The 144,179-nt window shown below is 42.5% G+C and overlaps 1 protein-coding gene across 5 annotated transcripts; it reads right to left on the reverse strand.

Moving 5' to 3' along the window:
• Positions 1-4,893: 4,893 nt before the first annotated feature.
• On the reverse strand, positions 4,894-104,930 carry hivep2 (human immunodeficiency virus type I enhancer binding protein 2). Of its 5 annotated transcripts, none has more exons than XM_020714615.2 (17): positions 104,525-104,930; positions 53,366-53,434; positions 28,695-28,908; positions 28,548-28,607; positions 26,968-28,262; positions 24,620-26,481; positions 24,289-24,546; positions 21,947-22,100; positions 21,674-21,761; positions 19,963-21,583; positions 19,726-19,883; positions 17,739-17,914; positions 17,438-17,539; positions 15,347-16,181; positions 14,716-14,809; positions 14,008-14,127; positions 4,894-7,334 (listed from the first exon to the last, which is right to left on the reverse strand). In XM_020714615.2, exons 5-17 carry the CDS (start codon positions 27,947-27,949, stop codon positions 6,726-6,728), a joined length of 7,059 nt encoding a protein of 2,352 aa, XP_020570274.1. In that variant the 5' UTR covers positions 27,950-28,262; positions 28,548-28,607; positions 28,695-28,908; positions 53,366-53,434; positions 104,525-104,930; the 3' UTR covers positions 4,894-6,725. The 5 variants fall into 5 exon arrangements, with proteins under 5 accessions (XP_020570274.1, XP_020570273.1, XP_020570276.1 ...); XM_020714614.2 differs by lacking the exon at positions 28,695-28,908 and adding an exon at positions 88,704-88,743; XM_020714617.2 differs by lacking the exon at positions 104,525-104,930 and adding an exon at positions 67,014-67,226.
• Positions 104,931-144,179: the final 39,249 nt, after the last annotated feature.

The raw sequence follows: 144,179 nt of genomic DNA on the forward strand, positions 1-144,179 counted from the left end.
ATGACACCCAGCTCTACATCTCCTCCAAACCTGACTCCACTCTCCCACCAACAGCACATCCTTCAGCAATTGTCTCCTAACAATAAAATCCTGGTTTAATTCAAACTTCCTCAAACTTAAAAGTGATGAAACAGATCTTCTTCTGATTGATAATAAGTCCACTCTCAACAAGCTTCTCCATCCCCTTTGACAATTCCTCCATCCTCCCCTCTCCTCAGGGAGAGTCTGGGTGTCATCCTCTCACCGGTCTGGTGCAGGTCTGTAATTTTGTTTCTGTTGTCCTCTGACAGCTCTTTGGTCTTGGTTTGGAGTTTGACTGAGGTTGTGGACATGTGTCTTTTCTATAGATAACCAGTTCAAACTGGTGTCATTAATACAGGTAACCAGTGGAGGACAGAGGATCTTCTTACAGAAGAAGTTACAGGTCTGTGAGAGCCTGAAATCTTGCTTGTTTGGAGATGAAGAAATACTTATTTTACCCAGATATCTACCAAAAACTTCATTAAAAATCCTACAATCCTACACGATTTCCTGAATTTTTTTCCTTTATTCTGTCTCTCATGGTTGAGGTGTATCTACGGTGAAAATTAAAAGCCTTCCTCATCTTTTAAGTGGGAGAACTTACACAATTGGTGGCTGACTGAATACTGTTGTCTTACCGTATAATAAGTTGGTCAATGGTGGCCTTAGACTTTAGTGGAAGAACAGAGACAGTAAAGATTAAGCTGTTACTAACTAAGATACTTCTACCTGTTCATGTAATTTCTCTTTTAGAATCTTAGACTTGTACTTTAATACTTGGCATTAGCTTATAGCAAGATTTATTTGTGCAGAAGCTAGACCAAGGATAAAACATAAAACACTTCAAACTGACAGAGAATATGATGCTTTGGCCCTAAACTGAAGAATTATGATTATGATGTTCAGTTAAAATATACAGCCTGCTGACAAAATTGAAGCTGAATGGAACTAATTGAGGTCAACCTTGTCACATTCCCCAGCACAAACACATTTGGGACAAAAACTTAAAATGGACTTTAAAACTGGAAGCTGCAAAGTGTAAGATTCACTTGCAATCTGAAATTAAGTTGTCTACAATTTCAATTTGAGAAATGATATCAAAATTTTGATTTGCCCTGCTTGTACATCAAAGTTTCATCCAGGTGCAATAGATCCAACATTTTAAAATAGCCATCACTGTGTCCTTTCCATTCGCTTTTTTTCCCTTCTAATCAAATTTATGGTGCTTGTACTTCTTACTGTTTGCAGTGACAGTAAAGGTTCAGTTTCAGATCAAAAATGAAAAAAAGTAGCTAGACACAACTAACACCAACCAGATCTGAAAGATGAAGAACATTTGGATGGAACTATGTTGGTATAGGGATTCCAACAAGGTTAATAAAGTCTCTCAGTTACAGTAAAAATCACAGCCAGAGGTTAAGCTCTTCAATTTGCTAACAGTTTTCAGGAAAATTAAGGTAAAGAGTTTGGTTTTCCTTCCAACATTTCTGTTGGAGCACAAGTAAAGGTTGACAAAAAACTAGAACTTTTAACCCTTATGCTATCCTAGGCACTTTAACACTGGGAGTTGGGTCATCTAGACCCACTAGACAGAGCTCTGAACCTTTTTTCTTCAATGATTTGTGATCTTCACTGGTGTCCATGGATTACATGAAATCTTTCCACCTTTATCCACCTTTGTCATGGTAGGGAGAACACGTCAATGGAAGGGGGGGGGGGGGGTCATCTAAGATAGCACAAGGGTTAAACACAAAACAAACGTGAACAAAGACTAAAAGATGTATCCAAAGTCTAGAGGCATGTGTGGTTTTAATGTGTTTGAATTTACTGTGTGTGAATTTACTGTGTGTGTGAATTTACTGAGATTGAATTTAATGTATTTGAATTTGCTGTGTGTAAATTAACTGTGTGAATTTACTGTGTTTGGGAATTTACAGTGTGTGAATCTACTGTGTTTAAATTTACTGTGTGTGAATTTACTGTGAGTGGGAATTTACTGTGTGTGAATTTACTGTGTGGGAATTAACTGTGTGTGTAAATTTACTGTGCGTGAATTTACTGTGTGTAAATTTACTGTGTGAATTTACTGTGTGTAAATTTACTGTGTGGGAATTAACTGTGTGTGTAAATTTACTGTGCGTGAATTTACTGTGTTTAAATTTACTGTGTGTGTAAATTTACTGTGTGTGTAAAATTTACTTTGTGGATTTACTGTGTGTGAACATACTGTGTGAAAATTTACTGTGTTTGGATTTAATGTGTTTAAATATACTTTGTGTGAATTTAATGTGTTTGAATTTGGTGTGTGTAAATTTACTGTGTGTGAATTTACTGTGTGTACATTGTATGGGAATTTACTATGTGTACTTATTGTTTGTGTGAATTTAACATGTGTGATAATTTACTGTGTTTGAATTTACTGTGTTTGAATTTGCTTTGTTCAAATATGCTGTGTGTGTAAATTTACTGTGTGTGAATTTACTGTGTGTATATTTATTGTGTGTGTATATTTATTGTGTGTGAATTTACTGTGTGTAAATGTACTGTGTGTGTGAATTTACAGTGTGTGAATCTACTGTGTTTAAATTTACTGTGTGTGAATTTACTGTGAGTGGGAATTTACTGTGTGTGAATTTACTGTGTGGGAATTAACTGTGTGTGTAAATTTACTGTGCGTGAATTTACTGTGTTTAAATTAACTGTGTGTGTAAATTTACTGTGTGTGTAAAATTTACTTTGTGGATTTACTGTGTGTGAACATACTGTGTGAAAATTTACTGTGTTTGGATTTAATGTGTTTAAATATACTTTGTGTGAATTTAATGTGTTTGAATTTGGTGTGTGTAAATTTACTGTGTGTGAATTTACTGTGTGTACATTGTATGGGAATTTACTATGTGTACTTATTGTTTGTGTGAATTTAACATGTGTGATAATTTACTGTGTTTGAATTTACTGTGTTTGAATTTGCTTTGTTCAAATATGCTGTGTGTGTAAATTTACTGTGTGTGAATTTACTGTGTGTATATTTATTGTGTGTGTATATTTATTGTGTGTGAATTTACTGTGTGTAAATTTACTGTGTGTGTGAATTTACTGTGTAAATTTACTGTGTGTAAATTAACTGTGTGTGAATTTACTGTGTTAATTTACTGTGTGTGTAAATTTATTGTGTGAATTTACTGTGTGTGGATTTAATGTGTTGGAATATACTGTGTGTAAATTAACTGTGTGTGTAAATTTACTGTGTTTGAATTTACTGTGTGTAAATTTACTGTGTTAATTTACTGTGTGTGTAAATTTATTGTGTGAATTTACTGCGTGTGAATTTACTGTGTGTAAATTTACTGTGTGTGGATTTAATGTGTTTGAATATACTGTGTGTGAATTTACTGTGTGTGTAAATTTACTGTGTTTGAATTTACTGTGTTAATTTACTGTGTGTGTAAATTTATTGTGTGAATTAACCGCGTGTGAATTTGCTGTGTGTAGATTTACTGTTTGAATTTACTGTGTGAAAATTTACTGTGTGAACATTTACTGTGTGTGGATTTAATGTGTTTGAATATACTGTGTGTGAATTTATTGTGTGTGTAAATTTACTGTGTGTGTAAATTTACTGTGTGTGTAAATTTACTGTGTGTGAATTTAACGTGTTTGAATTTGCTGTTTGTGAATTTACTGTGTGTAAATTTACAGTGTTTGAATTTACTGTGTGTGTGAATTTTCTGTGTTTTGAATTTACCATGTGGAAATTTGTGAACCCCATCTGGTGGACTATTTACAGTTTTTCTAAAATGTTAAAACACAAAAGCCAATCCCCTAAACCAAATAACCAGTTGTCAAAACACATTTACTAAATCTAGCCACCTTTTTCCAATATCATGAACACATTTCACATTAAGACACTTCATAAAACACAATCCTCCGTTCTCGTAAATCTTCACGTTTTTCTTTGCTTAAACACAAGTTGCAAAAGAACTCTGCTCATATTTTCAAATGAAAGCTCATGTGATGCAAAAAAGCTTTCCAAAGTCAGCAATATTTAAACACAATGAACACACCAGGTGCCATTCATGACACACAACTCAGAATTGAAGACACTTGTTGCTAACGCTGTGATCACATGTATAAAAGCAAGTTCAGAGGGCACAGTTTGATGAAGACTTCAAACAAACACAATGGATGAAGGAAGAGTCAGGGAAGAGGAATTTGAGTCAGAGGAGGGAGAAGAGCTGGCCATGGAGGAAGAGGAGTTCAAATCAGAGGAGGAACAGGAAGTTGAGCAAGACAACTTCGCACCATCATTATGGACACGATTGAAGTTACTGTCATTGACCATGTCATTGTTCATGACTAAGAGTTCTTCCAAACCTGAGCAGGTCCATTGTGGCCACCATTATCAGGGCATTCTACCTGCAGAAATTGAGGCAAAAAGGCCGTAACATCATTGGCCAAAGAGCCATCACTGAGGTTCCTGGCCAACGGGGGGGGGGTATTACTCTTTGTGCGGCCATGGGTTTGGAGGGGCTTGTACCGGCATGCTGTCCTTGGGTCTTACAACACCCAGCGTCTCCTCACCTTCCTAGCCCTTGTGCTATCCTAGGCACTTTAACATTGGAGGTTGGGTCATCTAGACCCACTAGAAAGTGCGCTGAACCTTTTTTCTTCAATGATTTGTGATCTTCACTGGTGTCCATGGATTACATGAAATCTTTCCACCTTTATCCACCTTTGTCATGGTAGGGAGAACACCTCAATGGAAGGGGGGGGGGGGGGGGGGGGTCATCTAAGATAGCACAAGGGCTACGTGGACCAAAGTGCTTCATCTATTCAGAAAACCAGACAAAGATTGCACATAGAACCACATAGTCTGTTTTTTTAAATATTTATTTGGAAACAACAACTCATTTCTTCCACTTCTGCAACCTTTGCTGCAACTTAGGTGATACATAATAATGTATTAGTTCCACAGAACACCATCACAAAAGTTACCCTTTTATATGCAATTTTACCTTATTTTCTCCTTTTTGTATTTGAGTCACTTCTACATCATGACTTGTGCTTCAATAAGAACCTTTAGACATTTTCATCAAAAAAGTTTACAGAACAGAGGGAGCATTGCAATAGAAAATGTTGTAAGAAGAAGATACAATGGTTAAGGAAACATTGATACAGAGTACAAAGACATTTCAGGCAGAAACCTTCATGGCAGCTGCTGCTCTATTCTGCTCTTTTGAACGGCACCCTGGTGCCCTGCAACACACACACTCACTGCTGGTGAGCAGATTTTAGGCTAAATATTGCTTAGCTCCAAATAAGCCTTGTCAACAGAGTGGGGGGACGTGGCTGCAGAAAACAACGCGAAGAGCATCAGTGTCACAGCTGTGAAGCATTCCAACTTTCCAGACATCTTTGTAAAATCTGAGGATGCATAAGGTGCTTGGTCAGAAACTTACTCTGAATCCAGAAAAATATAAATATGCGGGTTGATTGCCTTGGCCTCGATGTACAAGAGAGGGTTGGGTTTGAAGGAGATGAATCTGTATTTACATGGAATGCTTTCTGCATTTATCATTCAACAACATCAAAGTTCTCCCAGTTATATGAAAGGTAAATGTAGGTTTGAAACAGCACAACACTTCGGCAGAAGGCCGAGGCGCGGGTTCATTCACTTAATGCCAGTAATCAATCTGAGCCTGTATAACTCAGAAATGTAAAATGATACCATGAAAGAAGATTAAAAACACGAGCAGCAGCGAAAATGTACAAACAATGGCCCCCACATTCCTGTTTCCTACTTTAAGTGCAGATTGATGCCAACAAGCAGACTCTTTAACTGTATTACTCATATACTGGCTAAATGTTCTCATAAATCTATGTGCGTATACTTTTAAGCAAAGAGCATATAAATAGGTTTGACATATAAAGCCAATTTACAGTGTACATATTCTGGCTCTAAAGTAAGCATTAGCAAAAATCCATGCTTTACATAGAAAAGGCATCCACCACGTTTAAGAAAAAAAATGTACATTTTATGAAACAATAATAAATAGTATTATAGAATTGCTGCTGTACACAAAAAGCCATCCTTTCAATTTCACTTATATAAAAATACGTTTTAGTGCAACCATATGTAATATCTATATCTTCACATCAATTTAAGGTGTCCAGAAAAACAATGGGAGGACATTTCCTAAAAGCTGATTCACAAAAATGTGACGGTGTTCTGTTCACGCCCACCTTGGTTTCATTCTACAACTAGGACAAAAAAGGCACGCACGTACAAGTCTGTTGTTGGTGTACCGTTTTCTTTTAAAGATAGGAGTTTGGTCCAGGCTCAATCAAATGTGCACACGCATTTGCACGGATGCCCTCTGTGAGCTTTGATGGACAGGGCCTGGGAAAAAGGGGAGAAACGTGCACACACACTTTCTTCATGTACCTGAAATGCGCAATCAGAGGGTCAGGGAACGTGTGCGCAGTCAGAGGACATGTGTGCAGTCAGGGGACATGTGCGCAGTCAGAGGACATGTGCGCAGTTAGAAGACAAGTGCGCAGTCAGAGGACATATGCGCAGTCAGAGGACATGTGCGCAGTTAGAAGACAAGTGCGCAGATTGTGCAAAATCTTGATTCCTACATTAGAATTATCCGAACTGGAAAACTTTTGTGTTCTTCTTTTGCCTCTTCTTGCTTCCTTTCCTAGTCACTCTCCGGGTTGGCAGGTTTGGATGCTGATGGAGACAGTTGGGGGTCAGATCCAGGGCTGTGGGGGACATGGGCAGAGGGGGGGGCTATGGGAGGAATAGGTCGGAGCTCCTGGCTGCTCAAGTGCTGATTCCCAGGGTTTTGGGGAGATTGAGAGGGATGGGGTATCAGCGATGAAATGCAGCCAATAGTCAGTGATGGGGGAGGGAAGGGAGAGAAGGATGGGGAAGCACTGCCACCTTTTCCTTCATTTCCCATGGCCCGCCTTACACCTGAGTCAATGCAGAGTGAGGCGATGGCTTGGGTGCAAGTCTGGATGCCCTCCTCCTGTTCAAGTCTGACCCCACCCCCCTCCCTCTGCTGAGGTGAACTTGCCTCCCTTGCCCCTTGTCCTTCTGCTGGACCCCTCCTCTTGCTTATGGAGCTGAAATGTGGAAAGTTGGCCTCCCCACAGTTGGAGTCCTCTGAAGTGCTCTTCTGCAAAGTCAAGTGGGACACGGCAGATGCCCCCCCCTGCTGGTCTAGGCAAGAACCTATGGGTGTGGGGGCAAAATTGACCATGTGGATTCCCCCGATGGGGATCAATGGCAAAGACGAGGGCATCTGAAACCAGAAAGGAGAATGGTGATTCCTCAGGATACTGACAGCTTCCCAGATTTATAGAATAGTCTAAAACTAGCTTTAAAAGCCCCACCTTGGACCCTCGCTCCAATACCCCTCCCCTTATTATACCTTCACTTTCACGTGTTTCGGTGTAGCTGTTTCTCATTTCACCCGTTTTTGTGCGTACGCCTGGGTCAGAGCTTGAGTGAAGGACCGCACATTTTCCCGTCAAGTTTGCTTTTTATAAATCTCAACTACTGCGTAGAGAGTGGCGTACGCCTTCTTTTGTGCGTACGCAACCTTTAGAAATGAGGCCCCACATGAGGGGAGAATTGTCTGACCTTTTGTGCACAAGACCAACTCTGCATTACACATCATTTTTCACCATTCTGATATTTCCAGCCAGGCAACAAGAGGCCATTGGATTTTCTGCCACTATTCCAAGCACAACACTCACTGTTTTGAGCATGTAACTTTAAAAGTGTTGTGTTCTTAAAAAAAATGATTGACAGATTCAAAAATACATGCAAACAAAACAGTTGGACTCTTAAAACTTAAAAATATGTGCAGTAAAGCTATTTTTACTTGAGAGACATTCTCTCTTATCTGCACTTGAAACAGAGCAGGGCACTATGTTCCAAATGTGTCACAAAAGCCAGCCAATCACAGACATGGACATGAAGGTTGATGCTGATTGGTCAGAGATTCTTCCAATCAGCTCGTGGACTGATGGGCCGTTGTTTTTTTTTTTTTTTTTTCAAACTTTATTGAATGTAAAAAAATCAATACAAAACAATGTTGAACAGTGAACAACAACGAAGGAACAAGCCAGGGGGTTTATACATTTTATGCATATATATTGAAACTAATACACAGATCTAATGTTTTGATGGCGTTCTTATTATCAGAGTTTCTTATTGTCTTAATGTATTGTTTGAACTCATTAATAAAGATGGAGAAATGAGGGGTATGATTCGTTACTTTTGATTTATGAATGTGCCATTTGCATAAAAACAACAAAAGGTTAATGAGGTACAACTGTTCTTTTTTATGAGATGGACAGTGGGTGATGCCAAACATAATATTTTCTAAGTACAGGCGGAAGTCAGGGTCAATGTGGGCAGAAATGAAATGACAAACTTTAGACCAGAGAGTGGTGGAAAAGGGACACGACCAAAATAAATGTACAGCGTCTTCTGGGTGTTCTTGACAAAAAGAGCAAGTAACATCAATAACTTCCTTGAACCTATGTAGATATAGTTTGGTTGGATAGAATTTATGGATTAGTTTGAATGAGATTTCTTTCACTTTATTGGTTAAAAAGTATTTTGCTGGTAAATTCCAAATCTTTTTCCATTCTAAATGATAAACTAAATTATTCCAAAAAGAAACTACGTAAGGAATGGAGACAACATCCTTCTGGAAGAGTGAGCGTATACGGCGATTTGTGTTGCGTGAAGAAGAAAAACAAATTTGGCCTATTTCTATTTTAGTCGGATCAATTGGCAATAAAGTTGGACTTTGCAATGATGAACTTTTGAATAATGTAATAATACATTTAGGAATTGCTTTCAAAACAAAGTTAAATTCGGTTTTTGGTATTTTGATGGAGTAGTTGAAGCAGAATTCTTCATGTGACATTAAAGCTCCGTTTGAATTAAACAGCTGATGAACCAAAAGGATGTTTTGATTAAACCATGATGGATAAAATAAAGATTTATGTCTATAAGTAATGTCTTTATTGTTCCATATGTAGTATCTGTGAGGAGAAAAATTGTGTTTGTAGATGAGTGACCAGGAAAGCAACATTTGTTTATGGAAGGAAGAAAGCTTAATTGGGATCTTTTGTACATTATAGTTACAGAATACAAGAAAGTTTATGCCTCCTAATTTGGAGAAAATGTAATTTGGTATGAAATTCCAGATTGAAGTTGGATTCTTAATAAAATGTCTTAGCCAATTAATTTTAAATGTATTATTTAATGTGCAAAAGTCTAGAAAGTTAAGACCACCCTTATCATAAGTGTTCATTACAACAGTTTTTTTAATGTAATGATTTTTGTTCCTCCAAATAAAGTTAAATAGAATTTTGTCAATGGTTTTCAGGACTTTTTTGTCAACATTGAGGGATAAGGCTGCGTACGTTAGGCGAGAGATTCCTTCAGCTTTAGTTAGCAAAACTCTGCCTCTCAATGATAAATCTCTCTGGAGCCAATGGTTCAGCTTTGTCTGTGTTTTATTAATAATTGGGTCAAAATTTAATTGGCATCTGGCTTTTTTATCTTTAGAGAAGGTGATTCCTAGGTAGGTAATGGACTCTTTCACTGGAATATTACAGATAGAGAGGACGTCGCAGTGTTTAAGAGCAAATAATTCACATTTTTTTATGTTTAAACAGAGTCCAGATGCAACGGAAAAATTATTAATCAGGTTAATGGCTAACGGTACCTGAGAATGATCTTTTAGAAAGAGGATGGTATCATCAGCGTGTTGGCTGATAGTGACTGTGTGGTCTGCTATTGAAATACCTTTTAGTGAGCTGAGTTTTCTAGAGTCAGTGAGGAGCTGGGTGCAGAGGAGGAATAAATAAGGGGAAATAGGGCATCCCTGCCTGACTCCTCTTTTTAGTAAAAATCGAGGAGAAGTCCCAGCATGAAGTTTGATAGAACAATTTCCTCCTGCATACATGGTTTTAACAGCTCTTCTAAAGAAAGGACCAAAACCAAATTTTTCTATCGCATGGAGTATGAAGTTGTGTTCAATTGTGTCAAAGGCTTTGTAAAAATCGAGAAAAAGAATAAAGCTTTCGTCGGGACAATAATCTGAATAACCAATTAAATCAAGTACTAATCTGATATTATTTGATATGTGTCTATTTTGCATGAAGCCAGACTGAGTCTCATCTATTATATTATCCAAAACCTTTTTTAACCTTTCAGCGAAGATTAAGGCAAGTATTTTATAATCATTGTTAAGCAGGCAGATTGGACGCCAATTGTCAATGAGGAGTAAATCCTTTTTAGGTTTGGGTATTAATGTTATAAGGCCCTGGGTTAAAGTAGGAGGAAGGAAGTTGTTGTTCAAGCTCTCCAGGAATAAATGGAGGAGGAAAGGAGAAAGTTGTTCGGAGAATGTTTTATAGAATTCAGAGGTTAAGCCGTCTGTGCCTGGAGATTTATTTAATTTGAGGTGTTCAATAGCTGATATAAGTTCATGTAGCAATAGTGGTTTATCACAGAATTCCTTCAAATCAGACTCAATTACCTTGGTGTCTGTGAGAGATTGTAAGAAGAGATTAGAAGTTTCTTCACAATATTTAGATTCATAAAGTTTAGTGTAGAAGTCAGAGCAGTAATTGGCTATTTTTTTAGGATTATCTGTAACATTCCCATCAATATTTAATTTTTGTATTGAATTATTTTTAGCATTTTGTCTTTCAAGGCGAAAGAAATCTGCAGTATTCTGCTCTCCTTCCTCCATCCATCTCCTCCTGCTTCTTATAAAGGCTCCCTCAGCTTTTCTTCGGTACATGTCATCCAGTTTATTTTGCAGATTAATTAAGTGTTTTTGCTCATTTTCGTTTAAGTCAACAGGAGATTTTTGTGTTAAAGATGTTATTTCTGAAATTAAGCTCTCCTCTTCAAATCTTTTAGCTTTAGCAAATGAGCTTCCATATGTTCTAAAATATTTAGATAATTCAAATTTTAGAATTTCCCAATTTCTGCCAAACTGTTTTTCTAAGGAAGCTTTCTGCCAGAAACGTTTAATTAGTAAGCAAACGGTTTTGGACACCTTATCATGTTGCAAGATAGAGTTATTTAATTTCCAGTATGAATTTCTGTAACAAGTGTTTGGATTTAAAAATATCTGGATTGAAATAGCTTTGTGATCTGTTAAAGGAGTGGTGAGAATTTTCACATTTATACAATTTTCATCAAGGCAGCTTGAAACCAGCCAAAAATCTATGCGAGAAAAGCTGGTCTGGGATTTATTGCTCCAGGTTAAAGAATTTACTTTAGAATTCTTATGTCTCCATCTACTAACTGAAATTTCTGCATGACTCGTATTAAACTGGAGGCCATAGAATTACTAGTTCTAGGAGGCCATCTGTCTAACAGACCATCCAGAGCAACATTAAAGTCCCCTCCCATCACAATCAAGGCATTTGGATATTTGGATAACCAGTGTAGAAGACGAGATTCTAATTTCTCCAACAATAAGTCATTTTCACATTTTGCGTTGTACCCATATATGTTTACAAGTAATACAAGAGAATCATTAGTATTAAGGACCAGAACAAAGAAATGACCTTTAGGATCCCCATCAGAATGCAATACGGCTCCATTAAAGGAGTTTTTCAAAACAGCAGCACCTGCTGCTCTTTCTGAGCCATGTGATAACCAGATATGGTTCCCCCACTGCGCCTTCCAGAACTGTACATCATCTTTAGTTGAATGTGTTTCTTGAAAAAAGGAGAAATCGGTTTTCTGTTGCTTTGCAAAAAGAAATAAGGCTTTTCGTTTGACATTCTGTCTCAACCCCCTGGCATTAAGAGAAAGAACAGAGAACGACAGTGTAGAAAAGAAAAGAAAAGAAAAAACTATAGAAAAAGTACTATAAGAGTAGAGAAAAACTCAAGTACTGAACAAATAACTATCTCTATTCCATTACTAACAGCAGAGCTATATGGGTTAATAACAATCTCTTTGTTCGGCAAAAAATATTTGTCAAAAATTGGCCATTAAAAATAAGGGAAGAAGGATACAGAAAACAAAAAGTGCATTTAAAAAATAGGCCATTTGTAAAAAAAGGGAAAATATATTTAGTCTTTTTTTTTTTTTAATCTATTTATTTATATATGTTTTTTATTATTTTGAATTATTGCTATCCTCTTTTTACCAGCTCACATATTTGGGAAAGTGTGCAAAATCACCTGTAAAAGTTCACCATTTGAAAAGCAAAAGCCCAAATCAAACCAGACCTTTTCAAGCTTGCCTCAGTGAAAAAGCGTGACAAGTCTGTCCTGGTGCTTGCAGAGCATCCTAGGTGGAGGAGGCCTCTGCAGAAGATGTGTCCATTTGGGATTGGTGAAAGTTTTCTGGTCGTACTTCTTTGCCTTCTATGATGACACGAATACCTGCAAAATGAGCCTTTGTTCCTTCTTTCTTTGCAGCCTCAATAATGGGCCACAGCTTATTTCTCAGCGCTTTGTCCTCTGAGGTCAGGTCTTCAGCAAATCTCAGTTTGTTGTTTCTGAGGTACTCGCTCCTTTAAGCTGCTCTCCACAGAAGATCTCTGGTCGATATGGATGTGAAGCGGATGAATGTCGTCCTCGGTCTGTCGGTTGCTCCTGTCTTCTTTCCGAGACGATAAGCCATGTCGATATCCCCTGTAATTTTTTCCTGAGAACTGGGAATCACAGCACAGCAGATGTTGGTGACTTTGGCTTTGATGTCTTCAGGGTTTCCCTCCGGCACACCGTGTAGTCTGAGGTTCCATCTTCGACCATATCTTTCAGCTTCATTAAGTTTATGCAGCAGTTCTGATATTTTCTGGTCGTATTTTTCATTTGCAGTTTTGACTTCTTTCATCTCCACTTTCAGAGTTTCAACTTCTGCAAATGCAAAGTCCAGGGATTTCTTCAGGCCCTCAATACTTAAAGTATTTTTGTTGATGAGGCCTTCTAGATTATCAGCCCGCGTGTTAATTGCGTCCAGAATGTTGTTCTGTAATTCTGACAAAGACATTTCAGCTTTTTGCTTTTTTCCCTTAGGTTTAACTGGCGTATCTGGAGTAGAGTCAGGCGGCAGACCGGAGCTAGTGTAGTCATGATCAGAGCTAGCAGCAGCAGCTGGAGCAGAGACAGCAGTTGGAGAGCTAGCTGTTTTCTCAATATCAAGAGGAACTCCGAACTCCATACCTTCTTCACGGACGGTAGGTTCTCTTCCTTTACGTTTTGTGTTTAGGTTGCTTGGCTTCATGATGAGCTGGAACGGGTTTCACAGGCTGCAGTGTAGCCAGCTTAGCTTAGCTTAGCCGTTTTCGATGTAGCCGATTTAGCTTAGCCGTTGTCCAGACCCCAAACAGCGGTAATAGATAGATTTAGATGAGAGGTGGTTTCTTTCAAAGGCTTGGAGATTGATCTTGGTTCTTTTAGATTTCTGTAGCGTGTACTTCTGTTAGTTAAAGTTTGGTTGTAAGGGATAGAGGATAGTTTCTTCACTCAACAAAAGAGCGTTGCTTCTGCATCGGTCGCCATCTTGACCGATCTCTCGGGCCGTTGATGGAAGTGAACATTGGTCTTCTCCATAACTGTTGAACCTTCTATCAAAAGCTTTTTTTACACAGTAAGTATTCTTTATATACTTTATATCCTTGAATCATTAATGTTTTTCACTATAATTTGTCACAATGATTTAAGGATGTACATTTGTCTGTTTCAAGTGCAAATGCCATTTGTGAGCACAGAAAATCTTTTAAGTTTAATGCTCGAAACAGTGAGTGTTGTGTTTGGAATAACGGTTTTAAAATCTCTCCATACTTGTTCTAGAATTCTCCCACAGAAACTCCTGCTTTCCTTTACGACCTGCTCCAGGCTCACAGGTACTGGAAACCACAACTTTGTTGCACAATAATAACTGCGATAAATAATATTCAAAAAAAGTGGAAGTACCGGGAATTGAGAATGAAGGGGAAGGTGACTGAACAGGACCTGAAGGGGGGCGCTGGATAGGTTGTTCTGGTTGGATCTATGATCCTGTTCTCCATGTAACAAGGAACCAGAGGGATGATTCTGAAAGAAAACAAACACACACACAAAAATCTCTTTTTACCAAGCATGGCCAATCAACCCCACCCTAACCCATCAACACCAACAGCAAACTCCTGACTCAGTTACCCCCCAGCTTAGAAACTGACAGAGCTGCTCTGATCCCGCTGAGGCTGCAGGGACCCCCCTCACAAAAACACTAAAACAAACCATCACATCATTTTTACCTCACAGACAAAAAGATAAGAGTGTGACTCACCTGAAATGTTTTTGGATTTTTTCATCTACACAACGTGACAATAGCTTCACATTGATCCCCAAAAATAATTTGGATCTTTTTTGAAATATGAGACTTTTTGGGACAACAAAGCCAGAAAAAATCCAAACTTAAAAAAGTGTGAAAAATTAAGATTATTTCTGGGTTAAACACAAAAAAGGACAAAGACAAAAGGATTATGGAACTAGAAATGATCTAATTGTGGATATGAAGTCGTTATGGAATTGATTCTTGTTATTTTCATATTAGCCTTTTTTAATATGAAAAACAGATCTCTATCTGACAATTATCCTAGAGGCAAGGTCTCCAAATGTTTTTAAAAAAGGAAGTCTTACAGTTTCCATCTCTGCGCAGGTCTGGAGTGTTCCCACTGGCAGTTCTGCTTGAAGACGAGCTGTGCTCCTCGGCCCCCAGACGACCCCCTGCTGGCTGAAAATGAATATGACAGGACTTCATTAAAGTCGGTCTAATATGGAGAGAAATTAGACTCAGTCGGATTTGTGCGTGCGTAATTCTTGATTTGTGCGTAAATTAGGATTTGTGCATAAATTTGGATTTGTGCGTGATTTGTTACTCACATAATACGTGTTGTGTATAAGTTAAAAAAATATAAAATGAAAAAAATACAAAATGCAATTTACGTATGCACAAATAAAGATTACAACAGCTTGAAACTACTTACACACACACATCTTTAAAAAACACGAACGAATCCATTGTTACGCACACACGAAGCCAAAGTTACGCACGGATCTACCGTGAGACTGTTTTCACGTCTCACAAATTCGTCCGTAAGTGCTGCGTTTAAATGCCAGTGGAATGCTCGGTCATTAGAATTTTCCTATCAGCCTTGAACAGATAAAAATACTACTTTTGGGTTGTTTTCAGTGAGGAATAAACATTATAAAACACTTCAAATCTCAAAAAGTTGACTTTGCATGATATAGACCCATTAATGAAAGTCACCTTTGATGGAGGGGTCCTCTGCATGGGGAGACATGCCGTATCATTCTTTTGTGTTGACCTTGAGGTGAAAGGTCGCGCTTGTAGTCTCTTCCTCGAGGGGACAGGGGCCTCGAAAGGGGGGACACCACCGCATGTCTCCTCCTTGGGGAGAGGTCTCTCCGGTACCCCCCTGCTGTGGAGATGTGGCGAAGAGGAGAGATGTCCCTCCGAGGGGAGAGGTGTCTGGCAGAGGGCGACAGGTTGCGACAGGGGGACAGGTATCGGTGCGTAGAGGGTGAGGAAGATGGGGAGATGGGCGACGGGCAGCCAGGGGGTTCCAACCCAGGAGATGAAAGGCGGGAGGAGGGGGAGGAGAGATCTGGTAGGTCCTCATCCATGGAGGAGGAAGGCAGGGCCAATAGTCTGCTGCCCAAAGGCTGCAGCTGGCATCCCGGATCCTCTGCTTGAAGGCGCTCCCTCCCTGCAGCATCACTGGGCTGGGCCTGGGGGGTGATCTGGATGCTTGGCACTGTGGTAAAGTAACCAAGCAGAGGGGGCCTCGGGGGGGTTCCGAGCAGATCAGTTGCTGTGGGGTGAAGAAGGTGAGGAGCAGGGTTCAAGGTGGCCACGTGAGCGATGGACATGGGGGGCAGGGCGTACAGCTGTGGACTGCAGGATCGAGAGCCAGTCTTGGGGGTGGAGTCCCCATCATAGTCATCCTCTTCATCGTCTTCATCCTCTACCTCATCGCCGTCATCCTCAGCGCCATCTGAATCGTCGGCATCAGAGAACTGGTGCTCCACAGACCTCTGCCTGGAGGTTTTCTCAGAAGATCCTCCATCATCTTCAGGAACATCTTTACGCAGGAGAAGAAGAAAAAAGAGGCGGGGCAAAAGCAAGAGGACAACATTGTTGGTGGGGGAAAAACAACACAAAAACAGTTCATTCATAGTAGTTGTGTTGAATGAAACAGCAGCAGAACTTCCTTCCTACAAAAGAGTAAAGGAAACATCCCGAATTTTGATACCGCCCACTGAGAAGCGACTGGTTCAGAACCAGAACTTTTGTCACTTCAGAAAAGCGCAGCCTCATGGGAAAATCTCTGCAAACCTGCAGGTCTTAAATCCTGATATATCAAGGAGGCTTTTAATCCCGAGCTGAAAGCTTCTTTAAGATTTAGATATCTCAACCTTTTAAAACTATCTTTTAGTTTGGGGATTTTAGTTTTTGTGAGTCCAGAACTGAACTGCCTGTCTGAGTCACTCTGACATTTGTGTCTCCTCTGCCCCAAAAAACCAAGACAGAGCGCCAAGGTAACACCTCTTTGCTCGTGAATTGAGACAAATTTTTGTCAACTGCCTGTTTATCTGCTCTAAAACTCAGCAGAAAATGAGAAACAATTTCAGTCTGAGTTAACAAAAAAAGATCAAAGCTTAAGTTGTTCAGACGCTGAAGTCCCAAGTTTCCTGTTACCATATTTGGTCTAAATAAGCCCAGGAAAGTCAAACCTAGTCTGGTGTGGGCTTTGAACCAGGAAGAGGAAGACACCTTAGCTTTGCATTTGACAGGAAAAGAGCATCTACCTACAGGCTACATTTTGGAGATCCATCCAACCACTTTTGTCAGTATTCTGATAACCAGACTGGAAAAGCTGAAGAGAATTAAAAAGAATCTGAATGATGTCCAGCTTCACCACAATGAAGATGAATGGGACAAAAAACCACTCATCTTTTCAGGAACGCCAGCAGCCACTGAGACTAATTCATCGTATGTGAATATTTTATGGGAAATCTTTTTTAACCCTCCTCAGAACAATGCCCCCTTTGGAAAAGTAGTGTTTTTTCCATAGAAGCAAATGAAGAAAGTGACAAAGAAGGGTTTAAGATGAAGGAACTGCAGGAAAAGATGCTGAACTCTGATCTGCTGCAACCATCAACTAAAGGTCAACTGCCTTCAGATTTAGAGAGAGAGGACCACAAAAGATTGTTTGACAACAGTCTAACAGGAGCAGCCCAGTAACCCCACCCAGAAACCGCCCAACGCCTTCAACAACTCCGGCAGCGTAAGCAGATGCTGGAGTGAGAAGCAGCAAATTCGTGTGACTCCTCCTACCTCCTTCTTCTGCCTCTGTGTCCTCCACTGAAGACATGGACACCCCCAGTTCCAGACACTTTTTGATATGCGCCTTGGACTTCATGTGCTTTGTCAGGTTTCCTGTCAGACAAAGACAGCATCATCGCTTAATCAAGAGGGATCACAGCTGATGATGAAATGCTTTTTAAATGCTCTCATTCATTCTTTCAGACAAGATTTCAACATGCGTGCCTGGATGAAGACAGTGTTCATGAGCATTGGAACCAATACCCAGCATGCAGTTCTGCAGTGCTCTGACATCTGGAAACCTAGAAAATACCTTTTGTTTTGAAGGCAAAGTTGCAGAACTTGCAGACGTATGGCCGCACATCAGTGTGTGTTCGGATGTGCTTCTTCAGCATGCTGGGTTTCTTACAGCGAATGCCACACTCCTCACAGATATATTTCCCTCGGCCGCGACCACGAACGTAAACGTAGTCCTCATTGGATTTATACCTGCAGAGCAAAAAAGGAGGCAACTTTATTTTCATTTTTCAAAGGGCTGAGAAGTCAGCGGCCTCTTTGAAACATGTTTTTTTCAACACATCAGCTAAATTCCAAGTTGTGCTTTGCTGGGGTTGGCCTAATTCTGGCATTTCCCCCAGAACCCTTTTATTTATTAGAGCTTCAGCAATAAATGTGCTTCATATTTTCAAGATTTACATTTGTTTTATTTTGTTTTTCATCATGCCCCTTTGAAAAGCTCTGAAACTAATCAAATTACTTTTTAACTGTACAGTGATCCCTCGCTATAACGCGGTTTACTTTTCACGGTTTTGCTACTTCACGGATTTGCATGGTGCATTGTGTTCTGACTGTACTTTGTATTTTTTCATAATCATTTTAAATTTTCTCCCGTTTAATCCAATTACTCTCGGGTCGTGGTGGGCGGGGCTAATCTCAGCGATTTGAAGCCTTCTGTTCACATTGATGATTCAAATTATTATTTGACAGTACAGAACAGAAGTTATTTGTTGAAAAAAACCGTTTCTAAAGTACTTTTATTTGTGAAACAAATGCTTGAGCCTGGAAAATGATTTGTTCTTTCTTTTCAATGTATAATAGAGTATTTAATTGTATAATAGTTGTTAAAACAATAAAGGTTTCTACTTCACGGATTTTGCCTATCACAGGTTCTTTTTGGATCGTAAACCCCGCGAAAAACAAGGGTTTACTGTACTCCAGTACAGATTACTAATTACTCTTTCGCCCTTTTTAATAATGAAATAAAATACAGTGAGGGGAAGATCATTTTGACCATTCCTGTATGCCCGTGTTTGACCACAGACTGGAGTGATTTCTGCATGTGGGAGGAGCCACTGAGTGGTTGGAGGTCACATGCTGAGGTAGGACAAATGTCCCGCTGATGCCACCCATAACCATCATTCCTTCCGTTTTATCTGCCCTCTGGGTGGCTCAACGGGGGACCATGGTTACCCCCCTCCCCCTTACACTGAAGTGAGATGGGTTTTATTTTCCATTCACTGGAAAAACCTTAAGATAAGCCCGCCAGCTTTTCTTCAGGTGTGGATCTGTCCCACAGGTTGCCCTGTGTGGGGGATTCAGACCTCTAAGCTGTTAGGTCCAGCTCCACCATGATGACCCTGCAGGACTTTCTCTTACTGGGGTGATGGGGATTTGCTGTCAGTGGACGTACCTCACTGTAAATGAAGCTTTAGAACAACACAGTAATTCAATTATTTTGCATTCAAAGAAATGAGAATTGAAGCAAATGGAAATGTGAAAAGGAACACGGGCTACGCTCTTCAGTCACTCAGTGGGTTTGAATGGAATATTTAGAAGATATAAAAAATATTTCTGTTTTAATCTGAACTCCATAGGTGGATAGTGATGAGTTACATTTAAACAGGTAAAAAGAGGTTAGTCCCCCCTTACTTTTAATTTTAATGTGTTAAATATAAAATATTAAAAGGAAAAAAATTAAATATTAAGTATAGAAAATTGTTTGAGTATTTTAGTTGTGTGTATTTAACAGTTCTTTTTTTCAACTTTTACTTGAGTCAATATTTAGACAACAATGTTTCATTTTCACTTGAGTAATCCCTACTTTCACTACTCTTACCAACATTTGACCTTTTTCCCAAATTAAACCTGCATGAGGAGACCAGGAAGGACCCACACCCCCATATTCCATCATCAGAAAATCACATCTGAAGGCATTAAAGATGTTGAAGCATCTGTGCATTTTGAATGAAACGGTCGCCCCCAAACACCGTCACTTGCTCCCCCCTGTGTTCTGCACTCACCCGCCCTCGAAGATCTTGATGCGGGTCGGTTCAGTTGAAAGCTGCTTGGCAGACGCCACCTTTTCCCCCAGCTCGACCTTTGACCGTTCCCAGGACTCCACCCCCTTCATCTTCCTCCCAAAGCAATTCAGGTCAGCAGGCCCCAAGTCCGGCTTCAGCTGCAGCAGTGGGTGAGGGACAACAGCTGTGAGTGATGCACACCAGCACAGCAACATGTCTGCAGATGTCAGGACATACCTGATCAAACATCAGCTTCCAGGCCACAGAAGACACCAGTTTTCCAGAGCTGGGGGGGCACATGGCTGCCAGCGTGAACAGCCATTCAGTGTTTTCCCTCTGCTTTGATCGCAGCAGAGCTAGGGCAGCCTTTGTACTGATGTTAAGAGGGTTGGGGTTGTGGGTGCTTACAGACCAGGAGCTGTAGACGGAGCAGTGGGAGGCGGCCTGGGTGCTGTTGGGTTTGGTGTAGTTACGGAAACACCAGCTGACTCTGCTGGTGGTGCGCAGGCTGGGAAAGTGCAGCAGCTGCTGGACCTCAGACAGGTTTGTAAAGAGCAGAGACTGTGCTCCCCCTGTCATTCCTGAGCTGTGGGTGGGAGCGGGCTTAAGCAGCAGGGCCTGTTTGTCAGAGCTCTCTGCATCGCTGGAGGACAGCATGGGCTCTGGGCTGGAGCTGGGACCTGGACTCACGTCATCCACATCCAGCCTTTCAGGAGAATCCTGACTGCATGACACCAGACCACGCTCTGTGACAATCTGGAGAGGGGGTGGGAAACTGTCACCCTGGGGGACATCAGAGAGGTGAGGGGCCGAGGAACGGACAGGGACGGCAATCTTGGTGGCAGCTGGGGGATCAGAAAGTGGGGGAGAAGAAGACATCCGCTCACACTCATCCACAGAGTCTTTGCTCCTGAGGGGGGCTCTCTGATTACTGCCCCCCTGCTTCTCAGGTGTTGTACCTCTTTCAGCTCCACTCAGCTCTACAGCACTCATTTCCTTTACAATCTGTCCATACATCCTCTCCTCCTTCACCCTCTTCTGCTGCTTGGACTGGATGAAGAGCTCAAGGGAGCTGGTGGGGGACAGCATGCGCTTGCCGCCTCCGATGGCCGAGCCAGAGGCGTCTGTGGTGGAAATGGTTCCTGAAGTCAGTGAAAGCGGGATGCCTGTATTCAGGTGTTTCTCTGAACCCTTCCAAAAAGACGAGCGCAGAAGATCACTGTCAGTGTGTCCTAGCAGAAGGGACAGGTTGAATCCGGATCTGCTTATGCCTCCAGGGGGGTTGCAGGGTCTCACACCACCAAGCGTGCTGTTCTCACACCGGTCTGCTCCTAAAGCGTCAGCTTCATTAGCATGGCATGACATGAACTGGCTAACACTGGTGTACGTGGCACTACCAAACACTGGAACATATGTCTGAATCCGAACAGGTACCACCAAACCAGGCGAAGTGGTCTTAGAGCTCAGGTTCTGGGTGGGTTGAAGGTGCCTCTGAAGCACGGAGTTGGCAGGTGAGAGCATGTTTATGTGAGATGGAAAAGAGGGGGAGTAAATATGAGTGCTCTGATGTTCTGTTTTTCCTTCGTACAATTGGGGGTCATAGACTTGCTGAGCAGACTGCTTTGGGGCTGCAGGTCCTGGAAGGCTGCTTGGTGATCTGAGGTGAAGCTTCTGGAGCTGCTGCTGCTGTCTGGCTGCCTTTTCTGCCTCCTGGTTCCAAAACGCACAGGGCTGGGAAAAAGGAGCAAAAGGGACCCCACCCTGGTACTGCTGGATTAAATCCCTATTTCTGACTTCAAGAACTGGATGTTCTCCCTCAGAGGAAGAGCCCTGGGCCTGAAGACGGTGCTGCTTGGGCCTGTTGAGGAAGACAGGTGTGGTGTCTGAGTTCCTACTATCAAAACGTCTGGTCAGCTTGAATTTTGTGCAGCGCAGCTTATTTTCTGACCTTCCAAAGCAAGGTTCATCTTGTAGGCTGTCATCACTGATACTCTGCCGGAAGACATGCTGGGGGGGCTGTTGGTGAGACCCCACGACTGTGAACAAATCCAGATGGTTTGGAATAAAATGGTTTGTTGGAACAAAAATGGTTTATTATGTCAAAGAAGGTTTCAGAGTGTTTTAAATGAAGGACAGCTCTTTGCCAGCATTGGTTTGAACATTTAGCAGAGGAATGGAACATTTCCTGAACATCCTCTTAATATTTAACCTGTGATATTACCTGGTCTCCTGGTTCTGATGGCCATTTCACTACTGCTGTGGGGGGATCCTGATGGGATGGGCCACACCCCATGCTCCAGGTTTTCTTGTTTGATTGACACCTGTCCTCCACCTATGTCCTGAAGGACTCCCTCCGGATACACACTCAGTGAGGCCTGTAAACCAATCAATGTGAGTGAATAATGAACAAGATCCAATGAGAGGGTATGAGAACACAGTTAGCAAGGGCATTCTGAGACATCATCCTATCTTGGCTGGATTACTGTAAGTCTCTTTCTTTTCCCTCTCCGGTCTCCAACTGTTCCAGAATGCTTCTGCTTGATGGTGGGAGTGGGCTTATTCTGCGCCAACAGTCCCGCACACAACTCAGAGGTGAACTTCTAATGAACTCCTGCTGCTCTGAGGAAACCATGTCCTAGAAAACAACACTGTTTTTTTTTTAATTTAAGCTTAAAATGACATCATTTTACATTAGTGGATCTTTAGCTGTGTTTTAGTGAGTTTTAATAACAGCAGCTTGTTTGCTAGTGGTCATGCTTGGGCTTCATATGAATAAAGGGATTGTTTGACCTAAATTCATCACTGGAAAGACCCTGTGTTGTATCTTCACTAAAGGAAAAAATGGATTTTAAAACCTAATTTCCTAAAGGTGTTTAAAAACATCAGCAACATTCTCAAATAGTGCATCTATTCAAAAAGTAGAAGTTCAGATGAGATGTTTTTAAAGTCTCACTCCAATCATCTTTTGATCTTTTGTAAAACTTATGCCCAGTGGTCTTTTAATTATGAAGATGTTGTTTTTATGTGTTCAGCCAAAATCAAAAACCCTATTTCGTTCTCTAGGACAGTGGTCCCCAACCACTGGGCCGCGGGAAATTTTGACACCGGGACGCACAGAAAGAAAAAATAATTTCCATTTTATTATTTTTTTCGAAAGAAACGTTTTATTTTGAAAAGTGACCGGATTCTCTCTGTTACATCCGTAACACGTAACGCACGTCAAAGTCGCGACATCAAACATCACGTGATACACTCCTTACACCCCCCCCCCCCCCCCCCCCCCCCACCGGTCCGCGGTAAACGTGCCTTGCGTTGTACCGGTCCGCGGTGACAAAAAGGTTGGGGACCACTGCTCTAGGATACCATTTCTGCAGAGCAGCAGTAGAAGTACTAGTAGTTGTGGGTGGGACTGTTTGTTCAGAATAAGCTCGTCCTGAACTCTCATCATCCTTTTGTTTACACTCTCTCCTGCTAGCTTATAGCTACTCACATTCCCAACCTAGCATTAGTGGTGCAACAAAACTGGTGAGCAACATCAGAGCTATCCAGTCATACAGTTTAGAGCAGGGGTGTCAAACTCATTTTGGTTCGGGGGCCACATTCAACCAGTCTGATCTCAAGTGGGCTGGACCAGTAACGTAAAAGCTAAATAACAGCTTTGTTTTAGTTTTTTTACTCAGTTGGAAAAAATGCCTCAACCAACAGAATAGCCTAATCACTTGTTACTACACAGTAATTCACATAGGCCAATGGATCTCAAATAAAATTAATTTCACTTAAAAAAAAGTTGGTCTATTCAATTTTATACAGACTGAATATTTGACATCTGACACTGAAGCAATCCAGAAACTATTCTTTATGGTGAGTCTCATAGTGGTGCTGAATGTTATATTCTTTGAGCATTGCGACCTGTTGATGACAACATTTTTGTCATTAGTCTGTCACTACTGATCATCCTTATAGCAACATAACAGCGGTGAGGCTCATAGGGAACCAAAGTGCATCTTGCCCAGACAGAGAGCTGTTATGTTTCGCGTTTGGCACGTGCAGAGATATGCTGTTTCACCTGTTTTGCTTTCCCTTTGCTTCCCCTAGTGGTGGAATTCCGCATTTTGGTTGTTTCTTTAAAAAATCATAACTCGCCACAGGAATGGACTAGAAACTTGCTTTCTTTTTAAAACATTCTTATGATTTTTGCTCTTCATGGATGGGCCGGAGTAAACCACCTGGCTGGTCGGATACGGCCCGTGGGCCGTATGTTTGACACCCCTGGTTTAGATCCAGATTCCAGCTCAGATGAAGAAAACAAAGACGTTCATGGATCTATTTGTCTGACAGTGGATGATCAGAATGGAGCAGAGCAGGGAGCTTATGTCTTGCTTGCAGTCATTTCCAACAGAATTTTTCATCTGTTTCCCGATTCACGATTTGAAAAAAATAAATTTTCAGAAGCACAGTTTTAAGTGTGATTTACTTTAAGAAGAAAAAAGCCACAAGAAAATGTAAAATAAAACAACACAGTTTTAATTGGAGTGGCTCTGTAAACAAGAAGCTGTGTGGTACCTGTCGAACAAGATATCCACGCCGACGTTCCTTCTTTGCAGATGTGCTGGTGTAAACCTCTCCCTGTCTGCAGGAAGGAAGGCTCCCATAGTCAAAAGATTTGCTGCGCATTTCAGGCAGCTCTGTGGGTAGTGTGCATGGTGCTTGCTCTGAAGAAGACCGTCTCATCTCCCTCTGTTGATGGTGGCTGGAAAAACTGCTGGGCACAGTCAGGAACTCTGACTGTTTTGCTCCAGATCCATTAGCCAATGAATCCTCCTGTCAGAGAAAGGAATTCAACTAAGGAACATTTCATTTTTCACATTTGACTTTTTGTGCTTGAGCTGGGTACCTGTTTGGTGGGTGAGACAGATTTAACACCCTCATCTTTCTCAAAGGACATTGACATGGAAGAGGAGTGAGACAGGTTGCTTTCCTGACTAGGACTGCGAGAAAGGCTGGTGCATGTTGACTCAAAACTTGATTCTCCGGATGAGTACTCCATATCTGCCAGCCGTAGCCTCTTCTTCTTGGGTGGAAGCTTCTCTGTCGGCATCTGGGACAGTGTGTCACTCCTCTGAGGCAGCTGGAACTCCTCTACAGCCGGCGGCTGTTTCTCTGGTTCCTTGGTCACGAGAGGTTCAGTGTCCTTCTCTGGCTTGTCTGGCTCCTCTGTCACCCTGATCTCAGGAACTTGGATGTTGGGTTGTCGTACCAGTTTATGATACGGTTGGCCAGGTGAGGCTGCAGCTGAGGATGATGAGAAGGAGGCCAGGTCGCTGTCACTTTGCTGCTGCTCCATGCTTTCTGCTCTCTGGAGGGCAGATTCTGGACTCAGAGCATCTTCGTATATATCCGTGTCTGATTGCTCTGAATACTGGCTCGATGGAGCTTTGTCTGAGGGCTGGTGTACAGGCTGCTCAAAGGACTCAGACTTTTCAAAAGAATTTGGGCGGCTGAGTGAATTGGTGTGCTGGATGACTGATATCACATTGCCAGCTGGCTTTCTGCCCTCTGAATCAGGAAACGGCACAATGTCATCAGAGCACATACTGACACAGGTATCAAAGCTGTCAGATTGGCTGTGAGTACTGTGAAAAGAGCTCTTCCCAGTTGGGGTACCTCTTGACCCATCAAAACTACCTTGTTTAAAATCATAGTCTCCAATTATATCCACGGAACTGCTAAAGCTACTGTCACAGTTTTCAGGGCTGTCCTCATCATCTCCAACACTTTTCTCTTTTCTTCTTTTCCGTGTGGCTATTTCAGATATGCTGACTCTAGAGGGATGTTGGTTGTAGAAAATATCCTCTGGCCCTCCTGGGCAGCGCTCAGTGATCTTCAGACCAACAGATGATGCTAAACCTTTGGCCATATGAGGGTGCCCTTCAGCTTCTCCAGGATGAGATTCATTTGCTGGATGTTCAAACGCACTCTGACGTTTGAGTTTGGGCTGGCCAGGTGGGTAAAACACATCATCAGCTGGCACCATGTTGTCAAATGAAATGCTTCCTCGGATTCCCTGAGGAGTGTTGAGGTTAGAAGGCACTGGAGCTGGCATGGACCTACTTCTAATAAGAGTTCCAGACTCTGATGGAGGCTCCAGAAGTCCTGTGCTGCTTTGACAGGGGCCAGTTGGGTATTTCTTAGCATCACCACTCATTCCTAAACTTTCTTTGAAGGATGAGGGATCCTCTGCAATCTTACACATGTCCAGATCTTGTTGCTTTAGGCTCCCGTTACCATCTGCTGCTGCCATGCCCACTGTCATAGACTGTCTTGGCCTGGAGTTTGGCCGGTTGTACCACGTCCGACCAAACATTATCTCTTCGTATGTCTTTGCACTTGTATTTGGAGTGCCAATTTGCAACTCTGCACTGTCATAGGGAGAAAAGTAGCCAGAGTCTGTGCTGCCTTTGCTGTGAGGACTGAGCAAATTAAGGGACTGGGATATGCTTGGATCAGAATCTTGAACTTTTTTCTCATCCATTCTTTGTGCCAAGCGTTTACTAGAGCTAGAGTCGTCCAAAGAGTGTGATCTTCCACCAGCCTGTGATGCCAACATGTGATGGGAAACCTTTGCATCATGAAAGGTGGGGCAGTCCATCCCCCCAGGAGGAACTACTCCAGGTTTGGGAAAAATGAGGATCGGCACTTTCATAGATCCGATGTGAAACTCTTCAGCCGAGTCCGCATATGCAGGTTCTCCACCACCTAAACAATGAAAGGAACATTTACGGTAAAACACATCCACTAAGAAATCCAAAATAAAGAGAATAAACATCAACATTTTTGAACAGACCCCAAATGTGTGCAACATATTCCATACTCCTAGAGCACACCCTTAGAGGATCCTAATGGACACGCTCAATAACACAACATCAACAAAACATATGAACCTATATGTTTCAACTGTCAGACTCTCTGTTGCCTTCTAGTGAGGAAAGGTCTGGTCAAGTGTCACAGAACAAAACCACACTGTTTCACCAGAACCCAAGGCTCCAACATAGACTCTTTCCACTAGAACTCCAGCTTAGACCTAAAGAGTGTGACTTTCCAGTTATTAGAACACTCTCCCTCCTGCATTTAAAGAGAGGAACCACTAAAATCTGGCACATATTAAGTTAAGAACAATTGGAATGCATCATACATTTGGGATATGACTGTCATATTCTTTCTTAAAGCAAAACAGTGAATTACCTGCAGTTTTGTTGGCTTCAAAGGAGATTTGAGGGATGGGACTATGCTTCTCCATCAGCATGGTGGAGCCCTCCACACCTTCCTCATCTGTGTCTGTACTTTGCTCACCATCTGAAGGGGCCTCTCCCTCACCTACAGGGGATGCCTGCCCCACATCCTCACTGTGGGTCACAGCCAGCTCGGATGAAAATGGTACGAGTCCCGCTTTGATGGCATGTGCATGGGATTTACGATGCTTGTAAAGGTTGCTCTTGGTTTTGAAAGAAAAGCCACACGGTTCACAAGGGTAGGGTCGCTCCCCAGTGTGTGAGCGGATATGCTTCTTAAGGACGCTAGGCTTGGCGCATGCTCGGCCACAGTAATGGCAGATGTATTTACCAGGCTTTTTTGGCTTTTGTTCTTTTTTGCTGTAGCCCTCCTCTCCAGGCTCTAAGCCCGACTGAGAATACTGTCCAAATGAGCTTGGCAAACTGGGGGACTTTTGCCGGGGAAACCTCCCTGCCTTGTGTAGATGAGTGTGACCTGGGTGTCCATAAGGGTCATCCGAAGGCAACTGGCCAGCAAATGGCCAGGCATGAGACTCTAGGCCCGGCTGCGGTTTAGCTCCCGAGATGAAGCGTTCAGTTTGGGGATGCTGGGGATATGGCTGGCCAAGCTGATAGGGATATCCACGTGGGAAACCCTGAGTTAAAGGTCCTTGGGGGTCTGCAGACGGAGGACCTCCAATAGCCCCAACTCCAGAGGGTCCAGACAGCAGCTGTACAGGATTTCCTGTCATTGGGTATTTCTGTTGGGGAGTTGATCCTCTCATAGCACCACATGGCAAACTCTCACGGTGCTTTACCTCTGGGTCACAAAAAGTGTTTTGTTTGGTGTTTGCTGAAGGCTCTGAAGCCCACTTCCTTTGCAGAGGTATCTTCTCCTTGACTTCATCCCTGTTTGAGCCTTTTTGCCTTGTGACAGTTGAGTCATGAGGATCCATTGTTGAAGCTCCTCTGTGCCTTAGAAAAAACAGGTGCCAGGACTTGGAGAGAAGGCAGCAAAAAATTATGAGAGCTCAAAAGTAGCAATCATGACAGCCAAACGTTTGAGAACTGCCAACCAGTGCACAGAAAACAGGAGGTGCCCATCCATTCCCGAGCTAGCCTGACTTTAAAGTGAGGCTACAATTATCACATTAAAAAAAAGTTGATGTGAACAACATCTGAGTTGACCCCCTATTGCGACTGTTTTTTGGAAAAAAAATGTTTTAATTGTTCTTTATTTTTCCTGGTTGTTTGTCCTAGCTGCCAAATCTGAAAGAGAAGAAGATGAATTTATTTCAAATTTGGTCCAAATTCAAAAATATTTTACTTAATCTTAGGAGAGGAGAACTGTAAGGATGGAATAAAGAAAAAATAAATGCATAGCTTAAGTAAATGTTTGTGAAACAACTGTGGTTAACACATGTATAATTGTTTGTATGGCTGTGTGTGTGTGTGCGCATGTGGGTGTGTCCCTGTGTGTGTCTGTATTCATGTATATTTTTTACACAGTTCATACACAGCTACAAATGAAATGCTAAAATTGTAAATGCATACTCTTAGTGTGTTGATCCCCTCTGCACTTTCAGGCGTACGTCAGTTTTCTTATCGAAACACCTGCAGGAAAACCACAAACAGAAAATACAAGTTATGCTTCAAATTTAGAATCATCCCACAGAAAAAGCTGATCTGTTGCCCTCCAACCTCTAGCCCGATGCTCTTCCGCTCTTTCAAAAGTGCGCTTTTAGCTCCCGAATTCCATTCACAATGAATCAATAAGGAGTCTTGAACAAATGTAACTGTAGCTGGTCCGTTAGCTTCTTCACATCAGCATCCATCTGCATTTTTTGCCTGCAACGCTACCCCCCTCCTCCTTCGACTTAGTGAGTCACCGGTGAAAAGCAAACCCACGCTGTTCCTAAAAAGACACAAAGGCTTATAAATAGTGTTGTGGAAATGACGTTTAAGTGTTCAAATGTGTGTAGGCCAGCATGAAGAGCCTTCCGAGCCGGCACCTTTCCTTCCTCTGCAGGTGTCAACATTCAATAGAACTTCTTCAAGACTGAATCACAAATAAGAGGCACAGATGTGGAAACAGCGCCTGCGGGCTCTGCAACAACCCTGCAGAACTGTGTGTGTGTGTGTTTCCATTGTTTAACGTTTCTTAACCACAGCAACACCTGACAGCAGTGAAAGCACAGAGCTGCTGAGCGTACCAAACATCCTCGCTGAAGCTGCACTTTTACTTTGTATTTCCTCATCTTGAGGTTTCAGCAACCTCCCCCCTCAACTCTGATTGCAACAAACACACGCACACACACACACTGAAGTTTCTGCGCTGTTACCAGGACTTGGTGACGTGCGAGTCTGGGGGCCCAAAGAAAGCTCTATAAATAGCTCCTTAGAAAAACAAGCTTTATTCTTAGCAGCAGAACTGTTAAAATGCGACGAGCTTGTACTTTACAAGCACCTTACTCCCCACAAACACACACCTGGGCAAAGTGACACACTCAAATGGAAGACATCCTGTCAGCCTAGGGTCACATTTAGTGTTTCCCTGGGACAGGAAAGCTGAAGTACAAACTCTTTGATGAATACTTGAAGTAGTTGCTGATGATGTGAATGAGGGCAGCAGCTCTCAGGGAAGCAAGCGTTTCTTTGGTATAATTTTTCTTTCAGCGAATCCCTCAAGAGCCAAAGGATTTGATATCATTAGACACACTGGCAGTGCAGCCCCCACACTGAGAGGGAAATATAAGAGTCACAATGGGCATTCAGACCTACCCCAGCCTAAAATAGGGATCTGGGAATTACTTCCAAGTTTCTCCAAGAGTCAAAAAACAACAACTGGTTTATCCATTATTTTAGGATTTATTTTCACAGCTCTTTGCTTCAGTCTCAAAAGCTTCTATTTCTTTGGTGCTATATATCAATGGAGAACACATCTGGGATATAAACCCTAAAAAATATGCAACCGTACAACCTTAGGCTGCTGATTCATGTAGCCAAAGCAAACTGGGGTGTTTGTGAAGAAAGTCAGTTTGTTGGGGGTACTGGAAAAAGCATGGAGGAGATGATGGATGAGAGGATGGAGATTTTTGATATTTGTGTGCATGCTGAGAAACATTTAAACTCCAAGATCCTCCTTTGGCTCTGCAGTATTTTTCTTTTTCTAAAAAAATATCTGCAGCGCTTTCAGTTGTTTTAATTATTCTGGTCTGAAAATGTTCAGCTCCTTTAGCAGATTCCTGCTTGTACTTTGGCTTTTCTCCCTCTTACTGTATTGTTTTAAAATAGTAAACTGTTTAATGTTCATTGGAAATCCATGAAAACAGCTTTAAATTTCTCCAGAGCACGTCACCAGTTCTTAGCTGGAGCCAGGTGACATGACGAGTGTTTTTGAAACTTCTCCAGGTTTCCATCACAAAGGTTTTCAGCCATCCGTGACTTTAGAACAGGTTTTCTTTCATGAAATGTTCAGGAGTTAAGACCTGCCTTCTGTCCTAACTAACCAGTGTTGTTGGTTTTGCTTTGTTATCAGCTTTTAATTACATATACATGCTTTTCTGGCTGTTTTGTGTTAGTTTAGTGGAATGGATCACTAAATACTGTACATCCAGTTTTTTAATACCCATTGGTTCCTGTGCAGGGCAAAGCCATGGTCTGTGTCCTGGTCCATTGCAGGGAAGATTCATTAAATGAAGGATTTATTAATATCTTTAAATGATTTAATAGTGAACAGATAAAAATAGAAATGTAGAATGTAATCCTAATACGCCACATTTAATTGATTCTAAAATGCGGCTATGACACCTAAACTTAAACAGTCTCTGCAATCATCATCAAATCTGAACACGACCTCCTCGGCTGAATGCCAAGCTGCCAGCCTAACCTTAAACCACACATTCCATTCTCATTTCAACATCAGTCTCATGTAAGTTCACAGTTTTTTTGAATGGCAGCAGCCTGCAGAGTGTGTAGGAGTGTGTTGTGAAGAGATTACATAAAGCTTTATTTTTAAACTCACCGACACAACCTGTCCTACTTGTGAGTGGGAGAGACATTGCTGGTGGTGCAAGCTGTGTGCGTGTTCTTAAGGGCTTTGTACGTGTGTGTGTCTGTCTGTGTGTGCGTGAGCATGCATGGGAGTGCGTATGAGTGAGAGTGTGGGAAGTGAATGTGCAGGTTGTGTGGGCTGGTGAAGGGCAGGACAAGACACTGGAGCAGTGGGAAGGTTCAAGCATTCACATTCAGATGCTTCACTCAGGTAAAAATATTGATGCACTCCTGGAAGAATTATGAGCTCACTTTAAAAATACTCAGTTACCATACAGGAAGGGAACAAATCAGTTCAGGATTCACAGACAGTAAAAGACATGAGCTGTGTTTTTTTCCTGCACCTTTCAGCTCTGAACACTTCTTTTCTGACAGTGACTGTACACACAAGAAAACTTGTGTAGAATCAGGTGGAAAGTGTGTTACTTCTTTAAGATGTCATTTTGTTTTGATTGTTAAGGCATTGTGCAGATGTTTAGATTTTAGTGTATTCAATGCACTGATAAGTGAAGACAACACTGTCCTTAATATGTAATTGTCATTGTTATAATTCACGTTTGTCATCATTGATATCGAATGTAGGCAACTCTCAGAAAGAGGAGCATGTTGTTAGACTGATCCAGTAAAGTGAGATTCAGAGGAGGTTTGGTGAAAAGTGTTGGTTCTGTTTATGTTCATTTAGTCTTGCCATTTGTCCATGTAATTTAACTTAGGAGGCCAGAGATAAGGCCAGACAACTGGACTCTTTGGCTCCTTCACAATGTTCAGCAACCTGGAGAAACAATCTGCAACCTCAGTCTTGATGTGTCTCTAGTGTTCTGTGGATAGGGTCTTCAGCTGGTCCCCGGACGGCTGCTGTGGTGGTCTTTCCGACTCTGGTCTGGGTGCCTAGTGTCGACACTCAGACCAGGGGAGTGGACTCACTTGATTCCACAGACACCTCGCCTTCTGCTCTAGGCTTGGTGTGGGGGTGACCAGGTGATCCTCTTCTGTTGTTTTATTCTCTAGATTCCATAACATCATGGTCCACAGTAGAACACAGAGAAATGACTGAACACCAGCGCGTGCTCACCATTTCACAAACAGGACATTTATATGTGTAGAAATGATATATGTTTGACATGTGTTTGCTTGTATGCACATATGCGCTAGTGAGCTGATCCATGTTTGCCATGTGGACATGTCTGTATGTGTGTTAAAGTTTGAGCAGCCAACATATATGTCTGTAGCATTTGAGTGTGTGAATAAATGTGTCTGTGGACATTCCAGCCCTTCTGCATGTGAAAGTTATGATGATCAACCTCAAGCAACTTGTTGCCTCTTTTTCTTTGTAATCCTACCCCCCCCCCCATGTGTTTCTTTAATCACTCTCCAGTTTCTTTACCCCTTCTTTCCTTTCTTGTACCCTTGTCCCCCATCTCTACTATCCCACTCTCCCTCTCTCTTCCATCTGGTCCAAAAAGAAATGCACACAAATACGAAAAGCTGGGTGTCATGGCAACTCCGCTCTTTAGAGATCTGCTTTTACCTTGTTCCGTTGGTTTTAGGTGTGCTTTGTGTTTGCCCTCCAGTGTGGCAGAGTCTGGTGCTGTTCTGTGCATAGTGAGACTACTTTTGTAGTTCTTCTATTCAGTTATTTAACTTTTTTTTCTGGACTTTTCCGAGCCTCCACTTCAGCAGCGGCTCCATTGTTTACACCAGGGATCAGCTGTTGCAGAGAAACCAGAGATTCCCAAGGAAATAGGGAGGAAAAGAAGAGGCTTCAAGGTCGCATGAAAGCTCCAGGAGAGGAAAGGTGTAAGCCATTCATTCCATCCGTTATTATAAGCAACGCTCCTTTCCTCCTCAACAAAAGTGACGCGCTGACGTTGCTAACTTGGCTACAACGGGAGTTCAGGGAGTGTAACCTGGCTGAATGGACTGACCCCGGACTCTGTGGGGTTTAAACTTCTGTACGCAGACAGAAGGGAGGTGGAAAGTGGAAAGAAGAAAGACTGAGGACTCGCGGTGTATATCAAGGAGTTACCAGGATGCAGACGTGCACCCCCAGTCTCTCCTGCTCATCCGCCTGGGACGTCTCTCACAACCAGAAGTGTTGGTTGTCTCAATGTGACAGAGGCTGGGTGTTACACTACCCTGGGGGCTGTTTGTTTTACCAGGACTGCCACTGTCCACACAACGAAATTAATTCATAGGAGATTTAAAAAACTGTATTTTCTAAATATATTAACAGACATCAATCCAAAAGGCCCCACTGACACAATGGCAAAAAACGAAAACAGTATGTTTTTAGGCTGTTTTAGTTAGGATTTTATATAAAAATTATAACCTATTGGCAGAAAAAGTGTACATTTTCTGTCAATGTCCCCCTTTTAGTAAATCTGTCCCTGTTTTCTCAGCATGTTTTAAATGAGTTTATAGTTAGATGATATTAAGAACATGTTCATGCCATTTCTGAATTTCTTTTATGCTATTTCCTCTATTCTTCAAAAAAATGCGAGCAACAAATTTTCATCTCGCCCTGTGACAGATTGGCGACCTGTCCAGGGTGTCCCCTGCCTTCGCCCATAAGTGGCCAGGATAGGCTCCAGCAGCCCCGTGACCCCGAAAGGGACAAATGGAAGAAGATGGATGACTGAATGAATGGAAATTTTCATCTCCTCATGGGGGGTTACAGGGCAGAGTGTTACATGATTTCGCAAATGGAGAAGCTCCAACAAAAACGTGCAGATCATTAACATTGTAAAGGCTCTAGACTAGCTTATATTACAAAATTTAATGTTTTGCATCTCCTGGTGGGCCTTTCAGTTTGGCCACTACGTGGAGCTAGCACTATAGCATCACACTTTATTCCAGAAGATTTAAACAAAAAATGGTGCTCTAGACCACAAATGGTTACTTTAAAAAGAAGTTTCCGTAAAAGAGTCAGCAATGTATGTTTATGTCGACCGAGCGTTAGCATTAGCCGTAACGTATAACTCCATTATACGTTAGCATCAAGCTAGCAGCCTTTGGTTTTACTGCAGTTATTGTCAAAAATAACACTGTAGATATATCAGCGTATATTAGTAATGTTCCATGAACCTTTCAAATGCATTTTGTAGAGTGCCTAGCAATTTAACAGTTATACATCATGGTTGTTTTAAAGCTTGATCTCGCCAAATCTGACAAAATCTCATGAGAACAGCGTTAGGTCACCACAAAAGGAAAGGCATAAAAGATCAATTCCTACTTTTATGGATCGTTTATTGATTTATTAAGCTTGGATTGATTCCAATTGATTAATCAATTTTATCAACCCAGTCTTACTCCACAGTCACCAGATCTCTACCCATTAGAGAACCTTTGGGATGTGGTGGAACGGGAGATCAGCATCACGGATGTGCAGTCGACAAATCTGCAATAACTGTGTGATGCTGTCATGTCAACAAGGACCAAAGTCCCTGAGGAATGTTTCCAGAACCTTGTTGAATCCATGCCACCAAGGATGAAGGCAGTTCTGAAGACAAAAGGGCTCAAACACCGTACTACACAGGTGTACCTAATAAAGTGGCTGGTCAGTGTATGTAATATGGTTTAGTGAAAAAGTAAACATCAATGTAAAGCTTTGATGTTTAAAGTAGAATAGCTTGACTGAAAAAGGGTTGTTCCTCTTTGTAGAATAGATTTGCATTTTAAGAAGACAGTCATGGAAACGTGTATTAATCTGCACATTAGAATTTAGCTTTTTGTCAATATTGAAGGACTGTGTTGTAAAAACAGTTAGTTATGCTCATAAATAAAAGAATCTGTGAGATAAAAGCATCAGAATCTATTTCAATTATTATATCATATTTTAATTTCATTATCTATATCAATTTTATTGCGTTGCGTTAACCATTGAAATAAACAACAATATTATTTAAATTTATGATACAAACACAAAGTACTATTATTTGTTTTTCATGTATAAAGTTAATAGTAACTTGCTTTTTCCAAATGTATTTTTTGTGCCTGAACCTAATTGAAAACATTGTGGTCACCAACCGTGACATGCTACACTGTTACACTTCTGTTGTTGTTCACCTTTCAGCATATCCCTTTAGGGGTTGCCACGGTGAATCAGTTACAACTGAGATGCACAGGTAGGCGTTTTGGCAGAGAATTTTACGCCGCATGTCCTTCTTGACATAACCCTGTGTCTTAACCGGGCTGTGGACCCAGGCTTGGGCCCCTTTGTGGCTACATAATTAAGCAGTAGTGTAAGGTGTCTTGGCCAAGGACCCACACTGGACAAAGCTTCCCCCCTGGGAATTGAACCCTGGTTTCCCATGCGCCAGTACGGCACGCTGCCAACTGAGCCATCCATCCGTTATATTTCAATGACTTCTTTAATACAGCAAAATAAAAAAAACAAGGATACAAACCTTAGGCCAGAATTTGAAAGTCTTGCATTAAACACAAATGACCTTTAAGGGTGTTTAACAAGTCACATTTCAGTGATGTGTAGTAAAAAGCCTCAGTCTCACCACAAGTAAAAAACCATCAGAGAACCAGGACCTTTTCAAAAGGATTAGGTGTTACCATCCAATCACTGACTACAGTTATTGTAGGCAAGCAAAATAATCATCAGCTCAGATTTAACAGCCCTTTTATTGATTTAAAATTAACCCAACTTAAAAATACAAACCAGGTTAAACCTTCATTTCAATTCAGATACAATTGATATAGATCTATAAATAAACTGTAGAAATGCTACAGAAATGAGTTCAAACATCTTGAAATATTGTTTTCTCATGTATGTTTTATCTGATTTCTATCTAAGTGGGAGCTTTCCAAATTCCTGTGTTGAACTTGTGTTCATGGGAGCGTGTTTTTCCAGGGAGATGAGCTGAGGTGCTGGCAGGAAGTGTGTGGGTCATACCCTGCAGCATGAACAAAAGGCTTTGTGTGTGCATTTGTGTGGGCGGAGCTTCAGCCAGAAAAACTAAGGCATTTTCCTTTTCCACTTCATTTCATCCAGATTCATTGGAAAGAGAGTCAGGAATATTATTGTTACAACAACCAGATAACAAATCAACATTTGTGCAAATGCCCTTCTAAGCTGTGGGTGCATGTGGGAGTGTCTTTCAGTGACCCCTGTAGACGTGATAGGTCTCTCCATCTTTGGGACATAACACCAGTATTTCTTAAAAAGGTGCATCTGTGTGATGCTAAAAGCAGCCTTTTTTCACCCAAAGCATATGTCCATGTCCTGAAAGCAAGAATGATACAATTGCCCAGTAATTTCTCAGCTCAGATTTGAAAACTGTAGGCTTTCTTCTAGAGAGAAGACAAATAACAAACTGAGACTTCAACTGATCAGCTGGAGAACTTAGTGGGAAGGAAAAGTGGCAACTACCAGCATGGAAAGAAAAAGAAACTGTGAATATGTTTGAAGGAAGAAGACTGAAAGCTCAATAACATGGAGACAACATTCTCCACAAAGTCATTTTCATAATCAGTTGAATGAAATGTTTCTGCTGACAGACGGACAACAATAACCCTGTTGACTGCAATGCTTGTAAACGGCAGTGGTGCATGTGTGTCTTTGGGTTAATATGTGTGTGTTTGTGTGAGGGTGTGTGCATTGGAGAGAGCATAAAAGAACAGAAACGCACAGAGTGATTGATGGATTAAACAAAAATAAACTCGTCTCTGAAAACAAAGGCAACACCAGGAATGCAAATGTAGTAAAAGTGATAGTGTTGAAGTAAACAGGCACGATGGTGACAGAATGAATTTGGGAGAAATTTTTCTATGAAATAACCTTGATGAGGAAGACACACACACATACACATATGTGTATGTCTGTGTCTGTGTGTGTATGTGTGTATCACTACATGCCCGACTGGATAAGTCTCTGGGAGTCTCACACAATGGCTAGGATCACATTGCTGTGCAATTGAGCAAGTGTTCTGCTGCTTTGGTGGTCAGACTCTGTAAATTATGTAAAGGTGTTACTAATGGTTTCCATTCAGTGATTAAGCGCTTTATGTGCCAGCAGTGGTGCAGCGCTGGCTAAGGGCAACTGGAAGCACTTCAGCCTTCTGCTCAACAAATGGGGTTCCTGAGCAAGGCAGTGACTGCAGCTGACCCCCCCCCCCCCCCCCCCCCCAGCGGATGGATCAAATGCAGAAAGCAAATTTCACTCACCCACGTTTGTGAAAAGTACTGGGGCTTAACTTTTTAAGCTGAACAGCTCTGCTTGACCTAATCTGTACCCAAACCCTGCACCCTTCCAAACTTACACTGAATTTAAGAATAAATGGGAACTTTTTTTTTTTAGAATAAAACAATAAAAAGGCCCACAACATAGATTGTAGTTCCCAACAATAAAACTGTTTTAGAAATTGTGTACCCTCCCTGTAAAAGGGAATTCTAAGATTGCCCACTTCAATATTGGTAAACACTGCATGTCAACACTCCCAAATATGCCAGTAAAAAGAGGAGATTACAGTTCAAAGGAGAAAGGCATGCTATTTCTACTTATTACTTTAATATAAATGAATTGGGGCGTGGGCTGCACGGTGGCACAGTGGTTAACGCTCTTGCCTCACAGCAAGAAGGCCCCCGGGGGACCTGAAACAGAACATCAATGGGGGACCTTTCTGTGTGGAGTTTGCATGTTCTGTGTGACATCTTTAGCATTTTACCGGTAAAGGCACTCAGACTTCGCTAAAGTTTCCCAGCTAATATGGTGAGGTCACGTGATTTTGATTATGTCGGTGTGAAGCCTCTTAGAGCCAATAATCTCTGGGAAAAGCAACACATGCATGAACCACAATCAGGCCAAATCAAAATTAAACCTAATAAATGTTAGTACTTGTGTGCCAGACCAAATAAAATCTGAGGCCAAATTCATCCCCGCCAGGAGTTTTATGTGAAAGAAATGCTTAACAGTTATATTAAAATGCTTATTTTTGAAATTAGGCCAGATAAAGGTTTTACGTAACTTTTTAATAAAAAATAAAAAGGTTGATTGAAAACACGGCTTGTTTATCAAAGCCAACAACAAGGGGGAATTAGTTAGAAACAAAGCTTCCAGTATGAAATAAAACTAACTTTATGTGCTGAGAAACTGATTATTAAAGAAAAGTACAGACTTAGTAATGATACGTTTTTGGATGATTAATATCCATTATCATTCACTTCTTTCCCCATTGTTTATTGATTCATATTTTCTGTTTGCTATGTGCAGAAAAGGTTCAAACTTCTTATACATTCATTTCAAAAAGGTATATAGAAAGAAAATAGAAAACAAACCCTTTACTTACACACACACACAGCAAACCACACATTCACACACATAACAACACACTCAGTCACACACATCATGATTTGACGCATGAGCAGTTCAGGCTGATAAGCACCAACATGTTACGAGTTCTCTTAGCCCAGCAAAATCCCAACATCTGGAGCTCTTTCAGGACAGCCGCTCCACCACAGCTGTTCCTGCCCGAGAAACATGCAACCAACAGGCAAAGAGCTCAAAAAGAGATGCAGATAAAATGCAGGAAAAAAGGGGGAGGACCAAGGAGGCTACCGGGTGAAGAGGTAAGGAGGGGAAGAACAGGCATCCTATTGGTGTAAAATGCCAGTGGAAAAGTGAAGGCAGTCACATTTTCCACAGAGCTTCTGGGCCAACCTTGAAACCATTATTGAGTTTGTGTGTGCACATGTGTGTGCTTCACCACATTTTCCACAAAAGTTTGTGACAGACCAGGAAGCAAATTGGACAGTGGACGCCGTCTGTTCCTTCAAAGCTGTGATCCACGGAGCTCCAAAATCTAAACGTGCACAGATGACAGAGGCTCCTGAAAACATTTGGAAGCTTGTCTGACCGCCCTTCAGATTTGATCCAGAGTCCTAGAGAAGGCTTGAGGTGAAGCAGAGTGTTTCTTCTGGTGTGGACACACACCGAAGTTTTAATACTTTATCTGAGAGGTGGGGGCTCAGATTAAAGCTGCACAGCAACTGTCTGTCTGTCTGTGTGAAATGCAGACACCACAGAGTGTGTGTGTATGTTGGAGTGTCTGAACAACAGAGCAGAAATTCTGCACCAAATCCCATCAACTTCAGGACTGAGTCTGTAGTTAAAAAAATCTTCGACCGTCCTAGGACCTTCTTCTATGGAGAAAAATAGTCTTAAAACATAAATGTGTGTTCTTGATTTGTCTCTTGTTATCCTTTTGTGTGTAACTTTGGATTTGTGTGTGCATAACACTTAATGTGTGTGTGGGTAATCCTTGATTTGTGATAATCTAGTGAGGCATTAGGTATAGAGATGGAAGATGGACCGTCAGAACCAACCCCGGATGACTGGGCTCCTGACCTCCGCCCGAGTGGAGACCCTTGGCCCCAGACCCAGAGCAGACCCCCACACCCCCCACCAAGCGTCCCAAAAATAGAGAACAAACCACTCCCACTAGATGGTGGTGTTAATTATGGGGGACCAGAGGGACTGAAGACGCAGGTCTGAATCTCATTTTTTTGTTGGCATTGTAATTTCGTTAACAATGTTACTTAAAATTCACTGATTCAAGTTAAACCTTGTACTTCTTACTGACTTCAATTGTTGATATTTGAAGTCATTTATCTTACGTATTCCAGAGAGTTTCTGCTGATTGCCAGCTTCACTGTTTCCCTGCTGAACTGAGTTTGTCGAGTTCAGGGTGTCGGACCAAGTTGAAGTCTCTTCCTAAGATGATTGTGGAGTCAAAGAAAGTTCACAGCAAATAAAACAATATCTGCTTTGAAAAAACCCAGGTAATTCAAAACCACAGCCTCTTTCCCCCAGAACCAAGACCACCTACGCTCCATGTAACAAAGTCGAGCATAGAATGTAAGTAAGAAGAACAAAACAGACTGACGATGTGGTGACGAGCACAAAAATAAAAACGGACCATGACACATTGCGGTTTTTAACTTTTAATTGCAGCTCAACTTATAGTTTGATTAAGCAGATAACGTTAGTGCCCAGCCTGTTTGGAGTTCTATGCTTTTGTAGTTTTCAAAATATCAGAAAGAAAAAAAGTTATAAGGAACATCACCTGTTTTTGTTTTTTTATTGAAGGGAATACGTTTCCATACGTTACTACAGTTTCCTCCATTCCAACAGAAACAGCCGTCGATACGGCGGCTGGAATTTTAACGGCAAGGCGGACAAACTTGGATCTACCAATATGTGTCTTGGTTTGATTTAGCAGCGCCAACTAGTTTGACAGAACTGAACGACCCTGAAAGCATTTCAGGCAGGCAGCTCAGCAGTGCGTTTACTCCTCCCCCAGGCCGGTTCAGCCGTATTAACTCACCTGTTCCGCATCCTACTTAAGAACCAGGTGTCCGCTCTTCGCCCTCTTCATCCATTTCCACGAGCGCTGTGTTTGTGGCCCCACCCTCCTCCCCGGCTTCCATCTGTGAGCTCTGTTAGGGGTAGTTTAATACCCAAAGTTTTTATAGAGACTCATTGTATCTGAACGGAGCTTTATGCCAAACTAAAAGAAAATATGGAAAATAAAGCTGTATGTACTGCATGAGTTGTCTGAGTGAAATGTGTTTGCTTTTGGTTCTGGAAATTCTGTGAAAGGTTATGGAAAAGTTATGGAAAACCATTGCTAAAAAAAAAGTCTATGAACCCTGTATAGAGGAAACTGTTTTTTTTCCTGATCTACAATTTCTTATTTTAAACCACCAATGATTCAAACCCAGCAGAAACTGTTAGATGGAGAAGGTTTCATGTTTCATTAATGAAGCCCCCTCCCCTGCTTCAACAGTTAAACATGTCAGCTTTTGTCATTCAGCCCCAAGCAAAGTCTTTAGACAGTGTGAGACAGCTTTAGCTACACTTTTTATAAACTTTCTTCAATTTTCTGCAGCAAAGGTACAAAACCATGACAACAGCAGCCAGGGTCTCCTCCAGAGGCCGCCTGGATCCACCTGTCCAGAATTAGCATCAGGATGAGCCGCTCAGCCATGCGTCAGGGCTCGGCTGCTCTCAGAGTCCACAGTGCCTCGTTAAAATGTCAACGCCGGGGCACAGGACTATTCCTGGTATGTGCTCAAGTGTATTGTGTTTGAACATGGGCATGATGCTCACACTTATGTAAGCATCGCTCCTCTGCTCCACACGTGTCCTCCTGTTCATTTCCAGTTCCCTTCCTCTGCCTTCTATTTGTGTTCATTCCAGTTTTTCTTCCCCTGCATCTCCTTCATCCCTCGTTATTTTTATCTTCCATTGATGCCTTTTCTGACCTCCTCTTCCCTCCTCCCCTCAGGCGTGTTTATTTGCATCTAAAATGCTGGGTTTCTTTTCCTCGTAGGAACCCCGAGCTCCAGCAAGCTCTTTCGCACCAGCTTACATCAGAATCTGCACTCTACTAACAAATACACTTTGTGGATAGATAACTCATCTGCAGAGTTCTCAGAAGCTCTGGGAAATGGCGCTCCACTTAATGCCTTGACGGTAGTCATAGACAAAGCTTACAAGATATTTTTTATCTCTGGTACAAGAATCTAGTTCTGCTAGAATTGAAACATTTATATTTACAGGTTCCCCATCCAGTTAGTGTCATTAGGCCTCAGAACTGGCTTCAAAAGGCATGACAGTCATGACTTTCACCATTCATTCTGGAGCATATGCTGGAGCCTATCCTGGCCACTTGTGGGTTGAAGGCAGGAGACCCCCTGGACAGGTCACCAGTCTGTCGCAGGGGCATAATCACACACCAAGGCACACTCACATTCACACCTATGGACAATTTGCAGTGACCATTAACCTATGAAGCACGTTTTTGGACGGTGGGAGGAAGCTGGAGAAAACCCACGCATGAACGGGGAGAACATGCAAACTCCACACAGAAAGGTCCCATTGATGTTCTATCAGTGCTCTGTAATACAAGAGCACCAACCACTGCACCACCTTGCAGCCCCACTTCTGCCATCCTGAGCAAAACAAAGTTACTACTTTAGAATAGAATAGAATAGAATAGGACTTTATTAATCCTAAAAAATGGAAATCCCTTTGTTAATAGCTCTAATAAAAACAACAGACAGATAATACTAAATATACACTCAAAAAATAAATAAATAAATTTTTGTCCATTGGTTTTTGTTCTCGGGGGGAGAATGGCTCAGGTGGTTGAACAGGTCAGCCAATTATCATAGGGTTGATGGTTCAATCCCCACTCCTCCCAGTCAACTGACACATCAACTTTCCTGCCACTGGTGTATGAATGTCCCGGTGATGGGGGGCGTAGGCGTGAACTGGCAGCCACGCCTCTGTCATTCTGCCCCAGCTGAGGCTACATCAGTAGTTACATCACCAAGTATGAATGAATAACGGACACATTGGAAGAACTTTGAGCGTCTGGAAAAAATGCAGAAAACTCCAATCTATTATTATTATTACTGCTGCGTTGATCTTTACAAGGTGTGTTCCTTCACCTTGTTGACACTTGTTTCTCCGTTTTAGCTGGGCCGCTTGACCAGAGCTACTCAAGAAATGTGAAAAGAAAGACACAGTAAAGCCAAAAATCCTAAAGCTCAGAACAACAGAACAAAGCAATACAATTAGGTCAAACATATGGGTGCAATATATTATTTAATATTATTAAAAAATATGTGTCCAGAAAGGATGTGTACTGATGTTTAATGCTCTGGTTACTTGAATATAGAAATAATAAACACAATCATGATGATGTCCACATGTTTTAACAGCAGTTTGCTGGTAAATGACAGCAGTTTGCCTCCAAATAAACGTGTACAGCAAAACGAACCCTAGTGTTACATCCACAACATGACTGCTGCTGCTGGGATTCACAGCAACCTCTGTGTGTCCTCAAGACTACGATTCCTTTGAAAATACATGAATTTCCAGAACTCTCTAACCCAGCAGCAAACAAGTGGCTCAGGAAAACCACAGAACAGACGGGGATCCAGTTTGCAGCCTCTTCTCAGCGCTTTTTATTCATGAAACGCCAGCAAGCCTGCTGGTCTGTGTGTGAGCACTGCACTTTATTCTTGACACAACGGGGGCGGGTGACTGAATGACTACTGTCCTCAACACCCGTTACATGCACACTCCAACTAGAGCTGATTAGACAGTCACAAAAACACACAGCTAATGTCTATAACTTCACATCCACAGAGCAGCAGGTATGTAGGAGGTGTGTGTGCGTGCGTGTGTGTGTGTGTGTGTGAAACCACCATGACTAAGGACTTACAGAATTAAGAATCCTCAACCTCCAGGAACAGAGATGATCCACTGAGGACGATGGAAAAAGAAAAAGCAGCTCGATTCTCGGGAGACATTCTTCTGACTGTTGTCACTGTTCTGTCCCAGAAAGGTGTCACAGAGTCAGACTGCACGCCGTGCAACAGCAAGGTGCACACCTGCACATGACGGCTGCTCCTGTTCCACTTCCTGCTGCAGTTTTGCATCTCTGTGTTTAAGCGTGCTCTGCATTTGGACAGCAAATGAAAGCAGAGCGTCCCTGCAGAAAAGTGAACACACCAGCTACCTGCACTGAGCTTTCTTCTGACGAGATCCCACGCACGACATCGGTACATGAGCGGATCTCACTGACGGGGGGTCATGACACCGTCTTCAAGGAAACCCAGTGTGTCTACTATTAACAAGGTGTGATTGCTGAAAGTGGAGGGACTGGTTCAACAGGGTTGGGGGCGTGGTGATGGGAAAGAAGAGCAAGAATAGGCAAGGAAGAGAAGCCTGAAGAACAGCGGCTGAAAAGATCCAGAGAGCAAACAAAAGTCTTCACCCTTTAGGGATGACTACATGTGTTTAGAAAAACACCAACAACATGGATGTGAGGTCTGACGACCAAGAGAAGAAAAGGCAGAAGACTCATTTTAGAGAACTAGAATGTGACGTCATCTGAGGTCTGCACTACTCTATGAAAAGAGCTGAGGGGGGTCTCTGCTAGGCCAGGATATAAACTTGGACCAGACCAAGGAAAAAATGAGCCATGCTTTGATGATTTTCTTCTTTTAAAAGTCTATTCCAGCACACATCTATTCATATACATATCCAGATCCAGCTGCAGCTGAGCCACATGCACCTGTAATGTACATTCCTGACCTGGACTGGCCTTCTTTTAATGTCCTTTCTTGTTATTCTGGGTCACTTCTGATGAAGGCTGTGAAGCCCAGTAAACGTGAGGTCAGATTCTCTGAATGCAGATTTCTGTCTCTAGGTGATGCCTGCACCATTTTGCATGATCTAAAACAATCAGGTGATGAGGGGGGAGGAGTTCTGTTCTCTGGAACTGTAGCTGGCTTCTTATGGGCTTTAAAACACAAATAGATGTCTGTTTTTTATATTTTCAGTGTGTTGTTACAAATCTGTTGTGGTGGACATATACATTGTATTTACAGTACAGATTAGTGGACACATGTTTTTTTAGTATACATCTTATGTTGGCAGGTGAGGAGGATGATAGGTAAGGTGCTGCCTCTCCTGACTGCACATCCCTGCTCACTCACCTTTATTTAAGTAACTCTTTGCAACAACGGCACAGTAGACCTTCCATGCCTCCATTTCAAATGGAGAACCAGTTGGTTCCAGATGGATTTTTGCATCAATTACCACCACGCAGGTTTCTGCAGAAAAGCCTCTCAAAGTTCGTCTTTGACTGTACGACCTCTAGGACCCCCACCACATCAGCCTGACCCTGGTGTGGAGCGGTGGGGGGGGGGGGGGGGGGGTTGAACCCCTGAGATGGGCAAAAACGTTACTGTTTGTGAAGCAACATCAATTGGCTGAGACACTTCCTAGATTATTTTATTATTTAAAGCAAGATTCTTGGTGTTTTTTCTTTCTTTCTCTTTTCCAAAAACGGAAAACAAGAGTATAAAATATCAAATATTTGCAAGAACCCAATATCATGTTTCTCTTTTTGTCTGACAAATTAATCAATTCTGCTGTTGAGAAAACACAAGCTGCCTCGAAGCTCAACAAAAAAAGATATAAAATAACAAAAAGAGCTTTAAAAGTTACAATTGTTAGAATTCATTTCAATCCAGATCATTCCAACAAACTCAAATGATCACACACGACATGAAACGGTTGTCTGTGGAGTTGCCTTTTGAATTAGACAGTGGAGGGAAATACAGGAAGAAAGCTGCTGCAGAAAGAGATTCAATGGCAGCGCAGGGGGGGGGGGGGGGGGGATAGTTTATTCAATGTTTTTTGGTGTGTTTCTGTAAGTGTTGGAGTACAAATGTTTAAGTTTTGATTTTTTATTGATTTTTTTATTAATGATACTGGATAGCATTAAATATTAAACAGCGTGTGTTTATGTTGCACTTTCTGCCTTTTTAAGGCCAAAAGTTTTACACTCAGTCACATTCACACATGGAGGCAGAGCTGCTATCAGGATGGCAACAGGAGCAACGTCAGGCTCAGTGTCGTGAACACGGACACTTGAACACATGGGCAGGCAGAGCAGGAACTGAACCTAGGACTCTTGCTGTAGTGCCTCTACAACTAGACCAGATCCTCTTGTGTCCCTTGTGTCTTCACATCTATTGCCTCTTTGTCACTCCCAACCTTCTCTGTTCAGAGATTTCTTTTTGCTTCATATTCACTCATATCCTGTAATACAGCAGGCTGTACACTGAACTTTGAACCAGTAAGTCACAGATTGGAACCTAAAGAATCTTGTGAGAATTGACATCATAACCCTGAGAGGCTCACATTATAAGATGGGAAGCAGCTAAAGATAAAAGTTCCCCGAAAGGCCTTTGGGTCTAGCAGCTTCTGCCTTTTGTTGCTTTGCATCATGCTTTGCATTTCCTCACCTTGTCTTTGCATAGAAACAGTTAGCGCTGTTTACAGAGACGTTCCACAGGAACCATCTGCAGAACATCACTGACCATTTTCATGAAGCAGTCCCTGCTCTCAGGAAGGCTGAATGGTGGCAGCTCATCTTTCTGATGCGTGGAGGTGGGTTAGAACCTCGCTACAGCATGCCCCCCCTCCCACTACCCGTGTATGTATGGGTGTGTTTGTGTGTGTGTGTGTGTGTGCGTGTGGGCTGCGCTGTGGTTTCATTGATTAGTGAGGGTCTCTTTGAACCTCATGTCTCATCATGTGACATGGATAGCACACACACACAGACACATTTGTTGTTCATTTTTAGAATCATAAAATGACTATGCAGCCCAGTTGTGCTCTAAACAAAGTTCAGCAGCTGTGTTCACAAACACTGCAAGGTTTGCCTCTGCAGCATCACAGCCCTGCCCTCTGGAACTGCTCTGCTCTGTCACTGGAGGGGGAACAGAGACAGTTACAGAGCATGTGTTCAGAAAGAAACTAAAGGGGCAACCGTCTCCCAGAATGCAGCTCTGGAAAGACACCACAACATCAGACAAAGCACCTCAGACAATTCTGCCTGGTTAATATTGTAAACAAATGTTTGACAAGAAAAATGAGTAACAAGGTAACAGGTTTCTTTCTGAGCTGGACAGAACTCTGTCAAAACTCTGATTTACAGCTTTCTGAGAGCTGCATCGTAACAGAAAATGAACAACTGCTGGCTGTCAAGGTTAACTTCAAGGTTTAGAGCATTACATCTTCTGTCTCCACAGATACAACAGCTTTGATAGTTGACCCCTATTCCCACTTTAGGTTTCCTCCAATCCCCCCAATACTGAGCCGGCTCATCCCATCTTCAGCTTCTTTGATTCCTTCCCTCTTCTTCATATCTTTCCTTGTCTCCTCCAACCTCCGGTTTGACAATTTTTCACCCCTTTCCCATTTAAATTTACACCTACTATCATCTATGATTTAAATTAATCATACAAGGCATTAACAAACCCTCCTTTTTCTGTTACTTAATCAGTTTTGTGCCTTAATGAACAGTCTAAACTTGTTAAACCTGCTTCACTCTTCATTAGCCTGCTAGCTTGAGGGCCCAATGCTTCATTGAGGCTATTAGGTACGACTCCGCTCTTCCAGCAGCCTCCGCGAGTGTGTGCGTGGATGTGAGCATTTAGATTACCTCAGCCACTAATGGGGCTGCTCAAATATTTATGGGGCAGGAAGCTGAGCAGGAAGAATGATAAAGCTCAGGAAGACAGCCAACTCTGGGGGAGGCCATGAGAGGTCTGATGGTGCCTTAAATTGCTGCTCATAACTTTCATTGTCCAGCCTCTGAGGGCGAAGACATGGCAAGCCCTAGCCCTTCAGTTTAATCTGGACTTCAATCTGGTTCTGTTGAATGTCAACTGGAAGACCCAGAAAGAAAAATGGTCACATGTTCCTTTGGAGACAGGAGCCACTGAAGGCTGCAAGTTGGAGCCCAAGGGGCCCCTGTAGCTCCTCCTGTGGCAGGTTTTTCCTCATCACAGATCCATTTGGTAGCATCCTTTGTATTCCTTCAAAAAACATCACTTTGTAGACAGTATAATGTCTCTTAAAATACTTGTTTAAAAAAAACGACAAAGGCCAGAAGCTGGAACAGCAGCAGCTTCTTTTGCTGGCATACTGCGCTTATCAGTCATGTTTGGCGGCTCCAAACGCCACCAATCCAAAAAACAAACACAAGTTCACCTAAAGGAGTCTTTCAGATTACCTGCAGCTTCTCACTGAGCATCGACTGCCCCTACGGAGCCAGGTTGTGCACTTGAAAATCTGCACATCTGGATGCCGGTGCAGTCAGAACCTCCTTTCAGACAGCTTGGATCTCCGAAACCACATATCATGTGACTGTTCTGAATACTGAAAGGCAGCTCAGCATAAGCAGTTCATAAAATAATCCTTCTGCCTTCCCAGTGAGTAATGCTGTGTGGGCGTCCAGCTGAAGAGCTCCGGGGCTTTTGTAAGACAGAACTGAAAAGTGGTCATCAGGCCAAAATATGAGCTGAAGTCATGGAAAACTCTCGTTCTCTTTTGCAGACATAAGACTTGCAGCTGTTAAAAGTCTTAACTCTTGAGACCCAACGTGCCCTCAAACCCTGGAAACTATTATACATCGGTGCTCAAAAGGAAGCAGTTCTTAAAGCTCTGAATCTTGTTTTTGCATCAAAATGTTTAAAAAAAAATGTGGGCTTGAATGAAGAGTAGTACTGACTGCAGACGTGTTGAGCATCGTCATCTCCTGCTTCCATCACCACAGAACTGCTGACAGACCTCCTTAGGGGTCAGACTTCATTTTTGAGAACTGGCAGGTCGTGTCGCACATTTATCACAGAGGAACCTGAAGATTTCTCCTCGGAGTATTGCGTCATCATCACACTGTGGAGCGGGACGCCGAAAAAATGTCTTCATTTGGCAGCAGGGGATTTGAGTCATCCGCAGCAGTAATTCATTTCAGATCAGAGCGCTGCTCGGCTGCTTCTCGCCTCAGGCTGAGATCCACTCTGCAAGCAGGATGAGGTCATGACACTTGTTTATGCTTCTGCTCGCTCTGGAGAGAAGTGTGAGGGAGAAGACTTCCATCCCCACATGGATACTGAAAGAAATGAAGCAAGATGTACCATGCTGGTGTTGGGCAGACATCATTTAGGACTGACGGGGAAAAGGGGGCATTGCTGTTTGGCAGCTGGAAAGAACAAAAGCACCCAGGGGCAAATCCACACAACAGAAGAGGAAAGATTCAGGAAAGAAGCCTGGATGAACTTTGTGTAAAATATAAAACGTGGTGGAACAAGATGGAAACAAATGATGTAAAATATACGTAGAGAAAATTAATGAAAAGAAAAATGGAACAAGCAAAAAATAGACTGATAATAATCCATCAATTTTAGCAGAAAATAAATATTTATGATTAGAAAAAAGTAAAGAATATTTACCGTTTTTACTAGGGGAACAACGACTTATCACATTCATCACTTAATCTATTTGCGTATACGACTACCATCCAACCAGATCCATCTGTCAGAGGAAAGTTGTTAACCGAATCAACCTGTACCATTAAAAAATTATCTTAAAATGAATTTGATCAATTTTAATTGATCTTGGAAGATATTATTTGGATTGAGGTACGGTAAGTTTATTTTATTATAATGTTAAATTTATCAAGTGGACAACACAAATGTGATGTCATCAAACACGGATCAGTCCATCATTCCAGTCCAATGTGTGGACAGACTGTGAATAGAGTCATGTGACCATCCAGTGTCTAGAATGTTCTAAGAATGTTCTCTTTGGATTCTTTGATGTGGAAAAACAACAGTGGTGAACTTTAGGAAACTAACATTTGAATGGATTTGACATTCATTCTAGTTTACTTGTTTGTTTGGACACAGATTTCATTTCCACTTGATGATCTGGAAGAAATCCAAGAATCTGGAAAGACCAGCTCAGTGGCCTTGTGGTAGAGTGTCCGCCCTGTGACTGGAAGGTTTTGATTTCAAATCCAGGCCGAGTCTTGCCAAAGACTGTCCCAATGCCTCCCTGCTTGACACTCAGCATTAAGGGGTTGGATTGGGGGGTTAAACCACCAAATGCCTCCCGAGTGCGGCTGTGTCTGCAGCTCACCTCTCCCCCAGGGGAGGGGTCAAATGCAGAGAACGAATTTCACACACCTAGGTGTGTGACAGCTAATGGGGACTTTAACATCACCTGCACTGTTCAGAATCAGGTATTTCTCTCTGAGTCACACTGGTGTGTTCTGGATAAAAAAAACTCCTGAACCTTTAGGTTAATGAATTGTATTATTAGCCACAATTTATGATCTGAGCCGAATTGTTAAAATGAATCGTTACATCCCTAGTTTTGACAGCGTAGCAGTGCTTTTTTCTATAATTCAGTTCATTTCTTCACGACAGTGACAAATCTTACATTTCTCCAAGACACCAAAACTCATGTTGCATACAGGTGACACTGCAGACTCACAGGTGGCATGACGGATGCAGTCGGGGGTCACTGCAGAGGCAGACAGGTGGTAGCGGGTCTGCTTTGCTGCCGCACAACACCATACCCCACTGGATGCGTCCAGCTAGGAAGGCTGCAGGATTTTTCATGTGTGCCTAAGATGTGGTTCCTGTGAAGAAGCTAAACTAACGGTCAGCAGACCAGCTGGCTCTTGTGTCAGGTGTGCACCGCCTCTCAGTCTACATACACATAAAACAAACAAAGGAAGGTCTGCAGTTCAGCAAGTCACAAACACCTTCACAGGCTCGGCCATGTTGAAGTAGCAGTAAGTCCTTAAAACAGAATCAAAGATGTCTTTATATAAAAAGCTGACAAGCAGTTTGTTCAAATGAGTCAGGGTGTTCTGGGAATGGGTGGAGTAAGGACGACCAGATCTGATGGGAAATACATCAGCAGACACTCCCAGCACATACACGCACACACACTCGCACACACACACACACACACACACAAGATGTCTGGGAAAAGAAGAGACAGATTTTTGTGATTTTTAGGGACGGATCTCTAAGTTTATAGAAACACAAAAAGGAAAGCAGCCATTCCCATTTGCTGAGTCTTTGAAGTCATTCATCCAAACGTCAAACCAGAATTTCTGTTTTAAAACAAAACCCCCTTACTTTCAAATGTTTCAATTATTGTCTCATGAAATCCCAGAAATGTCATTTCTGCAGCTGTGCAACCATGGGCTGATGCTGATAAGATGGAAGGACCAGAAAGTAGCTTACATCATGATTCCAGTCTGCATCCTGAGCAGAGGTGCTATAATTGTCACGAGGAAACACAATCACATCACCTCTATTAACAACTGACAACAAGGTCTCTCCCCTCTGACAAGATGCCCCCACCAGCCACAAGGAACCCCTCATCTCAAAGTCCAGCCTACAATCCATTTGCTCATCACCTGCGTCTGCATAAAGAAGTTCACCATAACCAGTAACAGCCTTTAGATAGCCCCCTAGTACATCACCATCTTCAAGAGGGCTGGTGCTGAAATATAACACCTTTGTTCCAATTATTCCATCTTCTATCATATCCTCTTTGCTGTAACACTGACCTCCCCTGCAGTGTATCTGCAGGGCTGCTGCAGCTGTCTGCATGTCCCATTACGGTTTGAGCCTCGTGTGGGAGTGGCTGCACTCCCTGGGAGGCTGTATGGGGGGCATGTCACCCCAACAGAGAGGACTTCCTCTGCAGTCAATGAATCACCGCTTTGACCCAGAATATGAGATCAATCCGTTTGTCAGTGGACAAACAATGAGCAGTTGTTTCAAATGTTTTAGTGTCAAATATTTGAATATCTGTGAATAATGGGATGGTGATGAAACAAAGGACCCAGCACACGACAGCAGTAATAAAGCTGAAGCATTATTCAACTGCTGCTAAACAACTGCAGCAACATCAGAAAAGGAAGTGCACCAACACAGAGGAAGATGTAAGGGAGGGAAGAGGAAAGAATGATCAGCAACGCTCTATTTTTAACTTTCTGAAAATGGAATACATGCAGATCACATCTGAGTTGAAGTAATAAACTTAAAAATGTCAAATACTTACAGAGGAAAGGAAGTCTGTTTGTTTGTTTGTGTTTCTGTGTGTGTGCATTCGTTTGTGAACATGTTTTTCTATATGTGTGTCCATGTGTGACTGTGACAGTGAAACACTTTAAACTTTTGAAGAAGGTGAAAAGGTGCTCCATAAGAACTTGCCCTTTACCTCAGTGAGGAAGTTCTCCCTCCATCTTCCTCCTCCAGCTCTCAGGAGGTAAAGGCAACTCAAAAAACAGCAGAGTACTATTTCTAACTTGCATGTCCTGGAATCATGCAAAGTCCCTCCTGTTTGGACATATCCATAGGCTGCACTCCAGAGTAGATTTTTGTTCATGCCGGTACTCATTCTATCAACGTAAATCTTTTTAATAGCAGTAAATGCAGATTAGGGGTGTAATGAGTAATCAATTAATCGATTTATCCAACCAAATTGATCTGTTTGATTCAGGTTGTTCATTGAATCAAATCAAACTGTACCATAATAAAACAGTTTCAAAAAGAAATACATTGGTGATAATTGATATTGGAAAATACTGGATTCATGGTAGTTTTATTTTACTCTTACGTCAAAATGACCAAGTTCATCACAGCGGACAACACACGTGATGACATCATCAGTCCATCATTCCAGTCCAAAGTGTGGACAGACTGTGAATAAAGTCATGTGACCATCCAGTGTCTAGAATGTTCTAAGAATGTTCCCTTTGGATTCTTTGGATGTGGAAAAACAACAGTGGTGAACTTTAGGAAACTAACATGTGAATGGATTTGACATTCATTCTAGTTTACTTGTTTGTTTGGACACAGATTTCATTTCCACTTGATGATCTGGAAGAAATCCAAGAATCTGGAAAACTTCACTGTTCAGTAGCAGGAATTTCTGTCTGAGTCTGACTGCTGGAAGTTTGGATGAAGATGATCTGGATCCACTTCAGGTGAATGAATTGGGTCGTTTTAGAATGAACCAAAATCGACTATGAATCCGATCAGTAACCACAAACTATGATGTGAATTAAATCTTTGTTCAAATGAATTTTTACATCACTGCAGATAAATGCATTTGAGAATAAATCTTGACTGTAAAAATGTAGATGAGGTTTTGTGGAAAAAAAGTATTTGAATTTACGAAATAACTAGATCAATACAGAAAATGCACCTCCTCCTTTCTCCTTTTCTCCTTCTCCTCTTCTAATTTTAGCTTGTACATCTTCATCCTCATTTTCAATCTTCCTCTTGAACAATCTTCCTGCATTGTTATTTTTTCAATGACTTTTTCAAATATAAATTAATTCTTTGTTGCATGTTTCACTTCTACCATTGCACTAGGTCTTATCTTGATCTATCAATCACAATAGTGGTCAGAAAGTGTACGAATCATTGATTGTTTTTCTTGTCCCATTACAAACTAACCAGTATCTGGTGTAGATTATGACTGCAGCTCGCATGTCAGTGCATTCACAATTGAATGACATACAAAAACAGTTCTACACAAAAACACTCTGAACTTCACAAAGGGAAACTTTAAACAGAAGATGCAGTCTTCCCTAGGGAGTCCCTACATGGACATCAATGGTAAAAGTAAAACTCAAGATTGAGGGAAGAGGAAACTTCTGGATTAATTGATGTCTTCCACATTCCTTCATCAGTAGCATGGCTTTAAAACTGATCCAAGCTGTTATGAAGTCTTTGATAAACGAGTGGAAAAAGGGCTTCAGCTCACATTCTTGGCAGAGAAGTTTCACAGTGCCATTTACGAACCCATTCTCCCACACCCACAAGCCCACATTACACAACCTAAGCCCTACAGACCTTTTGAACCTGTGGAAACACCCTGAAAGGGACTGTCAAAGTGGGGGTACCTGCAAGTCTGCACCCAGCTGCTTTGTCCTGACAGGGGTCCTGACAGAAGGCATCCTCATGATCCCATCCTGGCAAAAAAGCAGAAAAATGATTGTGAGTTCACAGAAACAAGCAGAGGTCTGCATACGACGACCCTGCAAGGTTAACCAGGAGACACCACCCAGCACGGCTGTAAACCACCCATCCTTTGAGAGCTACCAGTGATTGAAAACCATCCTGCAGCTGCAGATTCCTGCAAAGTTTAGGCGTGGATTAACAGTTTAGTTGAGGAGGTGGGTGTTTACTGTTGCACACCCGTCACCCGTGCATGGCTCCCCTCTGATCCTCCTCTGAACAGTGAAGACATAATCGATGGGAAACAAAATGACACCAAACCTGTGCTTTTTCATGAGCAGATTACATGCAAAATGTTACATGCATGTTTTCCTTGGACATGTGTGGGTTTCTCTGGCTTCGTCCCACAGTCTAAAAACATGCTTCATAGGTTGATTTGTGACTCTAAGGTACCCTTAGGGTATGAATGTGAGTGTGTGTTATTTGTCTCTATAATGCCCTTCATCTGACTGGCAAACAATCCAGAGTGTACCCCGCCTTTGACTTACAGAAGTTGGGTGGGCTCCAGCGAGAAGGATTTAGATATTAGTGAGGGGATATTACTTTTTTAATGCATTAATACCTAAACTCCTCTTCAGCAGTCAGATGAGTTCAACTTCCAACCGTTGTTTTTTTATCAGTAAATGCAACGATCAAAACAATTGGTGATAAGAGAGATGGGGAGGAATGAATCACATCACACTTCTGCGCTGTTTCCGTCTCTCTCTGATCCAGTTTGAAGGCTTGCTGTTCATGGTTAACCCCAGAGGGAAAAAATAAAGACAAGAATAAAATCAGGAGATGTTTTTTATGATTGTCTCGATGAAAATAGGAAAATATAAGGTCAGGAGGCCGGCATAGTAAGATCAATTGCTCCAGCGACCCTGCGACAGACTGTCTAGGGTGTACTCTGCTCCAACAGTAGCTGGGATGGGTTCCTGAAGACCCGCTGCCCTGAAAGGGATACAGCGGGTTAAGAAAATAAATGGAAGTTCAGGAGAACTATGGATCCATTTACTAAATTGGATGTGTTTTCTGCCCACTGTCACTGGCTGTCACTGGATCGTCACGTGTTGGGTCCCTGATTGGTTGATGCTACGTGGAGACCTTCCCAGAGTTCAGATTTTTTTTTATAACTCTGGCCTGGGGCGGTGCCTCCCAACTTGAGCCACGTCACTGAAATCGCATTGTTGCCAGACCTTTGCACCACAGGACCTCAGATCGCGTCTGTACCATTGACTTAACATTGAAAGTGTCCGCCGCTCGAATGGCGTTTGGTGTGAACACAGCATAACGAGTTCTGATGAAACAGTGGCCTGTTTGACTTTTGTGGTCATTCACGGAGTATGAACCAAGATTTTCCTGTGAGAAAATAAGATAAAAAGAAGGAGAACCAAAGTCACAAAGTAAGTAAGTATCTGTGGTAAAGTATCTTTAGTTAAACAAATTTGTCACAAACAAACATTTAGAGAGTAACAGTGGCATTCAGTAATTTAAAGGTGGCTCTGGTGCAGAGGTAGAGCGGTCAACTTCTGATCAGAGGATCACAGGTTTGGATACTGCATTGCCTGCCCATATGTCAAAGTGTCCTGGTGGTTATAGGTTAGCGCCTTGCAAGGCAGTGGAGCTTCCTTCAGTGTGTGAATGGGACTGTGACTGTAAAGCTGGGCAGAAAAACACTAGATAGCTATAAACCCTTACCATTTATTATAAAGGCACAAGGGTGGACTGTTACAAGGAAAACACACTCATGCACACAGTCAGATGGCAGCATTTATTTTTTCCAAGCTGTCTTTTTGCTCCATCCTGCCGGGAACGAGGCAGTAAAATGGTGACACTGTTTTTCTTAGGCAAGTCTGTCCCCACATGCTCACACATGCACACGGAGATGGTGACGCTGTTTCCATCCATCTCAAAGACAAAAGGGTGTGCCTCCCCTTATTTGAAACCAAATAAGTAAACTGTATTTGCAGCAGATCATTTTATAATAACTGTTATAATGTCTAGAATCAAGTTGAAATTGTGACGAAGAGACCAAAACTATGAAACCGTGAGGATGAAACTAAGACCAGAAAATCATAGTAAAACATGATCAAACCGTAGGAATGAAAGCATGACCATGAAAGTATGAGGTCAAAACAAAGATGAAACAATGAAGATGAACTGTTCAAAAGAAATTACAAGGATGACAAACATTGAAAATATAGTATGCGAAAAAGACTGAAAGAATGAGAATAAAACAATTATAAGCAAACCATGACGTTGAGGCTATGATGATGAAACCATACATTTTAAAAATAAAACTAAAAGGATGAAACCATTAGGGTAAAAGACGGTGACGAGATGAGGACCTGGTGTGCAATGTAGAGAGGCATCAGGGAAAAGGTCAGCCACGCCCCCCTGCTCCACGCTGATCATAACAGAACGGGTGTCTGCTAATTTGTTGGTTTATTTAAAGGTCCTATGTCATGCTATTCTCAAGCCTGTCAGAGTGAGTTATATCCATACAGTATAAATTATAATATATCACCTTTGGCACACTAAAGAATGATTTTTTAAAATCAAATACGAATTATTTTAACCAGTTCATTTCCTTCCCGTAAGTAAGATGCCTTTTCCTCTTTGTGGGTGCCGCCCATTTTATGACATCAACCCAGAGCTGATCACCATTAGCTCCACAGAGAAAGTAGGCGTGTGTGTTAGTCTGGGGGCAGTGCTGGCAGTGCATACACTTCCTGGAAGGGGCTGGTCTCACTTTGTGATGTCACAATGTGAGAACCCACTCGTTTTTGTTAATTTGGGAGGGGCTGGTGCTGAATGGGGACTGCGTGAATGGATCAAAATACCGCTTTGGCATTGTTTTTTGTGAGGAATAAACATTATAATACACTTTAAAGCTCAAAAAGTGGATTTTGCATGACACACGCTCTTTGACTCTCTGGCTAAACTATTCATTTCCTACATCTTTACTTCTAAAGAGATAGACCCCATCTGGCTGTCAGCCGCCCATCTTCTCTTCACCCTAGACTGGGATGGCACAGAAACAGCTGTTCTTCTTAAACAACTTTCTCATACAAAAATTACGTTAAATTGCAGTGTTGAAGAACTGAGATAAAGGAAAACATTTTTAAAATGTCTGGTTTTTATGCAATCATTTGATATAATTAGAAAGGTGTAATTAAATCCCACTGATGTGAGTTTGCCTTATGATCCTTCGGCAGCAATGCTCATAAACTCATAATTATAATCAGAGGAATGTGACTTTAGCACCACAGTCGTGAGGAATCACTTTCATTTAAGAAAATAATCCACATTTAGGAAACAGACTGATCAGAGGAGCTGAGAAAAATACCTTATACATCAGTTTGAAGGAAAAAAAAGTAGGATTTTTCGTTATGTCAAGCTTGGACAGAGACACAACAAAAAATGGAGAAAAAAATCAGGCATAGGCTTATGTTTTACTAGAACTGCCTGCAAGCACATAGCAATGTACAGCAAACATAGAGCATGTGTGTGTGGACTAAAACAGTAGTGTACTGGGCTATACATGTACAGGTCTGAAGACAGCCTTAACAGTTTGTTGCAGCGGGATAAGGCCAGAGAAAAGAGATAACATGAAAAAAGTCACACCTTTCACAACATCTGGAAGATGTAGCTGCAGGCTGGGAAATAACCACCAGTCACATTCTTCAACTTCTTTTTGTGTCTGTTGGCTTTTGCAAACTGAGCTTGCATTTTTCTGGCAACCCACCAACCTTTCTCTGGGAATTGATTCCACACTAAGTAGCCTATTTAGCTTCTAAATTAGGAGAGCAGCAAGTGAACTTAGGAAACTTTTAACCACCCGAGGCTGGCAGAAACTTTAATTTCCATCTTTCCCGACAGTCTGCTCAGTCAGACGCCCAATAAAAGAAGCTGATGTGGAAAACAAGCCTTAGAGCCATGTGAGTCTGTGAACGCTATATTGCAGCCAGTTTGATGAAATATAAGTCATTCCACTTTTTTGTTGTTCCAAACTAAAAAAGAGAAAGATAACAGAGAAGAGGAAACCCATGGTGCAACACAGAAAAAAAGATATGTAGACCAAGTTACCCTTGAAAATGTGTGAACAATAAAAACGTGTTTCTTTTCAAGCAATCCCCTCTTCAAAAGGCCTCTGTCCTCCACTGTTTGATTTTCTTTTTGTATCCTGTCCCCTTTTCTTGGTCAACCTGCACTTCTCAGCTGTTCAGTACATTTGTTCTTGTTTTACATCCTAACAGGAAAAATTCCCCTCACAACCAAACAGCCAACAGCTAAACTAACCATTACTAAAGGCAACGGCCAAAAGTCCTACATTCTTAGTGCAGTCAAAAACAACCAACCATAAACCATAATTCTGGTCCCAAACCGTATTATGTCAACCCTTTTCTTCATTTTGTATGCAAGCTAATTATTTAGTCACCCACTTTACTTCTGCAGCCACAATATAGACTGTAAACTCTCCAAACTCTCAGATGACGCACTGCAACCCCTCCCTCCACACATTCATCCTCTTTATGGGATTACCCTCACCATACCTTTTTTTTGTTCATGTCCCCTTCATGCAGTGCTGGAACATCAATCATCAGTTGTGTGTGCTTACTTCTTAACCTAAAAAGTAGTTGAGTTAGTGTTTAACTCGCTTTGACAACATTTTTTTTACACTTTAACAACCTGAGACAACTCAAAAAGTGAACAACCTGTACTTCCAAATCAAGTTTTTGTTCACGTATCGGCATGTCCCTTCAGGGGCCGCCACAGCAAATCAGCTGCCTCTGAGTCGCATGGGTGGTTTCAGGAGAGAGTTTTACAGCGGATGTCATTCCTGACCCAACCCTGTTTTTTATCCGGGCTAGAGACCGGCACCCAGACTTGGGCCCCCTTGTGGCTACATAGTTAGGTGTGTAGCCACATGAAGGGTCTTCCCCAAGGACCCACACTGGGAAATGAACCCCAGATTCCCATGCACCAGTCCTACATGCATTCAACTGAGCCATCCAGCCTCTATTATTCACAACAAAAGCAGACACTTACATAACAAAAAGTGTCTTTTTATATCTCTGCATAGAAAATACCAATTAACCACCGGACTGCTCCAGATTTACCATTTCTGCAGCTTCTTCCACCTGTTTGGTATTTGTGTGTTTGTGTGACGAGTGTCCTGCTTTGTGTGTAAAACAAGGTTGGCTACCACAAAAAATGAGATGATGTCATTCCCCTTCTGACAGAAACATTTGATAAGGGAACACTTTCCAGTGGTGCTCTTGCTTTGAACAGTTCTTTAAACCTATTCAGAGTAGCGCACTGTGTTTAACATCAGTGATCATAACAGATTTCTTTTCTCCTCGGCAAATTCATTTTCTAAATACATCTGTCACCTCTAAACACTTATTGTCTCTGTAGGATTATGGCAGCATACATTTAACCCCTCTGTGCATTCATCTCCTGCATACTGTACATACATGCAGGATTCTTTTCTACATGTGTTCATCCCTCCACACATTTGGGCCTTCTGCAGGATTATCATTTCTGTACATATTCCTCCAACACGTTTACCCCTCTAGCTCATTTATCCCATCTGAATTTCTCTTTCCATTACAGCATTTATCCCCTCTACATGTTTATCCCATTTCAGGATTATCATCTCTGTAAATTCCTTCCCTCAACATTATATATGCTCCATATGCTCATTCCCTGCCCAGGAGTACACCTTCCATACATTTATCCCCTCCTCTGATCATCTTCACTGCATGTTCAGCCCTCCCCAGAATTATTTTCTCCATACGTTCATCCCCTCCATAGGATTCCCTCCTCAGGAAATCCATCCCCTCCAAACTTTAGCTTTAGCTGAATATCTCTGCTGTACATTTATGTCCTCCTTACAAATGTGCAGAAATATCCCTCATGAATGAACATTTCCTCCATGCATTTATCTCCTCCAAATTCTAATCTCTCCACAGGATTATTTCTGATGTGCATTTATCTCTTCCATGAATTCATCCCTTCAGCATGTTAATAAACTCTACAGAAATATTTTCTCTGCATGTTCCTTCTCTCCATAGGTTCATCCTTCTATAGGATTATGTCCTTCATAGGAATGATCCAGGATTATTAGTTTCTATACGTTCATCCCCTCCACAGGATTATGTCCTCCATACATTTATGTCCAACACGGGATTATCTCCATTCTATAGGTCTGTCCCCTACACAGTATTATCTTCTCCTATGTTTTTATCCCCTATCTTGTCCTATGTGTGTTCATCCCTCCCTGTGTTATTCTCCTGTCCCAGTAACTGTCTGACAAGTACTGTAAGATTCCAGCCAGAAGGTGCATTTAAGATCTTTTAATTTTTTTTTTTAGAAATTACCACCAGGCCTGTGGAATGTTAATTAGGAGGCAATCCGATTGGATTCACAAATCAAGGCCAACGATTCCCAGATCAAACCATAATACTTCCTGTTTAATATGAATATGTCTGAATGGTTGCTATATGTATGTCTTTTGTATGAAAATGATCTCCATAGTTTTTCCATCCTCAAAGTTTAGCTGACCACAGTTCCAGTAGAAACTGTAGATGACAAGAGGATGAAGTTAAAAGTAATAAGAAGTAAATGAAGACACAGCAACACCTGAATAAAAACAACTCTGTGACTAGAAAACACTCACAGTCCTTTCATTTAAACTGACAACAGTGTTTCCAACAGAAAACATCTTTTAGAAACCGCCTTTTTCACTTTTAGTGGAGTATTCCAAATAAATCTTCCACACTTAAGATGAAGATCACTCAGACGCGATCTGGTACAAATTCTCCACAATGCTAGCAGACGGAGCTTCGGTTCGCTCTGAGATTCCTCAGTCTGAATACAGACAAGCCGATGACAAATATAAAGCAACAATTGTCGTGCTATCAAAGAGGAAAAAGGTTTACTTGTTAGAACGTTCATTTGAACACAGCTGAAAATGCTTTGAAGCTCTGTCCTGCAGCCCGCCTCCACCGGACCAAAGTAGCAGTAAAACGTGTTGAGCCTGACATGGAAACAGACGTTTAAAATTGGTCAGCAAATTATAAAGTTTGAATGAACTACCCCAAGAAGGAATGCAAAGCACAGAACTTCCACAATTTCTGTGTGTAGTTGCTTTGCCCCACCCTCGTAATTCCTGGCCAATGGGCGAAGAGATCTTTAGTCACATGGTTTTGTTTACGAGCTTCAGTTGGAATCAGGAAAGTCCGCTTGACGGCAGTGTGAAGACAGACCAAAGGCAAGGTTCAGGACTAGATCCAGACCAAATTAAGCAGACTTGGTCCAGACCAGACGGTTTTAGTCTGAATCCAGCCTTAAACTTTCAAAAACTCACTACAATAATGTAATTAAAAAAAAAAAGATGTTGGGTAAGTTTCAAAATGTTATTATCCAATCAAGCACAACCTTTAACCCCAGGTATGTTTCTGTCAAGTTTCCAAGCGGCTAGAAAACAATAAAAGTTCTTAATCATTAATAACTTCTGTCCAATCATTCCTAGAATTTGCCAGAAGAGGCGTATTGGAATCCCGATGCTCTTACTTTGAAGAAGGCTCAAACACTGACAGCCCCCCCCCCCCCCCCCGCCGCCTCACTGGACACCAGCACAACCACAGAATTTTCCCGACACACTCACACACATGCGTGCACACATCCTAATGCACAGTGGGACCACAGAAGAATTTCCTAGTTTCAATGAAAACTGATAATGGGATGTGTCCCCGCGGGAGTGGAAAATCAGAGGTGACTTACGAGCCTCTGCAGTCCATAAGTGTACACAGATGCACACAAACAAGAACACACTTTCACACCTACAGAGGGAGAAGGGATAAGAGGGAAAATCTGGCAAAGGAAAACAGTGAACGCCTCAGATTCCACCTCTCTGCAGCGCTCCACTTTTTATGGTTCTTCTTTTGCTTGAAGGGACTGGGGGGTGGGGGTGGGGGGCTGAGCTTTCCTGAGAAGTTAGAAGTCTGATTCAACATGTTGCTGCAAATTATAACACTCCAGGGAAGCAACATGTGTAAGGACAGACTTTTGGAAAAGCCCAAAGTTTAAAAAAAATAGGAGCAGAGATAGGATTAAGAGAAAAAGAGACAAGCAAAGAAGCACGAAGAAGAATTTCCTTCCTTCTCTGTCGCTTTTATTCTGATGCTTTTCAATCTCCTGTCAAAAGTCACAATCATCTTTCCTGTTCTCCTTGCTGGATCTTCATCACATCTTTTCCATCATTCCGCCATTTTCCTTCCTCTCCGTAGCAGTAACCACATCCAACACCATCATCCTTCTCCATCCCTGCTTCATCTGCAGCTACTTCACTTTCTTTCCCTTTAGAAATCTGCAGCTTTGTGTCCATTTTGTTCTTTACTTTATCAGTCCTGTCTCAATCATACTTGTTTGTCTTTTTTTCACTATCCCACTCTCCCGTTCAACCCTTCCACCAGTCACTGCCCAGTTTTCTTTCATCTTTCCTGTAGCTGTCAAACAACCCCCTTATGTCACTGTTCCGTTCACCCCCATCTTCCACCACTCTTTCCTGTCATCTCTTGCTCCTTTGGTTTGTGCATAAGTTGAAAAAAGCTGTGATGTGCTGCCACTGCCTGGTGTGTGTATGCAAAAGTGTGTTTGACCATGTTTGTGTGTGTATGTGTTTGTGTGCATGCTCTTGGCAGCTTTGGCAGCACAGACGGTGGAGATGGATTATACCTGCAGAGAAAGTGAGATGAATGTGGAGAGTGAATCTGGACATCAAGTACATATAGCCAACTGTTCTGCTGGAGCGCGCACAGAAGGATAAGTGCATGTGTGTATTAAGATGTGTGTGAATGTATAAAAATATGTGACTTTGTGTGTGACTGTATGTGTGTAAGACCAATGAGTGCAAATGAATATGTGTGAGTAAACATGTCTGTGAGTCCACATGTTTATAAGTGCATGTGTGTGTTAGGGCAAGGGCAAGTGTGCGTGCATATGTGTAAGTGTACATCTGTGGGAACAAGTCTGGGAGTGCATTTGTGTAAGACTAAACGTGTAAATGAATATGTGTGTGTACATGTGTGTTTCGAACCTGCGATCCTCTGTTCAGAGGTCGACCGCTTTCCCTCTGCACCACAATCAGTGGTCAGTGAATCAGTCCAGATCATGACAAAACAAAGAGGTTATTCTTTTTGCTGTTTTCTCATATTCCTGCACCCTTTTCAGAGTTTCTCCCCCAAAATGTGATGAAACACTCGGATGAGTGGGGAAATGTTTCAAGGAAGAAGAGTTTAAGATACCAAGACTGAACTTCAAGACCATTTTATTTTAGTCATATAATAACTAAGGTGTTACAATGAAGGGGTTGCAGTGTGTTACAGAGACCAGAACAAAAAGCTCCTCTAATGTTTTTCACATTTTATTTTTTCTTCCGTCAGACTAATGAGGGACAGCAAGTCATCACACTGGGTCACAGAGACAGAAGTACCGCTGAAAGCATCTGTCATTCAGATGCAGCTCCTGCAGCAGACGGTGAAGCTCACCGTACGGCAGAGTCTCTGAATGATGCCCTCCAGCATCCATGACGATGGATGATGAATCCAGACATGGACAGTTCTTGTAGAACTCTTCAACATAAATAAGCCTGATCTCTACATCATCCATCCACAATCTAATAATAAGGCTGGTGGCAGCTTACATGAAGTCACCTGACAGGCGGCTCACACTTTTAACACGCAAATTTAATGTGCGTCAAAACAGAGGTGGTGCAGGCAAATGTGACACATGGATAATAAGCAGTGAGAAAGAGATGCAGTTTGTTTCAACACAGTCAGAGACTCATGAGCTAACGTTTCATGAAAACTCCAGACAGTCTTGTTATGACGACCCTCAATACTGATTCTGCTAAAAAGGTCATGGATTCCTTCAGACCACATGTCAAAGTCATTGTGACCCTCAACTCACACCTCTCAGTTCACATTAAAATCATGTAACAGGAACATCTAGAGAGGTGGAAGTTTGCTCTGGAAAGGAGAGACGTGAAGGTCAGCAGCTGCAAGACAGAGTGAATGAGAGGAACTGAAGAGGAACGGTGAGGTTACAGGGAGCAGAGGTGGAGAAGGTGGAGGACTGTGAAGTCCCACTCCAATCATCTTTTGTTCTATTTTCAGTGTTCCAAGTGGGCATTAATTATGATTATGTTGTTTTAGACAAAATCAAAACATCTGTTTCATTTTATAAAACATGGTTTCAACTGAGAGGTGGGGGTTCAGTAAAAATTCACCTCTGAGTTGTGGGCGGGACCTTGACGTGGAGACCCCCCACCCCCCATTCCCTTCCCTGTTGCTGAGAGCTCTCAAGGAAGGAGGCCGAGGACTAGTGAGCGTAGAAGCCACTATCCAGGATGAAACATCCAAGATGCATGAGTACATCAAGCTAAAGGCCCCAACTGACAGGGTGATCAGTGAATGTCTCAGGCGATGCAGAGCAGAGGATACAGTGCTGGAGGACAGATCCTCATGGGAGGACAAACCCCTGCATGGGATGTACCACCGGACCATAACTGAAGAGGCTGATATCAAGAAGTCCTACCAATGGCTAGAAAGGGCTGGCCTGCAGGACAGCACTGAAGCACTCATCCTGGCAGCTCAGGGACAAGCCCTGAGCACCAGAGCCATAGAGGCTCAGATCTACCACACCAGACAAGACCCAAGGTGTAGATTTACCACACCAGACAAGACCCAAGGTGTAGATCTACCACACCAGACAAGACCCAAGGTGTAGATCTACCACACCAGACAAGACCCATGGTGTAGATCAACCAACCCAGACAAGACCCAAGGTGTAGATCTACCACACCAGACAAGACCCATGGTGTAGATCAACCAACCCAGACAAGACCCAAGGTGTAGATCTACCACACCAGACAAGACCCAAGGTGTAGATCTACCACACCAGACAAGACCCAAGGTGTAGATCTACCACACCAGACAAGACCCATGGTGTAGATCAACCAACCCAGACAAGACCCAAGGTGTAGATCTACCACACCAGACAAGACCCATGGTGTAGATCAACCAACCCAGACAAGACCCAAGGTGTAGATCTACCACACCAGACAAGACCCAAGGTGTAGATCTACCACACCAGACAAGACCCGAGGTGTAGATCTACCACACCAGACAAGACCCGAGGTGTAGATCTACCACACCAGACAAGACCCAAAGTGTAGATCTACCACACCAGACAAGACCCAAGGTGTAGATCTACCAAACCAGACAAGACCCAAGGTGTAGATCTACCACACCAGACAAGACCCAAGGTGTAGATCTACCACACCAGACAAGACCCAAGGTGTAGATCTACCACACCAGACAAGACCCAAGGTGTAGATCTACCACACCAGACAAGACCCAAGGTGTAGATCTACCAAACCAGACAAGACCCAAGGTGTAGATCTACCACACCAGACAAGACCCAAGGTGTAGATCTACCACACCAGACAAGACCCAAGGTGTAGATCTACCACACCAGACAAGACCCAAGGTGTAGATCTACCACACCAGACAAGACCCAAGGTGTAGATCTACCAAACCAGACAAGACCCAAGGTGTAGATCTACCAAACCAGACAAGACCCAAGGTGTAGATCTACCACACCAGACAAGACCCAAGGTGTAGATCTACCACACCAGACAAGACCCGAGGTGTAGATCTACCAACCCAGACAAGACCCAAGGTGTAGATCTACCACACCAGACAAGACCCATGGTGTAGATCAACCAACCCAGACAAGACCCAAGGTGTAGATCTACCACACCAGACAAGACCCAAGGTGTAGATCTACCACACCAGACAAGACCCAAGGTGTAGATGCTGGCAGGGAAAGCATACATGGAGCACCCCAATCAAGTGGCTGGAATAATAAACAGGAACATGTGTGCAGAATATGAACTGGAAACCCCAAGGTCAAAATGAGAAACACCTCCAAAGGTGGTAGAGAATGAGAGGGCAAAGATCCTGTGGGACTTCCAGATCCAGACTGATAGGATGGGAATGGAGAACCAACCAGACATTGTAGTGGTGGATAAAGAACAGAGGAAAGCCGTTGTGGTGGATGTGGCAGTGCCAAGCGATGGGAACATCAGGAAGAAGGAACATGAGAAACTGGAGAAATACCAGAGACACAGAGAAGAACTGGAGAAAGCCTGGAAAGTGAAGGTGACAGTGGTGCCTGTGGTAATTGGAGCACTCGGGGCAGTAACCCCCAAGCTGGAGGAGTGGCTACAACAGATACCTGGAAAGACCTCAGACCTCTCAGTCCAGAAAAGAACAGTTCTAGGAACAGCTAAGATACTGCAGGACCCTCAAGCTCCCAGGCCTCTGGTAGAGGACCCGAGCTTGGAGGAGAAAGGGTGAGCGTTTTTAAAAGAAAATATAATTACAAGTTTAAAATGCAAAAACATTCTTTTATAAGCTTATGGGTCTTTCAAATCTTAAGATCAAAAGCTCAGAACAAAAAGGGTGAAGAGGCGGTTTCAGACAATTTGGAACAGGTGGAGGAAGGTTTGAGATGTGACCAAAGAATGTCATCAAGATTGAAAGTAAAGGTGTAGAAGACTGTGGTGAGAGCATCCATGTTGTTCTCTGATGCAGAGACAGGAGGCAGAGCTGGAGGTAGCAGAGATGAAGATGTTGAGGTTCTCTTTGGGAGAAACCAGGATGGATCAGGAAAGAATCCATCAGAGGAACAGATCATGGTGGATGTTCTAGAGATAAATGCAGGGAAGCAGATGGAGATGGTCGGACACTTTCAGAGGAGGAACAGTGATGATGTTGGAAAAAGGATGCTGAGGTTGGAGCTAGCAGGAAAAAGACCAAAGAGGAGGTTCAGGGATGTAGAGGAGGACATGAGGGTGGTTGGTGGGTGGGAGTGAGGAGGATACAGAGGAGATGAAGGCTTCACTGTGGCGCCCCCTAAAGGGATCGACAAAAAAACAAAGAAGAAGCCTTAATTTCTTCTTAGAGCCAGTAACCTGCAGAGAAGAGAGATGAAGACTTTCATCACAGCTGCATGTCTGCTCAAATATTGCCTTCAGACCAAAGATTTCTGCAAAACCACTGAAAATCTCTTAATACAGACAAAATCATTTGATCCCCCAAACTCTCTTCTTGACACAGTCTGCTAAGGAACACCTTGGAACCCAAACCCCTAAGTGTCCCTCAGAGCAGCACGGAAAACAAGCAGCAGACCAGAGGAAGCACACTTCACTGTCTGAGAATTTGTGAATGGAAAAAGGGTTGATCACAGTCAGAGGGACAGTCGGACTTCCTCTTCCTTAGAGGCTCGACTGTCTGTCTGTCTCTTTATGTCCGACAGGTCGTTTGTCCTTTCCTCTTTCTCTGGAGAACAGCTGTCCTCTGATCCACAGCCTCTGTTGTCCTCAGTAAAGTTTTGTTTTTGTTCACGCGCACACAGACAAGACACAAGCACGCGCACAAAACAGAAACCAGATGGATGCTGGAAGGATAAACAGACCTGACCGATTTTCTCCTCCTCAGCAGGAGCCCCCACCCTCCTGTCCTGTAACACGCACATAGCGGAGACTCACGCACAATTTTCCACGCGGCGATCGAAGCCCAGCACGCCCAGCCCCGTGCACATCAACGTTTCCCATTTCACTGTTTGCCTCTGCGCGTGCGCGCACTGCTCCGGCAGTTATCCTGCCGGATGGTCGGAAGTGCGCGTGTGCGTGCGTGAGCAACAGTGGGAGCCCCCTCCTCTCCACGGAGTAAAGCCCCGCGTGACGCAGAGCCACAAATAGATGTGGAGCCGAGCTGGGGGGGTGACGGCCGCCGCGTAGGGCACTTCAGCAGCGACATGTTTCTGTTGTGTTTCCCGAGAGTCAGAAACAGCGCAGCTTCGCGGGTCCAGTGTGGCCGTCACAGACTGCAGATCAAGAGAAAACACGAGTCCAACCAAAAACATGAGAATAACAGGAAAACCCAAATGAAAGCAGCAATCAGTTAGAATCAAGAGAACATGAAGGCAAAACCTCACGCACTAAACTCACAGCAGACAGCCAGGAACCACTGGACCAGCAGGTTGACTCGGTCAGAAACCACCCAGTATGAAGACAAAACTCCACTAATTCTGTAATAGTATCAAATAAATGTTAAAAGTTCCACACTGTCAACTTCTGTCTTTAGCAGATATACAGGAGGAAACTAAGGACAGGTGCCTGAATGAAGCAGCAGCTTCTGACTGATGAACACTGTTCTGCCAGGAGGAAGCTGACCCTAAAACAGCAGAACTGGAGAAAACATGCAGAGTTCTCTTAACAGGCCGTTACATCATCCTCCTGCATTTATGAGCACAATGCAGATTTCATGTTCTGGTTTGGGCCAGCAGGTTCTCATTGCACTTTTTGCATGTGGACTAAAATGTAGAAGGATGTGGCTGATGATCACTTCATCCACTGGCCAAAAATTCTATACATTTCAATACAACTTGAGATTGAAAGGTCTTGCATGCTGCACTTGTTGAGTATTTCAGTTGCAGCTGTCTTAAAGTCCATGTCAACACTTTCTGCTTGCTATTTACATCAGCAAAGGCAGTCTGCAATCCAGCCGTTGGTGTCTGGAGTTTGAACTGAAAATGTTTCATAAAGTGAGCGTGTCTGTGCTGAGAACAGCAGGGGCCTCATTTATAAAACTTTGCGTAGGATTTGCGTCAGAAGTGGCGTACGGATGAAACATAGGATGTGCGTACGCACAGAAATATTCAGAGTTATAAAACCGTGCGCACGCACATCCTACGCATCTTTCTCTTAATAAATCACAACCAATTCTAAATGCTGCGCAGCTTTTGGGGCTTCATGACACGCCTATAGTTGCCCATAAATAGTCCATGAAACGCCCACAAATGAATATTCATTGATTGCAAAACCATGCCAAACACGGAGAGAAAATCAAAAAAACGTAACTTTACTCAATGTGAAGTAGAAGTTATCGTTGGCGAGGTGGAAAAGAGGAGAAAAGTGCTGTTTGGAGGGCACAGTGTGGGCATTACTAATGCCAAAAAGGCACGTGAGCGGCAAACGGTGGCAGACGCCGAAAATGCTGTAGCCTCACAACCTCGGACCGTGGCCGAAATAAAGAAGAAAAGGTCGGACATCAAAGTCGAGGCAAAAAAACGTCTAGCGCTGAACCCCCACACACACACACACCCGTGGCAGACACGGGTGTGTGTGTGTGGGGGGGGACACCGGAGCTGACCCCTCCTGATGAGAGACTGGCGGCAATAATTGGGGAATCCCTTTTAAGTGTAGTGGTGACTGAGGCGCAGGGGGAGCACCGACGCGCCAGATGCACCGGGTGACACACCCCCAAAAGCCCGCAGAGGAAGTCGGAACCGGCTCATAAGCCACTCGTCCTCGTTTGCCAGCAAGTCTTCTTGCTGTCTAAAGATGCGTTCACTCCGAATTCTTCCATTTGCCACATCTTCTAAGAGCGTAAGATCAGCCATTGTGCGTCATTACGCATTGTGATTGGGCATTTTATTTCCCTCCATTTAATTACATCTGACAAGCTACAGATGTCCGTAATAATCGACGTGGAAATGGGGAAATTGATCAGCGCAAATGTCATTTCTTGTTGCTTTCTGAATGGTTGAAACATACGCCAATACGGCATATGTATGAATACCATAATTCCGTAGCTTATGAAGAAATGTTTTAATGTGAAAACAACTTTCCCCAGTGGACAATTAGTACATCTGTCCGTCCGTCCGTCCGCACGCCCGCACCTATATCTGCTCCTCCAGACGGACACATTAACGAGAATATCAGTTTTGTACATTATTTCGTTCTGTTAACTATATTATTTATGAGGATGAATTGCACAACATGCCAATATTGCAGAATATATTTCACTTTTCTTTTTGCAAATAATTGTTCATTTGAATTTCTGTTGTAATTTTCGTTTGATTTTTTTGTTTGTTTCACTGCTGATCGATCAAACGGGTGTTGGTGTAGCTGTTAATTGTCAGACTTGCTTTGTGAAGTCTTCATGTTATTTCTGAGAGGCAGTATTGTCATTTTCACTTTCACGTGTTTCTTCCATCTGCCGACGGTGTCGCCGTTTCTCATTTCACCCGTTTTTGTGCGTACGCCTGGGTCAGAGCTTGCGTGGAGGACCGCACATTTTCCCGTCAAGTTTGCTTTTTATAAATCTCAACTATTGCGTAGAGAGTGGCGTACGCCTTCTTTTGTGCGTACGCAACGTTTAGAAATGAGGCCCCAGGTCTCTATGGTTTCATAATGAAGAGGAACCCCGCTGGAGACCTTCACTGAGTATTTCACAGAACCTCAGCTCCCATAACTTGGTAGCTCCAAAAAGACAGTAGGATTGGGTGTAGGACAGATTCATATTCACACTCACACACAGTTATGGTCCCTGCACAGGTTCAGCAGGCAGCAGCAGCTTGTAAAGGTCACCATACTGGCAGATCCTTCCTATCACAGGAAAAAGGTGTTTACCCAAACCTCTGTTCTTTAAAGTAAGAAAATTAAACTAGTTAAACAGGAATTTCACTTCAAAGTGCGATGAGAGTCACTAACACAGGTCTGATGCAGCTTTCACATGCACAGGCTGCTTTTATCCTGGAAGGAACCAAAGACCAGCAGCGCCAGAGCTCACAAAACTTCACTTTCTGTCAGTTTTGACCTCTGCCTGGTCACGAAACAACAACAGTTTTCCATCAGAACTAGACTCATTTAAATGCCAGCCCAGAACTGAAATACTGTGCCGGTCCAGCATCCGTCCACATCGAGAGCAGAAGATGCTTTTTCCTGCCTCCAGTCGTGTTTGGACAGCAGCAGACGTCTTTCTGTGGCTGTTCTGCTTGTTCAGCTGTTTGGGTCTTCCAGCTCTGCTGCAGCACCAAAGAAGACAAGAGGAGGAACCTGTCCATGGAGGTGCTGTTTGTCAAAGATGATTGGCTCTGCGTTTGATTTGTCTATCCTGCAGCTGATCCCTGCTCTCTGCAAACAGCACAATATACTGTTTTAAATAACCAGAGTGTTTGATTGGCTGGTGACTGCTGCCTTATCAGGAAGTGTTTAATAAGTGATGATCCGGCAAGGAAGGGGGGGTGTAAGTTCATACACATACAAAGTTTCTTTATATTCATTACTTATATTAGTCTGCCAGATAACATGTGGAGTGACCTCAACAGACAGATGTATTTTAGGTTCAGATAATCTAAGAAAATCCAGAAGAACGCTTTAAAACAGGAAACAGTGACTTATTTCCAACCAAGAAGTCAAGCGTTGGTGTTAAACTCCTTAATGTGGGAGCAGAATCGGTGATAGCCTGTGGCTTGTTAACTAATTAGTGAACTCATTTATCTCATTAAGATCTGATTGATCTGCCAGCTGACGGGCTGGAAGCTGAGTGCTCTCTGCTGTACGTCAGGCTGAACCGGCTAATCGATACTTACAATGCGAGGAAGAGTTTAACGGTTACGCAACCTCATTATCTGCCAGTCACTGCATGCGCGGGGGGGTTCCTGCCCTGTTGCAGTGTCACTTCCAGGTCAACTGTCCTGTAGAAAAACAATCACCCCAGAGACTTTCCACTCTCAGGTGGCATTGATGATCTGGGTCCCCTTCATCCCCCAGGGTGAAGTAAGTAATTCATTAATTTTGAGCCATCTGCTAGTAGTCGAGTTACAGATTACTATGTAATCAATTATTCCTTCTTTTTGTCCTGTCCAGCAAAGGAACACAGACTGCAGCGAGTGCCTCTTGTGATGGACATGTTTTGCTTTTACAATCGGGGTTGTTCAATACTCCATCAGGTGCCTTCATATAAGCCCCTCTTGTAACTGAAGCTGAACTTTATTTTTTTAGGTTTGCTGACAATAGGGGGGAGAAGGGGGTTGATGACAATACAAAGTCATGATATGAGATGAATGTCAAGAGAAATCATATGCGTTGCATGCACACACCATCACACAGTATTTACACAATTACTTACAAGTATTCGTATTTTAATACTGACTTTGTCTCATATTAATTGTACAGCACTTAGTAATCTGGATTTCTAAAGGGGTATATAAATAAAGTTTATTATTATTATATAGTATATCTATACAAATGTACTGTTTTTATGGAGGGCTTATGTCACAAAATCACCCAAACTGATATTTTCTTGTGCACACAGACAGACATATATAGGATTGCATACTTGTTCACATTGAATCCTCAAGACCCTAACCCTAACCCTAACCCCTAACCCTAACCCTAACCCCCCCCAGTCACCGGGCCAAACCCAACACCCAGGGGCCCACGACTAACAGATGCCCCGGTGCAACCACTCCCACCCGTACTAGATCCCCACCATGGGGACGGAGCGGGAGGTAATGCCCCGGCAGCCCCCCAGCAGCGATGCAGAGGAACAGAGAGTGCACAGGCCAAAAGTCCCAGCCAGGCAGGAACCCGACCTGCCCCGACCACCCGAGACCCATACCACTGCCCGGAAGGCCGAGCACCCCCACCACAACCCCTAGACGCGAGCCAGAGCCACCCACGACCAGCCCATACTGCAACCCGGCAGCCAGCCTCACCAAAGACCAACAAGAGGAGGCGGCTGAGATCGGACACCCGACGGGGGGCACACACCGATGACTGACAGAGACCCCCCACAGGGCTCCAGGTGCTATGTGCAGCGATGGAAGGATTGGGCAGCCTGGTGCTCCGATGTAGGGAACCCTGCCCACACCCAGGGGGGGCACGGTCCACCCAGCTCAGATGTTATGGACTCCCCCACTCACAACAGTTAAGTTTACCATCCAGGAAGAGGTTAGACATGGTGATAGAGAAGAGAAAGAAACACAAAGAAATAAAGAAAACAAGAAAAAGACACAAAACAAAAAAAGGACATATCAGAAAAAACTTAACAACTTAACTAGACCAACTGTTTTTATCTACAATATTTAATGTAGTTTAAGCTAAACCAACATCTGTGATGTTGCTATGATATGGTGAGTATGATGGATTTATTTCACCCGATTCCTGAGGTTTGTTCAGCCAGGTGGTGACTCCTTCTCCTTTGTTTAGCCAACTGTCCACATAAAGCCTGTCCACGGAGAGAACCGCCCGGGAGCCAGCTTGGATGAACCTCTTCCAGATGGGAAAGAGGACCCTCCACTGTTGTAATATCTCAGCAGGGAATTGGTCGTTCAGGCTGAGGCTGGTTCCTTTCAGTTAATATCCGTTCTTCCTCACAATTTCCTTTTACTTGTAATGTTTAAATTTGGCAACTGTTGGGTTTGGCTCCACCCAGTTTGCAGTTTTCTCTGTGACTTTGGAATGGTCTCTGATGACGTTTTCGGGGGTTTTCCAGATCCTCCCTGGTCTTTTCCAGGATCCCTGAGATGACTAGGTTGTCCTTCATGCTTCAGGCCTGAATGTCCACATCGACTCATTGATCTTCCGATTGTCAGAGAAGATCTGCTGGTTGCTCCGCCTCCTCCCTCTCTGAGCGCTCGATTTTCTCCAGCTAACTCGACCACTTCTTGTTAGCTAAACTCCAACACCTCCTGTGGTGCCTGGAATTCATTGTGGAGAATCTCCACTAGTGCGAGCCGGCCGTCAAGGGAAAGCAGCTTTTTGTCAGCGGACTCCAGGGGCCTCATTTATAAAACTTTGCGTAGGATTTGCGTCAGAAGTGGCGTACGGATGAAACATAGGACGTGCGTACGCACAGAAATATTCGGATATATAAAAACGTGCGCACGCACATCCTACGCATCTTTCCCTTAATAAATCACAACCAATTCTAAATGCAGCGCAGCTTTTGCGGATTCATGACACGCCCATAGTTGCCCATAAATAGTCCGCGAAACGCCCACAAATGAATATTCATGGCTTGCGAAATCATGGCAAACACAGAGAGGAAATAAAAAAAACGTAACTTCACTCAATGTGAAGTAGAAGTTATCGTTGGCGAGGTGGAAAAGAGGAGAAAAATGTTGTTTGGAGGGCACAGTGTGGGCATTACTAATGCCAAAAAGGCACGTGAGTGGCAAACGGTGGCAGACGCCGTAAATGCTGTAGCCTCACAACCTCAGACCGTGGCCGAAATAAAAAAGAAATGGTCGGACATCAAAGTCGAGGCATAAAAAACGTCTAGCGCTGCATCGCCAGAGTGTCTCTGCCACAGGGGGGGGAGGGGGGACATCGGAGCGCCAGATGCACCGGGTGACACTTGTGGTTCCTCCGAGTGCTCTTCTGTAACGCCGGGCCCAAAAGCCCGCAGAGGTCCAACAGGACGGCTCGAGGAAGTGGGAACCGGCTCATAAGCCACTCGTCCTCGTTTTCCAGCGAGTCTTCTTGCTGTCTAAAGATGCGTTCACTCCGAATTCTTCCATTTGCCACATCTTCTAAGAGCGCAAGATCAAGATTACGCATTGTGATGGGGCATTTTATTTCCCTCCATTTAATTACATCTGACAAGCTACAGATGTCGGTAATAATCGAAGTGGAAATGGGAAATTGTTCAGCGCAAATGTAATTTCTTGTTGCTTTCTGAATGGTTGAAACATACGCCAATACGGCATATGCATGAATACCATAATTCCTTAGCTTATGAAGAAATGTTTTAATATGAAAACAACTTTCCCCAGTGGACAATTAGTGCGTCTGTCCGTCCGTCCGCACGCCCGCACCTATATCTGCTCCGCCAGACGGACACATTAACGAGAATGTCAGTTTTGTACATTATTTCGTTCTGTTAACTATTATTTATGAGGATGAATTGCACAACATGCCAATATTGCAGAACATATTTCACTTTTCTTTTTGCAAATAAGTGTTCATTTGAATTTCTGTTGTAATTTTCGTTTGATTTTTTTTTGTTTGTTTCACTGCTGATCGATCAAACGGGTGTTCGTATAGCTGTTAATTGTAAGACTTGCTTTGTGAAGTCTTCATGTTATTTATGAGAGGCAGTATTGTCATTTTCACTTTCACGTGTTTCTTCCATCTGCCGACGGCGTCGCCGTTTCTCATTTCCCTCGTTTTTGTTCGTACGCCTGGGTCAGAGCTTGCGTGGAGGACCGCACATTTTCCCGTCAAGTTTGCTTTTTATAAATCTCAACTATTACGTAGAGAGTGGCGTACGCCTTCTTTTGTGCGTACACAACGTTTAGAAATGAGGCCCCAGGACTTCAAAGCTGCTACCAGGAGCCGAGACAGTTCCCAGCGAGTCGTCGTGGCGTCCACGCTTTAAGGTTGGGGTAGAGGCGGCTTTTGTTTTTATCATAACTATTCAGTCGAAACAGTTGTCGATAAAATAGTCGTAATCTTTGAATTCTATCAGAGCCTCAAACTCAACGATTTTCTGTCGGTAATGGTGGTTTTATAAGAGTGGTGATTTGATAAAGCAAAGTAAGGCTTTTATTTTAAAGATTTGCCAATTTTGAGGCACTTCCTGCTTCCTATTCATGTGACATTCCCCCTGGAGCAATCAATTATTCCTGACATTAAAAAGTTATGAAGTGATTATCAAGCAGTGTAGATAACTCCAGACTCTGCTACTTTTTTGGGAAACATTTTTATTTGAAATTCACCAGTTTCTGCAGAGCTGTAATAATGCATGCTCCTTTTGTTCTTCCTCTTTCGGCTTCTCCCATCAGGGGTCGCCACAGCGAACAAGTCGCATGGGAAACTTGGCAATGTTTTACGCCGGATGCCCTTCCTGACGCAACCTTCTCAAACCGGGCTTGGGACCGGCACAGAGGTAGAGAAGGGAACAGGGAGCAGCCCGGAGTCGAACCCTGGTTTCATGGTTGGAAGGCGCCGCAAACCAGCACAAGCTAAACCGGCTCCAATGCATGTTCCTTTTGTTATTGATAATAATCTTTTTTCTTTTAAAGTCCAGCCTTCATTGGATCAACAAGAATGGAGAGAAAAAGCTTTCCCTTTCTCTAATGTTATTTTAACAAAGTGTGTTTATTCTGCGTCTTTCCTTGTAGTTGAACTTCCTCTGTCTCTGCTGTCTTCTGGATCTGCATGGAGAGCCCCCCCCCCCAAAGACACTTCAGCTGAGGAGCAGCTGCCAGGTGAACTCAGGTTACGGCCATTAACCGCTCCTCAGTCCTCTTAAATTTAAATCAATCCGGAAGCAGAAAAGGAGATTAGAGACGAGCAGCCAAGGTAGAGATCGCTGCTGCAGATGAGATTATGAACGATAAGGACTTGGAACAATCAAACCTTTGCAGGAAACACACACTAACACACACGTGCACTTACAGTGCTGTCTGTGCCGTTGTTGTACCACCTAAAACCAACTTTGCATCAAATTATATAATTCAGACAGTTATGTAAGAGACTAGTCCATGTCTGCAGCAGCATGTGTTTTCCTGATCAGGTCTACAGCTAATGAAGCCAACCTTGCAGGGCATGACACTGACACTGTGGGGGCCGGGCAAGTTTGTGTGTCTGTGTGGGAGTGTGTGTGTGGGGGGGCAGTTAGGGATCAGCAGCATCTTGTCAGGTGGGGAGGGCTGGTGAGCACGAAGGACCCAAAATGCAGAGACGGAGGCACACGGTTCCAAGGCAAGGGCTTTATTCTAAATAACAGAAAACGCTGCAGAGCAGAGAAACAAAACTAAAACTAAACTTACTGTGGGCTAACCAGATAATCAGGGCAGAAGACGTACATGGACATGACAGCCAGGGCAGAGACAAGACTTACATACACACGGGACTGACAAGACACAGGTGACCATGATCAGGGCAGATTAGAAACAAGGAAGTAAAACTCAAGAACATCACTAAACAGGAAACCTTTCAAAATAAAACAGGAAACAGAACTCAAACATGACATAAGAAGATAGAAAGCAAAAACCAATACAAAGAAACCCAAACCATGACACATCTAAAGAAAGACCAAGTGAGAAGAGTGGCAGCAGCAAGAACATAAAGTTTCAAATACAGCTACAAACGAATCCTTTATTTTGACTTATTAACATCTCTGTGTGGGAGTCTGCGGCCGTGCAGGAGTCTATGGTTGCAATCCCAGTTGCAGCCTTTGGGGCTAGGTGAACAGATCACTGGACTGTCTGAGTGTGCTGACTCACAGAAGGCCCAAAAACATGACAACAAAAAATATGGAGGGACCAGGACACGGGAGCCATTTCAGATACTACAATGAAAAGGTAATTTACCTTGTCTGTGAAGAACATGTAAGTGTAAACTCTTTGATAACACTACAATAGAAGTGACTTAAAGAAAACCAAGGTGTAAATAACACATGAACATGTGTTCCACTCTATCAGCACAAATCCAGTGCAAAGAAGATCCTTTGATCCTTCCACAGATGTGACGCTCTCTGCTATTCACGACCACATTACCAATTATTTTCTGAAAACTTAAGAACTCACTAATTGAGACACTAGAAAAAAACATGGAGAGGAAACGAGGAAGTTTAAACCTCCTTCATCCTTCATGATGGAGAGTGAAGACTCTTGTTCACAAGACGGACGGACTTAAAATACTGAGGAAGAACCAGTCAGTGGATCAGGAATGCAGAAGACTGAGTTTTACTGAAACTCGTCTTTAAAAGCAAACTCTTTTCATTGCGCTTCTGCCTGGCGGTCAGACTAAACGGGTGGAACAAAAATGGCGAGCAATATTGGAGTTATCCAGCCGTACACTTTTGATCCGGATTCCAGCTCAGACAGGGAAAACATGGATCTATTTGTCTGACAGTGGATGCATCGGAATGGAGCAGAGCAGAAAGCTTGTGGCCCTCCGATTGCAGTTTGTACGTAACAACTATAAGGTTTTTTGAAACAACATTTTTTTCTTCTGCTCCTAATTAAGGATATGAATAAGGAAATACAAAGAAATGCAGTATTAATCTTATTTTTTCTTTATATGTCCTTCTTCATCAGAAAAATGCTGCATGAACATGTTAGTAACACCAAAAACACGGTTTTCATTGGAGTGGATCTTTAAAGAGACTCAGTGTGAAGGAATCTGCTTGTTCAGGAGTATAATGAAGAAAAATAATGTCAAACCAGAGAAATATTTGCAGTAAAAGGAAATGTTTCCTGGCCATCATGAGTAAAGGTTATTGGATAACCAGCCTTTCAGTGCAGTTCACCACTGCATACAGTCTGTCTCTGACGGGTCACTGTGCTGTCAACATCAGTGTGAGCAGCTCCCTTGAGCTCAAGTGTCTGAGTAGTCAATTTGTCTCATCTGAAAAACACAGTTTTCCAGTGATTTTCTTCTCCCGGTGTTCATGCGAGTGGATTTAAGGGTCTCTGCACTCCTCTCTGTTCCAGCTGCTTCCTCTATTACATGTCAGGATTTCACAGCAACAACTGGTATTTTTGATGACACAGGAACGCTTCATTTCTCAGCAGGAAACTAGATTCTGAATACATTTGCATAAATATTCCTGGTATCCCTGAGCTCTGTGTTTAAAATCTAGAGGGAATTAGAGAGATGGAGGCCAAACTTCCTGGTGGCATTAAAGTACTCCAACATCAGAACCGGCGGCTGACAGCTGCTTCTGTTCCCTCTGCAGTTTAAGGCAGCAGAGAAGTCTGAAATCAGCGAGCTGTCAGCCCAATCCCATCATCCACACGGGGAGTGGCGGTGTGTCTGCAGCAGCTCCTCCACATCCCACAGAGACAGCGGGAGCAATTCTGAGGTCGGCTGCAGGAGCGACAGAAACCAGAGGATCTGAGGACGGCTTCTACTGCACAGAAGAGAGAATTACCACTCAGAAGAACATGCTAAAGCAATAATGGAGAGACGCAAAGAAGGAAGCAGGATGAAGAAGAGAAATAAATGAGTAAACATAGATGAGAAAAATGAAAAAAAAAGTTTAGAGGAGAAAATAAGAAAACAGAAAGACAGGAGAACTAAACCAGGAGAAAGGTTTAGGGACCAGAGAGAGGGAAGACAGAGTGGAATTACTGTCAGAGACAGACTGGAAAAAGATGAATAGAACGAGGGGTGTCACATAGTAAGAGTTTAAAGTTGACAGAAAATGAATAAAAAATATATACCTTTAAGAAACTACAAATCCTGATGATGTTGAGTCCAACTGTTCAGTGCTCCCTGACCAAAAATAGGCTGAATAGACAAGTCTTTGTCAGGACCTGCAGCCGCCTCAAACTCACGAGGCGCAGCAGTCTGTCTGGGCACAAGCAGCCGCTGCAGCCGCTGCAAAATTGACTCTGCAAAATTCAGCAGGAAAACAGCCAAATATCCAGACAAGAAAGAAATGATGCTCAGCTCAACTTGACAGGAGACCTGCTCACAAAAGCTGCAGAAGTTTTCATTCAGCTGGTTTCTGCAAATTGCAGCCACCTTGCCCAACATTATCCTCCACAAAACTACTGAGGAAAGTCCACGCTTCCCTCCCTGAAGGTCAAAGGTCAAGTGCACAATTATCTGATCTTTTTGTTTGAACGCGCACAACGTCTGTAGTTTAAAAAGTATTTTTTTAAAAACCTTCAAACATTTTACAATGACAGGAGTCAAACCTTTTTGACAACCATGATGACAGCATAGGGGCAGGGACAGTCATTTTGAAACTGATTATTTATCACCAGCTTGGAAGTGTGTGGACGTTTTGTTGAGTTTTCATTTTTGAAATAGAAAAAAGTAAATGTTAGTGCAGCTTTTCCATTATGTCAGTGCAGCAAGAGTCAGTCTGGAAAGTTCCTGCTTCTGTTCAGGAGATGACAGATGATTCCAAAGGCGTGTGAGCCTTCAAACTCTTTTCAGCCTGAAAAATTCTGCTCCACAAACTCCCAGTAAGAAACCTGCTCTGGTACCAATAATGTCTGACTGGGTTTTCTTTTGTTAACAGAGGGTGAAATTGGAATTTTGACACAAGTGACAGTTCAAGTCCTACCAGCATCTAAAATTAAATTCTGGAGCACCTCAGTGAGAAGAAGGGGGGGGGGGGGGATCTTATTTCCATTAATGATCCAGGAAATATTAGAAAAAAATAATCTCAATTCTTTTCACTTATCCCTGTAGAGGAGACAGACATCAATAAACTTTTATAGGTCAGACTTACTGCCTCCTACACTGCTCTGAGAGCTAACCATCTCTAGCGTATGCTAATCTTTCATAATTTGACAGACAAGGTGCTACTCATCTTAAGTAGCTTTAAGCTTTCAACTTTGAGGAGGAGAGCTTGTGTGGAGCCGATCACTCTTAATGCCATGCATATGGAGTTCGTTTGGGAGATGGCTTGCTGCTGCAGCAGCTAATCCCAAAGGCTACAGGAGGAATTTCAATCCCCATTTTAGTAGGGATGTCAATTTCATAGTTTGCAACAGGAGAATAGGATTTTATGATGAAAGCAGAACATGTGCAGGAGAGAAGACATGTGAGGAGAAGCTGCACAGCCTTTCAGAGGCATAAATGCTGCAGACAATGTCTTGCTCCAAGAAAGAGTTTCAAGGGTTTTACTTTATCTTACCAGCATGTTAAAAATGCAGAAAACAGAGGAAATGTTTTTTTTTAGGGGGAGGAACTGTGATTAGCCACCAGCATTCCCTGAAATGTCCACATTACTTCTTCTTTTTCCTTGGGCTTTTCCCTTCTGGGGTCCCCACAGCCAATCAGCTTCCTCCATCTAACCCTGTATTCTGCATCCTCGACTCTACCAGTTACCTTCAGTCTTGTTTTACTGCATCCATAAACCTCTTCTGTGGTCTTCCTCATTCACACACATGTACTCCATCTTACTGCAGCTAACCTTCATTCTTCTCCTTTCCAGGGCAGACCTCCACCTCTTTAGAGTCTTCTCCACCTGTTTCCTGCTCTAACTACAAATCACAATATCGTCAGCAAACATCAAAGTCCATGGTGATTCCTGTCTAATCTCATCTGTCAGTCTGTCCATCACCATTGCAAACAGGAAGTAGCTCAGAGCTGATCCCTATTGTAATCCCACCTCCACCTTGAACTCCTCTGTCACCCCTAAAGCACACCCCACCACTGTCCTACAGCCCTCATACATGTCCTGCTCTGCTCCAACATACTTCTCTTTCACTCCAGACTTAATTCCACAGTTCCTCTCTGCTTTCTCCAGATCTACAAAGACACAGTGTAGCTCTCTGACCTTCTCTGACCTTCTCTATCAACATCCTCCCAGAAACTATTGCATCTGTAGGGCTCTTTCTTGGCATGAAACCATACTGCTGTTAACAAATGTTCACTACCGAGTTCGAGTTCCCACTTAACCCTTGTGCTATCCTAGGCACTTTGACAATGGGAGTTGGGTCATCTGGACCCACAAGACAGTGCACTGAACCTTTTTTCTTCACTGGTGTCCATGGATTACATGAAATCCTCTCCACCTCCTCTCCAACTTTGTCATGGTAGGTATAACACATCAATGTAAGGGTGGGGTCATTTTGACCCCACAAGATAGCACAAGGGTTAAGCCAACATAGGCAAACACAGATGGGGCCACCACGGAAACTGCAGACAAACCCATTCAGGGTACACATTTTCTGCCCACCTTTAAACCATATGGGGCCACTTTAACTTCCTGCTCCTCAACAGTCACCTCTTCTATTTTTGGTTCTCTCTCATTTTCTTCATTCAACTCTTCAAAGTATTCTTTCCATCTTTCCAAGACACTACTGACACCTGTCAATACATCACCATCCCTATCCTTAATCACCCTAACCTGCTACATGTTCGTCCCATCTTAGTCTCTCTGTCTTGCTAAACTGTACAGGTCAGTCTCTCCCTCTTTAGTACCCAACATTTAACATACAAGTCATCATAAGCGCTGCATCTCTCTGTACTCCTGTCTACTCTCCTCAGTCCTCTCAGTGTCCCTCTTCTTCTTAGCTAGCCTCTTACTCCATATACACTCCTGCACCTCCTCATTCTACCACCAAGTACACACATACCTGTCTCCCTGATCTCATCATCTGTAGTTATCCAGTCATCTGGGAGTACCTCCTGACCACCCTGAGTCTGTTTCCACTGCTTCTTTTTTTTTTCAGCTTCCACCAGAATGTCCTCTTCTCTGCCTTTGCCCTTTCTTCATCTTCTTCATCACCAGAGTCATCCTACACACCATCATCCTATACTGTCTGTTAACACTCTATACCACTTCTTTGTAGTCATTGATCTCCTTCAGGTCACACCGGATGTAGTCTATCTGTGTGCTTCTACCTCCACTCTTATAGGTCACCCAATATTCCTGCCTCTTCTCAAAGAACATATTCACTACAACCATTTCTATCTGTCTTTCAAAACCAACCATCATCTGTTCTATGTTCCTCTCCTGGATACCAAACCTGCCCATCACCTCCTCATCCCCTCTGTTTCCTGTACCAACATGTCCACTGAAATCTGCACCAATGACTACTCTCTCTCATCTAGGGATGCTTACTAAAAAGACTTAAAAGAACACTCCTTTCTACTTGATGAATCAACAGCTGTGACATCACAGACCCTTATCAGAGTAAAGCTTTTCAGCCTCTCCACCTTTTTCTTCCCATCATGCCACTGCCTACCATCTTCACACCAACACCAAAGTAAGGAAAACTAACAACACCTCTCAGAGCTGCTTCTTGATATAAAAATGTGAAAATAATGTTGTGAGAAATGCTCCTGGAGGCTGGTTATGCCCCCAAGATGCCTGCCGGCTCTGCTGAAAGAGCAGGAAATGATGTCACACACGCACAGACACAGAAATATCTGGGTGGCCCTTAACTGTAGTGCTTCACACTGAAGCACCTGCTGTATTCTTTCTGCCAGAAACCCACAACATTGACTCCCCCCCCCCCCCCCACACACACACACACCCCCACCCCCACCCCCACACACACACACACACACAGATACAATCTTCAACCATTTTGTCCTGCCACTACCCCTTCGATTTGTCCTGTGTTAGGAATGCGGGAGAAAAGACTGTCGCTACCTGATCAAGCGTAGCAACAAGGGCTCTGACAAGGGCTACTTTCTGTCACTTTGGTTTCTGACAGGAAGCGACATCACCAAGGCAAGACACCCACCCATCATTGACATATGACTGGGGGAGGTAGTAGAAGTGAAGAACTAAAGGTACACGTTCTGAAAGGCTGATAAGGAGGACTTGGAAGGAAAAAGGAACAAAAAGAACAGATATTTTAGGGAAAAAGAAAAAGATTGATGGAGGAAAAGTAAGAATTAAATGACAAGAATAGAACAGAAAGGATTAAAAAGGATGGAGATGTTGGGGAAGCAGAGGATGGGAACAATATGATCCAAATGGATCATAATGGTCTTACATAAACCACATATTAAAAAGACAGAGATAAATAGGAAAAATGAGCCAGAATAGAGGGAAAGAATGATGATAAAGGAAGAAAAAGAGGTGAAGGGAGGACAGATGAAAGGGTTGTCCACCTTTCAACTTATTCCGTTAGGGGCCGCTACAGTGAATCAGCTTTCAGTGATTCGCACAGGTGGTTTGGCAGAGATCTTTTTTATGCCGGATGCCTTTCGTGACACAACCCTGTTTCTTCAAGGCACAGGGAGACCCAGATAGGCAGCAGCAAGGAGTTATATTGCTAGTCTGTTACCATTGCGCAAGATACGAAAAGAGCTACGCCATATTGGATGTTCCAGTAAAGAATGAGAAACAGCTTAGCAGATACAGTAAAATGACAATAAAAAGCTCAATTTTTGTCTGATTTTAAAAGAAAAAGAACACTCACAAATACAAAGTATCCTCCATAAAACAAACAAGATAGGTGGTCTTGCCAGAAAACCTGGAAACCTGTTTTAACTTTGAATAGACTACCAGGTCAGCCTCAACGTCCAGTATTGAGAGTAAACTCCCTCAGATCTTCCTAAAAACTTTTCTATAAGTCCTTCTTTATTAGCCGACGGTAATAATTTGACTCCAGCTATGTTTGTGCAGCAGGAAACAGGCATCTTAAGATATCCACTATGGCATTTTCTAGCCTATATGTGTGAAGGGTCTTGCCTAAGAAACCTACACCTAGCCAAGTGAACTGTCCAGCTGCTAGGACAGATAAAAAGGTCTCACTTCAAAAACAAAATAAAAACAGAAAAATATTACAAGTGATAAGTCAATGATAAGTCCTGTTATGATAGGGTCTTAAAGAAGCTGCAGATTGGAGCAAAATTTGTGGAAGAAGAAACCTCCTTCACTGTTCAATCATCGCTTCATCTCTGTGTCCACAGACATCCTGTGGTTTTCTGCACGGCTCTGGGACAGATCCGCTTGTAGAGCTGCAACCCCTCTGAGGGAGCTTTCACAGCCAAGACTGAAGGTAAACCTTTTGGTCAGAACACACAAGAAATCTGAGCTTCCACTATGTCATTCTGGCCCATTGCAGAGTTGAGAGCAGCTTGAATGAGTCCGACACAGCCTGTGCCTGACATGTGCACACATCAGTGCCAGCAGCACAGCAGTCTGAGCAAACACTTATTTACTGACACACAGGAAATCTGCAGCCTGCAGAGGCAACAGACACGAAAGCAAAACCCAAGCTCTTCATTGTGTTGCTCCGTACCCTGAAGCACACACACACACACACACGCATGCACAAACACCCACGTGTCCATAAATGCATGCGCACACACACACACGCACGCATACAAACTCACACTGCTTTTCATGTGATTTGAATGCACACACAAAGAAGCTGGTGGACTTCTGGTAACCTAGAGGAAACAGGAACCAATCTACCCGCTCCCGTCTCTGTAGCATTTATATCCCATAATGCTATTCAAATTCTGGTGCTCTGTTATCGCACACAAATGCACGCAGCTGATCATCAGCAGACGTCCTGTGCGTGTTGATGTGTGTGTTTGCGTGTACATGCAGAAGTTGTTCTCCATGAGATACTGTCAAGGGCGCAGTTTGCACCCCATGCTCCGAGCAGTAGTCTCCATGGAAACATAACAGTGCTTTCTCTTTAGCTCAAGGCTCTTCTCTCGGTGCGTTCTTGCAGCGACGTTTCCTGCTTTCCTTCAGCTAATTCAAAAGCTCAGATTGTTTTGTACTACTTTTCTGTTCTGAATGTACAGTACTAGCTCAGAGGTTACCATGGTTCCCACCTCTCCATCTGTCCCTCTGTTTGTTACTTCACCTCATTTTATGAGGAAAAGCAGCTTCCTTCTATGTCCATGCTTGACTGTTACAAGCTTTTTTTTGCCACAGTGGGGGAACCTGTTCCTTGTCTGCTATGTGTTCCACGTGTTTCTCCATTAAGAGGCTAAAATGAGCTTCTATGCTGTATGTGAGTAAATTCACAAGTGTTAGAACATGCACAGTGTTATTCATGAGTGCAAGCCTTGCTCCAAACTGCAAAAAAATATCCTCCACACAAAAAACATTTATAGCGCACCCCAAACTATCAATTTCAAAGAGCAAAAACAGATTTTATGAGATACTCATAACTGTTGGCAGAAGAATGTAAAGAAGCATTCTTTCAAATTAATTTATATTACATGGAGGATTGCACCACCCAAAACAGATTTTTGGCTATTCCTGTATTTCCATAATAAATCTCCTTCTTTAAGAATATTAACAAAGGCACACCCACCTGAAAATATATGGGAGTATACCAAAGACACAGCCAAGAAACACCTAAGAGTAACTAAACACACACTCAACATAACAGAAACACTGAGGAGACCAGGCTTTTTCCATAGCCGGCCCTCAGTTCTGGAATAACTGCGGATAATATCTGACCTTACATGCTTTAAATGTCAATTAAAACGTACCTTTTTAGAATGGCTTTTAATGGCATTTTCTTTTCTTTTACTTGTTTACCATATTGTTTTCACAGTTGAACAAATTTCTGCGCCTTTGAGGGAAAATTTGACCCCCGCCACATGCGTGAAAAGTCACCAAAATTATTCACACAGCTAGGACATCAAGGGCACTTAGCTTAGCCTCCCTTGCATTAGCTCATTCATTCAGTAAACAACTTCTAGGTGACTGTAAATAAATACATGTAAATGTGAAAATAAAAATACAATCCATTATTTGTTTTTCTGTTTTTTCCCCTGGAAATTAATAATTAAATAAAGCAATCTTTTTTTTTTTTAATTGTTGGTTTTAGTTTGAAAAACAGATAAACAAATGATACACAGATCCATGTGATTGGCTGAGAGCAAACACACCTGATTGGCTGATGAATTTAGTTGACAGATTCATTAGCCAAAGATGACATTTGTTGACCTGGCACGTTAGAAGAGTTTTAATATTCATCACACGCAATTCTCTCACAAATACAGAGAAATGATTCACAAACTTATATTACATGTTTGCATAAATATATATTTGTGAATAATAGAGTTTGGATTTGTGAAACAGTTTGTGTGCATTTCTAATTATTCAGACTGAATTAACTCCATATACACCCCCACCCTAAATGATTACATCATTGTAAAAAAAAAAAAAATGGATGGGGCCAAAAAATATATACTTCAAAATACAATATCGAAACCAAAAAAAATGTGTCACGGATTTTCAAAGGAAGTTTTGAAATTATTATGGCATGGCCAAATGACCTACGGCTTGGCGGCCATTTTGTGGCAAAGTTTGAAATTTGTCGATTTTTTGTGTTTCTCGACAATATGGGTAAACGACATTTTTGTGTGTGCGATTCTCACGAAACCTTCACACACGTGCTGCCAGCTTAAGTCTACAACAACCACAGAAGTTTCACTTGACCACCTTTAGCCACATAAGTATAACTAGCTTAGTTAGCATTTTAAGCATCTTAACCAATGTGGTTTTTGAGTCAGTTGATGATGCTGATCGCAATGCCAGCACGTTTCACCACATTAGCATAACTATTATAGCATTATTAGCGTCTCAAGCAGTGTGTTTTTCTGAGTCAGTTGATAATGCTAATTGTAATGCTAGTGTAACCGGGATAGCCTTTACCTTATTTTATAATAGCATAAAATCTGTTTAAGAGTCACCATACCTGAGAGATCTCTAACAAACTGCAGCATTACACTCCAAGTCATAGACCCTCCTTCCTTCTTCTTCTTCTTCTTTTGACCCCCCCCCCCCCATATTTTCCAAAGGCTACTGTTCCCCACCCCTTTTGTATGACCTCCTGTTAGAGAGGTGGGTGCCATATTTTGGGGATTCACTGTTAAAGCTTAAGTTTTGTTTTGTTTTGTTTATATAGGAACTGGAGTGGGCAGGATCATACAGTGTATTGTTTTCTGTTTGTTTATTTCCAGAAATAAAAGGAGGCTTTTCTCCAGGAGGTAACACTGTGTCATGCCAAATTATTAACCAGCACAACGCAGAAAGCGACCGGTTACACTAGCACTTTTCTGAGAGACAGTCAAGACCCACCTGAGTGCACTTAAGAAAACTGAGACACACCCAACTTAAAACACAACTGAACTCAAAAATATGAGACACACTTGAGAGAGACACATTAGAGAAAAACCCAAGACACACCTGAGACACACTTAAAACTCACTTAAGACACGCTTAAGACACACCTGACCTCTTGCCTCCAGAAATTCATAGAATCATATGGAAGGGGGGGAAGACTGTGTGCGTTGTCCAGAGGCAGAGCCAGGTTTTACTACAAAATGTTCAACTGTGATGAAAATCTGCATCTGTTATTGTGAACATAAAACAAAAAGATGAAAACGCTGAAGGTATCAGAAAAGCTTACGTGTTTCTAAATGTTGCTCAACAAGCTGTAGTCTCACATCACCTAAACCCATCAGGATTTCAACAGAGTGGATATTTCTCCTCATCACAACATCAGAGATAATTGTGGAGCTGCTAGAAGTCACAGATATTATTGTGACGTCACGTTGTGATGAGTTTCCTGTCTACAGAACAGCACTGTTCCCTTAAAGGAAAAAAAAATCCTTGTTCAAGTTCCAGTCGTGCATTTTCTGTGTCTGTATCTGCACCTGTGTATGTCTGTTTCTGTTTGTGTGTGTGTGTCTTTGTGAGTGTCTGCATTGTTACCATTGAGTCTGCATTTGCGGGGTTGTTTCCGGATGAGCACAGAAATAGATCATGTAAAGCAGAGATTAGCATCTGTACCTTAGAGCCTGTGTATGTTGGCTTGAGATTTTGCACCGTAGCATTTCTCTACACACTTTTAGACGCACACAAACACACAACAGAGTATACACAGGATGAGCATCAGTGCTTGCAAAGCATGCATTAAAAGCTGCCCCTGGGAATGTGTGTCTGTTTGGGTGTATGACAAAATGAACAAGGTAGCAACTTGTTTTTAGACAAAAACATTTAAAAAGGCCTTTGAAATCTGTCAACGGAACAAGTGGAAATATGACTTTATTTAGGATGGAATTCTTGTTGCACCGTCCGCTCTTTCATTTCTGAGTTTCTCCTTTTTTTCTGTGGAAACACAGACTGGAGTTTTAAAACAGCAACTACTTTAACATCCATCCTCTGCTTCCTCAGTTTAGGAAGACCTGAAGCAAAGAACATTGTCTCTTCTGATACTCTGTTAAACTCATTTTTAAATGTTATTTTTAAATAAAGTCTTTACAAAAAGAACAAGGCCATATTCATCTTTAACTCTGACATTACAATAAATCAGAAATAAAAAAATTGAGTGATTCATGATTGAGTTCAGTTTCTGTGAATCTCTCTGTGCATGTTTATTTATCTTTATTTTATCCAAGTGTTCTGATTTTAACCACAATCAGACTTAGAAATGCTTAAAAAGACATTCTGAGAAACTTTTTTTGATGGTAGCTTTGTCATTTACACCCCCTGCCGAGGTCACACCTCTGGTAACAAAGCTGGCTGGTTGCCTCAGCAACCAGCAGGGATAAAACAGTGAGAGTAATTCTGGCTGCCTGTCTCCCAGCATGAGTCTCTTTCTTTCTCATGACAAAGGAATCAGCCATTTTAAATCCTGAGAAAGGTTTATTATTCCAAGAGGCTCTAAAAGTGATTTTTCTCCATCAACCTGATATTATTTAAGTATTCCACCAAAACCCTACATCATACTGAAAACAAAACATACCAAACCTGGATCTGTTTGCTCTGTCCTTAGCCTACCACAGACCCCTGAAAACACTGCTTCCTGTACTGTATGTGTCTAAGTGTTGTCGTTGCATGTTGGCACATGCCTCTGCCCCCACATGCAGGCACACAGTCAGATTTGTGAGGAGTTTACCTGTGACGCTTTGTCCTTCGCTCCACTTCATCAAAATGTCCTGCAGGAGGTGAGAGGGCTTCATTATTGCCATGGAAACACACAAAGTGTTACTTCAGAGTTGAAGTTCCCAACTTGTGTAGACAAACACATGGTCATCAGTTTGTTGTGACCTGTCCCGCAGTGTACATTATACTTTATACTGTTGTTCTGATGAGGGAAGTGGCACCAGCTGAGAAGGGGCGGAGCAAGACAGACACCCAGGAACCAAGGCAGGGATCTCAACATGCAGATTGCAAAGGGTCAGATCCCATCAGGTGATTCAGATATGCTGCTCCTGACTTTCCAGGATAATGTAAGTTTAGTGATAGAGTAGTGATGGAAACATCTGATGACACATATAATTCATGGATAATTCACCTTAGCAACTGTTAGCTAAATATATTGGTTCTACCTTCAAGCTACAATAATTTGTCAGAGTACAGCATTACGTTTTCTATATCAGACATCAGAGAAAAAACTAAAATGAAACAGGATTCTGGTAGACCTCCCACCAGGACAATTGTCCCAGCACCTATTGCTGCAACGTCCTTCTACACCTAATTACACTGACCAAAAATATAAACGCAACACTTGTTATTGCTCCCATTTTTTATGGTATGAACCCGAAGATGTGAAACATTTTCCACATACACAAAATAACCTGTTCTCTGAAATATTGTTCACAAATCTGTCTAAATCTGTGATAATGAGCACTTCTCCTTTGCCAAAACAATCCATCCCACCTCACAGGTGTGCCATATCAAGATGCTGATTAGACAGCATGATTATTGCACAGGTGTGCCTTAGACTGGCCATAAGAAAAGGCCACTCTGAAATCTTCAGTTTTGTTTTATTGAGGGGGTCAGGGGACTCAGACAACTAGTCAGTATCTGGTGTGACCACCATTTGCCTCATGAAGTGCGACACATCTCCTTCGCATAGAGTTGATCAGGTTGTCCATTGTGGCCTGTGGAATGTTGGTCCACTCTTCTTCAATGGCTGTGCGGAGTTGCTGGATATTGGCAGGAACTGGAACACGCCGTCGTATACACCGATCCAGAGCATCCCAAACATGCTCAATGGGTGACATGTCCGGTGAGTATGCTGGCCATGCAAGAACTGGGATGTTTTCAGCTTCCAAGAATTGTGTACAGATCCTTGCAACATGGGGCCGTGCATTATCATGCTGCAACATGAGGTGATGTTGTTGGATGTACGGCACAACAATGGGCCCCAGGATCTCGTCACGGTATCTCTGTGCATTCAAAATGCCATCAATGAAATGCACCTGTGTTCTTCGCCCATAACATATGCCTGCCCATACCATAACCCCACCACAACCATGGGCTACTCGATCCACAACATTGATGTAAGAAAACCGCTTACCCACACAACGCCGCACACGCTGTCTGCCATCTGCCCTGAACCGTGTAAACCGGGATTCATCCATGAAGAGAACACCTCTCCAACGTGCCAGACGCCATCGCATGTGAGCATTTGCCCATTCAAGTCGGTTACGACGACGAACTGGAGTGAGGTCGAGACCTCGATGAGGACGACGAGCATGCAGATGAGCTTCCCTGAGACGGTTTCTGACAGTTTGTGCAGAAATTCTGTGGTTATGCAAACCGATTGTTTCAGCAGCTGTCCGAGTAGCTGGTCTCAGACGATCTTGGAGGTGGACATGCTGGATGTGGAGGTCTTGGGCTGGTTTGGTTACACGTGGTCTGTGGTTGTGAGGCCGGTTGGATGTGCTGCCAAATTCTCGGAAACGCCTTTGGAGATGGCTTATGGTGGAGAAATGGACATTCAATTCCCTAGCAACAGCTCTGGTGGACATTCCTGCTATCAGCATGCCAATTGCACACTCCCTCAATACTTGCGACATCTGTGGCATTGTGCTGTGTGATACAACTGAAGATTTCAGAGTGGCCTTTTCTTGTGGCCAGTCTAAGGCACACCTGTGCAATAATCATGCTGTCTAATCAGCATCTTGATATGGCACACCTGCGAGGTGGGATGGATTTTCTTGGCAAAGGTGAAGTCCTCACTATCACAGATTTAGACAGATTTGTGAACAATATTTCAGAGAACAGGTTATTTTGTGTATGTGGAAAATGTTTCACATCTTTAAGTTCATACCATAAAAAATGGGAGCAATAACAAAAGTGTTAGTTTATATTTTTGGTCAGTGTATGTTCCCGCCATATCTAAAGCTGGTCAAGGGGAGAGAAGGATGCTCTAATGAGGATGACAGCGTGGCCTATGTTGTGAGACTTGAAAAAATCTCCTACACAAATGCTTCAGGTTTCTCAGAGATCGGCTACTATTAGGACAGCTGTGAGAATGGCCTTCATTGGAGCCAAGGGGACACTTTTAGTTCCAACACAAACTCTGGGTTCAGTCTGTGTTACAAATACATATATTTTTGAATCTGCAATCCCTGCCAGTGTTCTTTGACCCTTGTGCTATCCTAGGCACTTTACCATTGGGAGTTGGATCATCTAGACCCACTAGACAGTGCTGTGAACCTTTTTTCTTCAATGATTTGTGATCTTCACTGGTGTCCATGGATTACATGAAATCTTTCCACCTTTATCCACCTTTGTCATGGTAGGAAGAACACGTCAATGTAAGGGTGGAGTCATCTACTAAGATAGCACAAGGGTTAAAGATAAAACTGTTGTTATTTAATAGGCCAATCGGCTGTTCTCAAACTTTTCAGAAAACCCTGATCTGGTCCAAAAGCTGCAGCCAAAGCTTTTACGAAAACCGACAGATCATTTTTCACCAGTTTTAGCTTCTCTCTGTTGCTGCCTGTTAAAAGCAGAGAAACTCCATCTGATCACAAAGAAATAAGTTCTATATTTTATAAATAGAACTGGGGCAATAAAAAATTTGGGATAGAGCAGATAGAGCAGTGCCTAGGATAGCACAAGGGTTAATAGAAGAATGAGTCTATCCGTTAGATTTTATTTTGAAGGGTCCAAAATTAACACTTGTCAGTTGCAAACATTTTCTCTTCTTTGTCAAGTAAAAGTTAGAGGGTTAGTCGCCGCATGTCAAATAAGCATTTGCATAAAACTAGTCTTGTTAATTAGCTCTCCTTGTGGTGAATTTCTTTTGTGCTCTACTTCTCTATGACTGCACGCGACATACACAAACGCATGTGAGACGCTCCACCCCAGCAGTCAGTTTAAGCTGATGAAACAGTGAAACATGCAGTGAAATTTACCAGGATCCAGATGTTGTGCTGATTCGCCCACTCCATTCCCTCATGAGAGCTGCAGCTTTCATATTAATGATATAAAGTACTAATAATCAGTAATCAATGCTCTCTATCAACCATCACTCTGCTGATCAAACGTGGGATCTTGGCAATAAAATCTCCTTGTTTCTAAATCTTCTTCTTCTTCCACTTTCGGCTTCTCCCATCAAGGGGTCGCCACAGCGAACAAGTCGCATGGTAAATTTGGCAATGTTTTACGCCGGATGCCCTTCCTGACGCAACCTTCTCAAACCGGGCTTGGGACCGGCACAGAGGTAGAGAAGGGAACAGGGAGCAGCCCGGAGTCGAACCCTGGTTTCACAGACGGAAGGCGCTGCAAACCAGCACGAGCTAAACCAGCTCCCTCTCCTTGTTTCTAAATATTTTGACTTATTTTTTTTTATCTGTGATTGAATTTTGCTTCATCAAGGGTGTTTTGCAAAAGAAAAGAATCTTACTTTAAGAAAACTATTTGCTAAAATTATTTGTTTAAACTGAGTAAGATTTAAGGCACAAGCAGAAGAGAGTTTCCCTCCTTTACCATTAAACTCTTAACAACCTTGCACCAGCTGCACATTTCTGCCTCTCATTTTCAAAAACCTTTAGTTTGAGCAGATTTTTGCCTCTTGAGTGTTTTAAAATGACTTAAATCAGGTTGCAAGCACAACAATACTCACACACAGTCACACACACGTATGCACACACACAATCATTGCTGGCAAAACAAGGACATGAGGAAGACCCCACCAGCCTGCAGGACTTCTGTTCCATCATGGTGCCCACAGCAGCTGCATGTTTGCAGTATAAATTATGGCCTTTAAGGCTGCCCCAACAACTTTTATTGGGGGGGGGGGTGTACACTCAAAAAAATGATTCAAGACCCTCTTTCATGTAACACAAGTAAATGCTGCTTGTTTTATTTAAATATATTTATTTTAAAAATATGTATGTACATTTAATTGACCTAACATAAAATGTATAAATAGTTTCACCCATAAACTCCAGTTATCCAAAATAAATGAGTTCACTTAAGGGGGCATGCTGTGCGCATGTGCTGTGGCTGCAACACTCCCTTTTACACGTGCAAAATGATTCTTCGGTGATTATTCTTTTATTGGTTGAATGCTGTTTTACTGTTTCTCTTTATTTCTTCTTCTTATAGTATCTTTCGAAAATGATTCTATGTAGTGGCATAGTGGCGAGTAAAAGTAGCCACAGCAGATTTGGCTCAGTGGATCAGTCAATGGCATCCACAAGCTGAGGTTCGAGACTAGTGTCACACAATGGATTTTGCCTTGCCATCTTTTGCGGTAACTAAGTAAGTTTCATTAAGTTAATGGATTTCTTTCTGTTTGGCTTTTTGTGATAAAATTGACTTCGACTAACTCAATTATATTTCATAACATGGAAGAATTTTTTTTGAGTTGGGGCTAATCATATTTATTGGATGGAAATCCTGCACACAGTTAAATTGAGTTCATCCAATGAGTTATTTTTTTGAGTGTATTTCTGCTTCATTTCCAAAGAGGGACTCCTCCCAAAAGAAAGCAGTTTTTCAGGAACTGACTGTGTAGTATGACTACAGAAGAAAACTGGTGGGGGGTTGGGTTATGTGATTACTAAACAAAGATTGAACGTGCTTGCATGCTGAATAAATTCCTGAAAGAAGACAACCAGCTAATATGCTTCAGTTTCCATAAAGGCAAATGTCTCCTCCTCGCTGGGGAAGCCGGGAGGGTTTCAGGATGGTGTCAGTGCTGAGGGGCGGGGGCTTTGAAAGTCTTTTTTAAATCTGAGGGACGTCCTCCCCAGGACTAAAGGGGGATTCCTTGGAAAAACTAGACCACACATTCATGTATACATGCACGCAAGCACAAGCCCATCAGTGAAGCCATCTCCGTTCTTCAAGACTCTTTGCTCTCTGCAAGACTCTCACTTTCTCACGTCTTAATTCGCCTGTCCGTTAAAAAGGATTTCTTTTCAAAAATCAGATTACTAAACATTATATAACAAACTATGTTTCCAGTTGAAAGGCTTTCTGAAAGATTCTGCAGGTGGAGCTGAAATCCTGAACCGACAACTGAAGAAGACAAACAGGAAAGTCTTTGGTAACACTTTATATTAAGATTCCTTAACAAGCTTTGTTAACACATTAACAAGCATTATAAATTAATTTATAGGGTGTTAGTAAGACATTTATTAGTACAATAAGTCTAATTAGGTTTATTAAATTACTTAGTTAACACATTTACAAGCATTATTAGGATGTTTTTAAGATGCTAATGATGCATTTACTGATATTATAGTGCCTAACAAATGTGTCAGTGTTAATAAGCTTAATAAGATTTATTAACAACCTTTGTTAACAAATTAAGAAGTATTATTATTGTTTGGGGTTCTAGTAAGATATTTATTAGCATTATAGACACCTGACAAAAGCCTAAGTGTTCATGAGCTTAATAAGTTTTATTAACTAACTTAACAAATTAATAGGCTTTATTAATGTGTCAGATGCTAGTAAGATATTTATTAGCATTATAGATGTCTTGCAAATACCTGAAAGTGTTAATAAGATTTATTAACATCTAAAGTCAGACCATTGTCTTCTAAATCCATATTACTAAACTGCTTATAAGCTTTACAAATGTACTAATTAACTTTGTTAATAGTTTATTAATTGTTTTGCAGCACCTCATCTAAAGTGTGGACGTTTTTTACCACAAACAACCACAAAGCATAAAGATTGTAAAAAGAACTTTATGACATTAAAACAGACTAAACATACACAAATCGTTCTGTAAAAGATATATAATAATTTAAGTCAGAAAAATATTTTTTTTTTAAAACATATATACTGGTGTTGGATGACTAGCATCATAGCTAATAAGGATAAACTATTAGCATCTATCCTGAGTGAAACATTCATTGCAAATCCCATCACCAGGAGACAATTTCTCTGCATTCAACCACTGTTGCCTTGCTTCAAAGTCCACTAGAAAGTTGCACAAGCCAGTCATTTTTGAAGACCGAAGACAATAAACCTACAGGAGCCATGCTAAAGCTAACACGCTAACGACCGACCGGTACAGAATCAAAGATGGGCGGGGCTTTTTTCGTCACCTGTGTGAAAGCAAAGTCCAAGAGGCCATTCAATTGGCTGAAAGTGAGCACGCCTGTTTTGCTGATGAGTTTGATTGACAGATTCATTAGCCAATGGTGACATTAGTTAACCTGCCCATCTTTATTCATAGATGGGCAGGTTACCGTGTTAGCTTTAGCATGGCTCCTGTAGGTTTATTGTCTTCGGTCTTCAAAAATTACTGGCTTGTGCAACTTTCTTGTGGACTTTGAAGCAAGGCAACAGTGGTTGAATGCTGTTGCAGTGAATGCAGAGAATTGTCTCCTGGTGATGGGATTTGCAATGAATGTTTCACTCAGGATAGATGCAAATACTTGATCCTTATTAGGTATGATGCTAGTCATCCAACACCAATATATGTTTTAAAAAAACTTTTATTTGTCTGAATTAAATTATTATATATCTTTTACAGAACGATTTGTGTATGTTTAGTCTGTTTGAATGTCATAAAGTTCTTTTTACAATCTTTATGCTTTGTGGTTGTTTGTGCTAAAAAACGTCCACACTTTAGATGAGGTGCTGCAAAACAATTAATAAACTATTAACAAAGTTAATTAATACATTTGTAAAGCTAATAAGCAGTTTAGTAATATGGATTTAGAAGACAATGGTCTGACTTTAGATATTAATAAATCTTATTAACACTTTCAGGTATTTGCAAGACATCTATAATGCTAATAAATATCTTACTAGCATCTGACACATTAATAAAGCCTATTAATTTGTTAAGTTAGTTAATAAAACTTATTAAGCTTATGAACACTTAGGCTTGTGTCAGGCATCTATAATGCTAATAAATATCTTACTAGAACCCCAAACAATAATAATACTTCTTAATTTGTTAACAAAGGTTGTTAATAAATCTTATTAAGCTTATTAACACTGAGACATTTGTTAAGCACCTATAATATCAGTAAATGCATCATTAGCATCTTGAAAACATCCTAATAATAATGCTTGTAAATGTATTAACTAAGTAATTTAATAAACCTAATTAGACTTATTGTACTAATAAATATCTTACTAACACCCTATAAATTCATTTATAATGCTTGTTAATGTGTTAACAAAGCTTGTTAAGGAATCTTAATATAAAGTGTTACCAAGTCTTTCTTACACTAAAAGGCGTCATCAGACTTCAGAGCTGCTGACTTTCACGTTTCTTGTTTCAAATGCACTCCAAAAAAAGTTGGAGCTTAAGGCAAGGAAGTCTTGGGATTTTAGGTGGGGAGTTTGATTTTTTTTTTTAAATGGACAAAATAGTTCTGCTTTACAGACAAAAACCAAACCATCTGTGTGAGAAAAGGCTCAGAAGAATGAGGGAGCTGAAGCATTTGGTCCTTCTGGATGTGGATGTTTTGGCTGTATCCATGGCACTTTGAGACAACCTCAGTTTGTAAACCAGAGTTTTACAAACTCAATTGAATTGTAGCTCAAAATGTGTAGATGATACATTTGTAGTTTTAAGAAGTTTAACATGTTTCTCCAGTCATTTGGATTAAACTAAATTACTTCCTTTGTGATACAAATATAAAAAATGCTGTTAATCTTTTTATTTGTTTATTATGGGCAAAAAAACATTTTTTCTCAGGAAAATAATAATTTGTTCAGTGTTTAGTCATGTTTAGTCATTCATATTTAAGATCCTCTTTTTTATTCACCTCACTTCCTTCCCGCTCTTTCTCTGTTCTTGACCCCACCCTGACAAATCTACATGAAATTGAAGCACAGGGGAAGCGGGTCACCCAGCCGGCTAGGCTTTGTCTCTACATTTGTGAGGGGAGTCTCAATAATTCAAACAGGAGCGGGTCAGCACACCACGACGCTCTCAGGTTCCCTCCCAACTCTCAGGTGATGTTGCACAGCGTGGGGCCCGGGGCTGCAGGTAGGGACGATACATGGGCAGCTTTAGCATTGAGCTGCTGAGGCCATAACACCAATGGTTGTGCGCACACACACACAGCCCTCAATCACTGCTGCAGCCGTGTGATGCGTGCACACTTAGTGCCTTTGCAGAAATCAGTCTGGATCATCAGACGGACGGGGGTGGGGGAGATGAGGTCACTTTAAGTCTGTGCAAATCCATCCATCACACCAATGACAAATCTACTGATGTCTCTGATCACATGACTGCTGGCTTATAAGCTGTTTCCATGGCAACAGCACACCATCCATTAATCAGATGTGGTTTAAGTCACAGAAAGTATCAGCATGAATGTTGCACATGAGCAAAAAGATCAGCTTCCTCGATCTACTACCCAACAACCATCTTGTCCTCAACAAGACATTCAGACCAGTGGGGGGTGAAGGGGTCAGGGTTCAACTTTCTCTCAAGCTTCACTCATAAGCAAAACTTCCAACCGAAAGGGGACTTTAAATTGGATTTGGTTGAGTCTACAAGTGTATTTAATAAGAATGTGTTCCCACTGTGTGTTTAGAGTTGTTGTAAATCTGTTCTTTAGTTTCCATTACCAGGCTGTGAAACAGATTACAGGCCATAAAGAAGAAGTGTGCTTCTTCCTTTTGTTTTAAAAAAAAAACAACATTTAAACCTGTGCTCATTAAATAATTAGGCAATAAATCTGTCATGTGTTGTCATGGAAGTATGTCTGTTTTATGTTGCATATTGTGCAGTACTGTGGCCCAATGGCAGCAAGTAAACAAATATGGAGCAACTAGCTCAGACTTCCCCCTTTTTGAATGTAACATAACTTTTTTGTCTCTTCTACAGTCTGTTCCAAATTATTATGCAAATCCTATTTTATTAATCTTTCTAAATACTCAATGCAAATGATAGCATCATTTGCAAGTTCCTAATTATTAGAGTAAATATTACATATTATTGAACAAACCTCTTAAAGATAGCCAATTCTTTTTAATAAAAACCTTCAAAGTCCCTGTTCCGCATTATTACTCACAACAGAGCTCCACAACATTTGATAGACTCTAAGGAACTGAAAATGGTTATTTGTTGAATTTGCTGCATTAAGAGGTCATATTTCCTGAAATCTAAATCCATTTCAATCTATTACATCTTCATAGGTCAATACATTTGAAATAGAACCCCACATTTTGTAGCAGCTTCACTATTCTTTCATCCATTGAACTTGTGATTTTTTGGAAAGTTTCTGCTTGAGTTTATTTGCAGGATGTCTGAATATTCTCCCACATCCTGTTTGGATGTGAACTGCCTCCCAACCTCAGAGATATTTTACTTGAAGATGCTCCAAAGGTTCTGAATAGGGTTGATGTCAGGGGAGGATGGGGGCCACACCATCAGTTTATCTCTTTTTCTGTCCATAGCAGCCAATGATGCAGAGATATTCCTTAGACCAGGGGTCGGGAACCTTTTTGGCCAAGAGAGCCATAAACGCCACATATTTTTAAATGTAATTTCGAAAGAGCCATACAACACTGTAGTGTCCCTTTCCCACACTGTGGCACTGAGACTTAACCTCTTTTAAGGTTCTTTATTCTGGTTACTGTAGACCACAACAAATGCCGTAAATTAATTCATCAACTCCTGAATCTCTCCCGCTGAGACGAGAGCGCTTCTCCCAACTTTATATTCCCCCCTCCCGCTCCAGCCCTCCCATTACCCTTATTCGGCCCATAGCTGAACCCCATTGGTCCAAACTACCTAACAACAGGCTGAGCCACAGAACTGAGGGCCAATCAGATCTCTGCTTGATGCGTTTAATGAACTCCAGAACTTTTAATGCGACCCAACTTCACCCAGTCCAAGTCAGTCCACGATCATATGTTTAAAACTAAATATACAAGTGAATGTGTGCATTTGATGTAATTTCAACATTTTTAAAGTACAATAAGTCTGTGGATTCTTTTGAATAACATCGTTATGCTGTTGCTAATAAATGATGAATATTTCTCGTGGTAGTTTTGCTGATGGTCTAGTCTGGTTGATACGTGGTGAGTTTCAGCTTCATGCAGGCGTTGAGACTTTAAACGTGGTCGTAGGTCTGAATGTTCTGTAGATGTGAGACAGACTGCTCACATGCAGACGGGGAGCCAAACACACACTCACACGCTGCAGTGAGTGACGGGCAGCGGGTTTTACGTTTTTACAATCCCAGCGCGATTCACCTGCTGCCTGTCCCCACAACCCCTCACCCCCACCCTCTGCTTTCTCTCTCACACATCCCGTCCCCGCTACTGCGCGCTCTTTCTCAGAGACGGGAGCGCGCACTTTTAGGCACGGCAATTCACAGGTTTCCGGGTGGCACAAACTCTGTGAAATAATAGATAATAGTAAACTGATAGTTTTCTCTCCAAGGTACTCCGCTACTACCGCGCGCCTCTGGCATCGCATCTGGTCTAATGAAAAAAAAAGTATAATTAAAGATTTGTCTGCGAGCCACATGTGACCATCAAAAGCGCCATATATGGCTCACGAGCCATAGGTTCCCAACCCCTGCCTTAGAGCATGAGATGGGGAATTGTTATGCATGAAGACAAACGGTTCTTCTTTTTGTACCACAGAAGAAGGTGGTCAGTCAGAAACTCCACCTACTTTCCAGAGGTCATTCTCACACCTTCAGGGACCCTAAAGGGGTGAACCAGCTCTCTCCCCATGATTCAGGCCCAAAACACGACTCTACCACCTCCATGCTGACATCGCAGCCTTGTTGGGACGTGGTGGCAGTGACGTCAGGCAAGTGAGGCAGAGCCTCACCTGTCATAATGTGATAAAATAAAAAAGGTAAATTAAGTAAATATTATTTTCCACTGAGCTGTGTTAAATATACATGTTCAGTCAACTCAACACGTTTTCCACAGTTCTGAGGTTAAAATCGCAGAATTTGAGTGTTGTGTGATCACAGACGGAGCGGAAACTCCAGGTAAGGCTCTGAAACGCTGTGCCTCATGTCTGAAGGCAGGACTCAATGTTAACAGAGACGTGCTCTAGAAACACTGCTATAGGCCCACAGAAAAGGCTTTAGGTGAGGCATGCCTCACCAGCAGGGGGCAGATGTGAGCTGGCAGCTGCTTTGTAGCTACACTGGTGCTGTAGAAACAGAACAGACTAAAGGCCCGTACACAGCGGGACGAATATTCGCCAGGCGTTATTCGCCAGCGTTTTTCGCCACGTTTTTTGTGTTCACACCCAGGCGATTTTCGCTGACGATGAGCCGAGCGAACATGCAATTTCATTCCCTGACATTAGATGGCGCTTAATGTAAACAGAAATACTCCTGTACACAAGGTGGCGCTGCGCAACTTTAAGCTTCTTAAAGTCGCTTTTCACTCAGAAGAGACCAAGTATTTACGCGCTTGTCAGAATCATACAAAGAAAACATTAATATTTCAAGCACCAGTAGCTCCAACTGGTGCTTGGTTCGGGGATATTTTAGAATGTCCGTCATTATTTCTTCGCGGCAGTGTAGACGCTACTTGGCGTCTATCTTCTTCGCTGGTATGTGTGCTCAGGAAGGCAGTTTTGTGTTTGAGCGCCCCCAAGTTGTGTTTTACTGTAACTTCAGGAGCTCCAGACACGTGTGCAAAAGCGCCATTCTCATTGGTCGAATAGAATTCGACGCGACGCGTCGAAAAAAAAAAAACGAACCCGAAGCGTTTTTTTTTTTTTTTTTTTTGACGCTTTGACGCGTGGCGTTTTTTCGCGTCGGTGTGCACACTCACATTGGTGCCCTTTGTTTAGTCACGAGGCGTTAAACGCCGGAAATCGCCGGCGAAATTCGTCCCGGTGTGAACGGGCCTTAAGGACGTCTTTCTCCACTGAAAGGAAGAAACTCATATAAATTAAAGGAAAATAAGGAAGACTTTTCCAACAGATCATAGAGCTTTTTGTGAAGAAGGATGATCGGAGCATGGACTCAAAAAGTAAGGCCAAACATGTTTTTCAATGATTCTTTTTTAAAAATAACATGGGAGTAAGTGGAAAAATGTAAGTAAAATCATTGATTTTATTTTATCATTTTAGCAGACATTTGATAACTGATTTAAGCTCAAGACTTTGAAGTTGGAAAACCACCAGAAATAGTTACTGAGGGTCAAATGTGTGCTGAACACATCTGTATACTTTCATTTGTTTACAGTACATATGAATAATTTATACACAAGAAGAGTGTTCTATTCATGTCTATGAAAGAAATATTCTCTGTAGAAGAAATATGTTCTTGTGTGTATTTTATATTCTGATAGCTGCTGTTGGATGAATGCTGAAATATTCAGATCTTTCATTGTAAACAGTCGGTGCCTCACCAGCCATCAACCTCACTGCACATCACTGCATGGTGGCCATCCACCAACCATCCATTGGATCATCTGGACCATCCAGGGCTGCACGGGACTCTTCACGTTCGTGTGGAACGTCCTTCTTTAGTAGTTTTTCCTTTTTATTGAACTCACTTGCCAGACTAATTATTAAATGTGTCTGAGATTAATGTCAGTGATCCAAAGACACCAGACACACAATATCATCTATGAGTTTAATTGAAAAATAATGAATTGTATCTTTTTGACACTTAAATACAATTTGCATAATAATATGAAAAGGACTGTATACTTTTGTTTACTTGAAAATGATGAATGAAATCTTGATGTTTTCAATTCTGACTTCTGCTAACATGATCCTGAGCCCAAGCTTGGAAATCACATCCGGCTTAAAGAGAGAGCAGCTAACAGCCAGTTCACCAAGTTCTGGAGAGCTGATGATGGGAATCACCACACAAGCTGTCATGAGCCAAACTACTTTTGATTTACAATTCAATCCATTCACATATTTATTGCATTTTGCAGTTTTCAATTTGAGTAAATCTTTAAAGCTTTTTTAAAAGGAAGATTTGGAATTTTCTCCAAATAAATTAGGAGTCAATCCAAATAAAGATCATATGACTCTGGTTGTAACAATATATCTAAAAAAAAAAAGCCAGCAGCGTCTTTCTATTTATTGAGCTGATGGACAGGACAAGTTTAAAAAAAGATGAATTTTAATAATAAAGTATAATCCACACCGGTGTTTTTCAATCAACACACTGGTAGACTCATCTGAAATGCTCTTGACATTCAAATAAGTAGAAAAAAAAACTACCCGGACCAGGATCAAACCACAGAAAAACTTATACTGGGAGTGACATCTTTTCTGGATTTCTGGACTTCCAGGAACCCGGTAGATGCCTCAAGCAGTCATTCTCCAGAACAGAAAGGAGCCAGAGCTCCCCAGCACAAAAAGAAGCGGGGAATCACCGTACTCAATTCCAGGAACACGTCAGGACCTCAATGCAGAGCTCAGGTTACCTGCTTTTGGCACAGGACCCACACCTGCAGCACAGGAGCACCCACTCCACAAAGCAGCTTCACATTGTTGGGCAGTGTGGTGATGGTGTTTGTGTGCACCACACAGCAAAGCTTTTAAAAAGAGTTGAACTTGTTTCTAGAAAAGACAGTAAATGACCCTAGAGGTAGCTGTGAGAATCTGTCTGTGGCTTTGTTATCAACGTTGAGTTTTGTGTCGTTTACAGCTTCACCACAGCTAACGCTACTGAGAGGTCACTGACCATAGGGGTTCACAGCCCAGAACAAAATAAGCTCAACACCATGGGGGTCCCAATCCACTGCGACCTGTCACTTCTATTAAACACTAGGGGTGTAACAATTCATTTGGGTCCAAACAAACAAGTAAACTAGAATGAATGTCAAATCAATTCACATGTTAGTTTCTAAAGTTCAGCCCACTGTTGTTTTTCCACATCCAAAGAATCCAAAGGGAACATTCTTAGAACATTCTAGACACTGGATGGTCAACGAACAACTTGCCTCGAAAAGATCGATCTGGTTGGATAAATCGATTTATTGATTCACCATTACACCCCTATTAAACACGAATATAACAAATACAAATAATAAACCTGTTTGTTTGTACATGTTTCTGTATCTGTATGTTTGTGCGTATGTTTGTATGTGTTTTTGCATGTTTGTGTATGAGTGTGTTTTTCTTTATGAGAGTGTGTGTCAGTGTGTTTATTTGCAGGTTTCTGTATCTGTATGTGTGCAAGTCTGTGTATATTTGTGAGACTGTTCCGGCGTCTGTTTGTGCGCGCGTGTGTGTGTGTGTGTGTGTGTGGGTGGGTGGGTGTGTGATGGCCATCTGAAGTGGCAGCAGGACAGATGGTACGTAGGTTGGTCTCCATTTGACTGCCAAGACACACGGACCCCTGTCTTGTATGTGCATGCATCAGCTGTGTGTGCACAGGTCTCTCTCACACACACACACACACACCCACCCACACACACACACACACACACCTATAGGGGACCCACAGAACAGAACAGGGTCAACAGAGATTCTCTTGTTTTGCCCCAAGTTCAGTTTCTCAAAGTTGTTTCAGTTTCCAAAAATTCCTAAAGTCAGACTCTGCTGCTGTTAAAATGAATCCAGCTGTGTTCCACTGTCTCTGTAGACAGAAATAGATAACAATGATAAATCATAAACTTTGATAAATGACATGAAAGTCTATTTGAGAGGTCACACTGAAGCCAGAATAATCAGGACCTCCCCTGTGAGAAGTTGGACCCTCAAACCTGTCTGAACCCCCTTTATGATCAGTGCATATGTGTCCATAAAAAAAGGTGGAGAACCTCCACCCGTGAAAGTTGTTCACATAATTTCCCTCAGCTGGAATTTGGCCGACCGTGTGTCGGAGCATCCCTAGCGGGGCCCCTCTCTAGGCGGCTCCGCGTCATGGAACATTCCCGGAACCAGCCAGCGCGCCTCCCATCGTCCTCCGCCTCAGACACGCAGAGTCACTCCCGTGAGGCTGACTCCGAGTCCTCTCCCAGAGAGCGAGCAGGGGGACGCGGCTGCGTGTCAGCCAATCTGAGGAATGTCCTGAGCGCAAACAAGGAAACACCGCCGGAGCGCGTTCACGTTACCTCTGAGCTATTCGGACGCTGCGCGCGCAGCATAAGTGATCCAAGGATCCATTAATGGTTAGGCTTCAACAGGTGAGACGGTCTTCGGTCTCCTGATTTACTGAAGCCACGTGTGTTTTTAAAAATCCACTTGAGCGAAGCATGAGCGCAGAGGTTCCTGTTCGAGCTTCCGTTGCACAGTTTCACATCCACCAACGCGCCTCCCGCCCGCCCGCCCGCTCGCCCGCTCGCCCTCTGCCTCCGTCCTCCCCGGCTTCGCAGCCAGGCTGTGGCCGCGTAAGCTGCTGCAAATTCCTCAGGATATTACGCAACCCGGGTAATCTGCATGCAGCGAAATGCTGTCCGGGGTATTCCCCCCGCAATGCCGTGCCCTTATAAGCCAAGCAGAAAATCAAGACACAAGCTGTGCGGTCGGTCATGGCGCAGAAAAGCCCGCTGACACGCTCTTTTTCGCGAAAATATCGAGGAAGCTTCCTCTCTTACCTTCAGTCTGCGCTCCGGCTGCGCGTTTCCGAGATGACAACAAGCCGCAGCGGTGACAGAAGTCGATCCTGGACGGGCTGGACCCCGACAGGCAGCCCAACAGGCAGCCCGGCAGGCTCGGTTGTTAGAAATCCACAGCGGTCGAGGAAAAGGAGTGACCGGCGCGAAGACGCCACCGATCGGCGGAAAGAAAGTTGCGCGTAAAGCAGGAGATCCGCTCCTTCTCTGCAGGCAGACCGAAAGTAAATGCGTGCGTCTGCCTGTGTTGTGAGCGCGTACCAGGGTGAAATCAGGAGACACGTACACGCGTCCGCGCGAGGGGGTTATTCCAAGCGCCACTTCCCAGAATAGCAGCACAGAGAGGAGTGAGAGCGCAAGACAGGGGCGTGTGTGTGCGCGTCCGTGTGCGTAGGCGCGCGTTGAAGTGTTTGTGTGCGCGCGCTTGTGTGACGTCGTCGGATCCCCCAATGCGCAACCAAGGCAGAGGGAGGGGAGGAGCGGTGGCCGAGGAGGAGGCAGTGTCTGGCGGCAGAGAGCGAGCAGGCTTCCCCGGTCACCTCTGGAGCGACCTGTCTGTCTGTCTGTCTGCTCGGATTCCCCGGTCTGTCTGCGCATTCACCATGACGGCAGACTGTTTATGACTACAACACTGCAAACATTAACTTTAGCATCACCATATTACACAGATTAAATGAAAATGATTTGATTCATTAAAAGCCCAAATCCATTCCAACAGCTTGACAGCAGAAAGCGCTTCATTTCTCCAGACTCCAGTTAGCCAGTGATGAACGGACAAGCCATCCTGTATGGAGCCCCAAACTGTTCATAATTAAATAAATAAATACAACCTTGTGTAAATATTATTACAATCAACCAATAAATCTCTCATAAATATATAAAATGATCATGAAATTGTGAAAAACTTACACACAAATTTTAAATTAGCCATTATATCATCAAATATATTTCATGTTGCTTTAAAAACCTGTTCATTATTTAAAACAGCATTTTAGAATATTAATTTTTAATGATGTTGAATATTATTATCTTTTTGGAACTCTGATTTAAAAATCAATATTTTCCGAAGTAGCTTTGTTTTTATGTCACATTGCTGTTTTTCACAATGATTTATTTTTGTCAGAATGAGCTTTTTCAGCAGAATGAGTCTATCTGTCAATCAAACCAGACAAGGTGGAGACACTTGTGATTGGCTACTCCTTTAGTCAGAGAACAACAACAACCCCCTAACTACATCATCAAAGAGGCTTCGGCAAATGTGCACACCCCTCAACACTAGGTGGGAGTATGCACATCAACACATCCACAGTGTTGCCACATTCGGCGATTTCCAGCTAAATTGGGTGGTTTTGGTTCTAAATTTGTGGGTAAAAATGGCTTTGGGTGTCTAGACATAATTTGGGTGGTTTTAGGTTTTACTTCATCTTTTTCTTTTTTCTCATGAAAATATATTAGCGGATCAAGTTATGGTGCTATGGTCCGGTGTGCCTGATGTGTTGTTGAGTGACTTCTGTAAAGAGGATGAAGGAGAGGACAGCATGAGAACGGTAAGGAGGGAAGTGAGGACGTGAAAGAAGACCCCCCCCCCCCCGAATAGTACAAAGTGCAGTTATGTACAAAGAGACATGCTTATGAAGAACAGTTTATACTGCAAGCTACCAGCTACGTGGAGGAACATGGGAATAGAGCAGCTGCAAGAGAATTCAAGATGAATAAATATATTTTTACAAGTGGAGGAAGCTGGAAAACGAACTCCGGCAAGACAAAAAGACGCGGCTGAGTTTTCACGGAAACACGGCAAGGTGGCCCGAGTTAGAAGACCAACTAGAGCAATGGATTCATATTCAGAGAACAGCTGAGAGAAGCGTATCTACAGTCTCCATTGGACTGAAGGCAGGAACGCTTGCAGAGGAAATGAAAATTAAACATTTTCAAGGATGTCCGTCATGGCGCTTTCTTTTAATGAAACTGTGCCATCTTTCCATCCGTTCAACGACTATGGTAGCGCAGCAACTTCCAGCAGACTACCAGGAAAAGCTGTCCATCTTCCGCTCCTACTGCAGTAAAAAGATGGTGAACAGGGCGTTTAAAGTAATGTTACGAACGGCGTCGGAGCAATGGATGACGGATGCCGAACACACTTTTACTAAGACTGGGAGGCAGCGCCGGGTTTGTGAATGGATTGTAGAATCTTAGGCTAACGTGCTTGCTTGCTCTGTTCTTCAAGCTTTCACAAAGCCGGCATCATTGATGAGGAGCCACACGGCAACGAATCGGACTCTGACAATGATGAAAGGAAACCTGGCGTGTTTGATAGGAATTTAGCCCAGCTGTTCATTTCAGATACCGAAGAATTTGATGGATTTTTGGATGCTGATTGATGACTGAAAAAAAAAAACTAAATCACAATCAAGTCAGTTTTGCTCCTACTGCCTTTTACAAACACACACTATCATGCATGTTTTACCCGTATGTTTTAAAGTGGCCGTGCCTCAAAACATGCTCCTTTTGTTTGTGTTTAATACAGAAAAAGCACCTATAAATTTCAGATGACTCAATGGGAACTTCAAGATGTGGATGACCAGAGTTTTAAGAAACCTCCTCTGTGGTCCACACAAACCGGTGCTCAATTGCTCTTAAACGAGCAAAAACTGAGTCATAGATGTTTGCATCTTCTGCAGCAATTATCAAGCTGAGCATTTCCAAAGTGTTATAAACGACTCAAAGTAGCGTCTGCTGACAGATTGTTAGTATTTGATCCGCTAATTTCAGCAAAGCCGAGCGGATGTCAGCAAAATATGTCATCTTTCTGACTGGCACACCGCAGAGCGGCTCTCTAGGAGTACGAGTAGATGTCAAGTTGATTAGCTGATGTGCGTTTAGACCCCACCCACTCTCACTGATTGACAGACAGACTCATTCTTCTGAAAAAGCTCATCTTGAAATAAATAAGTCATTCTGAAAAGCGGCAATGTGACATAAAAACAAAGCTACTTTAGAAAAGATCGGTTTTGAAATCAAAGTTTCTGAAAAAAGCCGTAGAATTATAATATTCACCATGATTAAAAATTAATATTTTAAAATGCTGTTTAAAAATAATGAACAGGTTTTTAGAGCAACATGAAATATATTTAATAATACAATGACTAATTTAAAATTTGTGTGCAGGTTTTTCAATTTCATGATCTTTTTTACATGTTTATGAGAGATTTATTGGTTGGTTGTGTGATTGCACGACGTCATATTTTTTTTTTTAATTATGAACAATTTGGGGCTCCATATTTTTTTAAATTATGAACAATTTGGGGCTCCATGTAATTTAAATTATGAACAATTTGGGGCTCCATATTCCTTGGGGGATTGTTTACCTCATTCTGAGAGCTGCACATTCCTTCCCACCAGGTGAACTAAAAGTAAAAGGATCAACCAAACTTCAACTAATCTACCTTCTCACTAGATGTCCCATGCAGCTGTTTTCAGCTTCAGCATGAAGCATGATCGACATTTATTTCAGAAACCATCAGAGAAGGAAGTGGCATGGTCAATGATTGTACGGTTTTGTTTTCCACTCTCAGAGGGTGACTTTACACCTAAGTCACCTGTATGTTTGTGAGGGACGTTTTAAAGAAAACAGTTTGCGGGTTTATCTGCAGAGCAGAAATCTACTCTCGTCTTTTTCACACAGAAATAATCTCTACATCCATCTTTTCTTTTGAAAGGTGAGTGATTGCATTTGTGTCAGGATTGTACGTTTTTGGACAAATCTGATGTCTCATCAGAAATCTACTGCCAGACTTAGGTTTCTCCAATCCTCCTATCCGGTCATAGGGCTCAAGAACCACTCAGGCGGTCTGTACTGATCTGTGCTAGACCACAATTTGGTCTGGTTCCACTTCTCCTGGTCCAGCTTTTACATCATCTAAACCAGATTTAGTGGCCAATGAGAAATGTCCACATGAGACAGAAGAACTGAAATAACACAGTTTCTCTAATGTCCTAAATTACACATGGTCCAACATCTTGCCCAATGTTCATGTAAAAATACAACATGAACTACTTCTCAACAAAACAATAATCCTCTAAACAGCTAAAACCCAATTCAAAATTCAATTATGGACACAACAAACTACTACACTGTAGTTTTATTCTTTTCATGAAAGCTCCACATAGACAATCAGAATTTGCATTCAGTGCATCTTTCAAAGCTACACAAATTCCAAAACTACACAAAATGCATTTAATACAAATCACAAAGCAAAGCGTGATTGGAAAGGGGCATTATTAGATATATTTCCCCCCTCACCTAATCCCAATAAAAGCCTTAAATGGTCTTTTCCACAACCAGTTTACTCCAAAACCCAGTGGTCATCAAATCAACATCTTAGTACACAAGAGATATGACAAAATTATTTTTCTGACAGTTTTCAAATGAATAAATAAAAAAATGTGTTCTGAACATTATTTTAAATTGAAAAGAATTTGCACAACTTCCTTCTTGTGTTTAAGTTAAATCTCCTTTTATTATTTCAATCCACAGAAGTGAAGATAAATGACCCAAACAATAAAATATTGATTAGAAGATACAAAGATGTAGTAAACTGCTGTGTAGCTCCATCAAAATCCTAATTTGGATCCTAGCCTGGACCTTTTCAGTCACTAAAAACCTTTCTCTATATATGCTGAATGTTTACCTGCACAGGGCCTGAAAGTAACATGCGTGAATCTTTTTTTAATTTGTCTTTTAAATTACACGAATAATTCAGTTGCATTGCAGATGGTGATTTTATTGTCTCTAGATTGCAATGTGTTACATGACTAGGCCTAAAAGCAGTCACATGGACTTGATTTTACTCTAGAAGATGTTCCTTCTTTTCTCCAAGAGACTTTTTCAATTCTGAACCTTTGTTCTTCAATGATTTGTGATCTTCACTGGTGTCCATGGATTACATGAAATCTTTCCACCTTTATCCACCTTTGTCATGGTAGGGAGAACACGTCAATGGAAGGGGAGGGGGGGTCATCTAAGATAGCACAAGGTTTAAGACATGACCCCTCCTTCTAAGTCTGAAGGGAAGAGCTAACACAAAGTCAAAGTGGTCTTGGGTGTTTTAGTCCCTTTTTCATCAGCTAGTGTGTGTGTGTGTAGGGGGTTTGTTTTCTATTCTTATGAGGGAAGCCACTTTGTTGCGTTTCAAGAGACAGTTGTAGACTGATGGAGGATTGTACCTGAATCTACCATTTCTATTGACAGATGCGTTGTTTTTTCGAATGTGTTTTAATCTTTTGTAGCCCTGTGTTAGAGTATTCAGAACAGTTCTTGGAGATCAGATGAAAAGTCTTCAAAAATAAAACCAAGTCCAGTTGATTGCTGTTTTACCTACTACTACTTTGATAGAATGGTCTGGATGAATGACAGAGAACTCAGATACTCATGATAAATTCTAATCCACATGTTAACATAGTAACAGGACAGAGAGATGCCCAGTTGCTACAAATGAAAGTGTTTGGGTCAGTGAGGCCTGACAGCAAACTCAGCTCAGACATTTAGGTCAAAATGAAATAAAGCTTGAAGCAGCTGTCAAAAAGCAGATAAAATGAAAAAGTGTTTGTGGGATTTCCTGTCATCAGATAATTCCTCAGTGTTGCTGCTACGAACATTTTGTTCAGTTAGTCTGTTGTAATGTACAAGCTACTGAATATGTAATGAACAAAAGACTAGCCAACTCTAAGTTTATTAGCAATGCCTTACCCTACAGGTAAGGCATTGCAGGTCAAGACGTTCTTCTTCCTGGGTTTTTCTGTTTTGTCTCGTGAGTGTTTGTACTTTAATCAGACTCAGCTGTACTATGAGTAAAATGTAGAGGCAGGTTTGGTACTAATGCTGATGGTGGAGGATAGATGGACAGGACTGCGTGTTGTGTTTTTAAGAGGAAGCCCACTGTGATCTGGCAGACCCTGACGTCCTCTGGTACAGGCGTATTTGTTAAAACCAAAACCCACAGCGAGGCTTCATTCAGTCACTCCAGTCCTCGTCACCAGCCCAGAGAACATCAGGAACGCAGAGACTGTTCATGTTTTTAAAGGGAGGCTTTTCAACCTGCTTTTTCCTGAAATATGTAGATGTGTATTTGATGGTCAAATTGTGTATTCGTTCTTGGTTTTCTATGTTTTATTCAGGACGATGGTTTTTATTGGATCGTTTAAATCTAGTTTTAGTCAGCTTACATATTCTTGTTGGTTGCAGTTTCTTTTATCTCCCTTTATACTATAATGTATTTGAATCTTTTCACATTTGGTGAAACTCAGCAGAACCTCCACACCCCTAATTAAGTCTTGCTGGTTAAATGGGTAGAGTTATTTTCCCAGTTCTGGCTGCTTACTTCGATATAAGTGTGTGTGGGGTGGGGGGTGCAGTGACATCTTCTGTGATTGTGATTAGGGGGGGTCGCTGGTGTGGACAGATCCCCATTATTTCTCACTTCAGCATTGAGCAAAAGTCTATTTCTATTCTTCTTTATATGTCATTTTACATTTCACAATGTGAGGGGTGAAGGGTTGAGGGAAATTTGTTTTATTTTATATAACTTGTATTTTTCCAGGCAAGACAGATTGAGAAAAATATCTTATTTTCACTGGCAGCCTGGCTAAGACAAGACCTCTTGAAAAATAAAAGGAAAAGGATTTGTGTCTTTAACATTTTTTTATGTGATGGTCTTTTTTTAAGATTTAAAATGATCTTTTCTCTGTCAAACACTTTGTGCAACAAATGTGGGAAATGTGCTTTATAAAGAAAGTTTGATTTGATAGTTTTGATTACCACTGACCTCTGAGTATCCAAAGCAACTCTGTGGCAACACGGCTCCATAGCAACAGAGAGCCAGCAGCTCCTGATGCATCACTTTGCATCTGCTTTTCATGTGATAGTGGACAGGAAGCTTCAGGCTAGAAACCTGTCTGCCCGTAAAAGTATGAAGCAGAAATGTGAGATTAAGTCTGCATCAAAAGTCCTGATAAGTTCAAACAAAAGATTTTCTAATTGTTTTTTCTAACAAGCTAGTTTTCATTTTGATGAAGTTCTTCAACTGTGCAAAGGTAAACTTGAATGAAATAAAAATATACTGCTATCAAACTATTGTTAAGCAACTCCTGGACAATGGCAGAATGTAGCACACTTTAAGTTTATAATATAATACGACTGGCTGCAGAGGTAAGAGCGGTAAACCTCTGCTCCAGAAAATCACAAGTTCAGTTCCCGCCTTGCCCGTCCAATTGTCCTTGGGCAAGACACTGAACCCCACTTTGCTCCTGGTGGTTACAGGTTGGAACCAGTGTTGGTTAGCGGTGCCACCATCAGTGTGTGTGGATGACTGGAACTGTGACTGTAAAGCGCTTTGTGCCTTCTAACAAGGTAGTAAAGCGTTAAATAAGGGGGTTAAATGCCTTGCTGTCAACATTAAACCAAAAGTTTATCTCTGTTTTCATCAATTCAGCCAAAATGTGCATTTATAACTCTGTCTGGGCTATAATACTGTTATGTTATCCTTTTCTTTCTTATTATTAAAATATATTCAGGCCTTAATGGCTTGTTTTGTTAATAATGTAACCTGGAATGTCAAAGGCCTGAACCACCCAGTTAAAAGGAAAAAAGCTCTCACTCACTTAAAGAATATGGGTTCAGAAATAGCATTTGTTTAGAAAACGCACCTCAAAAATGCAGACAATGCCCACTTGAGAGGTGGTTGGGTTGGACAGCTATTTCATTCCACTTTTCAGGCGAAGCCTAGGGGAGTTGCAATATCAATAAATAAGAATATTTCTTTTACCCCCTCTTTAGTCTTAGCTGATCCCAATGGTAGACATATAATCTTATACTTATATTAATCTATAATCTTAAAGTCATTCTTGTCATGGTGCCTCTGTCAGCCCCACCCCTCTCTGCTCTGCTCCGGAGGAGTCCCAGCTGTTGCCACTCACCTCATCAGCCCTGCTGCCTTCTTAACCCTTGTACTATCCTAGGCACTCTAACATTGGGAGTGGGGTCATCTAGACCCACTAGACAGTGGGCTGAACCTTTTTTCTTCAATGATTTGTGATCTTCACTGGTGTCCATGGATTACATGAAATCTTTCCACCTTAATCCACCTTTGTCATGGTAGGGAGAACACGTCAATGTAAGGGTGGGGTCATCTAAGATAGCACAAGGGTTAAGGAGATCCACAGCCAGTATTCGTCACCAGTTCGTTGCTCCTCCATGGTGCTTGTCTGGTCTCTCATGTTTATGCCAAGAAATAAGTCTTGTTTAGTAATTTTGCCTAACGCCTCGCTTCCAGGACTCTATCATCCACGAGTGATACCTGGGATTTCCTCCAGAACTGCCTGTTCTATCCACGCTCTTCTCGCCAGCCGCTCATGCCCTCTCAGAAGCCCTCCAGCCTCGCCTCGTCTTCCTGCCACCCACCTGCAGTCTCGAGCCGAAGACATCACCTCTGGAAGACCACCTACAAGAACAAAATAAATCAAACTACTTACCTTAAAACTCTCCTGTGTTCCTTCTGGGTCTGTCTCAAAGTCTCGAATATCATGACAATTCTAGCTAATATATACGCTCCAAACACTGATGATCCAAAATTTTTCCCCTGTATTTTTGAACAACTGCCATGTTTAAATTCACATATTCTCATTATGGGCGAAGACCTAAAATTGTGTTTGAATCCAGAGATGGATAGATCCTCTGTTGAACCAGGATATGCAATATCCAAAGCCACTTCCTATGTTCAGTCTTTCCTCTCTACCTATGGCGTCTTAGATATTTGGCATTTTTTGCATCCACAGGACAGGCAATATTCTTTTTCTACAATGCTCACAAGACTTAAAGTAGAATAGATCACTTTCCAACAGATAATAAACTGACCCTCCATATTCAAGAATGTGATTATCAACCAATTGTAATATCAGATCATGCACCACTGGTGTTAAAATTAAAAATACCAGGAGTATCCCCACCCAGACGGCATTGGAGATTCAACTCTCTGTTGCTGAGTGACGAATCATTTTTGAAATTTATTTCTGATCAAATATCCTTGTTTTTGGAGATTAATTTAACACCGGTTGAATCCATAGCATCAGTTTGGGAAGCCTTAAAGGCATATCTTAGAGGTCAAGTGATCTCTTATGTAGCTAAAAAGAAGCGAGACGCTGTCTCTCCAAAAAAATATTTCGAGAAACGGATTGCAGACTTGGACAACAGACACTCATTAAATCCCACACATGATTTATACAAAGAACATCTAAAACTTTGTGCAGAACATGATAGGCTCACTTCTCATTCCAAAGAATACCTACTGTTAAAAAACAGGAGTAATATTTATGAACATGCTGATAAGTCAGGAGAGGTTCTAGCAAGACAGTTGAAGGGTTCATGAGCCAAACAAGCTATAAGCGCGGTGACAAGCCGGGGAGATGGTCATAGGTCAGCAACAGACAAATGATGCCTTCCGAGACTATTACTACAATTTATATAGTTCGGATGATACCTGTGATTCTGATCTTCTCCAACTTTTTAAGACATTGCCATATACCAGCATTGTCTCTGGAGGATGTCTCTGTCTTGGATGCACCAATACAACAGCAGGAGATCAAAGCAGCTATTAAATCCTTACAGCCACACAAATTACTAAGTCCAGACGGTCTACAGAGTGAGTTCTAAGCAGCTTTCTCTGAAAAATTGGCTCCAATGTTAGCCAAAGTATATACAGACTCTTTTAACAAGGGCGTTCTTCCAAGTAGTCTAAACCAAGCATGCATCACATTACTCCCCAAAAAAGACAAAAAATCTCTTAGATTGTGGATCTTATAGGCCCATCTCGCTTCTGAACTGCGACTATAAAATCTTAGCCAAAGTTCTCGCATGTCATTTAGAAAAAGTGCTGCCCACCAATATATCATGTGACCAGACTGGTTTTGTAAAAGGTTGGCAATCCTTTTTTAACATTCGTCGTTTATTTACCATTATGTACACCCCCACTATTAATGAAACCGAATGCCTTCTCTCCTTGGACACAGAAAAAGCTTTTGATAAAGTGGAATGGATTTATCTGTTTGAAACTTTGGGAAGATTCGGACTTGGTGGACCACTGTTATAACTGTTATAACTGCTATAACTGTTATACTCATGTCCCTCAGCCATGCTCCTTACAAATGATACATGTTCCTAACGACTACATCGTGGTACCCGTCAAGGATGTCCCCTGAGCCCCATTCTTTTTGTATTAGCTATCGAACCGTTAGCTATCGCTATAAGAAGTCATTCTTCCATTCATGGTAAAGAAAGTTGGGGCACAGAACATAAGCTAGCTCTTTATGTCGACTGCTGTTCATATCCAGGTCTGAAACAACAATACCAAATATCCTAGACCTCCTGACAAAATTTGGTGAAATCTCAGGAGACAAACTAAACCTACATAAAAGTGAACTGCTGCCACTGAACACTTCAGAATTAGTTTTAAGAAGCATCAATTTACCCTTCAAGATTGCCAAGGAGGGGTTTGTATATCTTGGAATTAGAGTGACAAGATATTTTTGTGACCTTTTTAAAGAAAAAGTTCTTTAAGTGGTCACCCCTTTACCTCTCATTAATTGGTCGTGTAAATGTGGTTAAAATGTCAATATTGCCCAGATTTTTACACTTATTTCAATGCCTGCCAGTGTTAAACTCTAAGCCTATTTTAAAAAGCATCATAGAATAATTTAATAATTTATTTGGAATGGTAAAAAGGCACGTTTACGTAAAGAACATTTGATGTAAATGTTGGAAAATATAATCTGTCGCTTTGAGATTACTTTCCTTGTTGCATGTTCAATAAAGTCGAGAAGGAGAAAACCACGGGATTCGACCGGATTAAGTGTAACAAATTTATTCCCTAACAATATTTCTAAAAACAGAGTAAAACAAAATAAAACAGATCATCTGGGTTCCCAAAGTTTCAGAGCTTACAGAGCGCCGAATTACAAACGTCTTAACGTGTCAGCCTGTTGGGAACAAAGAAAGTTTCTCCGTCCAGCTGTTTTAACATCTCGGTTTCAGCCGCCTCCTTCGTAACACAGCATGGCGTCCAGACTCCTCCTCTGGACGCTCGGATTGGCTGGCAGGGAGCCTGCCTACTTCTGTCAGTCCATATTAGGAGTCAGCATCCGTTCCCCGCGTCTGAAGTCACCTCCCAGACTGACATGGTCCCGCAACCAAATGGCTCCCTAGGTGGCCCCCCCATGTGGCCGGATCTTCTTAACATACAGTAGACAATACACCTTTGTTCCCCACACGGGAGCAGATGCCTGTGGCGATTCCCAGGGATGGAAATCAGTCTCAGAGATGATTGATTTATGATCCAAGTCAGACCTACAACCAAATGGCCTCAGAAGATCAAAGACCGTTTTCTCCTGCAGGGGGTTGAGATTGGAGCTGCAGCACCACAACCTCTCCACATATGCAATGTTCAGGAAGCCCCTTTGAAATTTCAAAGGAACCACACACAGTAAACCTGAAGGAAACCTTCAATGAAATAAAGATAAGATAAAAGCCTAGGAGAAATGAGAACCACAAAAAATAAATTCCTTCAAAACCAAAACAGGAAGGTGGTCTAGGTCTTCCCAATTTTCGCTACTATTACTGGGCTGCCAATTGGTGTTTTCTTTCTTTCTGGGGGAAATATTCAGATGGTGCTGGGCCAACATGGGTAGAGATGGAAAGACTTTCTTCTAGCCCGATTTCCCTGCTACATGTAATTGGGGCATCTCTTCCTCTAAGTAAGAACTTGTCATTAAGCAATCCAATAGTTCATAATTCTGTTAACATTTGCTTACAATTCAGGAATCACTTTGGTCTGTTAAGAATGAGTCCCAATTGCACCTAATGTTTTCTTCCTACCTTCAGGCCAAGGCTCTACATTTCTCAGGTGGCAACAACAAGGGCTGAAAACTCTCGATCATTTATTCCATGAACATAAGTTTGCATCTTTTCAGCAGATATCTGATAAGTGCAACCTTCCAACTCCTCATTTTTTTAGATACTTGCAGATTTGTCACTTTGTTTCAGTCTGCATTCCAGGGTTCTCAGACAAACCTCCAAATAATGCAATGGATGAGATCATGATTTCTGATCTCCTCTAAAAGAAAGCCTTTTCCGCTGTGATGGGTCTGATTTCAAGTCTGGATACAACTTCACTTTTGGTCAGTAAAAAGGGTTGGGAGACTGATCTTCAAATTAAGATCAGAGTGGGGTGATGTTTTGAGAAAGATTCACTCCTCACTATGCGCCTAGCATAGTCTTATTCAGTTTACAGTGGTTTACAGGATTCACCTTCATAAATCAAAATTGGCAAAAATATACCCAAACATGTGATAAATGTAAAACTGGAGAGGCTAATCTCATTCACATGTTTTCGTTTTGTCCCAAAATACAAATTTTTGGGGGCAAAGTTGGTGAAGCATTGACTGCTGTATTTTGAACTAACATTCCTTTAACCCTTGTGCTATCCTAGGCACTTTAACATTGGGAGTTGGGTCATCCAGACCCACAAGACAGTGCACTGAACCTTTTTTCTTCAATGATTTGTGATCTTCGCTGGTTTCCATGGATTACATGAAATCTTTCCACCTTTATCCACCTTTGTCATGGTAGGAAGAACACGTCAATGCTCACCTTCACCTGATAGGATAGAACAAGGGTTACATCCACTACTATTACTTTTTGGGGACAGGGATAAAACCCTAAAATTGCCTACTAGGGGTCAGGAACTAATTGTTTTCTAAACCCTTCTGGCTCGACGCCTAATTCTTTTAAAGTGGAAGGATGTTGCCCCACCCACAGTGACACATTGGATTAGGGACGTACTGTACCATCTCAAATTAGAAAATATTCGTTATACTGTGAGAGGTTCAGAAAGAAAATTTCTTGAAACATAGAGGCCTTTTCTGGACTTTTTTAATCAGCAGTCTAAGATTCAGGATTAACTTTGGTTTTATGCACAGGTGACTTATTTTGTGTACCTTCTGTATGTACGGCCAACCTTTCTTTCTTTTTTCCTTTTCATGTGAGTACATTTGACAGCAGGTATAGGGTTTGTTTTATTTTTGTTTTTCCTGTTTGTGCAATATATTTGTAAAATAAAAGAAACATATTAAACACGAAATATTCTTACTGACAGTCGTTCTTATCTTGTCATTCCAGACTTAGTCATGTTCATCATTTAGATACACAAAAATACACACAATCACACATAAGCACAGGCACAGACACTCGCACACCCACACCCAAACACACACCCCACACACACACCTTAACACTCAAACCACACTGCACAGGTACAGTGACACAGAGATGCACACATGCACAAAAATGCAGATATACAGGTATACAGACACATAGGCAGTTTCAGAGGAATTGCTCCTGTGTGCCGGGTGCTCCCTGTCTGAGAGTGAGCCATTTGTTTTTGCATGTCACTCATACCTCTCAATCAACACACACCTGGGCGGTATTCCAGGAAGCATGTTTAAACTACCCTGACTTTAACCCTGAACTCTGGCTGAAATCCGCCTGAACTTGCTTACTCTGTGTATGTCAGTTCCAAAAGACCGGGTATGAGTTAGCGTAACTACGCTGGACTTGGTAACCCTGGGTTAATGCACGTGCACAGCAGGTACATAAAGACATTCTCAATGGATCGCAGATTTCCTGAGTCACCATGGAAACGCGTGGAGAAAAAAAGAGAGCGCGACACTTAAGTGAGACGGAGTCTGAGATTAATGACAGCGTATGAGGATTATACGTCCATCAAAAAAGTAACACGGTTGCTTCATCAGCAAAAGAAAGAGTTTCTGCTTAGAGAAAAAGAACGGATAAAGTAAACGCAAGAGGTTCTGATCTTATTTTCATTGTGACGCATATATATATAACTTATCCAACTTAAATTAATTCAATTGGTAACAAGTAATTAAGTTAAATTTTTTCAACCTAATTTCTTATATCTATGCAACTCAATATTTTTTACAACTCAAATTTACATATTTATTTAACTAAATGTCATATTACTCCTATTCAATTAAAGTTTTTCCATCTTCGTTTATTGTAATTCTTGAACTGTCACCTGGGGGGGGGGGGGGGGGGGGGGGGCTACTTGGCAGTGGTCCCCCTCCCATGGTTTCCGTATGGAATGGGTCCCCCCTCTCTCGGTTTTTATTTTCACCTCAGACATGTAGGGTCCTTGGTAGGGGGGGTGCTTGGACATCACTGCCAGCAAGAAGCAAATGTCCTCTTAGCGCCCTACCCACCAATTTTAACTGCACCGTAGACATTTAGGGCCCCTTGGTGGGGATGGTGCTTGGACATCACTGTGAGTAATCAGGAGATGTCCCCTCAGTGCCCTACCCGCCAATTGTAACTGCACCCCCTTAGTACACACACCCTTCCCCCCTCAAAATATACATTCCAAGATAAACACACACACATGCACACACACACCCTCACAAACACACACACTCATTTCGCAAGGAAGGTGGGACCTTGGACCATCTGTCCCCTACCCCATCCCTGGTGGGGGGTACAGGGCCCTTGGCAACGGCGGCCGTGTCCCCTGGGTGCTGGTTTCCTGGGCCCGGCGGTCCTCTTTCCACGCAGGGAGAGAGATCCCTGAGCCTTTTTTTTTGGCGAGGTCACAAGCCGGGTATCGCATTACACCTGAGCCGGGGTTTCTGTGTCCCTGTGGGGTGGGTTCTGGTCCTTGCCCCAGGGGGCTGGGCCTCGCCAAATTTCCAATAGTGGCCAAGCCAGGTCTGGCCATGTTTACAACAACCCTTGTGGGTCCCCCCTTCTTCCCGGGGTGCCCCCCTCCTGGGCGGGGGCGGCTGGCCCCTGTCTTGCTCCTTTCTGGAACAACCGTGGGCCTGGTGGGTGGCTGCCTGGAGGACGGAGCGGGTCTCCCTTGGGGGGTCCTGGCTCGTACCTGGGGTTGGGGCGGGGGGATGCCCGGAACTCGTTGATGAGTTGCCTGTCTGGGGATGTGGGCGCCCCTCTCGGGGGGGGGGGGGGGGGGGGGGGCTGTTGGGCCCTCCTAGCGCTGCGTAGGGGGGCTGCTCTCCTGGTTGGGCTTGGGCGGCACTCTCTTTCCCCCCATGATTCCCTGCTCTCTGGCTCTGGGGCGGCGGTCCTGCTGGCCCTGGCCTGGGTGGCGGATGCGATCGCCCGGGGGGCGGTTTTTCTTTACCTGCTGCCATGTGGCATTGGGGGGTTCTGGCTGCCGCGGCTGCTGCCCGCGGGGGTCCTGGTGTGGGGAAGGCTGGTCCTATCCCCCCTCTCTTTAACATCCCTCTCTCTTCTCCCCTCCTTTCGTTTTCCGTCCGGTCCAACACAAAAGATTTTCAAAAACGATCAGAATTAATAAAGATTGACCTTGATTACAAAAGGGGTTTATTCAGACATACCTCTGGTTTGTCTGAAGATTTATAACCCCTGTTGTTAAAGTAAAATATGTCCAACACAAGAGGCCTTCAGCTTTCATCTGTTTGCCCAGCTGTTGGACAGGACAAGTTAGAAAAAGAAAAAAAAAAAAAAAACACACTTAAACCCAAAATCCATCCAGACAGGCAAAAGGAATGGTATCCCACAATTCCTTGCGGATCTTGCCGATCTAGCAGCAGCACCAATGTTACACCTACTTAATTGAAGTAATTTGAAAAAAAGTAAAATAAATGTCTGGTAACGTGTTATTTTAAGATGACTTAACTAAAAATAATTGATTTATCTTATCTGAAGCAAATAATTAAGTTAGAAAAAAATTACAAATAAAATTAAAAGAGTTTCTTTCCAACATCCAAACGTGATCTTAACAGACTCATGGTGGAAAAAGTATTATCTGAGCTTCTTCATCCACTAAATCATCTTCAAATGGACACGCCATGCTGCTTCACCTCTCTGAAAACAAACTAACCTTCAACTAAACCTGCTCCAGACCAGGTTATGTTCAGAGCATGAGTTGCTATGGCAACTTGACCTACCCTGAAACATCCCTCCATTTCTGGAACCGAAAGCTGAGGTTATCAACTTCTTTAGCCTCAAACTTACCGTAGGAACTAGCATAACCTGCTTTCTGGAATACCCCCCTGTACAGCTAATTGAGAGGTGTGGCCCAAACATTACATCAAAGCTTTTGAGTAAACGTCAAATCTTCTGAGAGATATCAGTCTACCCTCTGTCAACAGACAATATATATCCTAATCTAATTTTGGTTTTCTGTATTTTCGTGTTCATAAATGCATGTTAATTCTAAACCAACATCCCGTGTTTTTATTTATGAAAAGAATCCTGCAAATCCAATTAAAATTTTACAAATTTTAATAATTGTTTATAATCTGATTTGCTTTGAAAAGAGTTTGGTGTATTTGTGCCAACCTAAAGTTTATGAACTTTTAATTTTAACCCATCAAAACGTTGTCAGTCAAAAAATATGTCAGAGTTCAGAGTTAAACTCAGGCTGATGAAAAGAAACAGCTCCTCCTGCTGCTTAGCAATGAACTGCTCCTTTAGTACGACTATATTTACACTTTCATTAATCTGCTGCTAATCACTTCTTACAAAATTTAACTGAAAAAGAAAGTCTAATTTTATTTTTCTCAGCTGAGTTGGTTAAACACAAGACTGGCATGTGAGAAATTAGGGTTTGATTCTGAGGTTGTGCAATTAGCTTAATTCAGTGTTGGTCCTTGGGCAAGACCCTTCACACTACTGCATAACTATGTAGCCAGGAAGGGGCCCAAGACTGGGTCCCCCTGTGCCGGTCCCCGGCCTGGATAAAATACAGGGGTGTGTCAGGAAGGACATCCGTCATTAAAATCTCGTTAAAATCTCTGCCAAACCACCACAAAGCTGATTTGCTGTGGCAACCCCTGAAGGGATATAACGAAAGGTAAACACCAACACCAATATGTAGTATCTAAAAGATCTGTCATGCTGTATAAGTTTAACCAATAAAGTCATTTTCAAAAACCGTTTACAAATGAAGCTGCCTCAAAGAGCTACACACAAGGAAAAGCGTTTCGAATCAAGCTTTAGTGTGAGAATCCTTTTGATTTTCAGGTTTACTGTTTGGACATCCAAAGAGTAAACCTGAAAATAGTACCCTAGTACCCTCACATTTGGTAAACAGGCCCTCTGTCTGTGTACAGAGGTCCTTAGGTTCTGGTCATGGTTGTCTATCACTCGCAGGGCTCCACTCCTGGGGCTGTCCCAAACTCTGCCAGCGTCAAAACATGTCAATTTCTATACCCCTCAAAAACCACCTCCTCCTAGTGCAAAAACGTTTTGGATATAAGAAAATGTATTATCACAAATCTAATGTGCACAACTTCATAGTCAATGGAAATGCAGCTAATGTCTCAGAACGGTTTAAGAGAAATATTGTGATCTAAAGAAAACAATGTAGTTAACTGTTCAAGACACTAATTTGAATAAATCAAATGGGCAGATATCACATCAAACCACAACAGTTTAACTGAGAGGGTCTATTCACCAGAGTGGCTTGAAGTTTGGCTTGGAGTTCACCTCAGACATGGCTCACCGGGCAAAGGTGGTTCTCCTGAGGCCAATGAGATGGACGAAGGCAGCAGCAGCTTTGACTTGAAGGTGCAGGAGAACAGTCTAAGTGTCCTGGGGAACAAATGTGGCTGAAATTCTCGTGGTCAGCAAACTCAAACAACCAAAAGGAGCAAAGTGTTGTTGGCCAAGCATACTGGATTCAAAAGTTCTCTGGAATTTAGTCTCAAAATGGATCTTCTGATCAGCTACAAAATCCATCCTTTCTCTTAGCCTGCAACATTTCTTTCAGGGTCATGGGCGTCACTGGAGCATGTCCTGGATACTGCTGGGTGAAGATGACGTACACCCTGGACAAGTTGCCAGTCTGTCACACGATCACCTCGGGTGATTTTAGAATCACCAATTAATAATGTTTTTGGATCATGGGAGGAAGCTGGAAAACCCAGAGAAAGCCCATGCATATGTGGGGATAGCATGCAAACTCCACACTAAAGGGTCCCAGCTGGGATTTTTTTGGGGCCAGGGCCTTCTTGCTGTGAGGTGAGGAACACCCACCAGGGGCCTCATTTATAAACGTTGCGTACGCACAAAAGAAGGCGTACGCCACTCTCTACGCAATAGTTGAGATTTATAAAAAGCAAACTTGACGGGAAAATGTGCGGTCCTTCACGCAAGCTCTGACCCAGGCGTACGCACAAAAACGGGTGAAATGAGAAACGGCGACACCGTCGGCAGATGGAAGAAACACGTGAAAGTGAAAATGACAATACTGCCTCTCAGAAATAACATGAAGACTTCACAAAGCAAGTCTGACAATTAACAGCTACACGAACACGAACACGTTTGATCGATCAGCAGTGAAACAAACTAAAAAATCAAACGAAAATTACAACAGAAATTCAAATGAACACTTATTTGCAAAAAGAAAAGTAAAATATGTTCTGCAATATTGGCATGTCGTGCAATTCATCCTCATAAATAATATAGTTATTGCTGTGTTGGCCCCGACCCTGAACCCCATCCCCACGCATTTGAGTCAAATGCTGCTGCTGTGCACCAGCGTTTGGAAGTGATGTGTCGCTTGTAAAGAAGAACAAGCACCCAGGGGCGTTCATGATCATTTCTGGTGATATTAACCACGTATCCCTGGAAACCACTCTGCCCACCTTTCACCAATATGTCGACTGCCCCACTCGAAATAGCAGAACTATTGATCTTCTGTGTGCAAACACTCTGGACGCATACTCAGCTGCCCCTCTCCCCCCCTTGGAAAATCTGACCACAACCTCATACACCTGCAGCCTAGCTACATCCCTCTTGTGAAGAGGCAGGCAGCCACCACCAGACAGGTCAGGAGATGGTCTGCTGGAGCTGAGGAGGCCCTCAGAGACTGCTTTGAGTGCACGGACTGGAGTGAACTGATTGGGTCTCATGGGGATGACATTGAAGGAGCTGTGGGCTGCATAACGGACTATATGAACTTCTGTGTGGACTTGGTGGTGCCTGTCAGAACTGTCAGGAGTTTCTCAAATAACAAACCCTGGGTTACCAGGGAAGTTAAGGCAGTTCTGAACAGGAAGAAGAGGGCATTCAGGAGCAAGGATCGAGAGGGGATGAGAAGGGTCCAACAGGAACTAAAAGTCTGCATGAGGGAGGCCAAGGAAGCACACGGGAGGAAGCCAGAGCAGAGGTTGAAGGACAACAACCTGCGTGAGGTCTGGAACACCATGAAGGCTATGACTGGATGCAGCAAAAAAGAGGGCGGTGCTGCAAGTGGGAGTCAGGAGAGGGCAGATGAACTCAATGTTTTCTTCAACCGGTTCAGCTCCCCCCAGGCTACTCCCCATGTTGCCTGCTCCCCGGTGCTGCAGTGCCCCACGCACCTCCCCAACCTTCTTGCTTGTGCTCCCCCTCCTGCTGCCCTCCCTTTGCCCCCATCTCAGTCACCAAACCCCGATGATCACCCCCTTTCCATCACTGCGGATCAAGTGAGCAGGGAGCTGAGACGACTCCACCCCAGGAAGGCAGCTGGCCCAGACCGAGTGAGTCCACGGCTCCTTTAGGCCTGTGCTGCAGAGCTAGGAGAACCCCTACAGCAGGTTTATAACCTGAGCATGCATCTGGGGAGGGTCCCATCACTGTGGAAAACATCATGCATTGTTCCTGTGCCCAAGAAAAGTCGCCCCAGTGAGCTGAACGCCCTTACATCTCATGTCATAAAGACGCTGGAGCGGCTGGTCTTGCGCCTGCAACCTCTGGTGCAGGGGGATGAGGACCCTCTCCAGTTCGCCTACCAACCAAAAGTAGGAGTTGAGGACACCGTCCTGTATCTTCTAAATCGGGCCCTCTCCTACCTGGACACCGGGGGCTGTGCTGTGAGAATGCTCTTTTTTGACTTCTCCAGCGCTTTTAATACAATCCAGCAGAAGCTCCTCTCCTTTGGTGTGAACTTCCAACTGGTGTCATGGATAACGAACTATCTGACCAACAGGCCACAATTTGTCAGAATGGGGAGTTGCAGTTCCTCCATACTGACTGGTAGCACGGGGGCTCCACAGGGCACAGTGCTATCACCTCTCCTCTTTACCCTCTACACCACCGACTTCCACTACAACTCTGATGCTTGCCACCTTCAGAAGTTCTCGGATGACACAGCAATAGTGGCCTGTATCAAAGAGGGTGAGGAGGGGGAGTACAGACAGCCCGTGGAGGACTTTGTGCACTGGAGCCAACGAAACTGCCTCCACATCAACACCACCAAGACAAAGGAGATGGTGCTGGACTTCCGACGAACACCTGCTGAAGTTCAGCCCATCCTCATTGGTGGAGCAGAGGTGGAGGTAGTGGATAACTACAAATTCCTTGGAGTCCTCCTGGACAAGAAGCTGAACTGGTCGGTAAACACGGACTCCATTTATAGGAAGGGCCAGAGCAGGCTGTACTTTGTAAATAGACTCGCCTCTTTTAATGTTTGCTCAGATCTCCTTTTGATGTTTTATCAATCTATTGTTTTAAGTGCCCTGTCCTATGCGGTGGTGTGTTGGGGGGGGGGGGGGGGGGGGTGCGCGAACAAAAAGGACATAAAAAAACTGAATCGTCTGGTCAGGAGAGCAGGCTGTGTGGTGGGGCGGGGTCTGGAGACAGTGGAGGTGGTGGCAGAGCGGAGGATGCTGTCCAAACTGGACAGCATCATGAAGAACACTGGTCATCCCCTACATGGACTCTTTAGTGACCAGAGGAGCGCATTCAGCGACCGCCTTCGCTCTCTGCCATGCTCCACAGAAAGACTCAGGAAGTCATTTGCACTGACTGCAATTAGACTGTTCAATGCCGCTGGGGGGGGGGCATGAGGAGGAGTCACTAAACAGCCATCTACTTTTTACCACTTTTTATGCTTTTACTTACTTTTATTTTGTTTTTATTGCTCTTATATTTTTATTCCTTTTATTCTGTTTTTAGTGAGTGCGATTATTTTATGATTTTATGACTATTTATTACTCAACTAATTTAAATTTCCATTGAATGTTTGTGTATTTGAGTAGCATCGGATGGATATGCAAGTTCCCTCGGGATTAATAAAGTACTCGGTAACCTTTGACCCACAGCTGCCCTGGGGCAGACTGACAGAGGGGGCAGGGAGGGTGAGGTGTCTTGCCCAAGGACGGTCTGACACTAGAACCAGCAAACAGCTACACCGCAAAACACATCTATCTATCTATCTATCTATCTATCTATCTATCTATCTATCTATCTATCTATCTATCTATCTATCTATCTATCTATCTATCTATCTATCTATCTATCTATCTATCTATCTATCTATCTATCTATCTATCTATCTATCTATCTATCTATCTATCTATCTATCTATCTATCTATCTATCTATCTATCTCAACAAAAGGTGTGGAAAATATTATTTATTCAAAATTTCCCTCATCGTGCAGTTTATTTCAGTCAGTCTTGATTTCGCCCAACTCCTTGGCCACCCCTCTGCATTTCAAGGACTGCATCGGTGAGGACACGTCCACTGCTAGAGGGTTGAGAGCTGCGTGCCGTGGAGACGCTGGGTCCAGACGGCTGCTCAGCTGCAGCATCGTAACCACTGGCCCCGCTGGAACACCCAGCAACTAAAATAAAATTGTTCTATATTAATGAACTGTAATTGTGTAGCCTGCATGTGACTTGACTGCATTCATTTTAATTATTTATCTCACCTGTGTCACCCGGTGCATCAGGCGCGTCGTGTCCCCCTCCGCCTCGGTCACCACTCCACTTAAAAGGGATTCCCCAATTATTGCCGCCAGTCTCTCATCAAGAGGGGTCAGCTCCTTGTCCCCCCTCCCCCACCCGTGGCAGAGACACTCTGGCGATGCAGCGCCAGACGTTTTATTGCCTCGACTTTGATGTCCGACCATTTCTTTTTTATTTCGGCCACGGTCCGAGGTTGTGAGGCTACAGCATTTACGGCGTCTGCCGCTCACGTGCCTTTTTGGCATTAGTAATGCCCACACTGTGCCCTCCAAACAACATTTTTCTCCTCTTTTCCACCTCGCCAACGATAACTTCTACTTCACATTGAGTGAAGTTACGTTTTTTTTTCATTTCCTCTCTGTGTTTGCCATGATTTTGCAATCAATGAATATTCATTTGTGGGCGTTTCACAAACTATTTATGGGCAAACATGGGCGTGTCATGAAGCCGCAAAAGCTGCCCTGCATTTAGAATTGGTTGTGATTTATTAAGGGAAAAATCCGTAGGATGTGCGTGCGCACGGTTTTATTATTGCCGAATATTTCTGTGCGTACGCACGTCCTATGTTTCATGGTTTTGCTGCATTCGTGCAGTGGATTCAGCAGTGGATTCACACTACAAAAAAGAAAATGATCCATTTGTGGATTTATGGAATGGACGACTGGATGAAGGTTTAAAACAAAGCAAACGTTTACATGCATTCAAAAAAACCTACAAGATTTCACTAATGAAACTGTACAAGGCAAAAATGTAACTTCTGCATGGGCGCTCTGCAGAATGTAATGTGAATGGATAACATGAACAAACTGTGAACAGACGTAGATCATCAGGTGTTGTAAAAAGAGGTGGGATCATACAAGATTTCTCTTCAACCCACTCCTTTTTTTAACACACTCTTGTTTTATCTGTCTATTCTAAACTCTTGTGTTTATTTTCATTTGTGTTTGAAATAAAGAAATTGAAATTGAAAAAATAAAGAAAAAATCCGCTGTATAACATCCTCCATAAATCCTCACCAGGTGGTGCTAGAAAGCTAATTTTATATGAAACACTGACCCTTAAAAAAATTAGAATATGATGGAATAGTGTATTTATTTATAATTTAAAGTAAATGTCCAAAGAGTATAGATTTAGGGCCCATTGTTTATTCAATTTCAGGTATTTACTTTTTATTTTTAAATAAATCAGAATCAGAAGCTTTATTGTCAAATGTACAGTTCTTACAATGAGATACAAGATAATATTCCAGTACAACCTGAACAAGATCAGACATACAACACAGATACACACATACAGTTCAAAGCTGACTGAGGCACAACTGTTAGACAAATTGCTGTTCCAGCACATATAATCAGATTTCAACTAATTAGAATACTCTGGATAAATCTGCCCACATTTTTCAGGGCAGGAATGATTTAAAATAAAATTCGCCAACTAATCATCGACAAAACTCAAAGCATCTGCTCAGGTTCTCCAGATGTAATTAAAATGGTTCAATTGTCTCAGGTTGATTCAATATGGAGATGATTTCAAACTTGACAACTAGCCAGAAAACCATCATTAATACCCTCAATAGTATGGGGAACCCACAAAAATACCCAGCTAGGGTGGCTGTTGACAGAGAGTTGTGTTCAAGCAGATCAACTGGAAGTCTAATGGAAGGACATCACAAGAATTTATTTGTAAATTGGTGGAAAATAAGTATTTGGTAACCTACAAACAAACAAGACTTCCTGCTCTTACAGACTCCTTTGTCCTCCACTCGTTACCTGTATTAATGGCTCCTGTTGGAACTGGTTATACACAAAGATCAAATCTTCAATAGGTAAGCAGCTTGGTGTGAAGAAATCTGTGCATTCGCACTGTGGGGGCAATTATTAGGAAATGTCTGTAATTATCTAACAGACATAAAATATAATTCGGGAAACTCTGTTGGTTCAAACTGTTTGGTTTTTATTTCTCTGTTGCTCTCTAACATACAGTCTCGTGAGGTGGGGGCATTGAATCTAGGCCTGGAGCGGCTTGGGGTGGGGCAGGCCCTTGCCCTGGCAAGGGCTTCAGCTCTGGGGGCTCACTGTTCCTCCTATTCCTCGGCCGGGGGGCTGCCAGGTCCTGTCCTCCGGCTCAGTCTCCGTGGTGGAGGTTGGGTGCACAGGACCGGTTGTTCCTGGGTCTTTGTCTGTCTGAGGGGGGTCTTGGGGGCTGGGATCATCTGGAATGCTGCACTGTCTGCTCCTAGCTCTGGGGTGGGGGGTTCCTGGCCTCCTGCCATTGCTGGAGCATTCAATATGATGAAGTTACACTCTAAGAGGCACACATTCATTCAACCCACCTGCTTATTTACTTTTACACAAATATGGGCATGGGTATTGTTTTTCACAACCCCCTTTCAAGAATATTGGTTATGCTAATCTTGTGTGTTCAACAGGAACTCAAAGAACCGCTGGTTACAACTGAGGTCTGCAGAAGGGCATCTCTGAACGCACAACATGTCCAACACTGAGGCAGATGGGCTACAGCAGCAGAAGACCACACCGGGTGCATCTCCTGTCAGCGAAGAACAGGAAACTGAGGCTACAATTCACACAGCCTCACCTAGACTGGACAATAGAGGATTGAAAAAACGTTGTCTGGTCTGATGAGTCTACATTTCTGCTGCCACATTCAGATGTTGGGGCAGAATTTGGTATCAACAACATGAAAGCATGGATCCATCCTTATTTGTATCAATGGTTCAGGCTGCTGGTGGTGCTGTAATGGTTGGTACACTTTGGGCCCTTTAATACCAATTTAGCATTGTTCCAAATGGAACAGGCAATCTGAATATAGCAGCTGACCATGTCCATCCACAGTGAACCATCTTCTGATGGCTACTTCCAGCAGGATTAAGGTGACATGTCATAAAATGGGATTATTTTAGACTGGTTTCTTGAACATGACAATGAGTTCACTGGACTGAAATGGCTTCCAGAGTCACCAGATCTCAACCCAATAGAGAACCTTTGAGATGTGGTGGAATGGGAGATCAGCATCATGGATGTGAAGCCAAAAATCTGCAGCAAGTGTGTGATGCTGTCATGTCAATATGGACCAAACTGTCTGAGGAATGTTTCCAGAACCTTGTTGTCTCTCTAATATTTTTATTTGAGCCAAAGACTTGGAGGTCAGGGAAGTTTTATGTCATCCAGTTAAATTGGTATACCAGTCATCATGACCTTTCATTGGGGAAAGATACTCTGAAAAAATGTCTTTAGTGGATCTGTAGTCTACAGACCTATTTCAAACAGGCAACCAAAGTCTTATTCTTAGCTTTGTCCATAAGAGGATGCTCTCACTCCTTTCTCTGGATATTTGTTTCAGGTACTCCTTGGAGACCAAACACACTGATGAATTACTCATGTTACCAATTGTCACCACATTTTCTCCATCCAACTTGAAAATGGTGAGACATCAAAGAACCATTTTCAAAACCGTAGTGAGAATACAATTTTCCTAATGACCACAGGTTTGTAGAATCGCACAGATGTATCTGCATACAAACCCAGGTGTAAATAGTCATTTCCAGTAAACCACTCCTTGCTGACTGGTAAACAAATCCTCAGGAGGCTGTAGATAAGACCAGTGGACTGTCACATATGAAAATTAGGAAACCTGATACAGCACCTAACTCTAGAGGAAGTGGCACTGGATAAATCCTGTCAGCAGTGAGAAAATATTATCTTTTATCTATTCTTTGAGGATTGTGTAAAATAATTGGTCTTCCATACAACAAAGTACTTATCAGAGGAAGATGAAAAACAGAAAGCAACACAACTGATCACTTCTATTTAAGCTACTGGGGTTTGAGGTGCAGCAATTGAATAAAAGTATTACCCTTTTAACCCTTGTGCTATCTTACTTTGACGTGTTCTCCCTACCATGACAAAGGTGGATAAAGGTGGAAAGATTTCATGTAATCCATGGACACCAGTGAAGATCAGAAATCATTGAAGAAAAAAGGTTCAGAGCACTGTCTAGTGGGTCTAGATGACCCAACTCCCAATGTTAAAGTGCCTAGGATAGCACAAGGGTTACGGGGAACAGTCAACATTGTCTGATTTACACAGCAAAATACATTTCAGTACAGCAAATTTGAATAAATGTGACTTAATCAATAAAGTTCTAAAAGTATTATTGAGGAAATAAAGCGCTTTTTATTTTCAACATTGCTTAATGTAGCTTCTCCAGTATTTTTAAACGGTTTAAACAGTGCTTCAAAAATAAACAACAACAACAAAAACTGAAAACAGAACAAAAATACCCCATTCATACGGGCATACATTGTGCAAATCAAGCAAACAAAAAAACAAGTGAATTCCCACATGTGTACCAGAGTCACTCTTGCAGGTGGCCAGGGAGGGGTAGGTGGTCACGAGTCCCAACAGGCCTCCAATTCTCAGGAGCACCTGCAGCGGCAAGTGGTTGGACCAGCGGAGTGGATGAGGGACCCGTGAAAAACAACTGTAAAACACTCCCAAATGAAGGCCAAAAAACTGTCACAGCAGCAGGGGGTTCCACCAAACACCCTGCGGAAGCAAACCAGAAGAGTAAGTAAGTAAGTAAGTTTTATTTATATAGCGCCTTTCACAGATAAAATCACAAAGCGCTGAACAATAAACAATATATAACCCAGTAAAAGCAGAAAAACAATCAATTAAATATAATGTAAGCAAAACTAAATTGAAGAAAAATAAACATAGAATAAAAGTAACAATCAAGCCAGTCAGCTAAAAGCATTTTTGAATAAAAGTGTCTTCAGTTGACTTTTAAAAGAATCGACGGTGTCGGCCACATGGAGGGACAGAGGGAGGGCATTCCAGAGTCTGGGGGCTATTGCCTGGAACGACCGGTCACCTCTGGTTTTGTACTTTGTCTTAAAAATCTTTAAAAGATTTTGATCTGAGGATCGGAGGGCACGGCTGGAAGCGTAGGGACAGAGCAAGTCTGATAAGTATTTTGGGGTCTGTCCATTTAAAGCTCTATAGGTTAAAACTAGAATTTTAAAATCAATACGCCACTTGATTGGGAGCCAGTGCAAGGAGGATAAAATGGGGGTAATGTGTGCCCTTTTGTCTGATCCTGTTAAAAGCCTTACAGCAGTGTTTTGAACTAACTGAAGACGGTTAAGAACAAATTTATTAAAACAAGTAAAAAGAGAATTACAATAATCTAAATGAGAAGAAATAAAAGCATGGATAACCATCTCTAAGACTGAGTTAGATAAGAACGCCTGCAATTTTGCTATGTTACGTAAATGATAAAAACAGTTTCTAATTAAAAGGCTGGAATGATGGTCCAAAGACATTGACTGGTCAAACCATACACCAAGATTTCTGATACAGGGCTGTACAGAGGAGCTCAAAGAACCAAGATGCTGGGAAATTATTGGGATTTTGTTTTCTGGGGCAACTATTAGTGTTTCCGTCTTTTCTGGGTTTAGCTGTAGACTGTTACTTGTGAGCCAAGATTTAACAAAAGCAAGGCAATCTAGTAGTTCTGTAAGTTTGTGGAGTTCTGTGTCATTGAAAGAGCAGTATAGCTGAATATCATCGGCATAGAAATGGTATGACACATTTTTAAGGTTATTCAAAAGCTTTCCAAGAGGGAAGATGTACATTAAAAACAAAAGAGGTCCTAAAACAGATCCCTGGGGCACACCATGTAGGAGTGGAGCGGTGTCAGAAAGCAAGCCATTTATGTAGACAGAGAATGTTCTATTAGTCAGGTAGGAGGTAAACCACTTTAAAACAAACCCAGCAATACCAAACTCATTTTCTAATCTGCCCAACAGTATTTTATGATCAACAGTGTCAAATGCAGAGGATAAGTCCAAAAGAACCAAAACTGTATACTTTCCAGAGTCAGCAGCCATCTGTATATCATTTGAAACTTTAAGTAAAGTGGTCTCCGTGGAATGCATCTTTCTAAAACCAGATTGGTATTTATCAAAGAGTTCATAGTTGCTTAAAAAATATGTTAACTGTTCTGCCACTATCTTCTCCAAGACTTTTGAGAGTATAGGTAATTTTGAAATAGGCCTATAATTAGAGGGTTGTGATGGATCCAGGTGGGGCTTTTTTAAGATGGGACTTATCGCTGCCTGTTTAAGGAAGTTTGGGACAGTCCCAGTGGAGAGAGACAGATTAATCATTTTAACAAGAAATGGGGCAATTAGGTCAATAACTTTAAAAAACATAGATGATGGCAATATATTTAAGGGACATGAGGATGGCTTCATCTTTCTTGATACGACCATGATATTGTCTATTGAGATGGCAGAAAAGTTAGTCCAGGAGTAGTTTAAAGAGGCTACAATAGTGGTATTCTCATTGGATGATTTTAGGTTTAATTTGAGCTCATTCACCTTATTTACAAAATATTGTAAAAATCTGTTGCAATCGTCAGTAGTGTAAACAGGTACAGGTGGAGCTGAGGGTGAAACAATGTTTTGAATGGTATCAAAGACAACTTTGGGATTTCTCTTGTTCATATGTACTAGGTCAGAAAAATACTTAGATCTGGCAAGCTTAATCATATTATTTAATGTCACAGTCATCTCCTTTAAATGCAATCTATGTACTTCCAGGTTAGTGGACTTCCACAAGCGTTCTACCTGGCGACATGTTCTTCTGAAAGCAGCAATCTCTTCATTTAACCAGGGATGAGGAGAGTTAGAAGATGTTTTAGTTTTAAGCTTCATGGGTGTCACTATATCCAAAAGAGTCAGGCATTGACCATTAAAATGATTGATAAGAATTTCTACATTGACACAATAATCAATACAATTAAGATGAAACAGTTGAACAACAACAGTTTGATTTATAATACGCCTTTGAGATACCACTTTATGGGAGTTATTGGGCACAAGACTGGATATGTTAAAATAACCACAGAAATGGTCAGTTGCATGAACATCCACCACATTCAGAGACCGTATATCTAGGCCAAAGGAAAAAAACAAGATCTAAGGTGTGACCTTTGTTGTGTGTGGGACTAGAAACATGTTGCTTTAGGCTAAAAGAATCAGTGAGTGTTAAAAATTCAGTAGCTACTTTACAAGATGGGTCATCAACATGCAAATTAAAATCACCAAGAATTAAAACTTTTTCAAATTTGATAAGAATAGATAGAAATTCAGAAAATTCATTTAAAAATTCTCTAGCAGAACCAGGGGGACGATAGACTAAAATACAATAAAAGAAGTCTAAATTTCCAACCTTAGTCATTTGGAGCTCAAATGATTTGCAATGATCCGGCTTCATTTGCCTGCAATGGAAGGAATTTCGGTGGATGAGCGCAAGGCCTCCTCCACGCCGTTCAACCCGAGGTGTTCCAATAACAGAGCAGTCAGGGGGACATAGTTCCTTTAAAAGGAAGTAGTCCTGTTCCTGCTGCCAAGTCTCTGTGATGGCCATGAAGTCAAGATTTTCAGATGTGAACAAGTCACCCAGATAATGAGCTTTGTTCGAGATTGAGCATGCATTCAAAAGAGCAAACCGTGTTTGTTCTTTGCAAGGGACTGACGGTTTGTGCTGTTCAGTGGTGCCACATAGCGAATCCTGAGTACTATCCACAGTAATGGTTTGCAGGGGGAGGCCGATGAGGCAGGGAGGAGAGGATCCTCTGGAAATAGGCTGGTATTGAAAGCGAGGCCTGGTGATGACAGGGATCTTTTCAGAAGGGGGGGAGCTGCTGACACATTTGGAAGGTGGAGTTGATTGTCAATCATAAAGTTTGTAGGACTGAACAGCATAAATTATGTTTGCTGTTAAAAATTTAGTTCCCAGATGGTTTATGTGGAGACCATCACGTTGGTAGAAGGAACATCGATCCCAAAAAAGATTGAAATTGTCAATAAAACCAAAATTGTAGCAGAGGGAAGAGTGTTTAAGCCAGTTGGTGGGCGCTAAAATCCTGCTAAACCTCTCTGCTCCATGGCCTAGTGTGGGGAGAGGGCTGGAAATAAAAACTGATTTCCCACAAGAGACTAAAAATGTAAACAAATCCAAAAAATCCAAGAGGGGCAAGAGGGGCAGCAGGACATTACCTCAGCAACCAGAGGACATGCAGGGCGAAAAGGCACACATCACACACATACCAGTCAGTGAGGGATATCAGTGGGAGGAACAGGGAGCGACACGCTCCGTTCCCATTTCACCTTTACTCCAGTCATTCGCCAACCCGCTGTGTGACTTGGAGTGGATGATATCTACGGCACTAAAAACAAAAAAGGACACCACGAATGCAGCAAAACCAAGAGGGAGATTGGACAGGCAGCAAGACTGGCTACAATACAGTGCAGGAACCCAGGGAGGCAGTCTCAGGCCAGAATGACCCTAGCCAGCTCAGTCCTGCTACAAAGCTGTTGCAGGTTGCCAACATTAATTTGGTCCCTACTAGCCGAATACCAACATACCTGAGGATTCTAGCAAGCGTGGTGGGCCCCAGGAGAATATGGCCACAGCTGACTCCTAGGTGAGTCAACCCTTTGTTGGAACTGGTGTCCATCCCGTTGGCTGGAGTCCAAAAGGTTGACGGTATACCAAAGGAGAAAGACAACAGAAAGGACGGCGGGGTCCTTGAAATCCCGTACTATTTGGTTGAACGACGGAGTCCGTTAAATTCCGTGTTAAAAAAAGTAAAAGCCCTGAGAATTCTAGACACTATCAGGCAAGGACGGCGGGGTCATCGAAATCCTGTGTGAAAAAAATATACATATATCAGGGCTCCAGACTAACTTTTTTCAGTAGGAGCACAGTGGCCCCTAACTGAAAATTTTAGGGGCACAACCAGAAAATTTAGGGGCGCATACCATAAATCAACATTCTAACAAAATCTATTAATTTCCACTGTATTACTAATAAATACTTTAATAATAGATGCAGAAATTACAATGTGCTGTTTCTAATTCAGTGTCACATTTTATTCTGCACTTTTGAAGATGCAATAAGAAGGTAAACTGACAGCACCATCGCTGTCATGACAGTACAAATAAGTAAAGAAAACGGATGGGAATTTATCTTTGTGACACCAAATAGGTGCAGCCAAGATGCACAACAAGCGTGTTTGAGATCACCCAGGTGAACTCAACGCTGCGCAGATCACCTGGTGTGTGACATATATTTTTGTTTTTGCTCCAACATTAACTGTCAATCATCACAAAAATATCGCGAGAAAGGGGTGGGAGCAAGGGGCAAACCTACCCGGACACAGCTGGAAATTTAGTACTGAACTGACTGAAAGCTGCCCTACAGACTACAAAACAATGCATTATGGGACATGTGTCCTGATGGTTTTTGTAGTGGAGTGATTAATTAAAATAATTTAAAATACCAATTCATTAAAAAGGCTACATACATTACAAAATATTAAAATAATCATAAAATATATAATAACACAGATCATACTAAGGGGGAGAGGAATATTAAAACTAAATTGAATGTTAAGAACAACTCCAATTTCCTGTTCTCCTTCAGTCTTGCTGCAGATTCGCTTTCATCTCACAGCCCCCCCCCCTGGTCTCCCCAACGATCCAGGCGAGGCGCTGGTTCATCTCAAACACGTCTATCGTTGCATTTTCCCCAAGTATTTTCAGTGTGTCTACAACTAATGTTGTTTTTGCTCGAGCGTGTTTAAAGTTCAAGCCCCGTTAGCTGTCACGCATGTAGGTGTGGGACATTTATTCTCCTCAGCTGCCCCGACTCCCGCGGGACGGGAGCGGTGTGCTGCCGTAACCCGTATGATGCGCCGCCGTAACCGTAACCAAAACCTAAACCTTCCTCCGGGTCTGTGTGACCCAGAGAAAAGTTCAGCACGGACTGCATGTATTTAGAAAATTACGAGCAAATAAATACGTTCAAAAGGAAAGTAAAGAACTCCTTAATGTGGTCCGGGGAGGGAGGGGGCTGTCAGGGTTTCCTGCTTGCAAAACCCTGTCATTGTCACGCCCCCAAGAGTCATATACCCCACTGTGATTGGTTGGTCAGCTCTAGGCCCCTCCCCCTACATGCATTTTAGCCACTCACAGTGACTTTCCCTATTCTTCTCACACGCAGTGGCCGCCTCACACACAGGCATCACGCGAGAGTGTACGTGCTCGCATTTCATGAGTATGTGCGCGAGTGTGTGTGTCTGCCTGCGTGCGTGTGCGCTCGCGTCTCATTGATTATTTCATTGATCATTGACGTGCCCCTTCCACGTTTAATGTATAAAAAAATACGGAGGGTGGGGGAGGCAATATTACTGCTCGCACATGTGCGACTGGATGTAAAATTTAGTCGCACACTCTCAAATTTTGGTCGCAAAATGCGACCAATTGCTCGCAGTCTGGAGCCCTGTATATGTATGTATAGATATGAATAACAAATCCCAGTAACATAACTTGGAGCTGTAAGAATTAAAGATAATTGAAAAGCCGGCATTTATAAATAAGTAAAGTATAGTGTGTATGTTAATGTGATTTTAGAAAATAGATGTATTTCCTGTGTGTTTTGTTGTTTTTGAGTTGTGCTAATTGTTGTATTTGCTGTGTGTTTTGTTGTTGTTGTGTTATGCAAATCGCAGTATTTGCAGCCTGTGTTTTTGAACTGTTAGACAAGCAAGTGTTTTTGAAAAAATGGGAAAGACACAGTTTGCAGAGCAAGGATTCGAAGTATGTGGCAAGTCAGGATCCTACAAAAATCCAGCATTTGCATAAATGGGTAAAAGACTATGGATTTAATGGAAGGTTAAACACTCAGAGAATAATTGTATTGCAGGATGCGATTAAAGAAACGACAGGAAAAAATCTGAAGAAAATGCAGAAAGCAGGATTTGAGTCTACTGAATTTTGGTTGAGGGAGGCAGAAAAAAGGAAAAGAGGACAGCAAGGAGCAGGAGAGAGCAGAGGGAGGGGGGAAATTATTGTTTCACAGAAGTGAAGATGACGAAACAGGCTGCACAACACAGAGTAGATGAGAAAATGCAGGAGCTTGGAGCGACTGCTCCACACGGAGCAGATGTAAACAGCTCTTTTTACCCCCAGTTAGTAAAGAATCCTCCACCTTATGATGGGGAAACCTCTCAAAAAGGAATGTTGACTAGATCACAGACAGGGCAGAAATTATAGTGGTCCAAAACAATGGGAGAGGGACTTTCTCCTCTCCCCTCTGCACCTGAAGAAACTTCAGCAATGACAGAATAATTTCCAATGATCCCGGTTTCAAACCCCCAGGCAGGAGATGATTAACCCCTGACTATTTTAGTGTATCGGACATGGACAATGGAAGACGTTAAGAAAGCGTGATTTCTTACAAAGCAGATGTAAATCAGTTTGTGCAGGACATGAAAAGTTTGAGATGATCATATCATCTGAATGGTCAGGAAGTGCAGCAGGTGTGGATGGCCGCTTTGGCGCCGGATTGGCATTATGTGCAGGGAGATTGGAATCCTATGGATGGCAACGGGCCTGTGACACAAGGTTCAGCCCTACTGGAACAACGAGTTCAAGGTTTAAGAGACAGAATAGTGCGCGTTTTAAGGCAAGGCAAGTTTATTTGTATAGCACAATTCGTACACAAAGTAATTCAAGGTGCTTCACAAAACAGAAAAATGCATTAAAATCACAATACATCATAGAAATAATCAACGTAAAATTTACTTTAAAAGAAAAGAAAAAATTTGAAAATTGATTTAAAAAGAAAGGAAGGAAAGGAAAGAAAAGTGCAGATAGGACCTTTCAGTCATATACACGGCTAAACAGAAATGTTTTAAGTCTAGATTTGAACATGAACACAGAAGAAGCCTGTCTTACGACTTCAGGGAGGCTGTTCCAGATTATAGCTGTAGAATATTGAAATGCTGATTCCCCTTGTTTAGTTCTGACTCTGGGCATCAACAGGAGGCCGGCCCCTGAGGTCCTCAGAGTACGAGATGGTTCATATGGCACTAAAATGTCAGAGATGTACTTTGGTGCGCCGCCATGGAGAGACTTGTACACAAGCAGAGCTGCTTTGAAGTCTATTCTTTGAGGTACATGGAGCCAGTGCAGAGACCTGAGCACAGGACTAATGTGATCATACTTCCTGGTTCTGGTCAGGACTCGAGCAGCAGCATTCTGGATGTACTGAAGCTGTTTTACAAATCGTTTGGAGAGGCCGGTGAGCAGGCCGTTACAGTAGTCTAACCTACTGGAGACAAATGCATGAATAAGTATCTCTAGGTCTGGCTTTGACATTATCTTTTTGATTTTGGCAATGTTTTTCAGATGGTAAAATGCCGCTGATGTTACTGACTTGATATGGCTGTTAAAGTTCAGGTCAGAGTCCATGATTACCCCTAGATTTCTGACTTGATTTGAGGGTTTAAGAGACAGAGAATGAAGGTAGCAGCTGACACTTTCTCTTTGTTTCTGTGGGCCAAAAATAACAACTTCGGTCTTATTTGAGTTTAGCTGGAGAAAGTTGTTCTGCATCCACGCACTGATCTGTTGGAGGCAGTGGCTGAGTGAATCCACCGGGCCATATTCACCTGTTGTCAGTGACACATAGATCTGAGTATCATCTGCATAGTTGTGATAAGATATGTTATGACTGCGTATTAACTGCCCTAGTGGCAGCATGTAGAGGTTGAACAGAAGGGGTCCCAGGATCGATCCCTGGGGCACACCACAAGTCAAGGCCATGTAGTCTGAGACACAACTCCCAATTTCAACAAAATATTTCCTGTCTTCTAGATAAGACTTGAGCCAACTTAGGGCAGATCCAGAGATGCCAACCCAGTCTTGGAGTCTGTGCAAAAGGATCCCATGATCAACAGTATCAAAGGCAGCACTCAGGTCTAGCAGGATTAAGACAGAGACTTTTCCATCATCAGTGTTCAGGCGGATGTCGTTGATTACCTTGATAAAAGCAGTTTCTGTGCTATGATGGGGTCTAAAACCTGACTGGAAAACATCAAATTAATTGTTTGATAAGAGAAAGTCAGCAAAATACGCAAAATAACTCTTGTCATTAAAAAATACAGCAAACTCATTACATTTAGGTGTGCAAACAAGTTCTATTGGTAGCTGGGTTGGAGGGTTAGTTAATATGTTTACTGTTGTGAACAGGATACGAGAGTTGCTGCTGTAACTTCCAATGATTTCAGAGAAGTACCTTTCCCTTGTTCTGCATAAAATCTGGTTGTAAGCGTACAACTCCCCCTTATACATACCATAATAAACCTGGAGTTTTGACTTGCGCCACTTTCGCTCAGCTCTGCGGCACTGTTGTTTCTGTGCCCTGACTAGATCATCGTTCCTCCAGGGAGCTTTCTGTCTATGTTTTCTCAATTTAACCTTCATAGGGGCAATGGCATCCAGAACATTCAAGATGCTAGAAGTAACAGAATTCAGCATTTCATCAACATTGGCACCAGAGGCGTTTTGAGGGGAAAGCGTTTTTCCTTGTTCATTTTTCTTTGAAGAACCATCTACATAAAGTATTTGACCTTTTGGCAGTGGTTGATCTTTTAGGTCATGTCTGCTCTTTGCTATTTGCTAATTCTTGGCAATCATGCAGGCTTCCATCATAAGGAAGTGGCAACAATATAGTAGGGTTCAAGCTTGTGCATCTTTCTTTCGTGAGGTGTTGTTGGGACAATAATGTGGCCATGCAGGATAAGTGTCGCGCAGGCGACAAAAAAGTCAAGTTCGTCTGTAAAAGTAATACTAAAACTGCATGCGGAACCCTAAGAGTCAGTGGGTGGAATTACACGCCGCAATTACTGCTCTGATGCAATGCGGCAATGCAGATGCCACACTATCTAATTTTGAGGAGAAATAAGCTACAGGTTTTAGTTGTCTCCATGGTGTTGGACTAAAACTGAGGTCATGAAATTACCTTTGCAGTCAACCAATTGTCCAAAAGGTTTACTATATTCAGGTAACGCTAAGGCTGTGCTTGACACCAGAACCTGTTTTATGTCACAAAAGGCTGTTTTTGCTTGTTATGTCCAGTTTACAGGGGAAGTCATTTTTAAATCTTCTTCATACATTAACTTGTGGAGGGAAACCGTTATTTCGGCATAGTACCCAGTTCCTGCAATAATTAGTCAGGCCTATAAATGACATAATTTGCTTTTCGTTAGAGGTTTTGGTGCTTGCAGAATTGCAGTTTTCCGTTCTTCCATAATTGTGCGTCCTGCTGCGCTTAAATTATGACCAAGATATTTTACCTGTTCCCTGCTCAGCTGTAATTTATCTTTACTGACTTTGTGGCCTTCATCAGCTAAATGTTTTAACAGTGCCACTGAATCCTTCTTACAAGTTTTTTTTATCTGGTGATGCTATCAGAACATCATCTACATAAATTAATATTTGACTTCCCCCTGGAGGTTAGAATTTTGCCATGCTCGCCATCATTATTTAAGAATAAATAGTAGGGCTTTCGCAGTAACCTTGCGGTAGGCTGGTGTAAGTGTACCTTTGGCCGTCATATGTGAACGCAAACCAGTAATGGCTGTCCTTGTGGACAGGCAGAGAAAAGAATGCATTACTGATGTCTACCACTGTGAAGACAGCTGCATCTGATAGTAACGAGTTCAGTAATGTATAGGGGTCAGGCACACAGGGTGCTCTTTGAATAACTGCATTGTTTACAGCTTGTAAGTCTTGTACCATCTTCCAAACATCCTCCATCCTGTTTTTGTACTGGAAATATAGGAGTGTTACATGGTAAGTTCTTGCACTTGATAATTACTCCTGCAGCTATTTAATCTTTAATTACCGGTTTTATTCCTTCTTGTGCATCTGGTTTTAAAGGGTACTGTCGAACACATGGTCTATATTCTGTTTTTGGTCTAATCTGAACAGGTAAAGCAAAGTAATTAACCCTACATCTCTAGGTCCGTTAGATCACAGGGTTTCAGGGAGATCCTTTAACAGATCTTCCTCCTCCTCATTTAACACTAATAAAAATCATCTGGCCCAGTCCTTTGGTTTTTCTTGCAAATGCACACCCATTTTAACAGTGGTTGCCCAAAACAAAGCAACTCGAGTCAGCCCAGTAGAGGGACTTCCCTGGTTGTGGGCACTTTCCCCATGTAGCACTTTCCCCCATCCTTACCATATCTCCCAGATCCTGCCACTGCTGATTGTGCCTTTCAGCACGGAGATGTGTAGCGGGCGCCACATGTGACTAAAATTCAACGTGTTTTCTCCCATTTTTACAGCTACAGCTGCAGTGCTTTGTTCATCTACATACAAATACGTAAAAGTGATTTTAGTTGGAGTTGCTCTTGCCAGCCGCTGTTCATACTCATAGTCTGGAGCAGGAGATTTTTTTGTACCACAAGGTCACATACATTTCATCTAGAGACATTTCATCTTCTACATCTATGACTTGTTTTTTGCTTCTGCTAAAAGAGCAAGTCCTGTGTTCATTGGAGGTTTGTTCACAACATCCAAGGTGTAATAGTAAAAGGGGGAGCCTCCCCCTTTCACCACAAAGAGTCCTCCTTCCTTCATCTCATTTTTACGTTTAGCTTCAATGTTTCCTTGAGGAGTCGGGACGAGTGCGATGTTTAACAACCACAGTGAATCTCTTCCTAGCAGGTTGACTGGACATTCAGGAAACATGAGGACTGATAACTCACAACTGGTTCCACAAGGATCTGTTAGTTGCACTAACTCGGACTGAGAAATTTACACGGTTTCACCATTAGCTGCTTTCACTTAAATTTCTCAACACCTCATCATTTCTATCTGACTCATCATTCTGCTTTTCAGGGAGTCCTGTCTTAGAAATTGCAAAGCTCTCTGTCCACTGGCCTAGTCATGCTTGTTCTTTTTTCAGGGCAGTCCCGAGCTATGTGTCCTTCCTTTCCACAGGTCCAACACCCTGGAAAGGGGTAATCATAAGCCCCTCTCTGATGTCCTCCTCTACCTCTGAAACCTCCCCTGCTTCGGCTGCCTCCACCATGGTAAAAGACTTCTTCTTCTGCTACTCACTCAAAAAAATGCTCCCATAGTTTTTTTCGTTCTTTTCTGTCACTACCTTTTCAGCGTGTATAGCGTGATTCACATATTGTTCTAATGTTCCCGTGGATAAATCAATGAAATGTTTTTGTACCCAGCTTTCTAATTGCATCTTTTGATCCAGCATGTAGAGCATTTTTAAATTGCTGCTGATAGGGCCCATCTGCTTGTCCATCATCCTCTAAACCAGAGTGAAATTTAAAAGTAGATATCATGCGTAGTCTGTAATCATCAAAGCTTTCCTCATCCTTTTGTTTTATTCTACCAATCTCTGTGTAGTTAGCTCTGCATGTATTCTATTTATCTTTTTTCTTTTCAACTTGTCCTGTCCAACAGCTGGGCAGACAGATGAGAGCTGAGGGCCTCTTGTGTTGGACATATTTTACTTTAACAAGAGGGGTTATTAATCTAAAGACAAACCAAAGGTATGTCTGAATAAACCCCTTTGTAATTGAGGCCAAACTTTATTAATTTCAATCATGTCTGAAAATCTTTGGTGTTGGACCGGACGGAAAAGGAAAGAGGGGAAGAAGAGAGAGGGACGCTAGAGAGAGGGGGGGTAGGGGGTGATAATAGGAGGGGAAGTGGGATAAGACCATGAAGCAGCATAAAGCAACAAGTTTACTGGTTGTTAATCATTATGGTAAGGTTCAAATGTAGTAAAAAAAAAAAAAAAAAAGGGCGGAGCCTGTCCACACACACACTCAAATGTTATAAACACACCTGCTAGCTGCAAAAATGTCCACCTGTCGACATGTACACAAAACAGATAGTGTTCACACGCATACTTATGCCTTAAAACCAACTAGTGTGAAATATTTCAGTCATTCAATCATGCAAACTGTTAGTGCAAAGGTGAGCTAACACCTGTGCTCAGGTGAGTGTTTATGTTCTTCTAAAATGGATGGTGGAACGTGAAAAGAAGGAGGGAGAGTGCCCAGCCATCCCCACCCCAAGACCCCCACCGCAGCAGCAGCGGCAGCCGGAATCCCCCCAACGCCACACGGGAACCGGCAGGGAACAACCGCCGCCCGGGCGACCAAGCCCGCCACCCAGGCCAGGGCCAGCAGGGCCGCCGCAAGGCCCCCAGAGCCAGAGGCCAGGGAGGGACGGAGGGAAAGAGAGCGCCGCCCCAGCCCAACCAGGAGAGCAGCCCCCCCGCCACGCCGGGAGAACCCAACGCAGGGCCCCACCGGAGAAGGACGCCCACAGCCCCAAACGAGCACCCCACCACCACCCAGGAGTTCCGGGCATCCCCCCGCCCCAACCCCAGGTACGAGCCAGGACCCCCCAAGAGAGACCCGCTCCGCACTCCAGGCAGCCATCCGCCCGGCCCACGGTTGGTCCAGGGAGGAGCGAGGCAGGGGCCCGCCGCCCCCGCCCAGGAGGGGGGAACCCCGGGGAAAAAAGAGGGCCCACAAGGGGTGTTGTAAATATGGCCCGACCAGGCTCGGCCACAGTTGGAAATTTGGCGGGGCCCAGCACTCAGGAGCAAGGACCAGAACCCACCCCCCAGGGACCAGACACCCCCGGCTCAGATGTAATGTGAACCCCCCCACCGCGCGGAGAGAGCACCGCCGGGCCCAGGAAGCCGGCACCCCGGGGACACGGCCGCCGTTGCAAAGGGGCCCGTACCCCCCACCAGGGAAGAGGCAGGGGACAGATGGACCCAGGTCCCACCTTCCTTGCAAAATGTGTGTGCGTGTATGTGTGTTTGAGAGGGTGTGTGTGTGCATGTGTGTGTGTTTATGTTGGGATGTATATATTG

Source organism: Oryzias latipes, chromosome 24 (genome assembly GCF_002234675.1).
Source record: "Oryzias latipes chromosome 24, ASM223467v1".
Taxonomy (NCBI): Eukaryota; Metazoa; Chordata; class Actinopteri; order Beloniformes; family Adrianichthyidae; genus Oryzias; species Oryzias latipes.

Coding starts and splice junctions, on each gene's coding strand:
- hivep2 (XM_020714613.2), bottom strand. CDS start 27,949: ATGGATCCTCATGACTCAACTGTCACAAGGCAAAAAGGCTCAAACAGG. Junction 17,540..17,738: donor CTTTGCCTTCAAAACAAAAG/GTATTTTCTAGG, acceptor TTTGTCTGACAG/GAAACCTGACAAAGCACATG. Junction 14,128..14,715: donor CCTGCGCAGAGATGGAAACT/GTAAGACTTCCT, acceptor GTTTTCTTTCAG/AATCATCCCTCTGGTTCCTT.